The following is a 144,179-nucleotide window of genomic DNA, read 5'->3' as shown; positions in this document are numbered from 1 at the left end:
AATTTCATACACCACTCTATCGAGGCATTAGTGCAATGTTATATTATGTTTTAACCTTTACCATACTAACCAGTATAACCAATCGGCTTTAGAGCAAATGCACTGGAAGTACACCTGTGCACAATATATGTTATTTCATCACCAGTTTGTATTATAATAACCCATTTCTACCATTCCGTATGCTCCAGAACATTCTAATGGAAATGGTTACATAAAGGCAAAGACTGATTCAGACAGCAGGAAAGACAAAGAGACAGCCAGGTGAAGAAACAAAGAAAAGGTTAGCAAGATATAACAACTACTAATAAATAATGCAAAGATGAAAGGCATGATAAGTATAAAAGCACCAAATACAGATGAAAGTTACAGAAAGATTATACATTATCTAATATTTTGGGTAACACTTTGCACCCAATAGACACACACTGCCTGTGTAACCGCTCCCTATCTACGCAGAGTCAAGACTTAACAGAATAACTGACAAGTCATGCACATGATATTTGAATTTGTATACTTATTGTGACAGAGGAACGTCTTTAAGCTAGTGCAGCATGACCTTGCATGATGCAATTTTCTGAAACTGTAAACAAATAAAGTAAGGTTTCAAGTCAGCCACATGCAACTCATCCACATACATGGAACTGTTCTCTATGAATTAGCTGGGATTAACACATTCTGATAAACAAAGCTACAGTGGCTACATAACCATACCAGTGGTACATCATTGATGTGTTACTGGTGTGCTTGTTGTCATCAAAGTGACCTAAATTACATTTTCCAATTAGACGTTATTTTGGGAAACCTTACATGGGCAAAAAACATGTTTGACACAGTCCAATAAGGGGAATGGTTCAAATGAAGTACTGACCTTACATTCACAAACTTTCAGCAAATGGACTTCAAAGTTCTGAGGACAGTAATGATATTTAGCTCTCAATTTGTATTTGTGAGAGAAAGGACAGAAGTGTGGTGGAGCAAGAGGTGGAGTGGTTTGATGAGGAGATGTAGAGGCATGTAATGAGGCCAAGTGAAGCCCTCTTCCTGTGAGTGCAGCATCAGCTCTGATCATCATTTATCATAGCAACCCTGTGCAACGTGTAAGGTCTGTATCTGTATACAGCATCAGTAATCTCACTGCTGTGGGTAACCTACATGTCTAAGTGAAAACACTTTAATTGGTACAGCTCTCAGACTTGAATCATATTTCCATCCAATCTGCCATCCTCTGACTGATGAACACATTACATGGAGCATGGATATTAGTAACTTTTGCATTTTGTGGACAACTAAATATACAGTAAACCTGTACGTTCACACAGGTTTGAACTTAAAGGTATATTATAGGTCTCAAATATATACAAAACATGTCTCTAAAGTGTTTTGCTCAAAACATATTACATTACATGTCACTTGTTAGACGCTTTTATCCAAAGCGACTTACATACTCAATACTGTGGACAATCGCCACAGGAGCAATTTGGGGTGAAGTGTCTCAGGGACACAACGACATGCTGACTGCAATGGGACTCAAACTTGCACTATTCCACTGAGCCACAGCCACAGCCTCCCCACACCAAACAAATTACCCATTGTAGCATCCCATAATCCACTCTGTTTCTGCCCTGTTTCAAAAGTGCTGATTCTCTGTCGTTTACTTTAGATGAAAATAAGGAGCCCCTCCCCACGTCCCTCTGTGAGATATTTGGTTAAAAAGAACACAATGGTGCTCTAGGAGGAGATTCAGGTGACAAGGTGAGCGGGGGTTACCTTGGTTGGTTATTGGCTAATGGTTACACAAGACAAAAAATCGTTATGACATCATAAAGTGGCCAAAATATGACATCATAAAGTGGCCAAAATCTGATCAGCTGACAGGTTTTTATATAAATGGATCAGGACAAAAAGTGAGACGAATCTTTTTTGAAACTTTCAGAATCTCCTTACACAGAGGAGACACGTATGTATAACATACATGAAAAAGTAGATTTTGCATAATAGATTACCTTTAAGAACTGATTGTTCAAAGCATGTAAACAAAGCAAGTGTGAAACAGAGGGGTAGACTTACTGAGGAAAGATCTCCGTCAATCCCCGTGGCTGAGGTCGGTGTAGCTGCTGCAGCCGCTGCCTCCTGGTCCGCCACCTTCATGGCTGCTGCCTTCCTCAACTCTCGGTTAGCTTGCAGGGTGGAGAAGTAATTCACAGCTGCAAACTCAATCAGGGCGGAGAATACAAAGGCGAAACAAACGGCAATGAACCAATCCATGGCTGTGGCGTAAGAAACTTTAGGGAGGGAGTGTCGAGCGCTGATACTGAGCGTTGTCATGGTGAGGACAGTGGTGATACCTGGAGACAAAAAGGAGACGGGAGTTAGGAATCTCACATGTTATCTTAAGTCCCCGGGCGCCGTTCAAAATGGCAATACACTGCTCCTAACACTAGGATGGGTCAAATGCAGAGAAACAATTTCCCCACAGGGATTAATAAAGTATATCAAATCAAATCAAAATCAAAGTCAAAGTCAACTTTATTGTCAATCTTTCAGTCGAAATGCCAAATCACCAAATACAAATATATGTAAAAATATGTATAGAAATATGTATATCCTATATACACAATCAACAGACACATTACACATACATATGCACATATTAAGACATAAATAAAAGCACAACAATCAATATTATCTGACCTAGCACTGGGATAAATTGGTTTGTATTTAGTCATGTGTTTACTGCTTTGGTATACCATAGCAGTAAGGAACCTAAATAATTGGAATCATCAGACATCTTTGGAAATGCTTTTATTTACTTTGTCTGTAGAGAGCTAGATGATAAGATCAATACCACTCACATGTCAGTGAGAATAGCCAGAAGGCAGTAAGCCTTGTTTTGGATAAGAAATTATGGCACAGGGAAAAAGGCTTGCCTTTCTCTTTCCAACTTTCAAAAATATGCTTGCTTTACAAACTTCTGCAAAGTTCACAAATGAATAACTAAATGAAGTTTTTTAATCTGCACACACACTCTAAGAAGTCACCTCGCTTATCCACTGTTCGCCCACAAATAGTAACTTCAGCTTTATAGTTATTTTATGCAAATTAGTATGCTTGCTTTTTCTTGTGTAAATGCAACACTAAAGATAACAGCCTCCTGGCTCTAGCTTCAAACATAGCATACAAACATCAGAAAGACATTGATACCGTAAACTCTCAGTAAATATGTACCTTTTTAAATGGCCCAATCAAGCACGTGGGTACTTGTGTACAATTAAATCTAGTTTTTCGGGGCGGGAAGCTTTGCTGCTGGTCCCCCTTGTTTAAGCCAATATTAGTATTATTCCAATGAAGAAATCTACCTTCCCATGTTTTAAAATAAACCAAACTTCCAGACAACAGTCCAGAGGGCAATACAGCAACTGTCCCATAATTTGAACTTTAAGATTTCATAAAAAATATATTTGTCATATAGTGTATGCTAGCACTATTTAAGCAAGATGTAGTCCCATGTAAGTGAAACTGTTTAGGTGCTTTGAGCTGGCAGAGATTATCGAGTCCATCACCCTGTTTGTTTGTTTGTTTGTTTGTTTGTTTGTTTGTTTGTTTGTTTGTTTGTTTTTCTTTTGTTTTTATGCTGCCCTGTGCTTTACAGTAGCTATCATTTAGTCTTTAGTCTCCATCTCTAATTGTTTTTATTATTTATTTATTTGTCACTTGGTGATCCATATGACCAATGCCTGGAATTGTTTATTAATGAATAACAGTGTAGAGGCTTGATTATAAGAGACCACACACACACACACACACACACACACACACACACACACACACACACACACACACACACACACACACACACACACACACACACACACACACACACACACACACACACACACACACACACACACACACACACAGGAAACAATTGTGATGTCACACTACATACTGGAATTAAATGTAAAGATGAATATCCACCAGTCAGTATAGCTTTTGCATTATTTAAATTTTAAATCAATAGTCAATTCCATCAGGACTTCTCACCAAAACAGTTCTATTATTTGAGCGGAAAACAGAGCAGCAGAGTTTCTTTTGAAAGATTCATTTTGACTCTCTTTGCAAAATATACTATCTGGCATTTAACATCTGTGATCTGTTTAGCATTGCAAAGAGGACAGTTGCAACACTCGTGGCTTCGATGTTTATAAGACAATAATGCTGCAGAGATGATTCAAAACAACCTGATCTCACCAGAATGCGTGACTCCACCACGACTCCTTAACACCACAATGCGTGGTGGAGTCACGAACTTTGTTACATTTGCGCGTGTCGGCAGCAAGCAAACAACCCCAATGTAAAGTGAATGAGGCTCCTTTGTCGTGGTGCACACACGCATTTCTACAACGTCCCGCAGTGAGCTTTTATTCTATACAACGTTTTTAAATCTACTTTATAGCGTGTAGTAACTCACGGGAGGCTTCTTTTATTTTATTTGTATTCATAATTATTTTTATTTTTCGTCAGAATGTAAAAATTACATTAGTTACGAATTTGTGTTCTCAAAAAACAGTGCATTGTGTGTAATGCAACTGTGATTTTTATTAAATTAGTTTGTTTTTAAGGAAGGCCAGAGCTTCAGCTGTGTCAAATAGATTGTTCCCTTTAGTTAACGTTATTTAAAAGATAATTATCATGTCTTGTATTACGAGCGTCCATTCCCATTGGATAACGGAGAATTTTACACCCTATTCTCCTTACTGTCGATTGATTTTACAGTGATATCTGCACTACTCATCGACTAAAAAACACCAAATTGTCCTTGTTAATTACACAACATTGATTGGTTTGAATTGTGTACAATGCTTTTGTATTTTCCCCCTTCGATTCGGAGAAACAAATATTTTTTCGGAGTTTTTGGACGGCAGAAGACACTACACTACCCAGAATCCTCAGCTATCGTTTGGGACTACACCATGAACCCCGTGATCAGCCCTCAAGCTCTTTGATTGGTTGACCTCCAACTGCATTCCATATGAAAAAAAAACGTTTCGTAAAAGAGAAAATCATACTTTATTCAGCAGTGCTTGCTTTACTCTTTGATAGTCATCACATGAATGCATTGTAATAAATGGTTTGGCTGCATTAAATATTACACATCTGTCTTAGTTCTTTATTTATCTACAGAGATCGGGCATCAGAATACACCGGAAACTATTCTTTTACCGTTCTGTTTTAATTTCACAATAAAGTTAGTAGTAATATTTTGTTTTGATATTATTGTTTTTTATTAACTACTAGACGACTGGGTCATGTTAAGACCATCTTTTTTTGGTTGCTATGGGTTTTTTCCATCGCTTTTGTGTTACAAATATCAAAACAATAACAAAATAATATTCGTCGTAAACTAAACCGGAAACAGCAGTATATTTTATTTTGTTAACACTGTAAACTTGACAGCCTTTTAACCTATGCTTTTAACCCAAACCACCTACTGGTTAAAGCACGTTATTACACGTTTAGAGTAATTGCAATGCAGGAAGATTGTGTTGCTTTTTAATGACTGTTTAAAATGCCTTTTTCTTAATGTCTTTCATTTTTGTAACGCACTTTTGAATGTGTTATATTTTATGAAAACATTCAAATATTAAGAGTACATACAAAATAGTGGGAAAGTAGAAGGTCAATTATATAAATATAGAATAGAAAATATCAAGAAGATACTCAAATGATATCTAGAGTAAAACAGTTTAGTGCCTGATAGGAGGATGTGCTAACTAATAAGGCTTTATTTAAAGAAATGTGCAGAATACGACAGTGTAATGGTGGAAGTATACACACATTGATAGATGTCTTGTAATGCACTGTTGATGAACCTGTGACCCAAGTTTGTCATTCATTGCATAACTACGCTATTGTGTATATGATATGTCAATAAACCTTAGAAAATCTTGAAATCTTGAAAGGGATGTGCAAAATAGCAATTATATACAGTCTTTAATGAACTATTAGAGAATAACGAGTAATGAATATGCTTTAAACGGATCTGCAGATAAATATTTAGTCTTCTCAAGCACCAACTATCAAATATCTCGCCTGATTGTTGGCACTTGACAATCACCTTCACTGAATTTCATTCAGGTGTAACTAAAGTCTGATTTAAGGGTTGTTTATATTTCACATCATTAATCCAAATCTGTAAAGTAACTAAAATAAATGTAGTGGAGTAAAAATACCAGGTTAACCTTAAAGAAAGCCCTCAGGATTATAAAAGACCACCATCACCCCAGCCACAAACTGTTCTGTCTGCTGCAGTCTGGCAGGCGGTACCGCAGCATCCGGACTAAAACCACCAGACACAGAGACAGCTTCATCCCACAGGCCAGAAGACTATTAAACACCTGAATTTAGAAATAACATTCATCTGGCTGCTACTTAGAAATTATTTATCTAATATATCATATTCCAATCACTTGTATATAGACTCTTATTGCACTATTTCACTATTTTTTCTGTGCATCTGTTTTATTGCGTAGCACTGTTGGAGGAGCCTGTGACCTAAGGGGGGGAGGGGGGTAGGACACGTTCGATTCCTGTTTTGAATAGTGTGCCGGCGATGGGTTTCGTTCCATTTCAAAGTCCTTTTGGACGCTCTGTGTGTAAACGTCGCCCATCCAATCACAGAGGTTGAGGACTGATCACGGGGTTTGTCAAGCTAAGCACATGGTGTAGTTCCAAACGATAGCTGAGGATTCTGGGTAGTGTAGTGTCTTCGGCTATCCTAAAACGCCGAAAAAATATTTGTTTCTCCGAATCGAAGGGGGAAAATACAAAAGCATTGTACACAATTCAAACCAATCAATGTTGTGTAATTAACAAGGACAATTTGGTGTTTTTTAGTCGATGAGTAGTGCAGATATCACTGTAAAATCAATCGACAGTAAGGAGAATAGGCTACTTACTTCCGGGTGTAAAATTCTCCGTTATCCAATGGGAATGGACGCTCGTAATACAATACAGAGGACATGATCATTATCTTTTAAATAACGTTAACTGAAGGGAACAATCTATTTGACACAGCTGAAGCTCTGGCCTTCCTTAAAAACTAACTAATTTAATAAAAATCACAGTTGCATTACACACAATGCACTGTTTTTTGAGAACACAAATTCGTAACTAATGTAATTTTACATTCTGACGAAAAATAAAAATTATTATGAATACAAATAAAATAAAAGAAGCCTCCCGTGAGTTACTACAAGCTATATAGTAGATTTTAAAAACGTTGTATAGAATAAAAGCTCACTGCGGGACGTTGTAGAAATGCGTGTGTGCACCACGACAAAGGAGCCTCATTCACTTTACATTGGGGTTGTTTGCGTGGTGCCGACACGCAAATGTAACAAAGTTCGTGACTCCACCACGCATTGTGGTGTTAAGGAGTCGTGGTGGAGTCACGCATTCTGGTGAGATCAGGTTGATTCAAAATGACTTCCTACCGAGATCTTAGCATGTACGGTGGTGAATCATAGATGTTGATACATGTAATAATTACATTGCTACAGTAAATAATGTGCACAAATTGAGATGTTACAACATGTTGTACCGTGTTTAAATCAACTATTAATATTATTGACATTTTAAACATCCATGAACGCTACAAACAAATTGAAATTAAAAGCAGTTCATTAATCAATGTTTAAATAAATGTCGAAATAAATCGGCTTTTTTTTATTACGCAACACAACGTATGTGTATATCCTTCAGCTTTTTATAAAAATAGTAACATGAATGCATTACATGTTATATTATTACAAATAATAATGAACTCACAATTGATTTGCCCAAGTATAACTCTGACACATAGCGGCACCAATACAAGATGGTATATAACAGAAAGGTCAGGCCATGTGACATTTCAGGCCAGCAGGCTTTGCTAAAAAGTCCTCTCTTCAGACACTAATCTGTCAATAAGCATGCTGACCCATGCCCCGCACTATCACACCAATAAGGGCATCCAAATATTTGGAAGCACTTTAGAAAAAGCGATTCAAGAAGATGACCCGGACATAATTAGCTAATATCTGTTTATATTGCAAACTATGGATAAGATAATGGAAACACTTTTAAAGAAAACAAATAAATGCATAAATGGTAAATGTGGGAGAGTGAAAAGAACATGGTTGTCTGATGTCTTTCTTGGGATTGCACTACTAGACTTTCCAAGTCTGTCAAAAGTTTTTCCTAACTTCTAACCACAGCCCAGATTGAAGTACAGACAGCAAAGATCACTTTGAGCACAGCCTCAAAGTATAAAACAGAAAGAAAAACCCTGTATACTCCGAGGCCATTCATAAACACTCTTGATTACATAATAATTAATGCTGTCAAAATTATCGCGTTAACGGCGGTAATTAATTTTTTGAATTAATTGCGTTACAATATTTAACGCATTTAACGCATGTGCAGAATGGCCCGCCCCATACATCCCACCAGTGGCAGCGCCAGGGTATGGCTGGGGTGGGCTACACCCATACCAAGAAATGGCTTAGCCCCACCATGAAAAATGATGTTAAAGTAAGCAAAGTAAAGTCTGCCAACTCGCGCGGAGTAAATTGCACAGACAACAGTTAGTAAGATTGATTTCAGTAGCCACTTGTCTGGAAATACAAGACCAGAAACGGTTTTGAAAACGTTTGTCACGTAGTGATCGTTTTCTCAATAGAACATCTTTGATCATGTCTTCTGGCCAATCAGAATCAAGATAACGGCGTGGTGTTGTTGCAGGAAGTCCCAACGGAGAATACATTTGCTGTAGTACAGGGGTGCACATAACTGGAACGCAGGTTATGTGCGTAATCTGAAATGCGTACCGTCACTTGTGTCACAAAGCGCATTTGCGTACCGACGTATTGTGAAGCTTTTCCAGAAGGCGGTTAGATCACCGGACGACAGAGTCGGTCTCCGTGTGCACAGACAGGCTGCTGTTAACGTCGGTCTGCACAACGGAATTGTGCCAAAACTACGCCAACCGGCTGCGGAGGGAGACTCCCCCCTTCACTGGAGAACTGCGCTAAAACAGATGATCACAAAGTTCACACTCTGTGGTCACGAAGTACTCCACTAGCGCCCCCCTGTCGACTTTCCTGAAGTACTCCCCCGTTGATAGAAATCAACACGTAATGAATTAAGACCCCACGGTTTGATGATTGATAGGTGTGTGGGCTGTCTTTCATTTTGACACGCAGCTTTTTTTTAATAATAAACATACATACTGTATGTTAAATGGATATATCCGCCTTCTTTCATTTATCTTTCCATTCCCACAACAATATACATAACGAAATGGCATATTTTGGACAGTTCGAATGGTGATTAATCATGATTAATTAATGTTTAAGCTGTGATTAATCTGATTAAAAATTGTAATTGTTTGACAGCCCTAATAGTAATATATATAACATATCTGTGGCAGAGGCTATTTTGTTAGTGTTAGACAAAACACACTAACACAATAGATATAGAGTGTAATGTTGCCTATAAAAAACACTGGAAAGGGATTTCCTCTGACTTACACAGACTCCAACCTTATTAAATCAGATAAAGATGCTGACAATGAACATCTCTTTTAATGGCCCATTTACAAAGTACATATCTAATTCACTTTCATCAAGCTAAAGCAAGCAGGGAAAAGGGGCCATTGAACACTCCCTTCCGTGCTTTTACCAAATGTGCAGTGTAGTTGTGCACATTTCATTAGCAGCACAGGGAATTATGGGGGACTTACAGAACACTTTTGCAGTGAAAGCTAACAGCTCTGGAGTGCAACTTCCTCCTATAGCCAGCCAGCATTGACTGTCAATAGCTCAAGCACACGTTAAATGATTGCAAAGGGGAGGAGGGACATGGGAAGAAAGCCTGTCAGGGTAGGAGGGAGAGGATAGAGAAAGAAATAAAGAAAAAGTGTAGGAGGGAGAGGGATGACGTATAAAGACAGGATAGAAATGAAGTGCTTGGGGCATTTATGTGCTTTTATATGAAAAAAGCAAGGTACAAATTAGGCCACACTCAATTAAGTCTGTGAGACTTGTGCTCAAGGGACTTTGAGCTCTTAGAGAGGTTGTTGACAATCCGGCACAGAACATACTATGACTTAATGTACTGAGTGGAGCACATCCACATAGCATTTCATATCCTCTTCTTTACTTCCTCTCTTAAACCTCACATCGACAGCATTTATTTAACTTAATAATGGCTTTGTTTAACATATATTTGACTGTGACTCCAAGAGCTCTTCATTTATTAAACAGACTTTGAGTTTGAAGATATAGCGTGACCTTTTTCTTTTAGTACAGGATACCCAACATATATCATTTCTTCTATACAACCTATTCTACCCAGCATGCCGTGGGTCTGCCCAGGGCTCTTTTTTAAAAGCATAGCATCCAGAGAATGAGCATTTATTGTATCATTTTTTATAGTGAGTGAAATGGAAACAGCAAGACGATTGAGGTTAATGAGTTACCACAGATGTGCTTTCCGCATGGGGCCTCGACTTCCACACTAACACTAATGATTTGGATCTATTCTGAATAAGTGCGCAGGCTCGTTGGAGAGCTGGCTTTCTTCCATAGACAGGCATAAACTACACAACCGTGATCTACAGCGGCCAGAAGTGTTAGTCTGCACCTCGTTGGAAATGAGAGTAAGGGGAAATTTAATTCTAAAGAAGATGACATTCTTCTAGTGATTTTTCTCTTTGCTTTATCTCTGTCTTTGTGTCCCTCGCATTCCTCCCAGTCTTACTTTCCCTGTCTCTCTTCAGTGTCTCTTACCCTCTCTGCTCCTGAGGCTAGAGCTTGGTGGCAATTGTAGCGTAATGTAATGTGACCAAGCGGAACCTGTGAGTGCTCGGAAAAGGCTCGAGTAAAAATCCTCCCTCTCTCCTCCATTGCATGGCACATTTTAAAAAGGACATTTAATAGAGATGGAGCTAACGAAGAAAGGTTAAAACATACTGTGGTGACTGTGTATATGTTTGTTCTCTTTAGGAAAGTTTTATTTTAAGTACAAACTAATCAGAGCATAGTAAATATGGAAAAGTACACTTGCTTAAAGTTTGCAGAGCGATATTCCATCTGGGGTCAAGCAGTGGGTGGTGGGTCAATACATTCCCATTTAAGTTTTAGATACTTGAAGAAAATGAAGTTGACTTTTGAGAACTCAAAACTTAACACAAAGGCTTGCAACATTCAAAAATAAAACTCAATACCACAAGCTGAAGTATTTCAAACTGTTTCTACAAGTCATAGTGCATTTCTTGCCAGCAAAAATAAAAATGCTCTTGAATTTTCCAAATGATTCCTTGCCAGCAGGAAAGCAATATAGGCATTTTATATGTTTTGTCCCTTTTCCCCTTGAAATGTACATCAGGTTTTATTCAGAATATTAATTTTAAAGGAAACTTACCAAACACAGTCCGAGCTGGAACTGATTCCTTATTAATCCAGAAAGACACTTGGGCCAGGATGACAGTCATAATACAGGGAATGTAAGTCTGAATCAGGAAGAATCCCATTTTCCTTTGCAGGTGGAAGTGGACTGTCATGATGACATATTCACCTGAGAGAGAAAACAGCAACGATGTCTGTGATTTCGGTGGCATATCAGAAACTCGTAGACATAGACACCCATCTTTTTAGGTTACATTAGAAAACAATTATTTAAGTAATGTACAATGCAAAATATTAACCCAGTGACAAGTTAAAGAAAGTATGTATGTAAAAAATGACCTTACACCAATTTAAGAATCCTCCTCACCTGTGTTGGACTTTAGCCTCTCGCTTGACACTGTCTGGCCGATGAGGTCGTACTGGAGCAGACTGGAGGATTCCTCGGGCACTTCCACAGAGGACTGAGGGCCCTTCTTCCAAGTGTACACAATCTCGCTGATGGGGTAAGCATCTAGACAGGGCAATGAAGAACTTTGTTAAAAGATAGACATTAACCATTATATAAAGTTATTCTTATTAAATAGTTTAGGACACAAAGTGACAAAACCATTTTTTGTCTCCTAGTTTCTGGCTTTCAAAACTTTTGATTGTTTGTATTCTCAAAAATAATAAATAAAATAAGCATGTAAATGAATAAACCTGAACAAAATTACTTCCATATACAAAATGCCTGACCAAAATACTGAAACATTACTCCTTGAGCCAATGAAAGCAGCAACGAGTTGTGTTTTTGCTGATTGACTTGTTTTAGATCACCAAATGTAGCGGATAGGAAATCTTGAATACATGCTGTCAGACAGTGAGTAACTCAGTGACAGAGGGATCATTTGCGATACCAAATGTCATTCCATTGAGGTTTAAAAAAAACAACAACTCACAACTCCCAAACTTGAGCGGGCAGGCATGGCCATCCATCGGGAAGTTCATCAGACGCATGGGACACTCTGCATTTATAGTTAATCTGTCAGAATAGAGAAGAGTTGAAAGAAGTGTTTGATTTATATTTGATCCAGTGTTACTTGCCCAGTAATGATCACTGTTTTAAGATGGATCCAGTCATTATGCTGCAGTATTTGATTTGAAGTGGGTGTATGAATTCTGCCCTATTAAAAGGTCATAAAACCTTTAACTGTACATCTCCTGAAAGTAACTAATGACACAATGGATTTAATAAAGTCCTCGTAATTAATTATTCAGTGTTTTAAAGTAAATTTGACCCACTTAAATAATCAAATTCTCTCTAAAAATGTGTTTTTTGTGCCATCAGTAACTCAACAGAGATTTGAAGTCACGTTTGTTTGAATTGCTTTCCAGACCTGTTTTCATAATCAGATGGTACATATCTTGTTTTTTGGAATGGCGCTCTTAATTTCTTTTCATGTCTGTGCATATTCTTGGATGCTTGTTTGTTTGATTAGCTTTCAAGGTCTGTGCTCTATTCCGGTCTTGGCTTGGTTTGGAGCTCACTGTCCAGCACTGTTACCTCATGGTGTAGAGGATAGTTCCGTTCTGCATGATGCGAAACAGCTTGTTGGGGGTGGTCATGTTGTGAGAGATGGACCTCTTGCCATTCCGGAAAAAAGTGTCCGGCGTCCAGATCTTGCTGACCATCAGGTTGTTGAGCCGCATGATCTCAATGGGGCCCTCGAATTTCAGCCGTTCGTCTATCCATGACTGACGGAAGAACACGTCCATGGTGTATTCCTGGATGGAGGTTGGAGTGTGGGTTAAAGATTTATTTACTACCAATCATTCTGCTCCTGCCACTACTATCTCCACTACCCCCGTAGAGGATGGCAGATGGTTTTGTGAGCAATGGTTTTTGTTGGACCTGCTGGATGCAGTACTGGCAATGTAGTCAGTTGTTGTTGTTTTTTCATCTCTGGGCTATTCTACTATTGCTGCCAGCCAGTACTAATCAAATTGAAAACACAGATTTGCACTTATTTATACATTTTAAAATCAAGACATTAATCTTTCGTTGATTCTTTAAAGCAAGTTTAAATTTGATTTATATTCTTGGACATAGAGAAATGTTCTCTTAAGATAACACTTACAGATGTTTCTTTATCATGTATATTAAATTCCTTCGAAATATTTAGCAACACAACAGATAATAAGACATACAATGATTAACTTAATGGTGCCTTTATTGGATGTTCTATGGACTGCCACGTAAAAGATGACGTAAATATAGTTAACTCTTTTAAGAGTCAGCACAAAGGATAGGATGCTTTTAGTTCAAAAACGTTGGTCTTGCTGCCCTGAATAGCCTCTTATATGCATCTCTATAGAACTGCAACCAACATATCACATGGCAAATCAAGGGGGCTTTATATGCAGTGAAAGCCTAAAGCTTGAAAAGTGTAGAGCAAAACTGACATACAGTGCTTAGCCTATCCCATGGCAGAAGTAGCTAACCTATCCCGTCCCAACATCAGCCACATCTCTCTCTCCCGCTCTCAGACGGGGGGATTGTCAAACAGATTAAAATTGTAAGCTGCACTAATGACATCCTGCCCAAATGCTGTAATAATGAAGGCTAGGCTAGCTGAGCCATGATGAGATGCTATATGCTGAGAGTTACCGGGAAAAATGTACATATTCTTTTTTGTGTTCTTACATTGACATGGTCTTTGTTGTGAATGACAGCCATTGAATTGGCCTGTGCACCCTTTATCTGTTTGTTTCAGCCATAGTTAGTTTACATACCATCTCAACATCTGAAACCGGTCCAAAGCTGGTGACAAAAATGTCAGTTTTGACCTCTGTGACTGGACCTACAACAAAAGGATAAGTAGTTGCTTTGAAACAGTCAAAAACAATAACTTTCGATTAGACATTTTCATGTTTGTATACACACAGTATAAAGCAGTACAACATAAAGCTATATTAACTGTGTAGTTATGCATAAAGCAACATTGTATATGAAACTTAAAAATAACATGGAGATGGTTCTAAATGAAGTGCCAAACTCAGTTTCCAGTTGTTAGGTGACCATTTTTGTAGTTGTTTTAAAGTTATATAAATGAAAATGAATTGCAATTTGTAACCACTACAGTACAGCAGCTAAATACAAACGAGGCACCTAACTACTGCAGTATAACTTTATATTTTGAGAAAAATAACTTCGATTGAATATTGTTTGAGGAAATATCGTATGAAATACAATATCACACGGTCATTAGCATACCTCCAAATCCGGGTCGCAGCCTGTTGTCATAGCCATCCAGTAATCTATCCAATATGCGCGTGATGTTATCCAAATAAATATTGGTATCAACGGGCTTATTTCCCCAGACACTGCTCACACTGTAACTAAAGTACACATGCAGTTATGACAGATAATTACAACAAATAATAAAACAGTTGAAAATACAGAGTTTCTCAAATGCACATTTATCCACAGTCTTTGGTTCCCGTGCGTAAAAGTCCGAACATGCAGAGAAAAGAGTTGCAATACTCACCAAGACAGAAATAAGCAAGTTAAAAGGAAAGCCATGCCTCGCAAACAACACACAACTAGAAATCCCTGGTCAACTTTTAAAATCAGCATGTTCCATCATTTAAAATCATGATTAAACGCGGGTCAGGTCTTCTTTTAGTTGTGAACCGTGCGAGGATATCGCGCCAGTCCAGCACGACTCTCCCTCTAGTGCGGTTGCGCCCGCCTCAGAATCGCTCAGTTGGAAAAACCTGAAGAGTTTTTAAGAGAGTGAAGAGGAGGAACGAGGGGGGCATTTACATTAACGGAACAATGTATTTTACAAGACATACACTGTTCTTAAGTGAAACTTAGATATCCAGAAAATGTTTCTGGTTGGTGGAGATAATGACGGATACTGTGCCTGTGATTAAGGAGATTGTGGAGAAAATTGCGATGGAGAGAAAAAGAGAGGGAGGGAGAAGTAGAGGAAGAGAGCATGGAGAAATATATTGCAATCATATCAATGAAACGTTTACCCAGTGACCTTTTCAATGCAGTATCATTTTTAAATATAATTTTGTCACTGCCTTCTTAGCTTTTGAAACTACGTGTATGTGCATTTGTGTGTTTGCATTGTGTGTGTGTGTGTGTGTGTGTGTGTGTGTGTGTGTGTGTGTGTGTGTGTGTGTGTGTGTGAGAAGTTGTCACATTTTTACAGTTTAAAATTGCCCCAGTGTTACATTCAATGTATTGATTTTTAGATCTAGGGTTGGTGAAAAACTGTGTGTTGTGCTGTGTGGGAGGAATCTTTTGCCTGCACTACCTACATTAAATGCTAATTATAACCCTTGCACTGAACATAACTAATAAACCCTTTAAATAAAAATAATAAAAAATTCCTTAAATAGAAAAAAAGATCCAATGTTTTATTGTGTTCCAATGCCTTCCCTCTGTTGTGTCTCCATTCATCAATGAGCTAGAATAAATAATTTGAGCACTTCATTACTTTTTTATCATGAGTGGTATCATAGTCATGTTATCAATAATTCATGTGAGCAGAGAAACATATAGGATATTCTTCTGACAGCATTAACATGTGGAGTCTGATTACGTAACATAATCCTTCAACTCTGGGCTCTTTGTACTCAAAACACAAGTTATATAATAAACTCAAAATATGATATATATGATGCGCACAACAATGGATCACTCTCAGATCAAGCACATCCACATCCTTTTTAAAGATTAGACATTACTGATGGAATGATCCAATTTTTTAACGGAAAACCTCTGGTGAGTACGGGTAGATTTAGCTTTTATACTCATAGTAAAGCTAGGCTCAGTAGGATTTCAAGTTTACATTAGATTACTGGAATTAGCGTTTCCGTACATTGCATATAAGCAGAGAGTGTACATGTTATTCCAGAGAGGTTGCAGTGAAACAGCTTCATGTGGTGCAAGAGGTTGTTTGGTATGGTCGGTTGTTCAGGGAACAATATGTACCCTTGCTGGGTGTATTGGGGCTAACCCGAAAACATTTAGTTGTATTTTTCCTTGTATCCTCTGCAACCCATCATCTAGAGAGTTGTGGCAAAAGAAGAAAAAGCATTATTAGGAGTAGAAAAAGCAGAATAGCATGAATGGTAAACATAGAAGAAGCAAGGCGCAAGAGAACCGGTAGTCATATGTATTCATACTGGAGAAGTAACATTTGTAGTTGCAATTGAGAATGAATCTTGTATGATTTGTGACCAAGTTGCATTTCAGTTACTCTGTTGGCTTGCTGGTACAAAAAGTAATCTGACCCTAATGCCTTGATCAACTTGATCTTATCCGTGAGGTCAGCTCATCTGACCAACCACAGCACACTGCCCATGAAAGGCTTTCTGACCTGATTCATTCTGCTGCCACGAGATGAGGTTGTGGATGAGCCTGGACAAGAGTGAACTTATTCTTTGCCTCATTCGTGCAAATGTGCTTAGCATGCTATGCAGTGGCTTCTAACATCACTAGCTAGCAGAGACCCATGTGTATAGTGTACACACACACACACACACACACACACACACACACACACACACACACACACACACACACACACACACACACACACACACACACACACACACACACACACACACACACACACACACACACACACACTCACGTGACACGGACAAGAGTCATTGCTCTTTAATCCACCTCTATATAGCATCTTTACAAATCATATGTATACACCCAAGCGGTCATTTATAATCTCTGCTTTTCAGGCATGCCACATATAACAATTGCATTCTGTGTTCACAAATAATTAGCACATGCATTCAGTAGAGACTAAAAGGGTTCTGCAACCACGCAATATTATTTAGATTAGAGATGATTGCCATGGCCTCAATCAACTTTCGTATATAAGTGCACTCTTGTGTATTTGTGCGGTGATTATTTTCCTTACTATGCAGGCTTGATGGCTGGTTGATGGTCTGACTGGCCGGCTAAATGGCCGATTGATAGAAGGGTGTACTGAGACACTATATGCATCTCGTAAATGGCCGGAAGACTGACTGACTTCGAGACAGCTATTAAAATGTAATGCCTGTCTTCCGGACTGGATCACTGTCTTCCTGGACATGAAGTCTTGAGGCCAGTGTGCTCCGTCAGGCACCCAGCCAGAAACACAAGTGCTTCAGAGTAGAGACGCAGATGGTTGGACTGGATCAATTAGGAGCGGTATAAATGCAGTTCATTATATGAAACAGATAGTAATCCTCCTAACTGAAAGTCAGTATAGCTTATAATAAGCCCAGGTGAATCATTTGACAATCATCATTTGATAGCAAGCCTCTCTGACATCTCATTCTCTAATCCGTAGGGCCAAAAGTATACCTCTCAGTAATTGGTCATTAGTTTTTAAAGCGTGTGTCAAGTGAACAGTGTTCAATAGTACAAGGTGTTTTATGTAATAGAAAATATTTCCACAAAATATAATCACTGATTCATGCATTAAAATCAGGTGTGAATTAAGATGAAAAAGGCACAGTGATTATGATGGATTGCAATTAGGTATGCTTCATTCCTTGAGAACAATACACCTCATTTGCCAGGGTGGGTAGCAATTCAATTATGTCAGTTTAGGGAATACAATTACTTCGGCAAGATAAGGAGCCATACTTCCAAATCCAACGTGTTTTGAAGGAGAACAGAAAAGCCTTCAGTAGGAGTTTGTTAATTAGTTCATTATTCTACAAAATAGGATTTAATTAAACATGTCATGATATGTACTCTGTGTTTGATTCCCCATAACACACTGTGTGGTGCAGAGCTTGCATATTATTGAAAGTAACTTTTCAAAACTTGCTGACCTTTTTAAAGGAAGAAGAGCTCTCACATGGCATAACTTGAAAGGTTTTTTGGCTAAGCTGTTTGTTCAGTGCTCGTTATTCAAGTCCTTCAAATGTTGTACAAATGAATGACAAGGGAAGAACTCTTTTGTTAAAGATCTGAATATTTTCAATGCCTCATTGTACTTTCAGCAATACGGACAGTTCAAACATCCAACTTATCATTATTATAACACTGAAGTACTACACACAATGACAGCTAAAAGTCACTACTGAGGTACTAGTACTTTGTGGCGCACAGTACCTCTTACACGCTATGGCACTTAATTGCTTGCTATTCCCCAAAACAGTGCATTGTCTAAACTAATTTCTGGCCACACCACACACAGTGCTTCTATAAATAAGCAATGGCTCCCACGTGAGATGGACCCACTGTACTTCATGAGCCTCACCATGTGGTATCTATGGTAACCACTTACAGTAGAAGAAGCTCAGCATGGGTGGCGAAATATGTGTGTGTGGGGAGTATTTCTAGACTATTGAGAACTAAATGTGTTCACAAGAAAGGAAAGGTGAAGAATTTCTGGTCATTGCTTCTAAAATTGAATTGAATAAGGGTTAGGGTAAAGTTAGAATGTTGTCCATTCTGTCCATACTTTGAGGTAATAAAGGTTAAGGGTTAGGACTTAATTTGGGGTTACTTTTGGGGTCATGGTTAGGTAGTGGTTGAAAGTAAATGATAAATGATGATGTTTGAGATTCCCACTTAAATGTATAGGTTATGTTTTGTAGATGATAGGAGGGTTGGTAAGTGGTCGTATAATTTGCAGTTTGTGTTTGCTGCTTCTGCTTTAGTGAACACCTTCTTTGAAAACTTTTGGACTCACTTTGGCTATAGCCTGCATCCCTCCCCATAGCCACACATCCACATCAGCTTAAAAAAAACCTCAGACATGATGTGCTGCACCACCTCCAGTCGATTTGACGCTGGGATTTATTTTTTTCACTGCAGTTTCCATGGTGACCAAACTATATCATAGAAAGATAAAATAAATGTTGATTTTGAGAAAATAGTTGTCCTCACTGCCTCGAATGAACTTTCAACTGAGTGCAGCCAAAATACTCCCAATGAACAGCTGCCAACAGCCCGCAGTACAGAGAGAGGAAATGAATGCAGCAATAAAACACAGAAATGCAATTCATGAACTGAATTGCCTCAGGCTTTCTATTTGCTATTGAAATGTAAATGTTATGCATATGATAATTGATCTTTTCTAAAAATGGCAGACTTTCAGCACAACACATGGGGCACATCTTTCTGTAAATGCAATAGTTTATGCTGTATATATTTATACCTTCGGAACAAACTGTCCAACAACATAATTTCTTCGGATGGTATTACCTTGACCTGCTGCACCACTGTAACACATCTTGGTGTTATCTTTGATGAGGATTTGTCTTTTAAATCCCATATAAAGCAAATTTCAAGGACTGCCTACTTCCATCTATGGAATATTGCAAATCAGGCACATCCTAAATCACAAAAATGCAGAAACACTAGTCCATGCTTTATCACCTCCAGGCTGGATTATTGCAATTCCCTTTTAGCAGGCTGTCCAAACTCATCATTAAATACCCTTACATTAATACAAAATGCTGCAGCATGGGTTTTAACAGGAACAAAGACGATGGACCACATCACTCCTGTTTTAGCAGCATTGCACTGGCTACCAGGTAAGTCCAGGATTGATTTTTAAAATACTTTTACTCACATACAAAGCGCTCAATGGTCAGGGACCATCCTACCTACTGGATCTTTTAATCTCCTATTGCCCCTCTAGGGCATTAAGATCCCAGAGTGCAGGTCTGTTGGTGGTTCCCAGAGTCCACAAACAAGTTAGTAAGTAAACATTACATTTCCATTTAGTTAAGGATGAGAAGTTCTTTTAAACTATTAATATGTTTGTCTTAACACTGTTGCCTTTGTTCAAAAACATTAACTGCAATCACATCAATACAAACTGTGCAGCCAGTAACTTAGTTTGGTCTTCACTTTAACAAAGAACATGTGATGTATCTATGTGTTATAAAATAATGATTGATGACTGAATCCCTGCCATCACAATGGCACATCCCTTTATAATTTCTAAAATCAAGACAATTGTATAAATAGAAAACTATTTCCATATGACAATCTCTGCAAATGTTTACACACTAAACAATAAACCACCATGGCATGCAACAGAGAAGCCACACATCTTTTGAGATAAATGTCTTTTTCTATAATAATTTGTATTTTTATGACAAACATACAAATAATTTAGTTGAGGCTTCATTCTTTGCTGTGCATATCATATTCCTTCTTCCACAGATGTAAGAATAGAGATTTAGTATGCAGTCGCTATGGTTACCAGTGGTAGCTATGGACAAATAATCAATGTCAAGTTAAAGTCAGCCAGCCTGCAGAGATTGTTCTAGCAACTTTGCCAAAACTGTGTTTTCAAACTGATTTGATCCGATTAAGATTGACCTGGTCAAAGCAGCTTGTTTTCTGTCAAAGTTTCAATACACTGACTTAAATAAATGAAGGGATTGGAACTTTAAGTAGTTATTTCTGAAGAAAAGAAATCCATAACTAGTCCCTAAATCTAATTTTAAACCTACATATAATTGGGTTTTAACTAGGATTGGAGATAAATGTAAAAACATGGGTAACTTTTATACATGCAGCCTTTCAATATATGTTTGTACTGGTTGTATTCACTTCATAATGGGGCTGGTAAGACAGCAGGAAAGAAAATATTATTAATATTGAGTTTTTCTTAATGTCCAGTGAATAGTTTGAGAATATATCTCAGTTTGGTCCTATCTACATAAATGTTCTCCTTTATTTGAATAGCTGATATGCCATGTTGAATTTATAGCCCGACTTTCAGTGTCATGTGTTGGCCTTACTGTGTCACAGTAGCACTTGATCTTTGTAATCTGCAGGTGGCATGGTGAAACGGCGACACTAGAGGCCAACTGCTGTGTTGCCATCCTGTGTCATCATCTAAACCATCACTTCTGACGCCAAGACACCAAAAGAGGGGCTTTTGGCAGAGGTACTCAAATAATCCTATGCTTCCCTCCTTCCATCACACCCTCCATCTTTCCAACCGTTCCAACTGTGGCTAAAGCTGACACTCACCCTGGACAGCTGTCAGCAGTTCTGGCAGTGTTAACGTCTGTCAGGGGCAGAGTGAAATAGGAGTGAGAGAGAGAGATTAAGAGAGAGGCAAGGAATCAGCCAACTATCTTCTGTTTTGGTGGGTACTCGGTGGGGAAGGACACCGCAACCTTGAGAAGGTATCAGGTGTCGCCTCCTCTGGTAGAGGGAGGGTAATGAGGCATACATGTTGGCTGATGGACTTTGTTTGTTCTGCTTATCTTCAGGTCGAAACCACTACATGACATGTTGCCAGGGACAGGTGAAGATCTTGGCCAACAACAGCCCCCAGGGTGTGTTTGAAACCCCTGCAGTTCAGGACACATCAAGGGGTATTTTGAGTCTATGTCGATGGGCTCTTAAGGTGAATATGGATGGATCGATCATAAACATTGTAGGTAGTATTGTGGCCAACCGTTTTGTGGGGTTTGGTGACAAGGTCATAATTATTGCCAGTTAGAGTGAGATTCTCACAGCCTGGGTGCAGGAAAAAGTCTGAAGCCAATTATTTCAGTTTCAATTGTAAGAAAAAGGAATCTGAAACTTGCTGTCTTTCAAGTTCGATTTTTGTTGGCGTCTTTGTGCAAAGATGCAATAGTCATGTAATTAACGTGTCCACTTGCAAAACAGTTAATTCTGCCCGAGAATGAATGGCTTAATTTACACATGGGCTCATCATTGTACTAGGGAGCGGGTCAATTAAAGTCAGGTTGATATCCGGATGATTCAAAGATACAGCTCTTGCTGATCATATTAAAGATACTTGTAAGGTGGTGGTGCATGTGTGAAAGAGATCTTGGGTTATTACATCAGCTGCCAAAAGTTATGGCTCGAAATGCAACAAAAGAAATTGGTCCACCTAGGTGACAATCATAGAATAGATAGAATAGACAGTTACTGTTTTACTTTGCGGTGACCAACTCACTGCATATTGTTTCCAAATCAAGTCAGTCAACTTCTGTTTAGGAGAAAACCGTTGAGAAATCAGAAGAGTCACAACTCTCTTACATTAGCCCGACCCCCAGTTGAGAACAACTAGTTTTGCTTATCCGGCTAAACTCTCAGCTTGTTTATTGCCCAATATAACCCATTTTAGAAATGTCACAACATCCTTAGATTTCAGAATAGCAATAACTTCATTGATTATTATGTTTTTAACAATATGATTTACTAAACCAAACATGCATTAAACTATAGTTGTCGTTCGAGTACAATTTTGAGATACCCATACCCTCATATACTGTACTTGCTTTTTAGGCTACTTTATGCTTATATGCTATATCGTTGGAAAATATATTGCTTTGTAATCAACTGCATATATATATATACAAATCCCAACCAGACCAATCGTTAAAATTGCAAAAGAGAAACACAGTCTATATTACCTCCAATACTACATGACTGTAGGTATGTGGTTAATTGTATTTCCTGCCCTGGAAAAGATGCCTTAACAAAATAATATAAATAATGAAGACCAGTCATTTCCTAGCTGCTTTAATTACAATACACTTTTCTTGATTTTATTTTCTGAATATATTTTGTCTCTCAAAGACTTAAATCTTCCTCTTGTCAATAATGAAAGGGCTATCATTTAAATCTTCCATAAGCCTCTAATAGAGTCCTCCTGCTGTGTTAAGTAGCGCTAATCAGCAATGTCAATGCTGTAATTGCAACACCTAAAAGAGAAATACAGAGAGGTGTTTTAATTAAAGAGAAAGGCACAGTACAAACGCTCGTTATGGCTGGCAAATTGAGTTTGATTATACTATATATCTAAGTTAAGATTATTACTTACATCAAACATTAAATCTTCATGAGTTGTAAGCCAAATAGAATGGTAAATGCACGCACACATACCTGAATATGTATTGTATATTTACACTGTTGAAGGCCATATAAAAGGCAGAGCTATGAGAGTAAGTGCAGTGAAATGATGCTTCCTTATTTTGGCCATGTGCTTTGGCATATTGCCCCTCCATCTCTGTGGGGTTGGATGGATATCAGACAGACGATCCAAGGGAAGTGTTACCTGCTGAGAACAGACCAGGCGCAAACTCCACAGTAAGACCACGAGCTGTAGAGGTGTATTAAGCACTGCGCAGTAATCCATTCTCTTCTCTGACCTTCCTCCCTCTGGATATGGTCGAATTATGTAAATAAATAAAAGATGATAGCTTTGACTCTATTAGTTCGCAAATATTTGGTGAGGTTTATTACAGCTTTAGCACAATTTAATTGAGGAGAAATTCATTAATTAGTCATGTGCTGGGAAGAAATTGAATATTAGCCTCACAACTTAACATGGATAAACTTCACATCATAATAAATATGAATCTGATAAGTGTTTTCCCTTTTTAAAAAAAAATACATATATAATCAAATAACCTAAATATAATCAAAACACGTACATCCTTGAGCAACAACATCATAGAAAGTGCCTCAATGCTTGATTAGAATCCTTAGAAAAGCCTTATTTGTTCTAAAATGTTTGAAAATGATGTGCTATGTGTGTCTTTGTTCTTCTATTACTCACAATGTATGTACAACATTATTTCCAGTTTTACAATGTTTGGACTGCAGAAAGACTGGTCCATCAAAGGTAAACCCTGACAGTGTGTTTATGTGTATTTATGTGTGAAAATCAAAAGCTTATGACATCAACGGTTATGCCCAACTAATCACTCTGTGACATTTTAAGCCAATATTTGAGGGTTTCTGTCATGTTGGTTATTTATTGCAACAAAACAGTCAATGTTATGGCAGACAATGGACTGAGATGTGTTATCTGTGTACTCAGGCAAAGAGTACTCACTCTCCCTCACTAGCACACACACAGAAACACACACCAAACACACATAGGGCAGGAGAGACATCAAAAGTGTCTTCTCTTCACATGCTCATTTTGCTCATCTTGCCAAGACAAACCCATTTACCTACATAAAACTAACCCAAAAACCTTTTGTACCCAATGTTGTGGACATACTTTTTTATTCATCAGTACTCAACCACCTACAAATGCATGGTCTTTTATTAAGGCACTCAGAAAAGTCGGTCACTATACTCTCTCTTAGTGCAAAAATAAAAACAGACATGGATAGAGATAAAAGAGGTGACCTAGGGCTCTTTTTGGAATGTTTAAACAATGCAGTAAATCAGGCATTAAAAACCACATGGCAGATTAGAGTACTTCTTTGCCTGCCTCAGTACTGAACATCCACCCACTGACATTGAAGGGTTACAATAAACAAATTGTATTCACAATATTGTGATAGGCGAAGCGCTCTATGGTTCCACCATCTGTTCGCCCTCTGATGAATTTTAGTGAGCTCTCAAATGCATGCTAAAAGAGGTCACGTTTGTAATGCCTTAATGGATGTTCATAATGACCTTCAAATGCATCAAAACCAAACTTTGTGCATCACATATGTGACCTGCTGTCACTGTTTATTGTTAACAAGACATCTGCAAGAAAAATGATAGAACTTACCCATTTTGGTTTGTAATTAGCTAATTAATTTATAATAAATACTCAAGTCCTCAAATAACTCAGTCACACAAAACAAATCTACATAGGCGGGACATTCTGACGATGCAACACACATACTAATGGGATGCAATATATAATAAATACATTCACATAAACTGTATTATTGGATTCTTTGACATATGACCACCAAAAACATGAATCCTAAGCCCAAAATGCAGATGCCAAATCATCTTTTTCAAAAAATCTAATCTCGACCACTGTAGATATATTTCCAATTTGTGCAATGGGCCTGAAAATAGAATATTGATTATAACCCAATTCATTCTGAGTTTTGTTTAACATTTGAATTCTTCACATTTTACAGCTCCCCCTTCAGGTCAAATGTGTTGCAATATTCTATTTGATTTTGTATGTAAAACACAGACAATTATTTTTGTAAATAAGTAGAATCAAATGATTGACAGTCATTATTGTTTCCTGTGTTTTTACAGTTGAGTACATTTGTACATCTTCCTGATAGGATACCTTCTGTCCCCCTCCTCTCTCAGGAGCCGCTGTAGGACTCCTATACACAGGGCTCACTGCTCCAGCATCCGCCTCTGGATTCCCAGCATATCCATGACGATTCGTGTCCGAGTTTACATAGTGGTGCACGTCCTACTCACCAGTGCGTGGAGCCACACGCGTGCATGGCTGCGAGATGTGCTAAGTGCAGGCTTCAGTGCTTAGTTCATGCATCCCGCTTCCAACCCCGAGGCACTGCATTGGCACCGCGTCGCTCAGAGTATTAAGCCACGCTTCTTGTTTTCTTCAGAGGCCCGAGTGCTTGGAAATCGATGCGTGAGCAACTGTTGGTGGAGGGATTTATTTCTAGCACGGAAACCCCCTTTTGTATGGAGAGAAAAGCAATAGAGAGAGAGGCGAGCACATTCAGCACACTGGACAGAGTCAGAGAGAGGCGGAATTCACACATTGTAGCACCATGGACAGAGTCACTAACTCATAGTGAGTTGTTTTTTTGTTAGTTTTGTTTCTGTTTATGGAAGGAGAGAGCAAACTGTGAATATGTTCTGTTCCCTCCGCTCCCCTGTGGGACTCGCCTGACAGTAGCCTACTTAGAAAAACTACAAGAACAGCTTAACTCCCTTGTTCGGCATCATACCACACGTGCATGTTCACACCCACGCACGGAGGGTGTTGTCACTGACTATTAGTATTTTCCAAAGAACACATGATACATGCAGATGTAAAGCCTAATAATAGGCACTACGGCCGGTATCAGCCTCATGTCTGTGTCATGTTTGCATTCCACCTTATGGAAGGAAACATTTAGCTTGAAAACGCATTGATTTTTAAAACTAAAGTTAAGTTGAATTATTCTGGTGTCTGTCTGCGCAGCGCTCAAATAATTATGCATGTAGGCTGCACTTATATATGTCAAATCCAGATTTCAGAAGGGAACCCCCGGGCAGCTCTCGTGGAACATCGGGGTTAAGTGCCTTGCTCAGGGACAGCTAGATGACTTGGCAGACGGGCGTCTAAAGAGCGAACGGAGAGACACAACCCCACCCACATTTCCATTTCGCCCCCGTGAATTCGAACCACCAACTTTCCGTTGACTGTCACTGCTTCTTAGACCGCCACATCGTTTTGTAAAGAAACCAGGGAGACCCCCATGTGCCCCTGAGTAACTTGTATTCTTGGTTCTCCTTTAAATTTCCTCCGTGGCTGGGTACTACATCTGCCACTACCACCGGCAGCAGCAGCGCTGCTTCTTGATGTTGTGGTCGGGAATACGCATGCGCCCAGCATTGGAATTACTGCACTGGCAAGAATAAGTTGGACCTCGTCTGTCTTCACTAAAAGAAAAATAGACAAAACAAAACTATGGCAGTGTTCAGAATAAGAAGAATTAGGTTTTGCTACGTCTGGTTGTTCCCTATCCTATTGACCGTGATGTGCGCTCAACGGTAAGTGAGAGGGTCGGAGGATTCTCCACTCGTTTTTTTCTAAGTGTGCCTGTGTTTCAGACGGCATGGTATATACATGGACACTTTAAGGTCTAAGAATGTCTCGCTTATCAACCTGCTGTGCACCTTTTCTCTCTTTTCTTCCATAGTGCCGGTGCCAATGAACCTAGCAATATGTCTGTGGTTAAAGAAACAGTGGATAGACTGTTGAAAGGTTATGATATACGATTGAGGCCAGATTTTGGAGGTAAATGAACTCGTATTATCTCCAACTCTCTTCGAGTTTGCGCCTTGTCAGCCCGTATAATAGCAGTGTTTAACTAGCCACTGTAATTACGGATAACTCGATTATCTCCGCAATTTCCGAAAATAAAGAGACATTTCTTATCAACTCCTACCAGAGTCTATGATATTATATGATACGACAAATGGAAAATGTGACAACAAAAACCAGAGTAGCGACATAATAGAAAAAACACACGAGTGGCGTTGAAGGGTGGACGATAAAATAGGCTACACCAGCTCATGTATTTGAATGAAAATCACTACATTAAAAAGGTGGCTGTCAACACCCAGTGCACCCCTGTAGGAATTGTAAACACATTTGTCCAACCTTGTTTACATTCGTGTTTCAACCCAGGTGTTAACTGCGACGGAAGCATGTTTAAGGCTAGGTATTGAATGTCAACAACTTTTTGCTGAATTTCCCACACTTCCGCCGCAGCTCAGCACGTCTTATTTTACACGAAATGAACACTATAAACTATTATCCGGCTGACAACAGCTAAACTCACAATTGTCAATCTGTGTTTTCATCACGTAGATATTGTTTGATCGTGAGAGACACGTCAGTGTAGCATACAGGCTGGACCTGATGTACAATATCTCTGTTGTTTACCGTTGTTTTGATCTGTCCTAGGTCCTCCCGTTGGAGTGGGAATGAATATAGACATAGCCAGCATAGACATGGTGTCAGAAGTCAATATGGTAAGTAGTGCATTATATGATCACCTTCACTATGAACATGTGGGACTCTTCTGGACTAATGATCCCTGCTAAGCATAAACCTAGTAGGGGAATACCCAAACAAACCACTGGGGAAACCCCCTCTTAATGCAGTTCTGTGTAAATGTTTATGTTCGCCCCCATCACTAGCATCTAACATGTCGAATTGTTTTGGGTTGATTTGTTTTGGAGCATGGATTCAGCCCTTCTGGGGTTTTGAAATAAATTGACTGACATAGGTGATTGCTTTTTGTTGATTGTATATGCTGATTGCTGCTCAATTCGCTGAGCATGCACTAAACCATAACTGCATACAATCCATTATTTGGGGGAATACACATTCAATCCACCACCACTATTTTATAGGGACATTTATAGTATAACCCCATTCTCAACCATTGCAATTATTAACACTTACACATTGCTTGATACTATCTTTTCTTTGTATTACGTTATAATGGCTGGTTTATAATGCTAAACAAGAAATGGTGACAGTGTAGGAACTTGAGAGCTGGGGATATTAGAAGTGGAGATTAAGTTTTGCTTCATACAATTGCACCTCCTAGTGATGAGATGTTAGAACTGCACTTTAGTTAACAGAAACTCAAGGCTGCATTTTATCATCATGGAAGGTCACTTTTGACACAAATAATACAGTTGACAAGGTGAGCAAAAATTGATATTTATGAAATAATATGCATGAGATGTTGATAGTTATGTTGTCATTTTATTTTTGCTCTTCCTGTGGTTGACCTCTACTGTTTTAATTTACAACTTTTTTACATTTTGCACATGTATGTCCTGCTGTTGCAGTTGTTTTGGTGTAACTAGCTGTGAAATGAGTCATGTTGTGATCTCAGGGAATGGTTACACGCTGGAATATGTTTTGGCAGCAGCACCCAAAGGCTGTTGCTCATGTTATCTTTGTGCTCTTGTAAACTATGATGATGTGTAGAGATGAGATGAGAGAACAGATGATGCCATTTATATTTGCATGTATTTACCCAGAAGACCAGCACAACGTTAGGGCATATACATGCACACAGGAGCACACACGAGCACACATACACACAATGCAGGTCTGCAGAGTCCTCCACAGTGGCCTTGAATCTTTAATTAAGGCATGTTTACCCTGTGTAACCGATGCAAGAGCTTGAAAGCTGCCTAACGTTGTGTTTATGTGATGTGATGGAGTGCCTGCAAGCACAGTATGCATATTGTTAGTGTGGACACAGGATGCATTTCCAGGATGTAAATCGCAAAGCATTATGTAATATGCTATTTGTATCCACGTCCTCATCAGCTAATGCATACAAGACAGTTTCATACAATTGATATATACCTCTTTCTATAGATGTTGTTATGATTTATACAGGCAACAAAGACATTTAGTTTGTTAGGTTATTTATTGTTTCCGATAGCATTTGGCAAAGAAAAACATTTAAAAAGACACTGAGGAAAGAGGTCAAAAAAAATAAACTTGTCGTACAACTGAGCCAACATGACAGTCCAAAGTTGGTTGTGCCTTGTTTATTGTTTTGTCTACTGCTATCATCTTCTTAGGGCTACTACCTCCAGAGAAGAACTTAGTGAAGAGTATATCCTTTATTACTCCTACCCAGAAGTGCGTCAGGGCTTATATTCAAACACCCACACATATTGCCAAACAAAAAAATCCTACTCTCTATCCCAACACAAAGCCGAGTGCTGCAGAGCGTCTTTGATCATCCCATTTATTTTTCAGCTCTCGCCCACTAAACACCCTCTAATGTGAAAGGGGGGTCATTACCACCTGACCCATTGGAACCTCATCAATAGAAGAGGCCACATGTGTGCGTAATGGTTTCAGCATCTTTGATCTGCTCCCCTTCCTATAAATGTAACCAACCACTTTTCAGGATAGCAGCTGGTGTAGAAGCACTTTCTTTTCTTCCATTTCCTCTCCCCCATCTGGCTCTCTGTCTGCCACTTATTTTGGTGCCGGGATAAAACACCATGCGTACTTTCTTTAGAGAGCAGATGAGAAGCAGGGTTGAGGATAATGGAGAGATATATGTCACTGAAGGATGTATCCAACAGTGTCCTATTAGCCATTATGCCACAGCAGGACTCTTTGTGTATTAACCATATATTCTTCTTTGACCGACACTGCTCTCTGCTAAAGGCCTTGCATTAAAAGTGGAGACATGAATGTGTGATAACAAAGTGCAGTGCATATATTTGATTTTTCCAGAGGGGCCATTAAAATAAAGACCTACATAGCGGTTTGTCTTAGACCATCTGTTTTACTTTGTTACCAATGTCACAGAGCAGAAACTCATTTAGAAACAACACAGGCCTCGAGCTCGCTTTAGATGAGTCACCAAACTAAGTATGCAGGCCTTCAAGCGTGAGTGGCCTGGAGGACGTGAAGTCCTCTCCAGTATTTGTCATGTAAGCAGTTCTTATGTTGTCCAAATTCACAACCTAGACTTAAGCATGAAGGGCCTTGTTCCAAACCCCCGTCATAACATTTCCTAGATAAAGATGAGCCTCTGCAACAATGTAGCAACCAGTGACTTTTTATGTTCTAAGGCAACAACTGTGCACCAATATCTGGCATGAGTGAGTCATATACATTGTCTAAAAACTACATTACATTTCACTTAGGCCCGGAGCCAGAGATGTAATGAGGACGCTCTGGCTGGTGTTCATTACATCCCCCTGAAATGTCACTGGTTCCTGGGTGTCAGGGCCAAAGTCCCAAGCCTTCGAGGAAGAAAAGGGATCGGATATGACTGTGTAAGACCTCGGAGTCAAATGTTGTACCTCTATATGTATGTGACAGAGAGATAGAGAGCTCCCTGACATTAAAAAGTCACCATGTGGAGAGCCAGAAGCATTGCTGGTGTTGGAGAGAAGGTCATGTACCTCGTGCTACTGAGAGTTCATTCTGCATGACTCAGAGCTGGACATACGGAGATGGACACTCACACTGAATACCAATGTCATGTTAAACATTCAACCCAAGGCAAGTGGCATAGCGTGCCTTCATTTACCCATCAGGCAAAGGAAAATTGGAATATATGTACAGGAGGCATGTAGACGGATTGCATGATTCTTCTATTTCCCTTCTTTCCAGAAATTCTCTTTTGTGCACTTTCACCACTGCCATTTACTCTTCAATATTTGCCTTTGGTTGAGCTCCTGAGCACTTGAATCCTAAGCCAACTGTTTTGACAGAGGAAGAAATACTCCTATCCTCCTCCAAAAGGCAGAAATACCATTATTGATGCACATAAAGGTCGAGAGGGGCTTATTGATTGTTGGAGAAAACTGTGAAACTCAGAGCCCCTTGATTTCTCTACCCACTTATTTCCACACTTTAGCAGAACATTTGGTGTGTCTGCTATAAAAGCATAGAATCACACTGATAACTACGCCTATACTATATATCACTAACATGTTTACATTGTAATGGATGTTGGCTGGAAGGCTTCCTATTTGATTATACAAGGAAAGGAAAATTGGGAAGCACTTACAGTATGTAGGATTGCGTAATATCTCATCCCGACCTGAGAGCTTCGAAATGATATTAAGTCTGCATTGTGTTTAGATCTATTTCACAGGAGCCTTCAAAAGTCTATTGCTGAGGTGGGCAGGATTCTAAATCGATGAGCAGTAGACATTACCCAAACAAGTACAATTGGTATGATTTAAATAGATTTCCACAGCACCATTTAAAGCATTTATTGCCCAGTTAATAACGAAAACACTTAGGGAAACGTCCCCTTAATCAACTAAATGTAATGTAAATGGTACCAATTGTTAAATGGATGATGACATTATTCATTTTAAAGGCACATTATTGTCTCTTTCATGGCACACAAACTTTTGATCAGACAAGGTTTCATCAAAGGTATGCACTAAAGGTTGATCACTGCAGTCTTTGTCGGTACTGAAATTATCTCTAACTCCTGCTCCATGATGGTTGCATGGTAACTAATGAAAGTGTGGAGGCAACGTGTGAAGATTCACACACTGAGACGCATTCTAATTATGGGAGAAATAAATCAATCCAAGTCTTGTCCTGTGGCATAACGTTCTGAAAAAATATAACAAATATCTTCACGCAATATCTGAATCTGGCAACCATATAATGTTCGGTATTGACCTTAGTTACTACATGTAAACATGTTTGTTGAAGCATTAAATAGACAAGTACAGTGTACAGTAAGAGGCTATTGTTATCCACAGAGCTGTACACAGTTGGTTTTGGTATCGTGAAGCATATAGAAATATACAACTTTCAATGATACTATTCCAATTTTGAGTAATAACATTCCTCACAACTGCTACATTAAAATATTAAGTTACTGAAGTCCTTTGGAGAGACTGCTGCAGTGTCTCCTTTATAGGAACTGTCTATATAAAGCCTGCTACCATGCTGGACAGACATGAACATACTTGTACACTTAGAATGTCTCTAGTGAGGATGTACACTTACTCTCTGTCTCTCATGTACGCACGCATTCTCAGTCCTGATGCCTCGCTATTCTCAAGTCATGCTTCCTTATAAACTGGTATGTTAACGTAGCCTCAAGAAAAGTAGCTTCTCGAATTACATAATACCCAGAGCAAAGACAAAGTCAGCCACGGTCCAGCAAGGATTTGACTTGATGATCTAATGGAGAGAGCTGGAGCAAACATAATGTAAAAGGAAAGCCAGGCTCTAATGATAACAGTATTGATTAATGTTCACTGCTTAGGATAGATGGTTTATCTATGTCACTTAAAAGACAACCTAGACTTATCACCAAGCTCCTGTTCCTGTTGTGGCCCCTTGTGGGCAGCGGAACAACATGAAAACACAATGTATTATCACCTGCAAGGACAATATGGCAAATGTGTTGGCAAACTGTGCCCTAATACACATTCATCAGGCACAAAGCAACACTAGCATTCATCTGGAGTCTCTTTTTTGACACCCAATTGATTCAAATCCAATATGTACTCCTTTAGCCTTGTTTGGGAATTCATCAAGAGCTTTTGGCTGCTTCTGCTACTGCTGGAAACATGGGTAGAGAGAGGTGAAGAACCAAACAAAAAAATATCATCTGAAAAATGCTTGAATTCCATGTTAGCTAAGGGATAGTGAAGAGTTGGATGATAATTATTGGTGTTTTCATAATTATAAACAACCCTTTCTTCAATACATGTTGCTGTTTGACATATTGCCAAGATGATTATTACAGCTTTAATACTGTATTTACACAATCTATTCTGAATGCATTTAATTTAGCAAGTCCCTTCTGGCCTCTTTGTATTCTCTATAGATAATTTGAATGTAACCTTTTAGACAACGAAGACCCCCCAACTATATAGTTATTCCTGAACAACATACACAGTAGTATATTTGGAAGGCTATGGTGGGAACCTGTTTTGTTTCCTTCTGTTTCCTAAACTAATTGAAAGCTTCCACTGTATTTCATTCCCTTAACAACTCACTGCCTTATGCAAAGATGTTTACTGATGCAGGACCTTTAACTCCCATCTGCCTTGAAGGTCAGCAAAACTAATGTAATGTCTGATACACCACCTATTGACCGATGCCATTCGTTTTTTTAGAGAACATTGTGTCTGTCTCTGTTATTTACAAGGCAGTGTTGCTCTGCGCCTCTGAGGTGGCAAAAATGTTTTCAGCCCACGCACTGTTTCACTTTCTGTTTCATTTTTTACACCACTTTATTTAAGTAGCCTCTTTCCTTCCTAAAGAGATTTGCAAAAACCTGCTCAACCTATCAAGAGATTCTTAAAAAAAAAGAAGAACATGAGACATACACAGCGGCTGCATACATCACATCAGAATACCAAAAAGCTAGCTTGTAGGGGAAAGTCACGAGGGAAGGAGTGACTGAGGATTGACTGCATTGTGTGAGTGGAGTGCTGGAACAACCCATCCCCACACTTGCATTATTCATGCTGGTAGGTTTGGATAGATTTAGATTAGTCTCCCTATAGAGTTTTAGTAATCCATTTAGATTACATTGTGTGCCACTCGAATGCCGTTAAAGCATAGACATTAGTGGGTTGTTTGTATACTGGAATGAGGTTTTTTATGTCACTAGTGACAATACATAACATAGGTAGGTGTTTACTCATCAGCAGAACCAATTAACTCAATTTAAATGATGATGATGAAAGTGGTGCCTGTGATGATGTCGGTGATCATGATGATACCCACATGAAGGAAGGGAGATGTTTTACATGCTTTTATAAAGAGAACCAGCAAAATAAAGATAGATATAAAACGACAGCGCTAGAGTTGTTTATAGTCCACTGTCACAAGTCAGTGAGAGGAGATCTATCTCTGCCACTGCGAGTTCAGGTAACAACATTTATTTCTCTGTTTTGGCCAATTTGGCTATTTGTTATTTTACTGCTGGGACTTGGATGTCAGTTTAACATATAAACATGTGAGTACAAGAATTGGAACCGGTATACTCAAGTTGTTTTTACTCAATCAATGAATGGGCTAACAGTTGGAAACAAAGTCAATCAGATATGTCAAACAAATCCTACATATTGAAAGTGAAAGGCAGTCAATTAAAAGGCAGGCACATGTACACATTTAAACAGATACGACAACATAGAAATCCTGGCAGAGGCAAACTGTGAGTTATCCTCTATATGCTGGGGTTAAGTACAGATGATGTTCGACTGGGTGAGCAGGTGGCTTACAAAAGAGTTGTGCAGGACTTGGAAAACTCAGGAGCAACAGCTGTTGGGCGTCTGACGAATGGCACATCTGAAAGAGGTGAGAAGAAAACATGGCATAGTGAGGAGGAACAAGAGGCAGAGGAGGGAGGAGAGGTAGACGGAGCAACTGTCGGCGTGACAAGATTACCTCAGGTTTTTGCGCAGTCAAAATCTCATAAGCTGTGTACAAAGATGTCTGGGGAAAATGGTGACTGAAGTGCTAGGCAGCCAGTCTTATTGTTCTCACTGCAGATATCTCTTAAATGTCATCAGTAGTCTGCACAACAGGTTTCTGCAGTTTGCCAAAAATGCGGCTTTTCACCAGGTGAATTATTTTTAAATGTACTTTATGTTTCAGCAGTGAATAGCCTTTTAACACTCTCTTTGTTCTATGTTCATTTCCCTGGATCGGGTTCGCTTTTCCAACACATTATTTATCTATCCACGTTTAGTTATTTATTATCTTCCGACTTTTTTAGTGACACAAGCAGGGCAACATTTTGTATGCTGGTTATTTACAGGTTGATTGATGGTTTGCCAGAACATGTGATGCATATCTTCATGTTAATTTCACAAATGTAGTAAACATGGTAAACATGACCTACTAGTTGTTACTGTCACTGCACTTCCAACCCCACTTCACCTATTATAAACATATACAGCCGCTAGCATGGATACATTTTTCCAAATATTTCGATAATTTCCTGAAATGAGGAACACAACATAGAATGTAAAGATGGAAAACAGCAGTTAGACTATTACCCTCTCTTGGGGGGTATTGTATTGCAAACCTTTCTGTATAACCTTTAAAGCTAACTCCATTAAGCCATATTAAGGACCCTGCGGCATCGTGTTGTGGTATGTGTCAATTTGGATATCTTTTGAACATTACACACAAAATCTTACAAACTAACAAAGATGTACTACTTAAGTCATTATTACTTGTACAGACACCATTTATTGTACAATTAATCAACCAGCTCTAAATGTCAGGAGCAGGAAGGCGTGTAATCAATTCCCCCAGGTCAAACAAGCCTGCTAGTAAGGCATCTGATTCACTGTTGTCTGTGACAGTGAATGATGGGATGGCTGTTCAGCTACCAGGTATGCAGCTGTAGGTCTAACTGTTAAACAGTAGCCTCTTGTTTTCTTGGCGGTAGGCCAAGCGTGTGAAATGGACAGCATATTGCCATTGTTGCTGTTCGTTCATTGCAGGGTAATAAGTTTCACACCTGTCCTTTGTCAAGAGGATGTTACCATCTTTAACTTCTCATCCCTCATCCGTCTGTTCTCTCTCGCTCTCAACTATGCTGTACCTTTCCTGTTTGATACACTGTTTAATTACACAAGGCTGGTGCCCTGCTGCAGTGGGATAACACAGGGTTGCAAATCGAAGTGGGTAAATCGGCTGGCCCTACCGATCCAGGAGGCATCACATCTCCCTGTCACGAGCCCCACTGCTCTGTTAGTATTAGTTTTCTTGCCTCTTCCATCGTTTTCTTTTGACCAAAACTCTTATCTTTTCTGTACTCAACCAAATCGTGTTGTTGCCTAAACAAAGTTGTATCCTGGGAAGACAAGAGTTCATTTTGAAAATACTATATTCAATTAATGAGTGGAAATTGAAATGTGTTGCTGGAAATATGTAATATGTAAGAGAATGCATGGTAAATGAAGAATTTGAAGAATCAAACTATTTGTACAGATCTTGTATGAACCATCGTAGGAGGATATTACATCTGTAAGCTATTTTTCTTTTTATGTAAGAAATAATTACAACAATATTGTTAACTAACTAACAGTGCTGCCTTATTGCCTATTTTTAGGTTGTTAATCAAGGTAACATGTTCAGATTGACACACTCAGTATGATATCCCATGAAGTGTGAGGAGAGTGAGATCGCTACATTTTCGCTCATCCACCGGAAGTAACCCAATAGAGGTCGAAATCACGTGTGTTATATGTGTAGTCTCATAAGGACTATTAACAAGAATATTGGCTGTTTACTCCATTTGGTCTCGGCTAAGAGAGTTCTACTCGGTTGCCTTTGACTCTCTGTGATGATTTGAATTGATAAATGCTACCTTTTCAGACAGGCTAATAATAAGATCTGGTATGCTGCACTGAGAGTTGTTATCAAATCACAGTTGAATTCACATGCAGTCACGAACAGCATAAGCATTTGTCAATGACAACACTGTTTTGGTTGACAGGTGCAACCTAGAATGACTTGCCTACGAAATAAAATGTAATACTTAGGAATTTCCAGTTTTACCTTCTACATGTTGCGAGAAGTTTCAAACGTATCCACACTGGAGAGCAATTTGAAAAGCTGGAAATTGATAATCCCAGTGTAGATAAAAAGACAAAACAAAGAGAAAATGTTAAATGTTGTAACATCTTTGTGTTCGGATTGTCTAAGATGAGTGATTTCTAGAGTTATATTGAATGGGTTTCTTTCTTTCAATCTAAATAGGTTTACTCACGTGGTAGTCCTGTCATCTTTAGTCATCAAAGCTTTGTAATTGGTCCTGCTGTGTTTGGGCTCATGTCCGGCACTTTCACACAGATTTCACAGTGCGTTGAAACTGCCACTTGTCAATCGAACATAAGACTACATTCTGCTTTACCACAGCTTGCCAAAGAACAAGAAGTTGAACATGGCCAAACAGGACAGACAGCGGGTGTGGATTGGTTTTCACAGCAGCTGAACATGACACTGAAAGCTGATAATGGGATAGTGTGGAGAGGGATAATGCAGAAGCTGTTTGTGTTGCTGTTCGTGTTCTTAGGGATATGGTTGCACTTGTCTTCGTTCTGCCATCTTCTTTACATGTTATTATATGTTGGTGATAAAACGAGCTGAATTTTAAATGTCAATTTATTGTAGTGTTATCAGAAAATCTGACAGTAACAAATCATTGTCTATAGGGTGTTAGTTTACAGCTGCTGATTCATTGACTATAGAGAAAATGAAGCAAAGAGCAATAATGCATCTTTCTGTCCAGCTAATAGAGAGTCTTAAATCTACATATTTGCTAAAGGCAAAGGCCGATGAGATGAGAATGGTCTTTTGTTGTTTTTATAAATGAATTAATTAACCTTATCAGCTGTAAGCATGAATTCAGGAAAATAAAGATGAAAAGAAAGAAACCTGGATCGGAGGTTAGCCACGCAGGTACCTGTTTAAAATGCATACATTATTATTTATTTCGGAATATGCATCTCCCACTCATGGAGATTGAGTGGGAGAAAATATGTTCATCTTTTTCATACTTGTTTATGTAGTTAAATTCTCTGCACTGATGCTCTTATTTTCTCTTATCTTATTTTTCAAATGTGTTCTACATGTTGGATGCTTTGCAGTATAAGTGTTTTATTGCTTGGTAAGTAGTGGGAGTACCAGGAAGGAAGTAGGAGGAAGTAGTTCACTATTATACTTTATCACCCTCTCTTCTTAGCGGAATTGCAGATTTTACAAGTACTCTTTATATTCATATACGCAACAATGCAGGGCACTCTGTTGTGTAAAGGGATTCTGATTCTGATCCATAAATGTAAAAATGGAAAGGTCAGTTAAGGTGACATGAGGAGAGGAACGAATCTCTGGAAAACCAAATAACATTGTGAGGATTTGTGTTGACCACAATGCATCTACAGGGTGGTGTGAGATTCACTCTCAAGAGTACTACAGGATTTAAACCCTTTTGATGCTCACATTAGGTTAATATAAATTATGATTATTCATTGTTGCATGTTAAAAACCAAATTTCGATTACACACTTCAATGGTTTTTTTACATGCAAAGTCCATAAACTAGGACAAGGGCTGGTAGTGAAATGAACATGTTTTTAATGTTGTATGTACCTGTACATTCAGATAGAGAGTGGTGAACTCAATTTCATTACGGAATCAAAAGAACTGGAAATCGACATTTGAAATAATCAGTAAATGTCAAATGTCCGAGGTTTTTTCATTATTACTTTCATAAGAAAATGTCCAACTTCCAGAGTAGTTTTTTTCCATGGTATATTTTACCCATTTTTGCTTCTTAGTACCTTTAACTCAAGTCCTAAAAGCTCTATCAGATGTCTCAGTAGATTTCAATGAAGCCATTACATTTAATCTTTGTTAGCCATCTATTTCTACAGTTATTTAAATAAGAGTGGACTTGATATTTTTGGCCGATTTTTACTGATGTTAGTGGGGCCCATAGACTGTAAAGGTGGGGCCTTAAGATAGCTGCAATAACTTTATCACTCACGCATCTGCAGGCTCCGTCTTAGCTAAAGAGCATGACCATCAATGGACCTAAAAGAATGTCCACTATTAGCTTAATGGTCTATTATTAAATATATATACTCAGAGGTCAACCATTTAATGAGCACGCAAGTACACAGACACACTTTCTGAAGTTGACATCTTCTTAAAGCACCCCTGCGTCTCTTGTAGTTCAGTCCAACTGTGAGGAGATATTGCTTCCTCAAGGATGTCCTTGCTCAAGGAGAAACTGTATACAGGCCATCAAATCCAAACCAACACAACTCTGTTCTTGGACAACTAAAAAAAGACTCAGAGACAGGCATAAAGTGCATTTGTTCAGATTTAGGTTGATAACCAGTGTTCTCCACTAACTCAGGCTCTATAATCGCCATCGATCCACAGATCAGTAAATTGCATTATCTCATTGTTGACAATGTGTAGATGTGGTGTGTGCTTCTTGGTACTCTCTTTGAATAGCAATCAGTTTGTTCCTCAGTTCTCCAGAACTCCATAATGCATGAGATGTGGCACTACTCTAGGGGATCAGTGTATGCGTATGTGCGTTGTGTGTGTAGGGTACTGAAAGGACAGCTGATGTCTAAAGCTTTAGCAACGCCAACAAGGCAGAAATGTGTGTTAGTTTGTAATCAGACAGCTACACTTCATTACCTGCACAACGACTTTCACACACACAATGAACAATGTATGTGACTCCATGCCCCCCACATCCTCACACAATCTGTTCAAGCCGTTGGAGCAGTAAGTGGGACAAATGACGTGCACAGAGCCACGTTGTCTTCCATCTCTTTGGCCAGCTAACCTCCCGCTAGTTTGAATGACAGCTGAGAGTGAAACCTCCATCAACTTCCCCCCTATCTTCCAGGGAAATTCAAAATCCACCCTCATAATTTGCATCCTGCTCTGTCCTCTCTCTTCTCTTCCCCATCACCCCTCGCCACCAACCACCCCTCTCTCCGAATTGCCACTTCACTCTACTCCTCTCCGGGGACACAAAAGTGCCTGCAGATGCTCCAATCGACTCTACAGTAATAAATTGTATGTAGTGAGTTAAGCTGCACGACTGCCAACTGGCAAGGCTGCGAACCTCTGCTTTGGGAGAGAGCTTGGGAAAAAGAAAGGTTCCTCCAAATTGGATTCACCTTCAGCAGTGAGCTCACTTGAAAGCGATGTCCAGGCCAGAGTAAATGATGAAAGAGCATTGAAGGAAAACAAGGATTTATAGCCCACGGAGAAAGAAGGATAAGAGACACTTAGAGAAAGAGCGAAAGAGAGGGAGCAGTGTGACGGAAAGAGGGGTTAGATAATGTAAACAGGAGTTGGGTCATTGTTGCATTTTGTCAGAGTTTACACACAAAAAACATGAAGAGTCTCGGAGCTTTGGTCAGACTTATGTCGTTATATAAATGAAAACATATCCTTCATGGTACTTTAGTTATAGACATTTCCTTGTTCCATATTTTTCATTAGAGCCGTCAGTCTGCCTTTTCGGTTAAAACATTATTCATTCTGGGGTAAACAGACCACGTGAAACCCCTGCTGCAGTCCCTGTATGCTTTCCTGTTGAAAGTTTACTACATGCAGCGCACAAGCTGTTCCAGATACAGAGCTGAATACTAAGGACTCCATACACAGATCTCCGGAGAGTGGGGAATATATGTCATACAGCTCTGAGGGGATAGGCATGTTTATTATTAGACCTCTTTGGAAATGCTGTGCCCTATGCCAGGTTCCTCATACCCTGGCGCTGAGGGCATGCCGACTGTGTGAGACAGGAAATTGAAAGCCACTTGTTGTTGGAGGGCTTTTTGGAGGAACTGAAGTCGGCAGATGATAGAGTGTGGTATGGACATATGGCCGAGTGGTGGAGGGATCACATTTCCTCCCCACTAAAGGTATTACAAAGAGAGCAGGAGAGCAGATTAGGAGACATACACAGAGAGGATAGAGGAGGCAGGCTGCTTTAGGATTCAGTGCCACTCTTCAAGGTCAGTGCACTATAGAAATAATTTCAAGCAACATACCTCTTTAAAAAAATAAAATGTTTTCACATTCTCACATGATTTAACAAAACCTGCCAAAACAGTCAATTGCCAATCAATGATGTAATTGCTTGGTTCGTCCTTTTACCTGATTGCAAAGTAAGCCATTTTTGGAAATGATGTCTGCCAAGTTTTATGTCGGTGAGCTTTGAGGCGGATATATTCAAATCTGAATCCTTCATGGGGCTTTTCAAACCCCATAAAGCACCTCAGAGGCTGGTCTAACACCTGTCTTGTTCTCTAGACGGCTCCCTCTGTTTAGCGGTAATGATCTAAGCCATTCACACTCAATGTGTTCTCGCTCCACCTTTTTTTTCTCTACCGCATGAAAATAAATGCAACAGGAGCCCCCATTTGGGATTTAGATGGAGAGGGAATATATGAGAGAGAGGGAAGCTATAGGGAGATATAGATGGAAGGAGATTCATGTAAATAAATGAGGGGGAAATGGGAGAAGAAATAGAAGAAAATAACATGAAAGAGAGAAAAAAGGGAATGGATGGGGCAGATGAGAGAAGGGATGAAAGGGGGGAGAGGGGAAGTAGCAGAGAGAGGTCATTGCTGGTGCTGAAATCAGAGACTGGAAGTGAAGAGCTGTGAGAATAAAAGCAATTTGCATCACTGCTCCACTGAGCTTTCCAGTGCCTTTCATTTACCCCCCTCTGAACCCCCCCTCCCTTGCAGCACACTCACCACACCATCCCACAGCTCTCAAATGGAAAACTGGCTTCAAGGGTGGTGAGACGAAAGAGATATTTAACCAGTATTCACAATTTAGGCATCCATATTCCTTTCTCTGCTTTCTTCTCACTGTAGAGCTTGGCTTCCATTATCGTTCCTCCATCCTCATCATTCTTCTATCACACCGCATCACTCCAAACTTTTCTCAAGCTTTGTTATCCTGCTTTTATCATTCTTTCTCTCTTCGTCTTGTCATACATTTCATATTCCAAGCTTCTGTCGGTTTCCTCCGAAGTAGACAAATAGACACTAAAACATATTTAGTTGTTTGTTTAAATGCCCAATGTGACTTTGTTGTTGATTACAGGACCTCTAGTGGCCAAAATGAATCATTTCTTCTGATATCCACATTTTTTTTAATTCTGATTGCTGCTGATCTATTTGGAAAATAAACAACATCACAAAGTTAGATTTGTCTCTAGTTCTCTAATTATGTTGAAGGTTATAACTGAATGCCCTACATAGAGGCCAAGACATCTATAGATTGTTCATAATCAAGACCAATGTATGGTGCAGAAGAGTCAACCAAAAAAAACGGATGATTACTCACTAACACTTTTGGCATTCATGAGTCTCCATGACAGTCAAATCATATCAGACTCAAACTGTCATATCCATGAAATAGCAATATGACATTTTACACAATGATGCTGCCTGAAGGGCTGACTGACCAAGCATATACTGTACTGTAGCATTGTCTGAAAACTGTCTGAGAAAACTGCCCACACAGAGACTTTGGCTGTAAGATGTGCCCTTACAGTAACTTGTTACTTTTGGAAAACATCTTCTGGATGACATCTTCTGGATGGCATCTTCTGGATGGCATCTTCTGGATGGCACTATAGTGGGTGTAGGCAGGGCCTTGTCACAGATGATGTGTTTAATTAAGAAACACAGAGCTCCAAGGAGGGACATCATTCTTTTGTGCCACACTGATTATGTGATCACCCTTTGTCCCCTTAAGTTCCAGTTTACCCATTCACATAATGTATACTTGATACATCTAACTGTTGCTGGCCATTGCTGCATGGCAAGCGGAAATGTACAACTCACCAGCTCAGATTGTACCTGCTATTTGTTTAGGCTATATGCCCAACAGAGCAGTGCTAGACAGCCTAAAGGAGGGTTTATTCGTTTTTTTCTATTTCTGTTCCACAATCTGAAAATGTACGATTCTCCAACCAATTTAAATAACAATAACAGGCTCACATTCGACCCAAACTGCTTTCATATCAGGAGTGACCCTGGTCATTATGACTAATTGAGGCTTTTCAGCCGTTTGAGGTTTGGGGTAAGATGGCTCGAAGAGTAGTGGCTTCGAGTGAGAGAAAAGAAAGATCATGTTGTATTGTCCTTTCCTTGACAGCACAGCAAGTTCCGCTCCCATACATCTAACATCATTCTTCCTGCATCACTTTTTGTCTCCTTTTCTCCCTCTCTCTCTAATATAGTTTATGTACTGATGCTCATTATGACTGCTGTTATGACAGCCTCCCTTAGTCCGTTGTAGTTATTCTGGTGATGTACAACCTCCTCCTCCCACAGAGAGACAGAGAGAGAGAGAGAGAGTGGCACACTGGACCGTAGCTGTCTCTGACGATAGCTGGATGTTCACATTAAACTGGCCACAGTGGCACCTCCACAGTGGCTGCTCAACAAAGCAAACCACAACTCCCACAAGTAGATAGGCCTCCAATAACAGGCTCTCAAGGATGACAATGGAAATATCCACTCTTTGATAATCAGCCGCCCGTCATACAGCACCTTCTTATTCCTTCATGGCTGTCACTTTATTTTGTATATCTCACAGCTACCTAAGATTCTAAAAGTGAGCTCTGTGGTAAGGGAGAGTTGTGCGTGTGCCAGAATCGCTGATGGCTTTTTGCAAATGAGGCCTATTATGGGGCTGGCAAGTGATGTCACACAAGATCAGGGCCCATGTTATGATATCCCTGCCACTATATACTGCAAAGGACTTACTGCGATATTACATATTCCATCCACAGTGCCAGGTTCAAATCACAGCAGCTTTGTCTTATAGCATCCCTGTTCTAACCTATAGCTGTGATACTCATATTGTTAAAATGTCAAGTGCAAGTACAAATATAAGTGCTTCACACCATACAAATAAATAAAGGCTCTTATGGGTGTTTGAAAAATATATACATTTAATTAAAAGTTAATCAGGCCTATAAGTTGTCACGATTACTGTCATGCTCATCTGACAGAAATCATAAGATGCAGCAGTAGAGCAACACAATGGACAGCTGATGCAGCTGTGCCACGAGTCATATATATTTGATGGCTTTAAAATGACGACTCCGAGGAAAGGATGCCTCATCTAATTAAATGCCTCGACTCTTATCTCCTTGTGTCTCTTCCTTGCCTCCTCTATTCCCATTTCCTGTCAGCGTGACTAAAAGGAAAGGAGGCGAGGATGTACACACTGGGTAATAGGAAAGGCCTTGACGCCTCTCTAATGTTTCATACAGCACAGTAAATGCTCCTGTTTGATGGTGTGTATTGATGAGTGCAGCGATGGTAGTTTAGGAGGTCCACATGGAAACAAGCATCTCTTCAGCTTAATGTGCTGCCGTGCAACGCATGCCTGAGAGAGCGGAGTGTGGGCTGTTACATAACCATCGACCAGGGATGGAAGTGTTTGGAGGGCAGCACGTGAGCCAAGGATTCGCAAATGCAAAGCCTAGAACAGATATATACGATTCTAAAGCTACATATTTTATAAATGACAATAAATATCACTGACAAGATTGTTGCATTTCCATGTAAAGAAAATGCTTTATTTTTGTGTCAATAATCCAATCCTCATTAAGCCTCTATTTACCCCTCCAAATGTTGTTAAAAGCAATTGCTTTTAGTGTTTTTCTTATTTATTGTTTTTAGGCTATAGATGAACTGAAATGGGTTATTTTCATTCCAAGTGTAAAGCTGAACGCCAGAATTTCCCCTATATTATTCATGTTTCGTGAAAAAAAATTTAATTCTTAAACTTTATTCGTCAGCACCCAGAGCCAAATAAGGTAGCAACGACGACAACAACAACAACAACAACAACAACAACAACAACAACAACATGACAACATGACAACACCTATTTAAGTCAAACAAGGGTTGTGCTGAGAAAAGCTGCTCGTGTTTTCCTGACTCCATCCAGTCAATATCCAACCCTGCGGTTCCTAAGGTGCTGTGGGATGTCAGATCTGTAGCCGACGGGCATATTCAAAATTGCATGTTCAGCCTCTTTGCAGGAAGTGGATGTGCCAGTCATGAAAAAAAGTTCCCTGCGACAGCAAGTTTATTTAACTTAGTTGTTCATGGATGATTGGTAGGCTTCTAACCTCAGTAAGCAATATGAGCATCTGACTGCTGGCTTGGCTGTTTTATCGTGTCCTAGATTCAGCACAACAGAATTCTACTGCAAGTTTTCAAACATCCTCTGTTTGTTAAGACATGTATTAACCTTTTGCAAGTGTATTCAGTTTTGTTTATGTGGCATCATGAGTATCTGAATGATCTGCATCCTGGGTGTTTCTTACCATAATGTGTATATATTCTCTACGTCAAACATGCACTTCCTTTCCTTTTTTTATTTTCTTTAACATTTGCCTGGCTGTTTCATTCAATATTTGCTATTTAGTAGTATTCCTTTTTCTCTTTTTGCTGGCACAGTGTTACATCAGTTGCCACTTTCCCTCTACCAACTGTTCATTAAAAGGTGGAATGAAACCATAAGCAGGAATATGCATTGTCACCTGCATGCAACCGTAACACTTGAGGTATGAATGATATTGAAAACATTGCTTAAACCACAACAAGGGGTGCACAGAGTACCTCCAAATGAAAAAGAAATGCCGTTTGTGTAACACTTTTGCACACACAAGCATTCTCTTCCTCCTATCCATGCATATGATGAAGACAAACAAGCATATTATATCCAACACACTCTGATGACTGCCTCTTCTATGTAAAGCAGACACATACCATCCCTCAAAGGCTATGTGCTGTCTGTGCACGGTGATGTGATGTGAGAGGACGAACAGTAGAAAATGGTTGAATATGTTATGCAAGTACAACATCGTGAGCTCATTTCACAAGCAATACTTAATCCCGGGAAGACAGCTACTGTCAAAGCAAATGGAGCATATAGGATATATTTTGAGGTTGCTTGGAGGTTATTTTAATTTGTCTGGAACATGTGGTCTCTTTCTCTCTCTTCTCTGCTTATACACAGTACACACACAAACCTAACAAGCGAGCCACACATAATTGTATCATATATTAACAGACCCTAACACACACACACACACACACACACACACACACACACACACACACACACACACACACACACACACACACACACACACACACACACACACACACACACACACACACACACACACACACACACACACACACACACACACACACACACACACAAAATCCTATCCATCTGTCTCTTTTTGCCTCCCTGACACAGACACACTCTTTCACACTTTCTGTCTAAACCTCATGTTTCTATGAAATTAAGGAATTCCCCATTGCTTTGTACTAAGAGTGTTATTTGGCCGCCTGTACCCCTACTGTTCCATTTGCTTTTAAGTGAACTTCATCCAATATTGAAGCCAATCCCGGTCTAATCTGAGAGTTTGCAGTGGAAAAGTACTACAGAGCAGCTGTTCAAAATGCTTCCTTTTTTCAAATAACCATGTCTTCTCCCTTTGTATCCCTCCCCCCCACACCAATTCTGTCTCCTTCCCCTCTGGCTCCTCCCCCCCCCCCTTCCGCTTGCTGTCCTCCTTTGCTCCCTCTCTGTGCACTTTCAGGACTACACATTGACGATGTACTTCCAGCAGGCCTGGCGAGACAAACGGCTGTCCTACTCTGAGATCCCTCTCAACCTGACCTTAGATAACCGGGTGGCTGACCAGCTCTGGGTCCCCGACACCTATTTCCTCAACGACAAAAAATCGTTTGTCCACGGTGTCACGGTGAAAAATAGAATGATCCGTCTGCACCCGGATGGTACCGTTCTGTACGGTCTAAGGTGAGGGTTTAATTACTAAAATATCTTTGCAGAACAAGAAGTACACATATTATCTCCCACACACTCTTCACGGCACACATTTTAGTATTTTAGCATTTAGCTCAGTCCGTAATTAGCTCATTAGAGCCAGATGAAGCAAACTACTGTCGTGAGGTGCAATATTGCCTCTGGGAAAAATTCATGATGTTCGTGACCTACTTGTGTCCTTATTTACAGGACACACCACCAAAGGCTTCTGTAACACTATATTGCACTGTTTTATGCCCCATTTACATCACCAACAAAACTCTAGAAAAAGCACAATGTTCAAACTACAACATACGTATTTGATCTGTAAATTGCATTTCATGTGTTCAATACATTATTTTATATTTTGTTGGCTTCATGATTATGCCCTCATTATAAAGTTCCAATGGTTTAATTATCTAGACTCTCAGAAGGAGAACTAATCTTGATACAAGTTACAACCAATCAATTCACTTGCATAAAGAACCCACTCATTATTCTATAACAGGCAGACAAACAAACTGACTAACAACGACACAACAGCCTGCTCTATAAGGGCCACAGACTCAAAATAACAACTCAGATGTCTGCCAATGTTTCTTTCTCATGTTATAAACACATGTCTTGATTTGCAGCATGGTTTATTGAAATGATGACAAATAAATAATTAACATTTACCAGGGAACATTTCACTGGTACTATAATGTCAATTGGCAGGTTAGGCTGGTCAACTATAACATATTAGATAACTCAAATAAATGACGGCAAATGTCATTATCGTCGGTTTAGACGAGTCACTTTTTGATACCACTGATTATAATTCACTTTCTGGCCTTGGCTTGTAAGCAATACAGCTTCCAGCTCGAGTTTATCTTTCTCCGTGTCCCTGTCATTGCTCAATCATATGCACTGACATGCAGTTTCAGAGGCTGAGAAAAACAATATTTTTTGATATACCGTAAACCGTAAAAGTTTGATTGCAAAACACGGTCCTCATTTCTGACTTTGATTGAGCTTTGAATGAAATATTGTCAGATGAGTGACACATCCATTCATCTTAGTCATGTTTCCTACACGAGAACAATTGAGGAACTTAGTCTGATGGATGAGTGTCTCAGACAAAGATACCAAGTGTGTTGACAGATTGAGTTACAAAGACTGGAGTATTATTTATAATAAACATTGGGTTTTACTTCTAAATATTCTTTGGGGAAGCCATTTTAGATGTTTTGTTGAATATTGCCCTAAGTTTAGACTTTTGCATGTTTAATAATGTTATGACATGTCCACATTGTGTCAGGTTGCCAGAAACAAATCCCCTACTGCACAATATTAATTTATTGATCCATTCCACTGAGTATCAAACTCTCAAAGTTAACACGATGACAGTGCACTTCTCACCCCTCATACATATCGTATCATCAGTTAATTTTTGCTAATTGTCCTCTGATGCCCAAACTATAAAAAGTTATTGAAAATCATGGCAGCACTACTGCGGGAGAGTAAAACCAAATATTTAGAGAGACACTGAGCCAAAGAAGGAGAGAGAGGGGTGTTAAGGAGAGCATTAGAAAATAAATCTTGTCAGTATTGCTCTCTTTGGTCTACTTCATCAATGTTGTCTGTTCTCATTATTCACTCAATGCCCTGTTGCAGTATTCAGCATGTTGTAATTTGTTCAGGTTCCTAACATTACTTCTGTCTTACTTCCTTCATTTCAACCGAAGAAACATTTCTGCCAAGGTTGGTTGGAAGAAATTAGTTACAGTCCAAACTGTTTTCCACTCACAACGAAGTGGAAATAGTTGTAGAGTGTCACAGCAAGAGTTGAGGAGAAGGACAGGAGAAGGAAGAGCAATCAGATTCTTAAGACATGGAGAATCACAAAAGATAAAGAAAGAGACAAGTATAAAGGAGAGGAAAACACTATTGCACAAAATCGTACGGGTAGCTACTTGCCATTTACACTTGACATATTAGCTAAATCCAAAAAGAGAAAGAAAATAACATTTCAGTATGATGCTTAATACATTCCTGAATGTACCCACTTGAGGACTGTTTGCTTAACTTGAACATTGGATCCAATTGTACTGAAGCATTCATGAAGGCAAAGTGAATTGTAAACTATTTTTTAAGCATATATTTGTACGCTCTGATACATGTATTGCCTTCATTTCAACCATACATTGCCAGGTAAAACCAGATCTTCCTGGCAAACTAACAGTGACATAACCATTCTTCCTCGATTTGTTAATTTCTTTGTGGGTAAATCGAATTTAAATCCTGACACCCTGGACATCTTGTACTCTTATTACTGGCAGTCCCTTAGGAAATCAATTATGCTTAATATTAAAGCAACTTCTGCTTGCAGTGTTCCTCTCTTATGTAAGGCACTGTGTTCATCGCCTGGAACATCAAGAGCAGACAAAAGCATACAGAAGAAAGCTAGAGGGATTGTGAGTGCTCGATTATGCTGCGATACAGCTTACAAATCCTCCCGGTGTCGGGCTATTTGAGTTAAAATGTTATAGCCTACAGTATCAACTCAACCACTCGTTACAATGTGCACATAGAAAACCCCAAATCACTTGGAATATGGGGTTTTACATTTCCCATGCAAAGTCAGTGCAACTATTATTTTGTATGAAGTGGGATTAGATTGAAACTGGGAGAATAAATCCATTGCCCAGGACACTTGGTATCATGAAAGTAGGATGGCTAGATTTCTCCAAATCCTTAATTGGGTCATGGGATCTTGCACAAGTCATTGAGTGCACACAAATCCATGCAGCACACGCAGATACAGAGTAGTACTGTCCCCTGGAAGCTTAATACAAATCATGTGGTTATTTAATTTATTATGCCAATAAATTAGAATAGAATACATGAAACTGTAATGGTCTCTGAGATGAAAATTGGCTTATTGCGGAGTCCAATAGCAAAACAATACACCAAAGAAAGTCAAATATGAATGATAATAGGGGTTATGTAATTTATAATGCACATACTTTGACAAAATAAGCACACAAATATATATAACATATCTGTATTAATACAAGTATTCAGATGGCAACTCACCAGGACATCAGTGTTTTGTTCTGAACATTATTGGAAGGTTTGACGTTTTGGGAAATAAACTTAATTTCTTTCTAGAATCTTCCTAACATGTTGATGCCTGCCATGTCTCTGCATCTGAGCTATAGCCTTTCAAATATCAGGCAGAGGTAAAAAGCATAGCAAAGGAAAAAATACACCCAACAACAAGAACTCATAAGCTCACAATAAGTACCGTCTTGTTTGTTTGGTCCATACACAAAGGAATTGTAAAAACATAAATGTGTGGTTGTATGACTTATTTCTAGATAAATAAAAGCTCCTCATTATCTTCAAGAATAGCTGTGGGAAACATTCTGTGAAATCATTCAATTGAAACAAGCAGAGTTGGTAGACATAAACTACTTATAACTAGCCTCTCTAATGACAGTCTAATCATATTCCCAACTAGTTCAAACTCACTTCAAATCACTCAAATCAGTATTTTTAACATTTTTACTTTCATAAAGGGTATTTATAGATGTTTTCCATTGCCTGTAGGAATCATATAAGTTTCATTCAAAGACACAAAGGATGCTGCCAACCAAAGCTGCATTATTTGAGGTAATGACAGCACTCAGAGAGCACTTATCCTCCAGAGCCAGCTGGTTCCCACCTACAGCCTACTAAGAAAAAACATAGGGAGTAGCTTGGCCACAGAACCAAATCACTTGGATGCTGGAACAAGAATAACATATTCATAAAAAATCAATGCTACTTAATGTTGGAAGGCAACATATTATGTTTGGCATTTACTGTAAATGTCAACCCTAAATGAATTATTACATTACGATATTACTTGTCTAGGCTTATGCCAATGTATCTCCTGGATTGTCAGAACAGCTTTTTGCTCGTGCACTCTTAATGCGCACACACTAGTCAATTCACCAAAGAGTATTCATGCCTATCCTGCAGCAATCACCCTGATAAAGAACAAAGGCAAGGACCCCCTTTAGATGTCAGGCCTACCATGCCTCAGTAATACAAAGAGGCCCTTTGGATGCTTGTTATGATGAACTTGTGTCCTTATACTCCCTAAAGCAAGTTTTCTGTATTTCTTCTCAGGTTAAACAAAGTCTTTGAAATTGTGGATTTAGTTTTGAAGATCAATGTGAAGGTGTTATACGTTTTGTACAAAAAGAACATTAGTTTTCAGGCCAACAGATATTTGCAAATGAATGCATATTTAAGCCCACAAAAAGCGTTGGTGCTTTTCGCCTTTGGGCCACCATAATGAAACCCTGGGATGAATTGACAAATACAGTTAGTATGTGTGTGTGGATATTCATCAGCTGTTTGTACATTTTGGGTGTGTGGCTTTCTCTATTATCAGCATCTACTCACTGCATCCAATTACATTTCCAATAAAGAGTTCCAATGAGAAGATTCTGCTCCTCAACAATGCATTTTGCTTGTTGTGTTTACAGATAATGTGGCCACCATTTCCTCATTAGAGTCTGTATATTGCATTTCTGTAACAAATTAACCATTAGCCATTAACAACACTTTAAGCCAAAGGTCAGAAGACTTGATCGTAGTTACACAACTTTTCTTTTTCAATACAATACAATACAATACAACTTTATTTATAAAGCACTTTAAACCTCCAGACCAAAGTGCTGTACAGGCAAATAGATAAAACACAGCTCAGCTCACACACCATAAAACAAGTACAAGTAAAAACAAAAAACAATTTAAATGCAAAAAAGCAACACTCTAAAAGATGTTGAAACGCCAAATGTTAAAACGCTAAGGAGAAGAGGTGGGTTTTAAGAAGCGATTTAAAAGCAGGCAGTGTGGAGGCCTGTCTGATCTCCAGGGGCAGAGCGTTCCACAGTTTGGGAGCCGCTACAGAGAAGCAACGGTCCCCTCTGAGCTTTGACCTGGTTTTAGGCACCTTCAGGAGCAGTTGGTCCGCTGACCTGAGAGGGCGGTTCGGCGTGTAGTGCTGTAGCAGCTCAGCAAGGTATGGTGGGGTCATGCCATTTAGGGATTTAAAAGTAAATAAAAGAATTTTAAAATGGATCCTAAAATAAATTGTCAGCCAGTGGAGAGAAGCTAAAACAGGGGAAATGTGGTCAAACTTCCGTGTGCCAGTTAAGAGCCTTGCTGCAGCATTTTGCACCCGCTGCAGTCGTGCGAGCGAGGACCCACTGACCCCCATGTAGAGAGAGTTACAGTAGTCCAGCCGGGTGGTGACAAAGGCATAGATTACTGTCTCAAACTGCTGTCTGGGGAGAAAAGGTTTTACTTTGGCTAGCTGCCTCATGTGATAAAAGCTCGTTTTTACCACCGACTTAATCTGACTCTCAAGTTTGAGTTCACGGTCCATTTTAATACCAAGGTTCGTAACGGTGGGCTTGGTATACGGATTCAAGGGACCCAGGTCTACAGAAGTGGTGTCAGTGGTGCTACCAAAAACCATTACTTCTGTTTTTCCTTCATTTAGTTTAAGGAAATTGCACGCCATCCAGGCCTTTATGTCATCTAGGCACTTTAGCAGTGGGCTAATTAGGTAACCCTCCTTCTTTGTTAGAGGGACGTAAATCTGGCTATCGTCAGCATAGCAGTGGAATGCGATGCCGTGCTTTCTAAAAATGGACCCAAGAGGGAGCAAATAGAGGGAGAATAGCAGGGGGCCTAATACTGAGCCCTGTGGGACCACATACAGGAGTGGAGCAGAGGATGACTCGGAGTCACCAAGGCTGACAGAGAAGGTTCTGTCCTTCAAATATGACCTGAACCATTCATGGGCTTTTCCCTCAATGCCCACCCACTTCTCCAAGCGGGAGATCAGGATGTCATGGTCGACTGTATCGAAAGCAGCAGTCAAGTCAATAAGCAGGAGCACAACGCAGTCCCCAGAGTCAGTAGATACAAGGATGTCATTAAAGACTCTTAAAAGCGCTGTTTCAGTGCTGTGCATAGTTTTAAAACCGGATTGGAAAACCTCCAGTATGTTGTTCTCTTCCAGAAAAAACATAATTTGACTGTAGACAATCTTCTCCAGGATCTTTGACATAAAAGGCATTTTGGAAATGGGCCTAAAATTAGCCAGAACTGTGGGATCCAGGCTGGGTTTTTTAATACGAGGTTGCACTACTGCATGCTTCAGGTTTTCGGGGACCTTCCCTGAGAGCAGGCTGCTGTTTAAAACTGCCAGCACAGATGGTCCAACAGTGGGGAAAACCTCTTTAAAAAGTCGAGGCGCGACAGGGTCATTTGGAGAACCAGAGGGCTTTAACTTGGAGACAATCTCCTGTACAAAAGACAGAGCTACATGCTCAAACTGATTAAAGACAGCAGAACACGGTGCAGGAACTGAGGGGTCAATTGCAGGAGCAGAGATTTGAGCTCGAGTGGAGTTTACCTTATTAATGAAAAAGTGAAGAAAATCTTCACAGACCGCGGTAGAGGTCTCCATAGAGCTATTCTGGGGGGCATTAAGGACCAAATCAATAGTCTGGAACATACTAACTTTATAATATTGGACAAAACATAATTATAGCATCAACGTCTCATTATCAAAACTCTTCTGAAAGAATGTGATTTTTTAAAGTTGTAATTCAACAATCAGTAGGTCCAGTCTGGAAAAATGTCATCTAAGTAACATTGGTTATGTGATTCCATTGGAAAATATGACTGGTAAATAATAGCTATTGGTAGAAGTATAGGTTAAAACTCACAGTGCGTCAAACATGTACAGGTCAGGAAAAACAAAACAAATAACAGTTGCAATTAATGCTATAGACTGGGTTGGGGATTAATAGATAGCTTTAAACATAACTAAATATATAAGCTACTATTACTGAGTGAACATTAAGTAATTTAGTCTAAGGTTACTCTTTTAGTACAGTACTTGGATAAAACTGGGTACTTATTTAGTTTCAAGCATCTGCTCCGAGGATGTGACCAACAGTCAACACATTCACTTGGCCTGAATCCTAATGACTGTTGGAAACCCTCAAGGCTACTTGGCCATGATTTGACCTCACAAGTTTGATACATCCTGGAAGACAGTCTTTGAGCACAATCTGGTAAATATGGAGGGTCACTGCAGGTGATGCAACATATGGGGCTCAGTCGGTACGGCTGGCAGTGTCCTCAGGCAGGAACTCGACACCCAAGGACTACACTACAGACAGAGCGAGAAATGTGGCTGTGCATCATTTAGTGAATGGGATAAGTTGGAAAGTATGTGAGGGTAAATGCTTGAGAATGCTTGAGCTTCAATCAGGCACTTACACAAACAACACATCCACAGAGTGACAGCAACAATCACAGGAACGTAATTGCACACACAAACATACACAACTTTAACCTTTCCCACACTGTCTTTGTAAAGACATCCTGGGTCTTTTGCTCTCAGTTCTACACCGCTGACTCCATCTTGACACAGAGATCAGAAAGTTGCCAGAAAGTAACCGGCAATTTACTCCTTGGTTAAACACTTTGAAGCCACAGCCCCATCACCAGCAGAAAATCCATCAGAGAGAAAATAAATGCTGACAAAGACAGGGGACAAGAAAGAAAAGGGGAATCCATCTCAAACTACCTTCCCGTCTGACTTTGGTGGGTGGAAACCCCTGAGGTGTGTAATATGAAGCAGCATGTTAATACTAGAACTCTTTCCTTTGAACTTCTTTATTGCTTTTAAAAGGCTCTGTTATGATAGTTCCTTCGCTGTGCTGCCTGACACCCTCTATCCTCAAATGTTCTCTCATCTCCTCTTTTCCCCTTATTTCACTCCTGTGGTCTATTTTACCTTGCCTCCTTCATTTAATCTGATCCACAATTCCTCATACTTAACAACTAAGTAAGCTGTTTTTCAGTGGAAATAGCAAAACAGTAACTGATGGTGGTAGGAGAAGCAAACATTTGTTGAAGTTATTTCTACTAAATGTAAACATAAACACTTTGAACACAGTTAACTGTAAGTGGTTGCTTGCTAGAAAAACATTACAAGTGTTTCAATGACTAATACGCCTAAAAACATATTTTCCTATTTAGGAGCTTTAATGGTCGCCCACTGAATGTTCCCAACATTTAATTTACATGTATAGCTTTTCCTCTCCTTAAGCAACACTAGCCAAAGCAATGATGTGAAACAGTTAAAACAGCATTTATGTAACCACATTGCAAACCCAGGTTAATAATATAACTCAACTTAATCAAATCAATAAAGTAGGTGTTATATATTAGTCAATAAACTATAGACAAATCTAAATTCAGATGCAGATGTCAGGTTTTCTGTTTATATGTAGATATTGAGTTGTGTGGGAGAAAACTATTTTATTTGCTTTTTCATCTTGCATATTTTTCAAACTGCAATCAAAACCACATCATTTATTTATCTATAAGCTGGTTTTGGATCATCTCCTTTTCCAACCCCATCACAAAGCAAGCACAATGTTGATTTTGTCTAGTTCACCCCAAACAATTCACCCCCATGTCAGCTAAAGATTGATGCAATTAAACATCATGTCATGATCTTGTTTTCAAGTGAATTTGAACATTTGATATGTGCATATACACAAGTTGTATTTAAGACAACACGACAATATGCTCAACATCAACACGGGAGCACAAGATCCAACCATCTTTGGTTATTTGTTTAGCTCTCTTTGGAAAACTAAATCCTCCAGCTTAATTTGTGAAGAAAGCATATACAGACAGTCCTTGAAAGTCAGAAGATATCAAACATTTCTGTTGATGAAAACGTCTCTGTGTGGTTCCAATTGTTTGCCATACGGTGCCTGAGGTGAGCTCAGTTGGTCAGATTTACAGAGAGAATGGGATGCCTATAGAAAACTGACCACAGCAGCTTTGTCAAAATAAAGCTGCATCATCATGCAGAAAGTTTGCTAAAGACATTTTGTCTCATGAACAATGGCATGAAGCTTTGATTGCTTTGATTTCAAGATGCAAAAGATGGACTTTCCAGCTGCTGTTGTTCTGAATGAGAGAATAGTAGGAGGAAGAAAGAGAGCACGAGGGAATAGAGACACACTAGGGTGATTATCTCTGCTGTGTAACGCAGAGGATTGGACTTGAGATGAGCCTCTCTTCTGGAACAAATGTATCTATGGTGTCAGGTGTGCCTAGACGATTACCCACCATGCTGTGCTGCTCTGTGGCAACTCCCTCCGTGGGAGTCAAGTTCTCACACAAGACCAGAGCCAGGGAAAGAATGGCAGCCCATTACTCAGAGCCACCTGCTTATGTTTCCTTCACAAAGTCTGATGGATAACGTCACCTTATCTATTGACTCATGGTTGGCTGATGTTATTATCCCTTACTATCCATCCCTGTCTTTTTGTTTGGATAGAGATTGTGCCTCACTCCTATTACGCAGACATGCATTGACAAGACAACTATAGTTCCTTGGCCAATACTGTTATAAAAGTACTTCAAACCGGAGAGACGTGATGTAAGAATTACATATTTATTGTTTACACGTCATATGAATGAAATGATTGCCATGATAATACAACAGGAGAATGGAATGGTGTTTGGCGATTAGGCCCCGGTTTGCAGGATAATCATTCAGGAGGGAAAGAACCGCTCCGATGAAATCCCCGGGGTCTAGACACTGGTGGTGGTGATGAGTAGGTGAGACCGGTCTGAAGAAGGAAGGTTTAGCTTTGTCCTGAAGGAGACGGTAGGCGAGAGGGGTGGAGGCGGGTTGCGTGTGATCATCTGCAATGACAACTGACAGGGAGGAAGAGCAGGCATTTAAGAAATTTAGCATGTGCAGCTATTGGCTGCTGAGGGGTGACGCCCTCGTATTTAATGAGGGGGGAAGGGAGCCATAGAGTGACGTGTAAGTGACTCGTGTTAGGTCTTCCTTATTGAACTTGCGCTAAAGCTTTCATTTACCTTCCAAAAACATTTATTTTTTAACAGTAGATTCCAATTATAAACATTGGTCCCATTAATAATCCACATTTAAATGGCCATGTTTCATGTACAGTTTATTTTTTACAGTCCACGTTTTGTTAGAATCACTGTCAAGGATTTGGGGGAAAAGGTAGGACCCAAATGCAGACTACAAAAAGGTAAAGGTTATAAACAAAAGCGAGCTGAAAAACAAAAAACATGGCATGAATCAGAAACATTGATAGTACAAGGTAGCAAGAATACACAACACTGACCGTGACCAACATGGAGAGAGACAAACAATGAACCGACATGGAACACAGGGGAAGACTAGACTAAATACACAGAAGGGTAATCACAGGACAAGACACAGCTGGGCAGGGGAGGGAGAAACACAAGGGCAACAGGTGAACACAATGAGACAATCAGACACACCAGGGAAACTAACGACAGGGAGGAGGACCAGACAAAACACAAGGAGGAAGACAAAACACCAAATGAACAGACTTACAAAACCCATAACCAGACAGACAACACTAAAACCGTGACATAAACCTGGCAGTGTGACACATTTCTGGTTTAAAATGCGTTTCCAGCTAGAATTCAAGTAGAATTATGAAGAATGTAGTATTAACTTGTGTTCTCTTTGTCAACTCGCAGCTATGTTTGAAGCAGCTCAGTGTCAAATAATTCAAACATGTTGAAAGTATTCCTATCAATTTGTGACATTTTATGGAGTTGGCTCATTAGGCTGCTGCTCATGAAGATAGAAACTCACAGTCTGAGGTCAACTTGGTCTTTGTTCAACCAAAGAAGGAAGAAGAAAATACAAATAATAAATACTCAACAGAACAATTGTTAATAAATCACCACTGAGGTTCCTAGTATGCAATAAGAAGTAATCACTGACTGTACTGAAGTGGAGTTCACCATAGCTGAGATGATGACATGTTTTTGTGTCAAAATTGGATTCTGTCAGCACCTATTATCCTCTTCCCTCTCATGTGACAATTCAGGGGTTAAGAACTTAAAACATGAAAAGCACTTTGATTCTAAGTGGAGACAAACATAAAAGGTCCTCCCACGATCTCTTTTATCCTTGTTTATTTATACAAATTTTCGCACTTAACAAAAATGTTCACAAAGCAAAGCACTGTCAGTCAAATGAACAGAGGGAGGGATGGACAACTGCGTTAAAACTTTACACAGACACAAAGCCTTGGAAATCACATACTTTATTGACATTTTGTTTGTGTTCACATCCTGCCAGTCACATTGTTTGTAACTGTTGTGTTCAGCAATAACAATATTCAAGTATGAAAACAATCTTAATTCCATTTAGTAGTATAGTATTTTACTCAAGCTATTTTATAGTATTTGGGATGTCATCAGTATGTTATACTCTGCCTTCATCCGACATATTCCATGACATGTAATAATAGTAGTACAACCAACACGACTGTTATCTCTGGCCTACTGCTGCCACCACTGCCCCGCAGAGTTTGATCCCCCCTGTGACTTATATCTCAGGTGGAGCCTGACAGAGGACCCATAGGATTATCCAAACAATGCTAAAACTGGGACATAAGGATTAGTTTTGGCCCTGTAATCCCCAGCGGACTTCCAACAACTGCTGCCACCACCTCCCAAATCCTCTGAGGCTCCTGCATTTACCTGTGCAGGGTTACAAAGATTTTGAGTTTAGTTACCTCTGGTTAAGTGGAAGATGAATACATATCAGTATTCTGTGAATTATGTTGAACTGTTCTCAAATTTGACCCTAAACATGTATAACATCTGATTCATGACACTCTACCTAAACCTCTAGTTTGGTGTCCATCAAATGTAACCACAATGCTTTGAATTGAACATACTCTGTGTTGTGTTTCAGGATCACTACCACCGCTGCCTGTATGATGGACCTGAGAAGGTATCCTCTGGATGAGCAAAACTGCACACTCGAGATAGAGAGTTGTGAGTAATTCCTCCCTTTATTCTTTAATTATTTACTTCCTTCATTAATTATTTTGTTTCTTGTCAGTGCTCTAAATCCCCTAACTGACTTAAGTGTCTGTACCCTTTCAAACAGTACATGGCATGGCCTTGGCTATGTTCAGTCAGCTGTCAGGAGCTATGTGTGACTGGGCACGCTGTACAATTTGTGCTCTACTGTAGTACAAGGATTTACTCAGAATTTTAATATTTTCAACATAACCCTTCCCATGCAATTTTAATGTATTTCCCTTGATAAAAGAAGAGACATTATTTCCTCTCTAAATACACCCTCAGCCGAGTTTGCTCTTCCAGGAATAAAAAATATCGCTTATTGCATACAAGTTGATTCCCAGAAGAAAGGTGTTTTTTACCTATTACTTTTATCCGGCACAGTTTTGCAGGCAAGAGTTTAGGTAAAATACTTGAATAAGCCATCTTGTACGCAAGATAGCACTCATCAAATGAGCTAATGGTCATAACTCAATAAGAGCCTTTAACCTCACTGGAGCAGCAAACTCCGTTGTGTAATGTGAACTGTCGTTGGTGCTGAAGTGATGAAGTAGAGCTATTGCTAATGCTGCACAGATCTGAACTCTGCAGCCGATTTTAAAACGTCAACAATGTATGAGCAGTACATCAGAAGAGGTGTCCTAGGGGTGGTGTGGCATCTCTACACCACCTACCATTTAACCAAAGCATTCTAGGTTTTAAGGTTTAAATGCACCCCAGGATTGTTGCTGTATCTCTGTGGTCTATTTCAATGTTCCATGCTAAAGTTGCAACTAAAATGGAAGGATGCTCTGTCTGTATGCATGTATGTCACTCCTTCGATTTTCTTTGCAACCATTAATCCGATCGACTTCACACTCAGAAAGTGTATTGCTGATGACCCCCGGGCAGTGCATTGTCCAGTGTGAAGTGGTTTGGATGAGCAGTTCTCATAGCTGCAAGCAGCAATACAAGAGGTCAAGCAATCGGCTGAACAGGCACTTCTGGTTTCATCAATTAGATAACAGAAAAGTTCATGTTTGTACTTTCATTTAAGATGTTTCTAATGGTATTATGAGTAAATCCTAAAATGGCAATTTCACTTTTATCAAATAAATGGTTGTTTTATGTGCTTTGCTTTATGCTGCAATGATTCCAAACACCTCCTTTGTTTCTGGCACATTAGAAAGGGATGGAAATAGTGTTGAGGATGACGAGGTGTATTCATCTACTGTCACAGGGGAAATAAATCAGCTAAACGTGCTCAAGCAAAGTCACAACAACTCAATTGGATAAAGTAAATGTATCTGAATGTAGCTTCCATGTAGAGATGGTTAAAGGGTGTTACACTCAAATGTGCAAGTGAGCTGGAAGACCTACAGCTGGTGCTGGTGTACAGAAGGAAATAGAGCGTAAGAAGTAGGCTATATTACACTTTTTTTAACTCATTAACGCACTATACAGTTGAACAATGACATTTATAAGAGGTCGTATAGTTCAAGTAGTGTGTTTCTATAACCAGAACCTGATTTAAAAATGGTGCCATTGTTGCCATGTATGTAATATATGTAGATCAAGGTTGGATGTAGACTTGGTGAAAAAGTGGATAATGATTGAACACGCAGGCACAGACCTCTCCCCAAATCCATAAGGATCCGCTGTGGGGCAGAGTACAAACAGTTGGCCAATAAACAAATATTTGGAATATGATATTATACTTTTTATCATCCAAATAACTAACTTTTCTATATGTTAATAACACCGTTCTTAGCCAGTAGTCTAGAGAAAACATGTGTGCCTCACAATTAGAAACTCCCATGATGCCCATAAGGTCACAGACTGGGCAGATATTAAATAAGAAGTGTAAGCAGGCTACTTGTCATCTGTAGTTTAACTTCCCACGGGGGTTAACAAAAAACAAAAAAATAATTGGGAACCTGGTATGCCTCTAGTAAAATAGTGTATAGCTTGCAACTCCAAATGTACCTCATACTGTGCAGTGTCCATTTAAAGTACTTGTTTGAACACTGTTCAGAGAATGATTGAACGCAAGTCTAGGGGAGAGAGAGAAACACTGGCTTTTCACAGATGAGTGTTCTTCACAACACAGCTAGTCATAAGCAGACCGAGCACACATCCTTCCGTTCTAATTTGGTGACACGCTTAAAGTTTAAAACTATTTTGCTGGGGAATAGTAAACTGAAGTTGTGTTTGTGTGTGTTGCTGTGTGTATACAGTATATGTGCGCACATCGCAGGCTCTTGACAATGTGATGTGCCTGTCAGATGAACATTTAAGATACAGTACACACACTCACACACACTCTTTTGTTTCATCTGAGTCCAGGGATTTGAAGGGCAGCAGTGTGAAGGGGAATTCTGCTGGTTTGGACAGTCTTAGATCTAGTGATGACTTGTATCATTGAGTTGGATGATTTATTTTCATGCAGCTGTGCTCTGCTCCTCCCTGAACTCTAGATTTTGATTCTCTAACTTGAGCTTCTGCCCCTCTCTGCACCACAACCTTCCTTATTTTCTTTAACACATTTTCCATAATAATGTCAGTATACATAGCAGTTATTTGGCTAGTTTCTAGTGAGGTTGATTGCCCAATGTCTCCTAATATCCTTGGTATTGAGCCAGTGAGTTATTAAATAAGCAGTGACAGGTTGAACACAACATCCAAAAACGTAATTCTTTCAGGCTTTCATGCCTTTTTGCTGACCTTTTCTCATTATTTTAGGAAAGGTTCAACTCCCTACCCAGGTACAAACATTCCATCAGGCAACAACAAGCTGTTTGAGTACAGTGATTGTAGCTACCATGTCAATTTCAATTGTGTAAGAACATTCATTCATCAGTTATCGTCATGAAGTTACCTTGCCAAAACAGTTCAATAGAATATCAATCATTTTTAAATTAGTCTTGTTTTCCAACTTACTCCTGTCTCTTGTTGAATAAAGGATATTTCAAGAAGTATTTCACTATTGTGGAAATTGGTAAAACAACTATACTAATCTTGGAGAAAACAGCATTTAGTGTATTTGTCCCATTGTAAACATGGTTCCATGTGAACAACTCTTTGAAATTCCCCCTTGGAACTGTACCAATTCATTGTAATTTATTGTTTTTCTGCAACTTCAGGAATTATGCTCTGTACTATACATTCATCATTGGTTGCATGTTTGAAATGAGTCAGAGGTTCAAACAGAAAGATTGGAAGGAAACATAGAAAAACCTCAGGCTTATAGTTGTGGATATGGAGAGATGTCAATTATTCATTCTGGAAAGCCCTGAGATTTTCCCATCCTGCCTGTGTCGAATGGTTGGCTGGATACACAACATGTTCACTTATATTTTAGTTTGCCAGTATTGTAAAATGAAAAACTAGATGGAAAGAGGACTCAAATATTTTGGATCAAGTAAAATACATGTTTGGCTACTTTAGATAAGTTTTACTCAAGTACGAGAACAATTAACTGATCAAAGAAGTACATATAAATACAAAATACGCTGAGTAAACATTATTGCTCGAAAATAAAGTGCTGTTTTGTAGCTGCCCACTGCTCCTAATACAATGTGTGCTGTGTGTTTTAATCCTTCATTTCCATTAGACGTGAACTAGAGGTTGACTGATCAAGGTGTTAAGTTAAGCAATAATGACACAACTCTAATAATGCACGTTCCATTATAATGTTTCATTGTTTGTGGTTACTGATGTGTAATGCTTTAAAATGAATCTATGCAGCATCATTAGTGATTATGTTGCATACAAGCCCATTACTCCTTTATAGACTATTTAAGCCCCATGATTCGGGTCAATTTCCCTGTTCTCGGGGTGGTGCATAAATCCAATAATTAATACAATTTATGGTTGTGGTGCCCAATTCCGACCCTGCTTATTGTTAGCCTTTTTTTCCCCCTCGAAATATTAAAAATACCTACTCTGCTTTGGTTTGAGTCTGGATGACTCCTTGTCATTGTATTATCCCAATGTTGTTGCTACTCAGCACATACTGAGGACTTCTGGTTGTACCTGTACAATGGCTTTGAATGGTCAACACAGAATACCGTTATATTAAAAGGTTTGCTCCACCTCATCTGTCCTGTCCACTGTTGTTCACTTCAACAGTATACACATTCAAATAATCCAATGTTCCCGTGTTAAATCCTACTTGGTAACAAGGCACAGAAGACTATGCATATTTTTCTTTCTGTAAACATCACTAACACTATCTATTTTATCATGGTCACTATAGTTATAGGACTTCATTGTAAAACACTTTACAGTTGCAGTCTTATTTTGTATATAATAATAATAATAATAATAATAATAATAATAATAATAATAATAATAATAATAATAATAGCTTGGATTTATATAGCGCCTTTCAAGGGACCCAAGGTCGCTTTACAAGTAATAGGGCAAAAACAAACATAACAAAACAAAAGTCAGACAGACAAAACAACAGATCGATTTAGGGGCCGAAAGCCTTGGCAAACAGATGGGACTTGAGGGCCCTTTTGAAGGCGTCGAGTGTGGGGATGTTGCGAATCTCCGCAGGGAGAGCGTTCCAGAGGGTGGGGGCAGCCACACTGAAGGCTCTGTCCCCGAAGGTTTGCAGTTTGGTGCGGGGGGTGGTAAGCAGGCCAGAGTCTGAGGACCGCAGGTTCCGGGGTGGGGCATGTGGGTGAAGGATGTCCGATAGGTACTGGGGGGCAAGGGCATGGAGGGACTTGTAGGTCAGGAGGAGGACTTTGTAGGATATGCGGGACTTGACCGGCAACCAGTGTAGGTGGATGAGGGTGGGAGTGATGTGCTGCCACGGCTTTGTGTGCGTGAGTACCCTAGCAGCACAGTTTTGGACATACTGGAGCCTGTCCGGGGTTTTGTTGGGAACCCCGAACAGGACACCATTGCAGTAGTCCAAGCGGGTGGTGACAAACGCATGCACTAGGGTTTCGGCAACCGACTCCGAGAGTGACGGTCGGAGTCTGGCAATGTTCCTTAGGTGGTAAAAGGCCGATTTAGTCACATATTTGACGTGGGAATGGAAGGAAAGGGTGGAGTCGAGGATGACACCCATGTTGCGGGCTTCAGGAGATGGGGAGATGGAGCAGCCGTCGACCTCGAGGACGAAGTCACCAACCTTCTGGAGCAGGGCCTTGGGTGCCACAACCATGAGCTCTGTTTTATTGCTGTTCAGCTTAAGATAGTTGGAAGACATCCATGTTTTGATGTCATGCAGGCAGTTGATGAGAGACTGAGGGGGGGGCTGGGAGGATGGAGTGGTGCTGAGATACAGTTGGGTATCATCAGCGTAGCAGTGGAAATTGAGTCGAGTTTACCTTACCTCATTGATATGAGGTAAGGTAAACCTTGCTTTATTACCACACTACCTCAGCCTCACCTTAAACAGCACCGGATAAGCGTCAGGTTTATTACCTCACGAGCCAAGCCCTATCATTCTGCATTTGTTTTTTTACTACAAGCTCAGCATCTTTATAATGCATGCGTAATCCAGGACTTCAACTAGCGTAGGAGGCTACCCAAGGTTTTACCTCAGTGCAAGGTCATATTTATTAGTAAAACAGGTTAAACCCCCTGGTGTTCTGGGTCACTGTTACAGTAATGCAGTTTACCATGCACAGTACTGCTGTGGAGTAGTCCTACCTTTACAGGAAGCTGATTCTAGTTAAACATGTCACATTGACTTCACAAGTAGAGCAGCTGCACTCCTTCTCAATAAATCATAACAACAGTAAGGGGACTGAATACTACACAGAAACCTTTTTGACCTGATTAGCGCCTTCAGCTTATATATTTTGTGTCAAGAGCTTTGGAAAATAATTCGATGAGTGAATATAATAACATATGTGCAGTCCCTGATACAATCATATATCCACACATGCATACATGCACATACAGAGAAAGTAAAACATTTACTGTTATTTTACATAGTTGCTGTGGCCTCCAAGTGAAATCTCTCATTTCATCACAGCATCTCTACCAAGTAATACGTTTATTTTCTACACCAGCGATCCACATCATATGGACAAAGCCACTTTCACAGTCTATCTCTCTCTCTGTCTTGCTCTCTTTGCCCATCAGAGCACATCCAATGTTTAGAAACTGCACACATCCTCCGCGCTGTGAATAGTTTTCTACACTCGGGCTTGCATGGCTTATTTATCTTATCTTATCTTTAGATGTTCTGTCCCTGTCATGCTGTCAGCTGCAGCTCGCTGTGTACTGCAAAAGTTTCGAAGACATTTTTAATTGGACACCAGGAATAACATTAAAGTCGCTTTGAACTGCGTGGAATAAAAAATTCATCTGAGACATATTTAAGAGAGGAGTAGCCTTCTCAGCTCTCAGGGGAGAGCTAGAGGCAGGGTTCAGAGTTCAGGGTTTGATTTGACGGTCCCATTTGTGTGTAAGTATGTTTTGATGTGTCCATGCAAGCACGTGCGTCTTTTTTTGTTTACATGTGTCTGCCTGTATCCTAGGACTAAACAATGTACATTTATTTTGCATTGAGTATTTCTTCCTAAAGACTCTGAAAAGAGCCAGGTTTCCTAAACCATACATTGTAAACACTACAGGTCTGGTTAGTTAGGTATAACTTTGTAGGGTCTGTTATTAATGACTATTTGATGAGTTTTTAACATTGACACACACTTCCCCATACTCCTTGTGTGTGTGACTAGTCTAAAGGTTTGTTGCATGGTGAAGCATCCGCAATACTCAATATTATTTATGGTGAGTAAATTAGCTTTCACATCTGCTATGACATCTATTGATTCTGGCTGTTCTACAGCTAGGGTCTTTAAACACTGTAAATCGTAAAAAAGCTATTCTCATAATAGATGTGAAGACAATCAGATAAAAGGATGTGTGTGATTGTTTAAAGTGCTGCTGTGCGAACCTTTAAAATGTATGTTTCAATTACATTTGTGTTGATTATAAACTCTAATGAATGTAAGTTTATAAATTGGATACATGATGTTTCATAGCACCATTTAGAAGTATAAAAACAACCTTTGTTACGTCTGATTATGTTTAGCCAAGAGCATCAAAGCCAGTGTTTTATCTCCCTCCAAAATCCGTCTTTGCCCATTAAAACAAATCAAGAGACATTATTTCATATAAAGGCCTGGAGTCAGATTCGGTCAGGGAGATATGCCAGTTTCCCAGTTTAAATAGCTTTAGTATTGTATTGCTATCTCCTCTGATGCTATCGTGGACAATTTCATTTATTATAAATATGTAAAATACACATTGTCACACCCATTTTATTTGAATTTATACTGAATGGGTGAGTTTGCTTATTATGCATTTGAAGAATCAATCAGCTAATTTCCTCTTTCCTTATTCCATTGTTTTTCGAAGACAAAGTTAATACATAATAGTAGACTAACTCTCTCGGGTGTAATGCATTGCAGATCTTCTTTTCTCTCTATTATCACTCACTCTAATGTATCACAGTTAATTTCATGCAATGGGAATCAGGACAAGATATCTGTGCCAAATACTGTGACATAATAACTTTAGTATGAGAGCGAGGTGACGCAAAATTGCCAAGTCAGCTTCAATCTCGTAGAAGCAATGGAGTTAAGTGGATTGGGTAAATGGACAATCAAACACATGAGGGCCTGATCAAATCATTGACTCTGATTTGTGTACAGTTTAGACAAAGGCATTCACTTCACCAAAAGTGTTTATACAAAGGATTGTAAACTTGTAATAGCCCCATTAAAATGTTACAATGTATTATACGACATGATACAAAAGTGTTAGATGGAACTAAGAGTGTACTGACAAATTTGCTTTGCTATGCTTTGTTTAAATTGCATCTCTTGAGGTGCCAGAGAATAGGCCATGACATTTATATTTTACATTTTCTTAGATATATCATAGGAAGAGTTGACATTTTGTCGTGAACTGGTACAAAGCATTAGGGTTCTATGTTTTTTACCTATGGCACTGAGGTTATGTTTGGTTTGGGTTGTTTGTCAATCTTTCAACAGGATTATGGAAAATAACTACTGGCCCAATGCTCATGAAACTCACTGGAAGGGGGTAGCATGGGTCTAGTAAGAACATTACATTTTGAGCAGATCTGAATCAACGCCAGATACAAACCTTTATTTGTACTTATGGAAACGTTATTGGTCTCACAGCAGGGGCTGATCTATGGAGGGTAAAGGGGGGAAGCTGCCCCCCCCCCACTGTAGAGCCTTTCCCCCCCAGCTGCCCCCCTAACTTTTGTGTCCCTAAACTGTACTTATAGAAACAAACCTACACTATGTCCACAAGCTTCTCAAGCAACGAAACAAGCAGTTCATTAATTAAAAGTGAATCCTTTTAAATATAATTGTTGGCCCGTTACAAATGTAGCTACGGCCCTGCATTAAACTGCAGAGCGGCGTTCACAGACCGTGGCTCACGTAGCTTCCACACGGCGGCATGCGTTGAAGCTTGCCGGCAGCCGTGTCTGAAGCTCGACTAACAGCCAATCACATGAATCTCCCACCCTGGACACACAAGCACGCGGTTTGATTGGCTCGAGCTTGTACTGGCATATGATTCGATTGACCCTGAAGGTGGATCAGCTTCCCCTGGGAGCATTTCCCCTTCCACTAGTTTTGTTTTTACTAAGAACGAGAGCTTGAAACAAAATATTAATAAGACGCTGCTGTTTGAATTGATAGCGTTTAACAGGCGGTCGCTGTTTGGGACGTTACGTTACACAATACTACAGCGCTAGCTGTAGTACTACAGCGCTAGCTGGGAGATCGATCACTTTATTTGCTAAACTATGCGGTACTATTAAATCCACGTAAATTACACATCACAGCAATGAGGTCAGATCAATTAAACCAGGATACATCTTTTACCATCAAACTGGATCTAAACACTGCTTGTGTGCATTTGATAAATACTTTCTGATTTAATATTTTTTATATGCTACTTATTAGCTACATGGCCCTAACGTGTAAAGTTATACAAGCATTTGTACCAGTGCTTTTCACAAGTAGACTCTTGCAGGCCAGAGTAGCTGGAGTGATTCAACAACAACAAAAAGACACATCTGAGAAGATATCAGGACGAACATAAAGAGGAAAAGAGAGTAAACTGAAGAGACCAGGAGGGTCAGAGCAGGAGAAAGCCAGGAGGAGATGAAGACATTAGTCAAGAAGAAGAAATGTATGTTAGGAATAAAGAGGAAGTGTCAGAAAGAGGGACAGAGGCAGGGATCATGAGGAAGATGAAACTCCAGCTGGACCACATGGTATGTTTTTATTCTCCTTGCATACATATTCCATTACAGCAGCACTATCTATTCTAGCGGCTCTTCGTATTGACACATATTTATTGAAATTATTTGCTGGGAGAGATGGGTGATGTGCTTTGTGTACTTAATAATAACTAAGTACTTTTACTGTACTTAGAGTAAACAGAATTATAGGGTATCATGAGTATTTTCTGCTGTTTTATACTATATTTTAGTTTATTTGTCTGAACACCTTGTTTCTCTTGTGCATTAAGAACTTGTGTTAGGCCCTATCACAAGTTAGGGCATGATTTAACAATAAATAGGTTATATATACATTATACAGTATAAAATACCACGTACTGTCCGCTCTCCAATGCCATTCTGGCATGACCTCTTGGCCCCCCCTTTGCCACCCCATGTAAATGTTCTAGAACCGCCACTGGTCTCACAGTACCCTTCTAGTTGGAAATGTGATTGTACTTTCCCTTACATTTTAAATATATATCTTGTGGTTGTCCCTGGTGGTGACACAGGTGGTAAGATTAGTGGGTCACCAATAAAAATGGTCTTTCATCCTCTGGGGACGATCCCCTGCGACTGAACACATTGACTAAAATTATAATTTAAAATCTCCAGTAGAGCAGGTTGTTCAGTCACGGTTTTATCACTTAAGGTATGTATCTAAAATTAAGTTATTTCTGCCTGCCCCTGACCTGACCTGCCTTTATTTCATCCCATCTCCACTAATATAATTTCCTGATACTCTGCACTTAGTAGAGGAGCACTTAATCGTGTGAAAGTTGTTTCAAAATGCAGCTGCCAGGCTTTCTACTGGAACGAGAAGAGAACACATTGATCTAATTTTTCCATCGTGCTACTTATTCACAGTAGAATATATTTTGAGAATTCTATTCATTTTTTTTTGTTTGAGGTGATGATGATGTCATATAACTTCCCATATGACTATATTATACACAAATGCTTTGGAAATACATTATTTTTGAGACTGAAAAGGGGGAATATCTGAGTGCTGTGCGCACAGTCTCCACTTACGTCAAGAGGACGTAGAGATGTCAGAGTGTGAGGGTGTTGAGAGCAGCCACTGAGGAGTCTGTGTTAATAATTCACAGCAACTAAATAGGTCACACAAGTATTAATTAAGCAGAGCAGGATAGGGGGGAGGGAGAAGAAGAAGGAAGGTAGAGTGAGTGATAAATGGACACAAAATAGTAGTTATGACACCGAAATAACAAAAAGGGACAAGGAACAGGAGTGTAATCAAATGGAAAAGAGTGGTAGGAAAAAGAGGAGATAAAAATGTAACAAGTTATGGAAAATGGGTGGGGGGAAAAAGGATACAAGACCAACAAAAGTATTGGAGAAGAGAAAGGATGTGTCATGTAACCAACATGTGATGATTTACAATGCTGGGAGACGTGAAGATGTCAGGCTGTATTTACACCATAACAGTGCACAGCTGATAGAAAGGGACACCTGGTGGTTAAAGCACGTTATTGGATTTTATTATTTGTATTATCAGATCCCTATAAAGTATATTCATTACTCGTTATTCTCTACTAATAGTTCATTAAAGATTGTATATATTGACTATTTTGCACATCCCTTTCAAGATTTCAAGATTTTCTAAGGTTTATTGACATATCAAATTATACACAACTACGGTGTAGTTATGCAATGAATGAAAAACTTGGGTCACAGGTTCCTCAACAGCGCATTACAAGACATCTATCAATATGTGTGTATACCTCCACCATTAAACTGTCATATTCTGCACATGTCTTATACTATCTACATACATCTTATAGGAGTATAATACATATGTATAATATCAGTTAAAATAAGTGCTTAAACATAGCAATGTTAACTATGTTTAAGCACTTATTTTAACTGATTATAAATAGAAAATCTTGAAATCTTGAAAGGGATGTGCAACATAGTCATTATATACAGTCTTTAATTAACTATTAGTAGAGAATAACCCATCCATCCATCTTCTCCCGCTTATCCGTGGTCGGGTCGCGGGGGTAGCAGTTCCAGCAGAGAGCCCCAAACTTTCTTTTCCCTGGCGACATCAACCAGCTCTGACTGGGGGATCCCAAGGCGCTCCCAGGCCAGCGAAGAGATATAATCCCTCCACCTGGTCCTAGGTCTACCCCTTGGTCTCTTCCCAGCTGGACGTGCCTGGAACACCTCCCTAGGGAGGCGCCCAGGTGGCATCCTAACTAGGTGCCCGAACCACCTCAACTGGCTTCTTTCGACGCGAAGGAGGAGCGGCTCAACTCCGAGTCCCTCCCTGATGACCGAACTTCTCACCTTATCTCTAAGGGAGGCACCAGCCACCCGGCGGAGGAAACCCATCTCGGCCGCTTGTATCCGCGATCTCGTTCTTTCGGTCATGACCCATCCTTCATGACCATAGGTGAGGGTAGGAACGAAAATGGCCCGGTAGACAGAGAGCTTTGCCTTCCGTATTGACGTACGTATTGTGTGAAAAGAATTGTAAGATGTTGTTTAATTGCTTATATATTTAAGATCCACGTCACGTTTTCAGTTTTGGCAGCAGTTGTTCCTGTTTGTCTAGAAGTCTTCTCATCAGGGCTCTATAAATAGAGAACTACGGCAGATATGTAATATTGAATGCGGCCGAACCGTGTATTACAATGCCATTATGTGATGACTTTCAAAGAGAAAAGCAAGCACACTCGGTAGGGGTGTAACGGTTTACAGAAGTCACGGTTCGGTTCGTACCTCGGTTTGGGGGTCACGGTTCGGTACGGGTTCGGTACAACAAGATAAAGCAAAAAAAAGTCCCAAATGCATAATTCCAGGTTTGTTGTTATTTATCTTTGAACAGTAGTGCAAGTTTCAGTTTAAAAATAAGGAACTCTGACATTTTGAATAATTAACTGTATTAAACAGTTAAAAACAAACCACAAACATCACCACAAACACTCAGATGGCCATATTATCTATAATTGCTGATGTCAAACAAAAAGGTTTCATCAAGCTGTAAAACTAAAAAGAATGTCTTGAAAATATTACATCATAAATAATAAGCCAAAAGCTTCCGTTATTTATTTTGGTCTCACTGCTTTCATGCCTATTGGCTTCTTAAAAACAGCGGGGATAAGCTGTTGAACTGCTGTTGTCTTTTGCCGGGCTCCGGTGATTGGCAAATCTGGGTGATGCCTTCTGATATGATTTAGCATGTTTGGCGTGTGTTTCCATTAGCATACTGCACCGCTGTCTAACAACGCCGACACACCGTCCTCGTCCGATCCACCACTCGCACACTTCATCGTTATTGTAGTCCACAGGGAACCCGAAATGTTCCCACACAGCTGATTTAAAAGAAGCAGGTGGGTTCTAGCTCCTGTGTGTTATCTGAAATCGCCATACTAACTTTTCTTCTTCTTGTATTTTGTTCGTTTTGTTGTGTTTTGTTCTTGTTCTTTATTTGTTGTTTAAGGGCGGCTGGCAAACAGCTTTTAGGCGCAATACCGCCCCCTGGATTATATATAGTGTAGTGGATACTGCCCTGAAGGACAGACTTTTTTCCCACTCGTAAAAAAAAGGCGTATTCGCCGTGTGACTGCATGTGCCGAACCGTGACGGTACGGGACGAATACGGATACCGTTACACCCCTAACACTCGGAATAAAGCATTATTTTATTTAGAATTTTTTTTTCCGGATTTCACATCGCATAAACCCCATTTCCCAGCGTACATTGCGGCTAAACCATCCAATCAGAGAGCAGAGGATCTTGCCTACGTCTGTTTCCGGTATTGCTTATGACGAGCGTATTTTGTTATACACACATTCCTTCACATTTACATTTTAATTTACATTAAAGTATTTCGTGAGGCCTTCTAACATGTTTTTAAATATAACTACGGTTCTAGTTGAAGAGTTTGTAAATTAACATGAACCGAAGCTGTTGCCTGGCAACGCAATCGCACAATGTCACGTCCGTTAATTCCACAAACACACACATGGATTAACATAGATTTAATACATTAATGTAGCCTTTGTTTCTGCTAAAAGAGGTGTCGACCAGCTGGGGCAACAAGAAAATTGGCGTAAACGAGTGTGACTATTAAAAAATCATTATTATATTAATATTGACAATAACAACCGACCGTCGGGGTAGCATTTGCTTGGCATTTCCGGGTATTGCTCTACTGGTTGGGCCATGTTAACAATACCGTGTAACCGTCACGTTTTAAGGGATGCAATCGTGACATCTTCACGTCTCCCAGCATGGTAAATCGTCACATGTTCACGTCTTGCCGTGATACCGGGTTGCATGTAACAGTTTATATGCACTAATCAGTGAAACAGCATAGGAGTTCCCTCTAAATTGGTCTGGCAAACATGCTTTGATTCGTCGTCCATCCCGTCAGCGTCATCACTGCCATCACCGCCATCCTACACACACACACACACACACACACACACACACACACACACACACACACACACACACACACACACACACACACACACACACACACACACACACACACACACACACACACACACACACACACACACACACACACACACACACACACACACACACACAGACGCACGCACACCAACACACTGCACATGGTCATGTCAACCATTTTAATTAACTTTCTAGCTGCTCAAATGCAAGTGCAAAAAAGGAGAGTCAACTTCATCGCACGCAATCAAATTATATAATAATCACCCAGGCAAATTCTACTAACATTCATGTAAATCCACACAGTAGACAACATGCAGTTGTAACAACTGTTGCAACCATCAGAAATGATTATTATGTTGTGTGTTGAATGGCAGAAAACATTCCAGATTTGTTTAGTTCATCTCCTGCTGTTACCTTAATGCAAAACTACACATCAACTCTGGGATCAACAGGTTTCTTCAATGTATTCTTTCGTGTTTTTTTTATCAGTTTTATGATGTAGGGCTATAATATCCAGTTGTTTGTCCTGAAGCAGCAAAGTGTATTGTCCGTTTTGGCCTCTTGCCACTCAGTTGAGCCAGTTCACACTTCAATACACTCATCGTGATGAGCTGTCAGAACTATTACCATTTACAAAATGTAGCAATCGTACTGTGTTGCACTATAAAAATTAACTCTGGGTCAATTCTCAACCTTAGTGTTTCCCTAAAGAATGCAAACATATAACAGTAATGCCATCTGAGTTTTAAAACAAGTTTAACTGCTGTGTAGCTTTTTTTTTAAACCACATGTTTTGATGGTATGATGACTTTTGCTGTGGTGTAGGGAGGCTTAAAAATCACTTCATTACATTTGATATAGGCTTTCACACAACCACGCAGGTTTACATGGTGACAATAGCTTTCTTACATATTATTTTAAATGGCTGTTTTAATTGAGTTTTACTTACTTTACGTTTTTTTTTGCTTTAATGGCCAGCCAGCCTTTTAGCGCACAAACCCCAGCTGTCTCCTGTCTCTTCTCATCTCCTACCTCTCCTCTCTCTGAGACCAATACTCTTATGCCCTGAAGTCAGTAGATATTTCAAATGTACCAGAGCAGACAGTAGGCAGTGGATTATGCAAGAGAGCGTTTCATGGTCTAATGAAACATTTCTACTTTTCTTCTTGCTTCTTTTCCAACACCACTTGTCTTTAACTATACATATGAACTACAGAGTTCTATGTTACTCAATCATTTATTGCCACTGCCCACTAGCTGCCTTTGCTGTCCTTGTCTCCACTGATTGGGCCAAAATGAGAGCAAACGAGCTTCCAGCTTTGGTTCAGATTAATATTAATGGACTTGCTTCCTGTCTCTTTACAGATTTGACTTGGTTTTACAGATGAAAATGGATGCCTGGTTATTTAATCAGTCTTGCTCTTGGTATTTAATAATTTAATTGCTCATGGAACAAGACATAATAAAGTTGACTCATATATATATTTAGTCACATATACACTATAAGGGTTTCCTTCAGCTACTATATGGAATGTTTTATGTTTAACTTCCTTTCATTATTTATAGTTTTAACAGGCTTTTACATAATTTAGTTATCGTTAGGAATACAGTACCAGGGCATGAGCATGTGCTTTGCTTGTGGGAACTTCAGATAATGATGTTGAGCTGCATTCGAACAGGGAAAGGAACTGTTGTGGAGATACTCGAGACTTCTAGACTGGTTGTACTAAGCCAGTTGTGTGTAACTCTAAAGTACTTATTGAAACAGGGTTAAATAAACCAATGTATACAAATACAACTGTTCAATGTTATGCCATGCTCAATTATCACAAGTGACGGGTCAAGAGCACACAAGTGGATCATTTAATAATAATAATAATAATTACAATGTAAAAAAGTGTGCTCTGGTACTTGTTAAAGTGTGAAAGCACAAATATATCCTATCTGGAGTGCTACATCTGTATGAATCACCCACTTTATCTGAAAACAGTGACAAAGAGGTGCTACTTGACGGTGTCATGGCAATTGACTTCCATTCATTCTCACCTGTAGAAGCAAATGTTGCCACTGCATTTTGCTCTCTATATACAATATGCTAGTAAATGTGGGATATATAGATCCAGAAGCATCTAAGTCAGTAAGAAGTTGTAATTGCTAATTTACTGTAATTGCATTTACATACAAATTCAAGTAGGATATGAGAAACATCCTTAATTTATGGATTATCTCCATCTCTATCTTTTTTAAATCAGTGAAGCAAAGACCAATTATTCTTTGCTTCAGCCAAGTGTACTTTGGTGACAAATGCAAACGTTATCATGCAGAATGATTCATTAACTGGACTGCACATGATCCAGATTGGACATGATTATAAACATACATATTTGATCATACCATTAACAATCCTCAGTAATTCCTGTGCTCTGTGCCCTGTTTTAGATGGCTACACTACAGATGACATTGAGTTCTACTGGCGGGGAGGAAACGGGGCTGTGACGGGGGTGGACAGGATCGAACTGCCCCAGTTTGACATTGTGGATCATAATCTAATCTCCAAGAATGTCGTCTTCTCCACAGGTAATGGTGACAAAAAGGTTGAAATGCATGAATCAAAGTTGATTAAGCAATAATCCAAATGTGGTATAACGTAATGCAATCCTAAATTCTTATTCTCAAAATCTATATTATCTACAAGCATGTATGAAAAATTTGTTTAGATACACACACGCTTACGTTTTTATTTACTCCTATTATAAAACACCCTTTGGTTGTATTCAGTTTCTGTTATTTTTATTTCATTTAATTATCACTATGCTGCTGCAAAACATATTGCAATTCATAAATATTGAATTTCTCACTTATTGAATAGCATAACAAAATAGCATACACTTATTTCCCGAAATGCAGACTGTTATGTAAATGAACACATATACAAACCTCTGAATGAAGTGCAGTCGTGGGAGAGGGAAGACACTATGGCTTATTTAACAGCAATAAACAAAAAGAATGCTGTCTGATACAATATTAATCTCTTCTGCATTTTCATATTCGTGAATTTTGTCATGCAAGTAAGCAATTGTAAGCGGGACAGGCGTTCTGCTGAATACAGTTTCAAGGTACTGTACAGAATGGGAGCAGAACACTAAAGCAATAAGATCGTAGAGCGTCAACCAATGAGAGGGCTTGTTTTGTCCACGGGGTCACACATTCCACGCAACCCTATTAATAACATAATGCTTTCTGATGAATGCACAATGTTCTTATGCGTGTCTGATTTGTTGTTATCAACCTAAGTGTTTCCATGCAGTGTGCATGGAAACACTTATTGCCTCATTCCGAGATATGGTGGATGGTGGATTCCCTTTTTAACGTGCTGTCTATTGCAGTATGAAGTATATGACCTGTGGGGAACCCAGAGTTGCTGACATCAGCACAAGTCCATGGGCATTTACCCAATACAAGTGTCATGTCCAAGGATAGACAATGACATTGTTTCCCTTTTGAATAATAGATATTCCCTGCTGTACCTCTGTCATGTCATTTCCTACCCAAGCTATTCCCTCACTCCATAAAGAAATTATTCAAGGATTCTCTCGGTGGCTCATGCAAACATTAACTAAAAGAAACAGCAAATCCAAGTGGTGACATTTAAAGAAGAGCTGAGGATGATGGGTTGTTGCTGCTTTCATTAAAAAGCACAATCTTCCTCCCCCAACCATGACTCTCCAATGGAGTTGATATTGCTCTGTTTTCCAGCCCTGTAGTGCCGTTACTTTGTGGTTGTAATGCAACTTAAAACCAAATACAGCCAATTCCCTCAGGAAGAAAGGATGTGTTCTGATAACAGTTTTCCTGTACCAAAACCCCAGCTGAAGGTTTATTTCAAATAGAGCAGGATAAGCAAAAATAAGAGGATCCTCGATAGAAAAACCATCAAACTTATAACAATATTTTGTATAACCAGGAATTGGAGAGCAGGTAAATCAGGAGAGTGCTCTAGTTCAGAGGTTCAGAGACAACAAATAAAGCCTTTTACTGGGTTGTTTCTGCAATGGACACTCAGGTCAGAGAGACTTACTGATAGAGGAGAACCATCTAAATTGAAAATGCCTTCACAACAAGGTTAGAAATAAAACTGTTATTTTGCTCTTGTATCAACCCAAAGTGCTAAACATTTACTGGTTTCTGCTTTTCAGTAAATATCTTCGATTTCATTGTTTTGACCAGGGAAATTGTAGATTGAAAAACCCATCCCCCAACAAAATAAATGATTACAATATTTACTTTTGAATATTTACACTTCTGCTTGATTTTTTCCACTTCCTATCCCCTCTCTGCAGGTTCTTACCCTCGTCTGTCCCTGAGTTTTAAGCTGAAGAGAAACATTGGGTACTTCATCCTGCAGACATACATGCCTTCCATACTTATCACCATCCTCTCTTGGGTCTCCTTCTGGATCAACTATGACGCCTCTGCTGCCAGAGTGGCTCTAGGTGAGGCCTGCAATACAAATATAGACATATTGTCAGGTGTTGGGGTGGAAGATTGCCCTGGTCTGTTATTGATGGGTCAGTGACAGTTACACATTACTTTTATGTGATATTTTTCTCTTCTTTACATCATCACATTCATACAATTCACCTGAAGTGCAATGCGGGACAAGAAAGGCACATTTCACACTATCTCCGGCTAGAAACCAGTGTCAAACCTAAACATTGAAAATTCAGACAAGGGTTTATAGTCTTTATAAAATACTGCCTTTTTCCGACAAAAATCTAAAACTCCTTACAGATGAACTGATCAGTGCGGTGAAAGCCTTGAATTGTACGTATTGTATAAATGATGCATCTTGTATTTTATATTTTTCATTTTTTTTTAATACATGATCTTTAAACCTTCAGTAAAGAATAGCACTGCACCGATCCACAAACACACTTTGTTTCACTCCTTTTACAGTAACTGTGTGTTCAGGGTCAAATAACCATTCCCAGTACCACAAATGTAACTGTTCCTCTCACACGTATTATGATGGATGACCAGTTTGAGTTGTTTCCACTCTTATTTCAGAGCCCCTGTGCTCTTCAGGAAGTCACCATTTCCCCCCGTCATCCTCAATTATGTAAACCCTGTGTAGCCTGCGAGGTTTGTATTGAGCTTCTAGCTTACTCTGTGTGTATCGGAAGCTCCCTGACTTCTTTTCACCCAACCCCATCCACCCAGCTTCATCCATCTACCCATCCCTAGCTTTAGTCGACAAGGCAATTTCGCTGATTGACGACTGAGCTGCATTTAGTGATCCAGGGGAAGGCATGCATGGGATTAAATGAAAAAAAAGGTAATGCTCCATAATGGAGGCGGGTCAACAGAGTTGCGAAATATAAGGTCGGCCCCCAATCTACACTAGATTCAGGCACCACTTTACCCTGACCTGGTTTCAAGCATTAAAGAGGACCTGTAATGGCTGAAACACATGGCCACTGTGTTGCAGGAATCCTTTGTTGTTATTGTTAAGCTTCTGCATCAACAGCTTGGGAAAAGTGCCTGAATCCTATTTTGAGCAGTGGTCAGCTTTGTGACAGCTGTAAAATAATGTAGTAATTGTTTACTGAGACTCTCAATCGAAATTGCCTTAAATAATCATGCTTTGTGTGCTTTAACAGTAGAATATACAGGTGCGTGTTAGGGGATTTGTGAGCGCCATAGGAGCAGAGAATGCAATTATTTAATCATGCAAGGTAAATCACATTGAGGCTTAAGAATCATGGCTTTCATGCCAGTTATAATTCCTGCATATAGATAATACCTTAGACACACTATGGTAGGCACACTACATCGAAGAGGCTGTGCTTTACTAAGACAGCAGGAATATGAAATGTTATCACTGTTTCCATATCACTCATAATAAGCAGAAACGTATCCCATTGATATTCACTGTCAATTTGAGAGAAACTATCTGCACAGCTTGCTGGGCGAGGTTTTGAAAACTGACTACAACTTTTCTCAGTTGGAATTCTCTGCTAATGAACAAGACCGAGGTTGACATTTTAATTTGAAATCGCTGCAGCACTTTAGGTGTGCCTCTTTTAGCTTGTCTCCCGATGCATGGTTTGAAGTCATGGTGGTAAGCCTTTCGGGTTTATTGACCCTGGCAGGCTTAATCGAGCACAGACATGGTATCATGTGGATCAAAAAGATGTTGTGTGGTGGGAAGGATTAAGTCTGTCACACACTCAGAAGAGAACAGTATGTAAGAGTTTCAGGTGATTGCTATAAATAAGAAAAATAGTATATGTGTTACAGCATTATTTCAACTGTTTTTAACGCAATACATGTTGTTTTCGACATTGAGTTATTCATACAGTATCTATAACGATGATTAGATGTGATGCAATGCATTTGTCTTTCTCTTTTAGGAATTACCACTGTGCTCACCATGACCACCATTAACACCCATTTGAGAGAAACCCTCCCCAAAATCCCCTATGTCAAGGCTATCGACATGTACCTCATGGGCTGCTTCGTCTTCGTCTTCATGGCTCTGCTGGAGTATGCGCTGGTAAACTACATCTTCTTTGGACGGGGCCCTCAACGTCAGAAAAGAGCAGCTGAGAAACTAAGTGTAGCCAACAACGAAAAGATGAGGATGGATCCAAACAAGGTACATTAGCTTGCCTCTTTAGTTTGTTGACCTATGTTTTCATAAAACTCAAATGCTGCATACATATAGGAAAGCACAAACTCTAGATGAGCTTCCACAAGTCTTACATTCTATTTCTCAAGTGAACCCTTTTCTTTTTCTTTGCTCTAGATTTACAAAATTACAAATTGTCTTTACTTTGCAATGAAATTGTATCTTAATTATTAATGGAGCTGTCTGGGGAGCTCAAAATAATTACTAGAACATAAAAGAAGTGTCAACACTTCAAATGGATGGTTGACCTAATGTTTCCTGCCTTCACTTTACCAAGGGAAGCCATCGTAATAAACTTGTACTAGCAATGATTAAAATCCAAATGAGACATGTTGCCAGCTGAAACGATGGGAAAGGAGGTCTCAGGGCCACTTGGCTCTTTGTTTTGATGGAAGTTAGTTGCATTCACTTACTCAGAGTTTTCTCCCAGATGACATGAACCAAATGCCGACGAGCAGAGATACAATGGCCGCCATAACCAAGATAACATGGCTGCGAATAGACCTGCTTGGATGAATGTCCTGTAATATCAAGTGAAGAGTAAAACAATTATGTTTCCTTGCAGTGGTTGGTGGGGAATGTAGTTGGCAGAGATGATACTCTGTATGCAAGAATGAAACAAAGGGATCTTGATGGTCATGACTCGATGTGGGAACCAATCTTTGTGGATGACGCAGCAATGGGACTTGGCGATCAAAGGAATAAGGTACTGCAAAAGCCTTAAATGGTGTTGAAATGCTACTATTCAATAACATTAAGACTTTTTGACCAATTGCCTGCGAACAACAAGATGTTGATAATGAGTTACCAAACATTTGGCTGTGTACACAACAAGCCGATTTAGTATTTAATTTGTGTTGTTATGGGCAATCGCACAAGAAAACACCACTCCAAATAAAAGGCCCATCTGGGGTGGTGTGGTCGCATATTTGTAGGATAGATGTTTAAATTAAATGTTGGTACTTCATTGTTTAACATTGTGAATATGTGTTTTATCAGATAATAAATATTGTTACATGATATCAATAAACTAGACAAACTTCATTATTTTTTCCAGATGGACCCACATGAAAACATTCTTTTGGGCACCCTGGACATCAAAAATGACATGGGCGTTACCGAGCTGGCACTGGGTCTCAATGACCCAAGAAATACTATGCTGACATACGACAGCTCAACTCTACAGTACCGCAAAACAGGGCTGGCCAGGCACAACTATGGCAGAAACACGCTGGAGTGCCACATGACTCAAAAGAAGAGCCGACTACGGAGGCGCGCTTCTCAGCTAAAAATCAACATCCCAGACTTGACTGATGTAAACTCTATTGACAAGTGGTCGAGGGTGATCTTCCCAACTGTCTTCACCTTCTTCAACGTTGTTTACTGGCTTTATTATGTCAATTAAAGGGGAAAAAGGACATCAGTGAAGGCAAGAACAAACAGCAAAATACTTAGGTCATTTGTTGTTTGTTTCTGGTTTGTTTCATTTGTATGTGATCTTGTAATACTGGACTGAAATACTATATTCAGGACTGGATCCATCATAACTTGGAATACTGCGTTTGCTGGCTAACACGTGAAAACCTTATAGAAGAGAGATTACAAACATATAAGGTGCCTGATTATTTGTTTAAAATTTACACGTTTGGGAAATTTGTATGTTCACACTTTTTTTAAATGTTTGTTTGCATATTGTTTACGTTTTTATTACTTTGAATTTACAGAATACATTATTCATTGCCAAAATATCATATCATTCAGATTCAAAAATGACAAGATGACATATCTAAAGGATTTGTTTACTTTCACTGAAACTACTCAAAAAGTGCTGGAGCAAATTAACGTCAGTAGGGTTTTCTAAGGTTATTTGTGTCAATTTACTCAAACAAATGTTCCTATTAATATTACAAGGGCCTGATGTTCACAATTTACAATATCATGTAATGTAAAATATATTTTGGATCAAACATTTTCTACTTTCTACTAATAAACTGGCAGCCCTGTATAATTTATTTCTAAGTATTTTCTCAGTTCATAGACCATTTAAATAGGGTAACAATAATAAATATCAACTAAGAACATTCCAAAACGTCCAGGTTTGAACTCAATTGCACTCAAAAGCCTGTTGAAAGTCAAAAATGTTATGATGTAAATAAGCATAAAGCTAATACAGCCAATGTGGATTGTCATTAGTTTGTCTGTCCACTCTGTCCATTGGAAGAGAGTAAAGAACAGAAAGAGAGAAACAAATGTAGTAAAGGAATCTAATGTTTGTGTTTAGCCAAATTGGATTTACATATATATTATTATAATCAAAATGTTGACCTTCACCTCAAAGTCCATTCACACAGTATGGATGTCTTTGGGGATGATTTGTCTGAAGAAAGTAGTTTAGTCTATAACTGTGTATGTAAACATCACCTGTATACCTTTTAGTATATCTATAATATGACCAAAAATTGTCTGACTTCAGCTTTCTATTCCCATTTTCTTGGAAACATATTTACCAACTGAGAAGAAAATGTCCTCAAATGCCGAAAAGGCACTTTCTCGGTTCAAGAAGAACACGGATGGTAAAGCTTAAAACTGACGCCATTGATCCTGCCAGAAGGCAAAAAAGCACAAATATCAGCTTTTAAGACAATATTTAAATATCATGTTTTTATGCTAGGTTTTTCGTTTAGTTGCCAATGAGTTTATATATGTATCTGCCTCCAAAGCAAACATATTATAATCACAATTTAAAACCAATAAGTCATTTTTTCCAGATTGAAAATGGGTTGATGATCGTAGAGGTCATAGCCTTTAGCCCACATACAACAGGTAATTACAGATTATTTACCAATGATGCTGTGCTTTTGACGTTGTGGACACAATGAAGATTTTATAAAGGATTTTGCACACAAGTTCTTAAAAGCCATAGAGGCTGTACCTAGTTCTTCACATACCTGGTGCTTATGTGGGCTATCTTAAAAGGAACTTTATTATTATGACTACAATCACACTTGTTTCAGTTCCAACAAAGTTTAAATGTAGGAAAACACGACTAGGGCTGCGATAAAGAGTGTACCATCCCTCTTCCCATTGATTTTCCACACTGCCCGTATGAATAATTCTGCTGTTATAGCCTCTTTTATTGCATATAAGTAGAGTCAATAGATTTAAGGAAAATAGGAAACTTCAAACATATTTCAAAGTTAAATTGAAATGATAGGAACAAGAGCTTTTGCATTGTTTGTCTCAAGTGCTTCTTTCGAGTTCACCTAAAACAACAAAGTTCTCACTCAAAGGATGAATATTTACTTAAATGCCATTCATTTTGATTGTGATGGTTTGAGTAAACACTTTGAACATTTATATTGTAATTGTTTACTTAAAATGTAGCCATATACAGTTATGTCTCACTGCATGATCTGTAAAGTAGTAACTCTTTGATATTCTGTTTTTATCTCACTTTCTCCTTTTCTCACTGAACTGTTTCATTTAATTTGTGCTTTTTGTGTTCAATTGACCTCGCAAATGAGCATACATGATTCTGTAATTGCAATTTATAAAAAGTATGTCTAATGGATATTTCAAATATTGATGATGGTATAAATGATATTTACATTTTTCTAATAAGCATTTACAGCTGAAACTGTTTTAAGAATAACACAATAATGCATTTTTACAAGCACTGCCCAACAACTCCAATGGAAACTTTGATTAAACAGTGTGCATAGTTTTAACCTACATTAACCTCACTGGTGTTTACATGTCATCCAAATGAACCATTTTCACATTGTGTTGATCTAGGAATTGAAATATGCGCATTGTGTGTAAATGATAAAGTCTCGTTTTGGGAGTTGTTTAATTGTTCTGGTGATTATGTCAAACTAAATTCTTCTGACCTTTTTTTGTTTTTATTTTGTAATTAAGTAAAATGTGCGAAGAGATCCTTATAGATTATCGAATAGTCACCTTATTATTGGCATTGTGCATTTTTCTATATTTGAGGATGAATTGAACTCAAATGAGCATATTTAGATAAGTATGTATATATCAGATAGTATATTATTAATCCTCAATTGGATAATGTTATTCCTGTAAATAAATACCTATGAGCTTTCAACATAAAGGAGAATTCAGACATTTGAAATATAATTTATACTGTAACGTTAAGAGAATGAAAAAGGCTGATGTGAAACAATGTAAATAGTCTATTTTGCAGTGTCACATGATCACTTTTTTCTTTGCTTTTTTTTCTCTATTTGTTAAAGCACATACCTTTGGGTTTGCCAAAATGTAACATATATTCATGAATGTAGTTGATATTCTTTTGCAGCATGTATTTGCTGTAATGTGTCAGCAAAAGTTTTACAATTTATTGTACCAATGATCAGCTAAATAACGCATAATGTACACCACCGTTTCAAACAAACAAACTAACACACACACAAACAAACACACTAAGGGTCGAGTGATAAGGAGGCTAGAAATGCCTTTGGATTAGCCCGAAAGTAAACCATCTCAGGACAGCACAATTCACACTACAAACAACACTACAAAAACAAACTACAACTTCCTGCATTGTACTTAAGAAAAAGTACCTTAGTGAGCTTGTTTCAGATGTAATGTGTTTGCTTCCTCTGTTTGACAACATTCCTATATTACCAGATGCAATACACTTTTACACTTCTGACAGTATCCAACATATTTCACCATTGGCAGAATCTAAGGACCTTAGAAATAAGTCATTAATGTATTAAATTAACCTTAGCCATAAACATGTCTCAACCCGAAATGAATATATTTCTTATTTTCAGAAAAACTACTGTATGTGGTATGACATGGTGTGTTTGAGTGTGAGAGTGTAGTGGATGTGTGTTTGCCAGACAGGCATGTGTTCCCACCGGCTACTGCCAAGAAAAGTCTGCTTCATAAGTTCTACACTTTGAATATGTGTTTGTTCTTCACAGCGCTTTTTTTGTTTCATATATTTTTATACTTCTATACTCCTGTGTAAAAAAACAACTGCAAACACTGTTGTTTCACAAAACCTTGTAAATCCAATTTTGGCAATTTTCACATTTATATGATGATTATATTGTCCTCTAGGAGTTCTGAAAACCTAATGACATATATGCTTACAAAATCCTGTCATGATCCCATGTATAAAGTAAAACAAAATACATTATGGTTTAAAAATTGCTTTTTTTTCTCTTCATTCCTGGAAAGTTAAGGTTTTTGGGAATGCAAGGTTTTCATCAGACAGCAGAGTCTTCTCTTGGGACAGACTGACATCCTAAAAGCCTAAATGACACATCTTGGTGACAGTGTATGTTTGCACACACTCACAGAAGAAGCCTTAGCCTCATGCTACCCTGGACTAAACTCCAAGGAGCATCAATCCTTTTTACCCTCTCAACACCCTCCACCTTGAACAATCCCTGTATGTGCCACTCACGAGAACATTCCCAGAAACCCAGAGCTGTACCCTTCTCAAAGATAAGCCCTGTGAAAGTCAGTGTCTGTCTTTACTATGAAAAACCTAATGAATACATTGTCAATAAATATTGTGTACAGTTCTAATTCAGTGTGTTTATTGTAACCCTGAGTCGGGGGAAGAGAAACAATTGAGCGAGATAAATTACATTCTTTGTTGAGACAAAATAAGAAAAAAATATATATATTATATAAGTGGTTTATGGGGCAGGTAGGAACATTTTGCAAAATTAACATTTGTTGCTCACAAAAAAACCTAATGAGATCAGAACCAGGTTAACATACAGTATATGTTATCATGCTAGAACAACTCCAAATACCATCATTCCTTTTGGTAATTTCAAAGTCTGTCCTGACGTTTATTTGAGCTGGAACCATTTAAAAGCAACCTGGCTTCATTCCAAGAGTGTCAAAAAGTGATGTTCACAGATATATGAGACGCTCAGAGCAAGTGCTTTGTGAATTTGGTGTCTTTATGTAACTTATTTGACCTTAGGACTTTCACCCAGTGGATGGCTGTTTGTGTCCCATGTGAAACTAAAGTTAATTCATTTATTTCAACACAAAACATGATCTTTTTCTAAACCTAATTCAGTGTCTTTTTGTTAGTTTTAGTGTTGATGGAACGTTACCTAGTGGTTTTGTTTGAATTGAACGAAATTGTTACTGTGGACATGTTTTGAATCGGGCTACACAGTGCGTTGAAAATCAAGGAAAGGGATATTGTGTGTCAATGTAGGACGAAATGTGTTATTTTCCCCCTCAAATGTTCAATATTCTGGGAGAAAAAGTTAACAAAATCGAGCCAGACTATTTTAATTGACCAAATGTGTTTGTGCAGATGCTGATTTGTGGATTTAATGTTGGCCGAAGTTTTCTTGATTCTCAATTAACCAAAGCACATTATATTCAAGGTCACTTCTCCACTTGCTGTCAATAAGCAGCTACATTTTCCAAGCCACTGCTCAGGCATTTGCATTTTAATTTCAAGGCTTCACATAATACAGATCAATACACATGAAATTGTTTAGGTAAATAATGCCTGTCTGTTGCTACAAGATGTTGGTACTCCTAGAGTAGTGTTATATCAGCACATTTCAACCAATAGCCCTCTCTCCTTGGCTGTTGTTTCTCCTTCCAGTCCATAAATGGGATGTATTAACATTACATAAAATACTTTAATTTGTTATATCCATTAACACACAGATTTTAAAGATGTGTTTTATTTGTAAGATATCACAATTAGTGCAATACACAAGGAAGCAATACAAAAGTGGTAACTTGTGTAAAGTAGTTTTATCCCTGCACATATTTTCTTTGCTGCAGTATTTATTTTATCTTTGGTCAAAATGGCATCTTACCAAATACTCAGCCCTGTGTAAACAATAAATCATAATCAAAATAACTTGTTGCCTTTGTATGATACAACAAGTGTGACTACGGACTACAACCAAAGGCCGAACAGCTTGTGCACTTTTGCAGAAAAGGGCTGTCAAAGGAGAAGTGTAGCTTCGAGCAGAACATGGTTTTGGCTGTGAACAAGGAGGCTTGTCAGAGTCTCCGGGAGGTTTTAAATTAGCAAAGATTCCTGGCAGTCTGGTTTGTTAAATCTGTAGAATATAATAAAACTGCTGCTGCCTTTTCAAAGTCTCAAGATATAACAGATGCCTCTTTTCAATTCACGTCTATTCCACTCCGTGCACCCAGAGTTCATTTGGTGGTTTATTTCCCCATGAGAACATTTACATACCAAACTTAAGGAGTTTCATGTTAACACTTTAATCATCTAAGGGATATTGGAGCCAAATGTGAAATTGGTCCAACAACAAGTGCAGCCTCGTCTATTTTTCTCTTTTGCTTTAGACGCATACAGTTTAATCAAGCTACTATAGAAACAGGAGCTTTTATTACATCGATTTAAAAGTATATCCAAGGATGTAAGAGGTCCTTTTATATTTATTAAGAAGTTTCATAGATTAAAACATAGTTGATTCAACAATATTTTCGGTTTAAGATCTTAGTCTATCTGAATATAAAACAGACAAAAACTATACCAATACATGAAACATGATGTTGTCATAATATATACATTGAGTTAAATATCGCCAAATGACAAATGGATTGGCCCTCTGAGGCTGCGGCCCCACGAGGACGAATTCGGTCGTTTGCGTTACTGTTTAGTGTCATATAGACCGTTCGGCCACACGAGGACGACCGAATATGGCACTAAACGACTGAGGAAACGACAACGGGTCCCAAGGTGGATAGAAATGCATACGCCACTCTCTGGGGGGTCAAACAGCTCCGTGTGTGCGCCCTATACGGACATTTTCAGATCACTGATAGTGATTGCGCAATAGCCCCGCCTCTCCCCACCTCTTCTGCTCACCTCCGCTTACCCCGCGCCAGTGCTGAAGTGTTTCGCCACCAACAACAACAACAATGGCGGATCGCAGAGTTGCTATCGTGCTCCGGACGCTATTGACCATGCTACAGTTGTTTGTGCAACATCTACAGCAATAATGATGAGGCAATAGCCCCGCCTCTCCCCACCTCTGCTGCTCACCCCCACGTCAAAGTAAACTGCACCCTGAATTCAGATTATTTATCTTTCTCTCGCGAGTGAAGTCTAATCTGACAGGACGGAGACACGCAGCTCTGCTCACCTGCAGCTCCTCCCTCTGCAGCAAAACACACACTTCAAGTCAGATCATCACCCTTAGCTATTTTAATTACCTCTCAAACTCCCTAAACTAGTTATAACTATGTTTATTTTTACAGTCGGCCGGGTCACTGATTACTGGATGAGCTGCTGCATGAGACAGACACTGGCGCTGTCCGAAGAGAGGGAGGAAAAAGAGAGGCTCCGTGTATTTTATCATTATATTATATAGAGTCGTTATTCATTTGTTTTAAAGCTCAATAAATAACAAAGAAGACCTTTGACCGGCACTTTTATAATTTTGTCCGGAAGATTTCAACTTTAATACACGCTGACTGGCGAAAAACTCTGCCCGGTTCCCTCGGCCCCCACCGCGGAGAATAAACAGAAGGGCAACCATGACAACCATGCTTCTTCACTGCTTTTGTGGAGGAAGTTACAGCGCCACCTACAGGCTCCTGCATATGTACTGCAGCTTCTCCAGCGGTTGGAGCTAAACGGAGCGGTCTCGTGTGGGCAGACACTATCCGGATAATTATTGCATGTGGACGGAAGCCGTTTGCGATTGCGTTTGCGTTAATCCTATGCGTTTAGCCGTTTTCGTCCTCGTGGGGCTGCAGCCTAAATGTCTTGCTCATGCTAAGGCCTCCTCCCTCCTAGTCATGTAGACAAGATTATAGATTCCTTTTATGACAAATGGGAACGTTGCATCACCATGAACTAACTCAAAATGTATGATCTACAACTAGGTTTTTCTTACTGTGGTTCAAAATGTGCTTCTGACATGAAGATGTTAATGAGAGAATGTGGTTTCTGGAAGACAGCTGTCACCAAGAACTGTGCTTATAAGAGACAGCGCTACACGACAGCACACTTTAAAATATCTGACAGAATTCTGCTTCTAAAGAATTGGGGATGAATGAGATGCCATAAAAAGAAAAACTGCAGTGCCTTTGGGCAAAGCAATGAAACGGTCCAAAGCTCCAGTGGAAGCTGTTTGTTGGCAGAAATTATGCAATCTCCAGCTCATAATGTGCTCGTTCAAAATTCAAATGTACCACAGTATAAGCCAGTTTAATCAGAAGAATCTGCATCCCATGGCAACAGTGATCCTTTCAGTGCATTGCCGTTTGTATACTAGCACAGCGTGATGCTGAATTTGAAACCGAGTCACAGCGGTGTAAATAGAGTTCTGGTGGCTCTGGATAGGAAATGAGTCATGACACAGAACTGTAGGCAGTCCTGGCATTACAAAGAAGACATTAAAGCAGCAAAAATGTTCCATTCAACTTGCACCCACAACACCCATTTTGGTCATCACCCACTGCCTGTATGTGTGTGTCTGTTGCATAACCCACATCGTAATTTTTTTATAATCCGGTGTTTCAGATTAAAGTAACAAAGAAAAGCAGTGCTTGTTCAGCCAAGATATTTAACCAGCTTTGTTGTGGAAGGTGAGTCACCTGGGACACTTGTAATAAAAAGCATGACATTGTGAAAAATTCAACAAGTCCTCCAACTCATACGACCAAATGGGTCGATTGTTTAAGCCCTTATTACGACCAAATATGTCGTTTGTTCAAGCGCTTAATACGACCAGAGATGGGGTCGTTACTAAAAAAAAGTAATATATTACATATTACATATTACTTTAAAAAAAAGTAATATATTACACTACTTCGTTACTATCTACATAAAGTAATTCGTTACTTTACTCGTTACTTTACTCGCAGGGCCGGCCCGCCCCTCCCTACAGGCAGATCACGCAGACTGCTAAAGTTTCAAATGTTCTCTTTAGTTCAGTTTCCATTGTCGCATAAGACTGATCCAGATAGCTCCTGAATGTTTTCCTATCTGACCATGGCTGTCCTCTGTCTCCTGCTATCTGACCGTGGCTGTCCTCTGTCTCCTGCTATCTGACCGTGGCTGTCCTCTGTCTCCTGCTATCTGTATATTTTGCGCAGTCTATCTCTGCTCACGCTGTTGGGTCAGCGTGTTCTCCTGCGTGTTGGCCATGTGTTGCACTGGAGCCAGACTGGAGCACACCGCAAAGACTTCAGCCGAGCACGTACGAACTGCGCATGCGTGAGTGGCAATAACTCTCCTTACCAGCAGGCAGCGGTAGTGTGTATTCGTCATTCAAAACAAGCAACAACCGGAAAACAGAGAAGAAGAACTACGTGTGTGTGATATAAATAAACAACAGCTATGTGCGTTAGCTTCACCTAGCATGTGTTCTTTGCAGGTGTTTGTTGAGGTTTGATTATGACTGATTTTAGAAAGTAACGAAGTAACGCGTGTCGGGGCAATGTTAGTAACTGTAGTGTGATTACTGGATTATAAAAGTAGCGCGTTACACTACTCCGTTACCGACAAAGTAATATTATTACAGTAACGCGTTACACCCAACTCTGAATACGACCTATAATTACGTTTTAAAATTGTCGGCCTCTGGTGCTCCCGTTCAATGCAAACGTTACAGAGGGTTGTTTATTCACAAATAACCCTCTCTGTAAAATCCTAAATTGTAGGATAGTTTGGCCATTAAAACGCTTTATGATTAGATTTCTAGCGAGAAGTATATATTTTACTTTTAGAATCCACGTCCAGTCGATATGTAGGATCTATAGTTTGATAGATATTACGAAGATGATTTGAGGTTTCGTCAGGAGAATGTGTATATGCGGCAAGCTTCCATGTAAAGTTACGGGTTGAAAACAGTATTTCCGGTCTCGCCGTTTTCATAATAAAACCAATGATCAAATGATTTAACAGTGATTTCTGCACTACTCATCCACTAAAAAACATCAGTTTATCCTAGTTAATTATACGACATTAATTGGTTTAAATTGTGTACAATGCTTTTGTGTTTTCCCCATAGGTTTTTCTCTTTCGATTCTGAGAGACACATTTCTGTTTTCAGAGGTTTTTATAGGCTAAAATCACGCCGCAATGCACGTCGGGATATGGTGTTTATGTGATATGAAATCGGAAAACATTAAAAAAAATAATAATAATACTTTATTCCGAGTGTTCTTGCTTTTCTCTTTGAAAGTCATCACATAACGGCATTGCAATACACGGTTCGGCTGCATTAAATATTACATATCTGCCCTAGATATGTATTTATAGAGCCCTGATCAGAAGACCTTTTGACAAACTGGAAGAGATGCCGCCAAAACTGAATACGTGACGTGGACCATCAATATATCAACAATTAAACAACATCTTCCATTTATTTTCACACAATACGTCTCCTTGCAGTATCAACACTAATTCGGCTGACTTTTATATTTGATCCAATTAGTATATAGTCTGTATTTACACCATAACGGTGCACAGCTGATAGAAAGGGACTTTTTTGTAGTTTTTAAAGATATTACTGATTTTCTGAACTACCTTTCCAACTCCTCATGCAGTTGACTGTTACAGGTCTATACAAGTTCATGGTGCACTGCATAAGCTTCACATCGAGAGACTGAAACTGTATTTTCCTTTAACGTTCTGTTTTAATTTCACAATCAAGTTTATAGTCATATTATGTACGATATTATTATGTTGTATTAACTAGACCACTGGTCTAAACCGCACCTCCTAGTGGTTAAAGCACGTTATTGAATGTTGTTGTTGAAGAATAAGTTATATTTGATGAAAACATTTAAATATTAAGAGTAGCCTACATACAAAATAGGGGTCAATGATAGAAATATAGAATGGAAAATATCAAGAAGATACTGTAGTGATCTCTACAATAAAACAGTTTAGTGCAGGACGTCCAAAGATATTAACAAGAGGATGTGCAAAACAGACAAACTGATAAGGCTGCATTTTACTCAGGTGTAACTAAAGTCTGATTTAAGGGTTGTTTATATTTCACATCATTAATCAGAATCTGCAAAGTAACAAAGATAAATGTAGTAGAGTAAAAATACCAGGTTAACCTCTGAATTGTAGTGGAGTAGAACAAAGTAGTATATGCTGCTGTAACAAAAACATTTCCCAACTTGGGATCAATAAAGTATCTTATCTTAAGATGATCGATGGCTACTGCCATATTTGCTAAATGTGCATCTGAACCTTGACAAGTGCATGTTTCAGGCTTATCAATTAACAACAGGAAGGGTCACAGACATAAGACAAGCTGTTAAATAAAGCTCTTCTGACCTTAGCTGTCATGTGGGTATATTAATGCTGCCCATTATGGACACAAGCAATTTTCACCCATGTATTAATTATATGTTTTAAATGTGATAACACTAATGTGTTCCGTATCCCCTAAACCTCCAGGGATGTATACAGTTTAATACTGGCAACTTCTAATTGTGGGAAATACGAAAACGTCTTTTAAAACTACATTTCCCAGTAGAGACGTGCCATAGAACATGTTGCGAAACACACAATAGCCAGCAAGTGTAATTCTGGGGGGGAGGGCCGGGCTGGACCCGTCCAAGTCCAGTTTTGGATAGTCTGGCGTGGTTCCATTCCATTTCAAAGAGCTGTTTGACAGCGTAACCTTGTCGCACTGCCACTCCAATATCCAATCACAGAGCTTGAGGGCTAATCACGGGGTTTGTAAAGCAAGGCGGATGTTGTAGTCCCAAACGATAGCTGGGGATTATGGGTAGTGTAGTGTCTTCGGAAACTCTGTAGTGTCTAAACTCCGAAAAAACCAATTTGTTTCTCCGAATCGAAGGTTAAAAACACAAAAGCATTTTACACAATTTAAACCAATCAATATTGTGTAATTAACAAGGATAAACTGATGTTTTTTAGTGGATGAGTAATGGAGATATCACTGTGTAATCATTTGAGAGTGTGGGGAATACTTCCGGTTTTATTATGAAAACTTCGAGACCGGAAATACTGTTTTCACCCACGCTAACTTTACATGGAAGTTGCCCCATATACAGTACACGTTCTCCTGGCGAGACCTCAAATCATCTTCGTATATCTAGCAAACTGTAGATCCTACACATCCACTGGACGTAGATTATAAAAGTACAATATACACTTCTTGCTAGAAATCTAATAAAAAAGCATTTTAATGGCCAAACTATTCCACAATTTAGGATTTTCCAGAGAGGGTTATTTGTGAATAAACGACCCTCAGGAGCGTTTGCAATCGACAGGAGCATGTTGTTTCTTACACGACCACTAGAGGGGCTACACTTTAAAACATGACTCTGGGTCGTATTTAGCTGCTGAACAATCGACCTATATGGTCGTTTTTTGTAGGAGGACAGGCTGGAAAAATTGCATCTGAAGCAATTAATAGAGCTGAGACACCGGAAGTGTGCAAATAAAAAGCCTGCTTTCTATGTAAAAAAAAACCTGTGAAATTGATGTTTGGCATGGAAAGATTTGCTCTGGAAAACTGACACATACAGTGGGGCTAAAAAGTATTTAGTCAGCCACCAATTGTGCAAGTTCTCCCACTTAAAAAGAGGCCTGTAATTGTCATCCTAGGTATACCTCAACTATGAGAGACAAAATGAGAAAAAAAATCCAGAAAATCACAAAGTCTGATTTTTAAAGAATTTATTTGCAAATTATGGTGGAAAATAAGTATTTGGTCAATAACAAAAGTTCATCTCAATACTTTGTTATATACCCTTTGTTGGCAATGACAGAGGTCAAACGTTTTCTGTAAGTCTTCACAAGGTTTTGCAGATCTCCTCTAGCAGTGATGTTTTGGGGCTGTCGCTGGGCAACACGGACTTTCAACTCCCTCCAAAGATTTTCTATGGGGTTGAGATCTGGAGACTGGCTAGGCCACTCCAGGACCTTGAAATGCTTCTTACGAAGCCACTCCTTTGTTTGTTTGTTTGGGATCATTGTCATGCTGAAAGACCCAGCCACGTTTCATCTTCAATGCCCTTGCTGATGGAAGGAGGTTGTCACTCAAAATCTCACGATACATGGCCCCATTCATTATTTCCTTTACACGGGTCAGTCGTCCTGGTCCCTTTGCAGAAAAACAGCCCCAAAGCATGATGTTTCCACCCCCATGTTTCACAGTAGGTATGGTGTTCTTTGGATGCAACTCAGCATTCTTTCTCCTCCAAACACGTCTAGTTGAGTTTTTACCAAAAAGTTCTATTTTGGTTTCATCTGACCATATGACATTCTCCCAATCCTCTTCTGGATCATCTAAATGCTCTCTAGCAAACTTCAGACGGGCCTGGACATGTACTGGCTTAAGCAGGGGGACACGTCTGGCACTGCAGGATTTGAGTCCCTGGTGGCGTAGTGTGTTACTGATGGTAGCCTTTGTTACTTTGGTCCCAGCTCTCTGCAGGTCATTGACTAGGTCCCCCCATGTGGTTCTGGGATTTTTGCTCACCGTTCTTGTGATCATTTTGACCCCACAGGGTGAGATCTTGCGTGGAGCCCCAGATCGAGGGAGATTATCAGTGGTCTTGTATGTCTTCCATTTTCTAATAATTGCTCCCACAGTTGATTTCTTCACACCAAGCTGCTTACCTATTGCAGATTCAGTCTTCCCAGCCTGGTGCAGGTCTACAATTGTGTTTCTGGTGTCTTTTGACAGCTCTTTGGTCTTGGCCATAGTGGAGTTTGGAGTGTGACTGTTTGAGGTTGTGGACAGGTGTCTTATATACTGATAACAAGTTCAAACAGGTGCCATTAATACAGTTAACAAGTGGAGGACAGAGGAGGCTCTTAAAGAAGAAGTTACAGGTCTGTGAGAGCCATAAATCTTGTTTGTTTTTAGGTGACCAAATACTTATTTTACCGAGGAATTTACCAATGAATTCATTAAAAATCCTACAATGTGATTTCCTGTATTATTTCCCCCCATTCTGTCTCTCATTGTTGAAGTGTACCTAGGATGAAAATTACAGGCCTCTCTCATCTTTTTAAGTGGAAGAACTTGCACAATTGGTGGCTAACTAAATACTTTTTTGCCCCACTATAAGTTTTGTACTTTCAAATGCAGTGGATTTAGCCAAATGTAGCCTCCATGGACTCAAACACACAGCAAAATTCATTAGAGAACCAGTGCCTTTAATTGCAGAAACAGAGTCAAATACACTTCAAATAGTTTCTAGTTTCCCACAAATAATATAAGTATGAAGACCCTTTTGTCTGAGGAAATGTCCTGAGTTGGTCATGGTTGGTCAGGTGGACATGTTTTATGAGGATCATAAACCCTACATGTCTCTTAAAAGATAGTCAGTGCCTTAAAATGTGATTGGTCTCTTAATGCTGCCATTGATGTTGGACTAGTCTTTGCAGATAGTCTGTTTTTGATCTTATTTGATCTCTATTGCTTTTAAAATCTGCTGACACTTTGAGGGAATGTATGTGGTAAAAACCTTGCAAGCTTCAATGGTGGAGTGTGTTCATCTCTCCCCTGCTTGTACTTGTCCCCTCCCACAATGCACTAATCAGGTGTGCTGATCCCAACAGGTGCGAGAGAGTGTGGTCGGGGAGGCGTGGCCTGGGGGCGTGGCCAAGGGAAATGTTTTGGGAGAGAATTTCAGGTTGCGGTTGAAGGCTGCGTCTCAGGTCGACTATTTTCATTTCCTCGGTCGTCGGTCGTCGGTATCACCGGAAGTTGATTTGTCTGCGCCATCTTGAGTAGGCTACCGTCCCATGGCGCTTATTTCTGCCGGAGGACCGAGGATCGAGGAGCGATAATGGAGGAGCGATAATCGAGGAACCACCAGACCATCCTCCGATGAAATCCTCAGATACTCGCCCCGCCCCCTTACTGTGTATCGCTCACTGATTGGACGATGCAGCGCATGCACTGATCTGATGCTTCTTGAGATGAGAGCAGTTTCACAGCGGAGTGAAGAAAATACATGACACTCACGGGACTCACTCCTCAGTTTATAGCCTACTGTGTTTTGTTTCAATTAATGTATCATTTAGTTACACATATGTGATATATCTGAACAACAAAGTGGTAAAAAATATTTGTATTCATTTATTGGAAACATTTTCATGATCGCTTTTTTCGTTTAGGCTATACATTTTAAGAATGGCGTTTATCTTTTTTGAGGATGAGTTCTTATTTTATTTTATTTATTTGGGTCTACAACAGATGATACAAATGTATATGTCAGTAAATGTGTACTAACAGAGGCGGGGACAGAGCTGCTGTCAGACATCAGCTGTGCGGTGTCATCACAAACGGACGTCGCTTCACGTGACGCTCCGGAGGAAAGGACGTCCCATTGCTCTTAAAACTCATTTCCCTGCTTCTCGTGGTTTCCTTGCGTCTCTCCATGCTTCCCTTGTGGGAGGGACTAAACGCAGGGAAACGACGCAAGTGAGGGGCGCAATGATTCCATTTAATCGACTTGAGATGCAGCGGAATAGTCTAAAAAAAGAATTTTGCTAAGAAACCTTCCTAACGGAGTGAAATCACACGGAAGTACCTCAGTGGCAGCCATGATAAGTGCCATTCAAATTCTCTAAATGATTTTAAAACATATGTAGTAAGTTGCCTAAGTGCTTTGTTTGGAACATTCATCAGTATTATAATCAAAAAGAGAAATATGAACGTACGTTTTTACTGAAATTATCAAATAAAGTCAACATTTCACAGTCTTTACTGAGCTGTGTGGGGTTTGTTCAACTTTTAAAAGATGTTTTAATAATGGTGATGTACACAGTGATAGATGTTAAGGACTATCGTTTATAATAAATACATTTGTATTGATTTTAAGATCTTTTCATACAATAATACATATTGGGATTGTATTAATGTGGACGAGGGAGAGGGTGACGAGCATAAGTTTCACTTTCCTTTTTTATTTCAATTCCAACTTTGGTCATGAAGAATATGTTTCTCTGTTGTTCATAAAGCATAACACAACAGCATCAGAGCACGGTGCAGAGTCTCTAGATGAGTTTACAGTAGGCCCTTCTTCTTATTAAACATCCATGGTGTAGTCCGCTGTATAGAAAACTGTAGTTTCCATAGTTTCCCCACAGCACATTCATGACGTCCGCTGGCGCATCATAAACAAGTCAGATATTGAAAGTGCAGACGGAGTCCCTAAAGTACCGCAGTCTCTTCTCTTAAATCCTTTTAAATTCTCCTATCCAGTATTAACCCCTTAACCCCGTGATGTTTCACACAGAGGTCAAGGGATAGACGTTAGGAGCTGATTTTTGGACTATTCGACCGCAACCTCAGTTTAGTTATGTTGTTTAACCCTTATGTTGTGTTTCGGTCTCCCGTGACCCGTTTCAAGTTAAAATCATATAATAATTACGCTCTAGTTTTTTATCGGAACAAGGCTTCATGATATCCTCCACAACAGCTATAAACACCACAAAACCAATTTTGACAATTTTTACCAAGTCTGAAGTTCTCTAAAAAAAAAAGTGTATAATTTGGTGTTCGGGTCTGGGAAGACCCAGCAGCATTGTTTTGGGTGACTCGAGGTCAAATTTGGCCAAATCAAGATTCATCTTTGACTATAGACAGTTTACCAGAAAGGAGGAATAAGAAGTGAAGTAAAGTAATGATCAAACTTAATTCCTGTTAACTTTGGTGTGCAAATGATTGCACTAAAGCTATTGAGCCGAGATGAACTGTTTATTCTGTCAGCAGGGCAGAACGAGGGTGATGGATTAAAGCTTTACTTTTCTAATTTGTTCATTTATTTTCTCATCCTATGAGACTTGAAGACACATCTTTAATTTCTCTGTCTTTGCCTCTCTTCCTCTGTATGTGTGTCCTTGGTTAATTAGGAGGAATACATGTTAATGGGACGCTGCTAGCACACTAATTAAGATTCTGATTAGAGCGAAGATACTGTCAGCCAGTCGCAGTGTGTGTGTGATTGTGGGTGCTTATTTGTGTGTGTGTGTGTGTGTGTGTGTGTGTGTGTGTGTGTGTGTGTGTGTGTGTGTGTGTGTGTGTGTGTGTGTGTGTGTGTCTTCCTGCTGGCTTGCTTGTCGAGGAAATAACCCGAGCTCTAACGTACACTGGAGGTACTCTTTATGTTTGTACTCTGGTTAGAAAATGAAACAGATTCTTAGCTAGAATGCTTACTTACTTATTCAGCCAGAGTTGGATTTTTTGATTATTTGTCTTTTTGTCAGTATTTGCACGTGTGTTTTTCTGTATGTGTTTTTGACACTTGACAGTGTGTTGCATGGTGTGACTTTGACCTTGATGCTACCATTTGTAGACTTTGCTATGTTTCTTACTGCTGAAAGCAAATCCAAGGTTTGATCCTCATGTGGTTCATCGCCCATAGCAACAGTGTATTGACAAAAGCCAAAAAAAGAGTCATATTAACAATTCCTTTTGTCTGTTTCTGTTCCACTCCCTCTTAGTCTTTCTTCATGTGAGTCACACTATTTGTCTGTTTCTTCTCCTCTATGTATTTCAATTCAACAATTCAACATCCTCTTCCAGCTTTCATGTTTTATCACATTTGGTCTATTTTCTAATGGATTTTCTTCATGTTGCAGCAATTTGCATTGCATAGATGAAGCGAGAATCCAGCCTATATATGTTGCAAGAAAGAGTGACGATCCTCTGGTGCAGGGAGCTTCTCTGCATAGAAATAGTCACTATGAGCCTTCACAAATGACTCACTCGTGAAGTATGCACACCATGATTCAGGTACGCACTGAAGACTGAACTGCAAAGATTATATTAGTTTATGACACGGAGAGATGCATTTTCTGGAAGTCACTATGAATGCACATACTGAGCTTTACATTACCAATGAAGAAGAGATGGGGCTGTGTAGGATGTAGCCGTGTCAGATTATACTACATGATGTGTTGTGTTTAAAATGAGATCTCTGTTGTCAAGTTTGAAATGCTTTCAATGGTTATGTTTCCAAGTTGTCGTCTTGTCTGACATTTCATTATTATATGAAAAGGTTGCGGGCATACTACATTACAATGTTAGACAATTACAACCTCAGTCTGTAGATTAATACAAAAGTATAAGGGATTTATGTCACAAAAAGCAGTTTTTAGGGCATTCACTCCTGAATTAAACAAGGTTTAACCAGCAGTGAAAAATCCTTAAATATTTGATGAATTAGTTTGTTTGTGTCCTTCAATATCCTCATGTTATTACTCAAATTCATTGTTATGCAGTGGGAAGTTAAGTTGCATAGAATTGATGGTTTACATACTTACTTTAGAAAACAATTACCACCCTCAAAGTAAAACACTTTATAGTAAATAGTAGCTGAATTATTTCAGTTGTTCCATTGAAAAGTGATGAAATGCAGTTTATTTTTCTTTTAAATGATTAACTTTTTTACAGCAGCAAAGCTTCATATGTATATTCAAATGTTCACATTCATACATTTGACGCTTCAGAATGAAGTGGCAAGAGGGCACTTGCTCTGTAAAGTATGCTATAAAAGGTAAGATAAAAGCAATCTTTCAAAAAGAGACTGATCCTTGCATTACATTCACACAATACAGACATGCAGCACCATCGGTTGGATTAGAAGAAATACATTATCAGAGGCTGAGGTGGGGGGATGCCATTAGTCATGAGCCATCAGAGCATAAATGTTTCCTACCCTTTAAAAAGTACACCAAAACGCTTTGACAGCTCGGTGGATGAAAGACAACAATTTAGTGACGACCTGCCATAACTGCTGATGTCCCTGTGTAGGAGGTGCAGAATTACAATGAGTGAAGATAAAACACCTCACATTTGTTTTGCCTGGGAGGAGAACAAACATCTGCTACATGCGTCACTCTGGTCCCAGAATAAGCAGAGCCAAGTGTAAGAAACAGTGGTGGCCAAAAGACAAGTAACAGTGGTAATTGGAAAGAAGAAGAATAAAAAAGGATGTGGGGGGGCGGGGGAGGGGTTCACTTTTTTGATGAACTTTAATACTGAGAGGCTTGACTGTTGTATTTGTTTTATATGTTTGTGCTTTATGTAAACACATACATGTGGCAAATTTAGATAATAAATTGAAACGGGTGGAGAACATGATAAGCAAACTGTAGTTACACTTTCCCCTTAATATTAAACTTTAAATTGAAGGCGGTCTGTACATGCCATCTTGTCCTTGCTATCAAAATGTGTGGGCACTGCTTGATGATTACTGATACAATCCCTATTACACCTCACAGCAAGTGGCCAACATTCTTTACACAAACACAGCCACCTCACACACTGAGTTAATCCTTCAAGGAAACATTTTCTATTGGAAGCTAGAAACCTCCCACCATTATACACCCACTTTCCGAATTCCGAAAGAGGGTTAAAGCCATGCTGTGTGTCACCAGGTGGCTGTTGCAGCCATTTGAAATGTTCCAGTCATAGCCATGCGACTCATCTCTTACGCCTTATGCCTCTCACTTCAGAATAGCAGAAGAATCCTCAATAGGTGATGAAAAACACTCTTTGCATGGTTTCTGTTATACCAATACGAATTTCAACAAGGGTAGGATAGTCTGTTATGCTACTGACTCCAGTAAAAGCAAAGCAACAGGCCACTTTCTACATGATAGATGTACCCATTTGGTATATTCTCTTATGAGTGGATACCAGTCATCCAAGCAAAACGCCTATTTATCAACGTAGTGCCAAAAGGACCAGAGGGCAAAACACATACACGTACACTTACAGATACACATACACATACAGATACACACACACTTACACATACAGATACACATACACACGCACAGTCATATGCACCTGTGTTTACACATGTTTTTTTTCTAGTTCAGCATTTTCACTGTTTCCATGAAGCGTGTAACCCCCTTTGCTGTCTTGATCATGCATTGTAATCACATGCCCTTTGATGTTAAACATTCACGGTCCAAGCGCACATGTAACAGCATGCTTAGTTTATATATGTGCTGCCAAACGATTGTTGTTTGGAGTTTATTTAAATAGGTCACTACTAATGAAGCAAAGAGACAGAGAGGTGCGTATAGAGGAAAAGGGTTCAATGTTCCCTCATGAATTCATCCGTATATCATGTGATTGTACTGCACATCTCAACCATTAATTACCGACTGCACATCAGTCAGGGTCCCTGCATCTAGATTTTAACCATTGTTCATCATTGGAAAAATGCAAATATATACATTTGTGACGTCAGAAAACTACCTCAAAATATTGATTTATCATATTTGTGTCTATATGACCTATTATTCTTGACGCTAAGCCTACATTTTCAGGGTCAAATAACCCAGTAAAAATGGTTGTGTATTTAAGTTCAACTGTCTTGAATTTTGAAGAGTAGGGCTATGCACATTGTATCTTCCTGCCTCAGTTGCTTCATAAATATACTGTGGAAATTATTATTTTGTAACTCATCATTTCAAGAGCAAAGAGGAAAAAAAACATTTTATCACCCCCCCCCCCCCCCTTTCTCTTAATGAATGTTATTTTCTGTGGTGTAAATAATGGATTCATATTATTTTAAGTGTTGCCCCACACTCCACACAGTAACTAAAATATGGTGGAAAATGTTTCATTAAGGGTGCCTTGTGATCCAACATACTTACTGCCTGCTTTGTTCATAATTACAACACATCTTTGTAAATGCTTTGTAGCTTCCATAAACAGCTTATGGTTTATGATTACACCCAAAATCTCTAACTACCTGTATGATTCACAATATTGAGTTGAACATCAAAACATAAACATTAACCACGTATGTCAAGGCATTCCAGATTGTTTCTCACATTATATCACCATCTGCTAAATTCACCCGCACATACACGTACCTTCAGGATAAGTGCAACAATTTTTTCTTTGCAGTATGCCAATGAACACAACACAACAAACATTGAATGCCTAAATGAGGCATACATATGTCGATGTGTTTTTAACAAAAATGACATATATTCATATTACATTTTTGTCATAGAAACAGAAGGAATTTATACTGTAAGGGCCCTCATTTCTTATAATTATATTTGACATTTATATAATGTAATGTTTACTTGCAGACTTCGATTTAACATTCAAAAGGAGAATATTTGTAGTCAAGTCACACTATGTGCACATCAGAAAATGCTATATAGGCCAGTGTGTGAGACGTCCATCAAAACTGGCTTCACGGTTTACAGGTTACTGCCATTTGTTTTAAAAATGATGTTTTTAAAACAGTGGGATCGCAACAAAATGAGTTAACTTGTCTTTCACCAAAATAGATGAGAAAGAATGAGATTTGGTCAGTTGACAGTTTTCATAATAAAATATCAAGCATGTTGGCAGCAATGATGGAGAGGTGGCAGAATGTATTCAGAAGAAAAATGATATCAAGTTGACTTTTACAGCACATGTTTATTCAGCTTCACTGGGGACAAATGATGGATTGGGGTTAGCACAACAAATATGTTGAAAACAAACAGAGTTTTATGACAATCATCACTGTATCTTCACTGTGGTTATTCATGTCTGGACATCTATGGGGCAGTTGGGAACAGACATTTTAGTGAACACAAATACTCCAATGATGGTTCACCACACAAATAACTGCACACAATGACACACTCACAGATGGAAAATCAGTAAATGCTCTTGGCCAAAAATGGAAAAAGACCCAAAAACAGCACAGATGGAAAATTGCGTCTAACCTTCCAAAACCCCCCTTGTGCTCTCATTTCTCAAATAGACGTCAGTGATGTTATCATCATGTACAGTTTACAGTATAAAGGTCCATCTATTACCAGGAGGATGAGGTCATCATTGTACATGACCTCCACTTCCTGTGAGTAGCATGTGAGGAGGAAGAGAGGCGCTGTGAAACCCACACTGGGGGCTGTGTTTACCAGGTGGATCCCACAGGGTGCCCTAGCTGTGCACAAATGTTGTATAATTATGTGTTAATCTGGCGTGTCGATAGGAAAGACAAGTAGAGAAAGAATTGAGCCTAACCTGTCTCTCAAAGCTGAGAAAACTGCACATTAGCCACATTTGCACTAAATGATACTGCTGGCTGGGGATGTCCAAAATAGCTCCACTTCCTCCTAACAGTGTGCTGGGCAGCTTTATTTACACACCATTAAACTGAATAAAAAGGGTGATTTGTTTTTTAAAAGCCAGAAAAACACAGTGTTGTGGCTCTTCGGACTGTTAAATGATTTCTGATGAATACCAAATAATTTGTTAAACTGCACTTATAAATCTCTAGAACATGTTGTACGTGTAGTCTTTCTATGACATTTTGAAAGAAAAATATGTTTTGTGGCATTGTGGGTTTAGTTTTGGGAACAAATTGGCTTGAATAGGATCATCGACAAATATAGACATCACACACACACACATTGTTGTTTGGCCCTAATCTTCTAAAGCTTTTGATACCATGTATTGAACACACCAACAAGTCTATAATTATAAAATCCTTTTACTGTGAAAAATATATTTCAATAAGTTCAGCATTCTGCGCCTGATTGATTCCTTGTTGGAGGGATCTAGTGGAACAAAACAGTTGCGTGGGAGAGCAGATCCAGTCTCTCTTTGCATTAGCAGGGATTTTAGAATCTGAAAGCACAGCAAACACAATGACACATGGTTGTTTTCAGTAAAATAATTCCAGTAAAATGCATACACATAGGCCTACAGATAAATATGATTATTTTCAGTAAGGTTTCTGGAAAGGCAATAATCATTTTTTCTTGCGTAGATTTCCCATAAGAAACCACATTGAAAATACAAACGGAGACTTTGTGGCACAGCATGTCACAATATTTAAACTCAATAAATGTTCAGTGAGAAACAAGAGATGCATATAAACACAAATTGCTGGAGACAAGAGTCCTTAATGCAACCCTTTTACATGTCGTCTTACATAAGGGTATTTTTCTTTAAAAACCCTTTACTTCTTATCCCAACAATAAAACAATATTTGAAACTCAAGGACGTCTCTTTTGCATTTCTGTGCAACATTTCAAACTTACTTTTGAGTATTATTCCTGTACAAAATGGATTTAGAGTGCTTGAGGAAAAAGGCCACAATTCAGCTGCCAATGACAGTTGTATGTTCCTTTTTAGACACTACATTTTCTTTAAAGCATTCATACATGCAATGATGTGAAAATGCAATATTTTGCTTTCATTTCATTTACCTCATGTGCATTTCTTGCATAACTCATGGCAGCCTTTCAGAACATGATTGATACAGTATACAATTCAAATTGAAGTATTTGATTTGAGGATTCATCATGTACATGCTAACAGTTCATATGGCAGTTTCTGTCAGTTTTGCAGCATGCGTGTTGATACTTTTCCTAATATGATGATACTGTTTTTATTATAACTTTCAAATCACATTCACATCACCGAATGCAGGCCCTATCACTTTGACAATATGTTGTTGATTTGGACAAGAAATCAACACTAGACCAAGCACAATGAAACCGATGTTGTTTCTATTTTGAGATTTCTTTTTTTAATTTGATGCTTATATTCCTTCTGGCTGTATTTTGGGTTCCACAATGTTATTAGAGGGATTGTGTTTTCCTTCTCGTACACTGAGGTTTTGATTATTCCAACAAACATGACAGATAACAGATGTAACATTCCATCGCTTCATCAAATCGACACTATTTCCAACACTTCTGTCTCCAAAATGAATAAGCAATGCAGTGGGATAACAAATAGGGTGATCAAACATATTCTAATGCTCATCAGATGCAGAGATGTACGCACTTTGTAAGCAGCCTAAAATGGAAAGCGAAAAACAAAACACCAATCACTGTATTAGATAGTTTGAAAGAATACTAATGCTTTTACTGGAAAAAAAATTAAAAGGCTCAGAAACAATCAATTAATATTGGACAACTTCTCTTCTTATGTTTGAGTGCTCCAGTATAAGGAGTCATAATTATCACAACTAAACATCCTTATTTGCGCAAAATTATTAAAAAACAAATCATGACCTGTCATGCTCGTGTTGTAAATAATTCAGATTATTTTAATTCTGTTGCTTGCTGACATTTCCTTTGAAGAATCTTTAACAGTGGGTTGTTGATATTAAATCCAATTTTGGACAGTTATGTTATACCTACAGTATGGGACTATCTTGGCTAAAGTGAACAAATTAGGCATTGCTATGCATTAGTAAACAATATATAACAGTTTTTTTTATTTCTTCTTGCTATACTTCAATGTTATTGACACCGGGGATTAAAAAAATATATCAACAGCCTTGTCCTTATCCATTCATGAATGGATCTGCATAGTTTACTTAACATATTCATATGTATTTCTGTAAACATCCTTTTAGCTGTGAGAATCCTGCTCAGTATACAAATAATCAAAGTAATTGGGATTTTAAAATGTTTAACTGTCATGAACAAATATAATTTTAGGGGCAAATGTAACAGTCAAGACAGATAAAATCTGAAGCCTGTAATCTGAATATTTTTTACACAACGACCTTGCTAATACAACGGAGAGAGTGAGGGTGAGAATAGATAAAATATAATCAATAACAGATGTGTTTGTGGTGAAGATTAGCAAATCCAAGTGTTTGGCCCTCCCTGTTGTCAGCCCTGAGAGTGACTTGCACCAGCGCAACCAAATGATTTGTAAATCTATGTTGGGAGTGCTTGAACCGTGGAGTACAGACACAGCTGCCATGTTAGTTTTATTTCACAATGTCTACGGAGTGAACCTTTCCCCTACACTCGGAAAATGTGAAAAATATCCGCAGCCACCATGCTGATTGTCCTGCTGAGTGTGACGAGGGGAGTACCGTCTATAGACTATTTATGCAGGGTCACAGGGCAAAATATGTGAATGTTAATAAGCTTCGCATCCCCCATAGCATCTTGCCTCGTGTTTATGTGCTTTCTGATTAAACCATGTGGCTGTGCAGAATGAATCATTCACTCGGACAGTTAGCCAGCCCCTCTTGGCTCCTCCTGATGGCCATTTGGTTCCTGGATGCCTGGCCATTTAGTTGGCCAATGCTGCAATGGCGCCACAGCACAGACGGTTCATGCTGAGTGCCTCCTCTGAGCTCATCAGCGGCAGCAGGCTCACGTCAGCCATCACATCTATACACCCTCTCAGCACGTCTTCCTCCAGCAAGCTGCCAGTGCATTATTCTGGGTTTTGAATATTGGTTATTGCCTATTTATATGGCGTTTCCGGGCCAAGCCAGAATATTCTGCAGTGAGTCATTTGCTCTGGAGCACATCATCATATGGCAGGAATGGTAGTGTAAGTCTTATAACACTTTCTGTTGTATTGAGCAACATGTCAAAATGAAAATAGTGACAAATATTTCTTTTAATTTTCTCTTTGTACAGAGAGCTTAAAATGAACACATACTGTATACATAGTATTTCAATAAAATTGGCCTAAAAACTGCAAAAGCTGATGGTGTCATTTATGGATTTAACTAATTATCTTAAAGCATTATGTCCCCATAAAAAGCTAGTGCCACACAACCAAATGGTGCTTGTGGTTTACAAGCTAACAAGCAATGTAGTGATGATTAACCTGCCTGTAGATGTTCTAGTTTTACTTTAACAACGGGACAGTATCAGCCTCCTATCAGTGTCTGACAGATGGTCATGGTGGCTGGTGTTCTAGACACTGGACCTTTTTATATGGATCTGTGTGTTGGAAAATGGCGCAGCACCAGGGTTGATCTGATAAAGCTCTGTGGCTTTGTAGCGCATTAGATTATAGGGGAAATAATTAGGACTGCAAAGGAGAGAGACAAGGAGTGCATGATATGGCTTAGTGAAACACAGATTTCCACAATATGATAGGATTTCAGTGGCTACAGATTTGAGATCATTATTTTTGCGCAAAAAAATGAACTAATCTTGACTGATTATCTATTTTAGGCTCTGTGCTATAAATATTAGCTGTTCAATTTACTCTCATAGCATTTTTGGGGGGCTTTTCAACTATAGTTTCATAGACATATTTTGTATAATGCATACACTACAAATCATGTATATTGCATGCTGGCTCAGTCACACTGTCATAACTTGTTGGAACATTGTTGATGTTTTCAGTAAGCTTTTACTGATACAACAAGTATTATATTCTGCTTTGAAAATGGCTTTTATTGTAAATTCTTTGTACTTTAGATTCGGAAGCAAGGCGCAGAAACTAAAGTTTACTTTTATGTTTTCCAATTCCAGAAAGAAGGGAAACAAATGGGTTGTCTAGTGAAGATAAACGGTGAGGAGGCAGGCACACAGGCGAAAACAGGCAGAGATCCTAAACAGGCAGGCAGGCAGAACAAGGGCTGGATTTATGGTGACAGACCGCTTATATATTACGAGCCAAAACGTGTATTGCCCCACAAGGCAGTTGGGGCAGGAAAGAGGGCAAGGTAGTTTAGCTAGTGGACTTACAGAAGCAGTCCACAATGCTGTAATTTATACAGGGGTTTTCAAAGACTTCATTATCATTATCCTCTGGTCCTGCTGTTCCATATCTGCCACAGTGCAGACAGTGCAGCTTTTGATCAAGTTTATTGGACATTTTCGCACTTAACCAATATTTAGGTTTAAAACGTATAGGACCACAGTCACAAGTTTCCCATTGCACAGGAACATTAGGAACTTTGTGAGCCAACTTTAGGAACAGAGTTTGAATCAGCTCCACCATCTATTGCTCTTTCTTTTTCTTTCATAGCTCGGGTTCTGGTTCCATACAAATGGCAGCCATCAATGTCTCCTCTTTCAGCAGCAATTTCTGTAAAACTAAAGTGCTATTTTCTACAGGCGCTATTAGATAACTAGCTGTTTTAATTACCCCAAGGTGTCAGAGCTGGTACCTTTTGAAAATCAACACCCATGTAGTAAGCTCTCTTGATTCAGCAACAATAAAGGTTTTTAAGGTAGAGCCAAAAAAAAGACTTAAATTGTCTACTTTAAAGAAACCTTAAAGGGCTCTTGAGTTTATTAAGAACCACTTATTTTCAACTATTTCCTTGCTACCCTCACAGGTTGTACATAAAGAGATACATATATAGACATATGTTTATTTTAATATATATATATATTTAATATGTAACAGTGTCCTCCTGATTTCATCCAGCTTTTTCTCAATCAAGGCTCAGAACTGGAATATCCATCAGAAGAACACTGTTATCAGCCTTATTTTCATTTATTTACAGCATAACCTTTTTTTATTGAAGCAAACTCGGATCTTTGGAACAGATGCGGATGGATATCCAATACTCAATATAAAAAATGTAAACATTGCAAAGCTTTCATGTGCCCAAAAACATGAGGAATATAAGGAAACAGTCTCTCCCCTTGACTCATCTTCAAATGTTACTGTCTGGCTTGAATTGTAAAACTATGCTGGCAATATTGTGTTTGTTCTTTGGTGTGTCATGGGAGTCTGAAATAAGAGGTCGGGAGAAAAGCTTTCAACAAGACGTCTTACACGGAGTAAATCCCTCATGTGGATTGTCAGAAAATTGAATCAGAGCCCACATTCATGGGATAGCATTATTGAAATATTTCTAAAGCATTCTGCATTTCTAGCAGCATTTAAAATGCAAAGGGGCCATAGTTGCAGTTCTCTGAGGGCTGAAGTGGGGGATCTGGGTTTTAATGGGATCCGTCAGATTCTTATGGGAGCATTTCGAGAGCGACCTTATTCACACTGACAGCAGAACACTTCCTGTGAGAATGGAACAGTGGATATGTACAGCATCTAATGTATACACAAAATAATGAAAAAGTATTATTAATTATATTATTTATATATTTTATTTTCTTTACTATTCTGGTAGTAGTCACGTAAGATGCTAAGCAAAAGCGTGCACAGTTTCAAAGAGACAAAGATACCACATCAGTTATCATTTTATTTTTTGTGTGTTTTTCCTGCAGACATTTTCTTGATAATGATTTATAAACAACTTCATTTAATGAATTAAAAAGCGGCCCTTTTTGTGAGTCTTTCTTACCAGCCCTGATGTCAAGAAAATGTTTTCAGAACATATCAGCTTAGTCTAATTTTAAATTCACACAATGCGTTATGTAAGAAATGGTGACCTTCAGCTTGCTAGACTGTGCACTCTCATTGAGTTCCTAATTTCTCCCACAATAGATAACTAGTCATTTGCCGACTGCTATACAGATTAGAGACCGACTCCTTTGGGTTGCATTAAAAACAAGATTGGTGGTACGGGAAATAAAACATTGACCCACCTTTCTTGCACAATTTGCTCTGCTTGAAACAAATTAAAACGTTTTTGCTGGTGTTCCCCTAATACACCTCAAAAGAAACTGAGATTATGAATATTCTTACCTTAATTACTGCCACAGCGCTGTTTCTCTGACTTAATCTGTAGTTGGAACATTACATTATTTCTTCCCAAATACAACTTTGCCTTATCACAGATGCTCTGTCAGAGATGGAATCAAATGTAATTTACAATATTTGTAATAAAAATATGTATATTTCTACACCAAAAACAAGTATTCACAGGGTACGATCAGAGACTTCATCATACACAGTGCTTGGCAACCTTTTCCCACTTCAAACAAGGTGAAAACACCACAAGCTACCCATGAGTCAAAGTATAGAAACACCAGAAAAAGTTCCTGTTCATATTTGTACCCACTTATACCATAGTAATGCAAAATATCACAATAATGAATACATTTCCAATAAAGGAAGCCACACAAATATGGATCAGCAAACCTTGCCTTAATCCTCAGGGGACAAATTAGCCAACATATAAAAGCTAATTTAGAAGCTAATTATTTCATGTAACTCATACACAACGGCAGGGGACGATTCAAGACAATGCAACCTTCAAGGAAAAAAAAGAAACATGTCCTGGAGACACTTAATTAAGGCACATGTGAAGGAAATCCATCAATCTCTTAAAAAAGCATTTTACTAATTTACTTAATAATTAGTCAGGTCTCATCTTGTGCAGTAATTGGCTTGTTATAGCCAATGGGGACATGCTTGCTACATTATTTAGACAGATTTGTAACCTTAGTAAAGACAGCTGCAGTGAATTGGATTGTTTTATTTATTTCAATATCATAGATCATGCTATAGCACCTTGACTAATTTAAACATCATAGAATTGAAGTTGTCTCGATAACTATCAGAATGAAGTAGTGAGCAGAATGAAATCAGGCGGTCCCTTACTGATGCATTTATTTATGAACATCAATTAAATACCAGAGTCAGTCTAATCAGCTAAGCTGGAACACAGCCAAGGATGCAGTACTCTATTCCCCACCACCCGACAATGCAATGACATCTCATCAACATGCACATGCACTTTTCTGCACGAACATGTTGAATATCTGCACTCGAGAAAAACAACCTAATCATTTAACACAAAGTGAAATCACTAAATCCTTATACACCTTATACTTCTGCTAACCTGCTTACCAAAAGTAAAACAACTCACATTTTACTCTCCCCAACCAAACAATCACTGATTCAAACCATTCTAAAAATGCTGTGTTACCATGGACTTGGTTATAACGACGCTAATTGCATTGAAGCTTCAAAGTCACGATACATTTTTTCAATATGTTTGGGGTATACAGATAACATTATGTCCTTTTTTAGACATGGTGTAAGCTGTAAACCTTGAAATAAAAATGATTGTAAAAAAGGGTTCAGTTAGCCAATATAACTAAATTGAAGTCTGACAACTCTGGCATTAATAGAGAGGCTTTAAAATGAGATCAATTTCAAGGTAATTTTCACAGTATGGCATTGAATGGAGCATGCCAAATTCATCTTGTTAACTTGTTCTCATGTGAACACTTGTCAAATCCTGAACATTCTGCTACACCTCCTCCCTGCTTTATGGACCGCAAGTCCCTTGAGCAATTTGCAGATATGAATACTGACAGTGCTCTGGGCAGCTGGGTGGTGTAGCAAGTTGAAACCCCGCCTATAAGTTAGAGCCTGGGGCTTCCTCATCCCCAAGTCAGTAAATATATACCCTGTTGAATGATAAGTCCTTGAGCAAGACACAACACATCTATCAGCTGCAAGAGTGCCTCTCTGTCTGCCCTGCATTCTGTTTTCCTTGTTTAAGCGAATAACATCAAGGTCTTTCATATTTCTTAGGAAACGGAGCACTGCTACTTTTTTTTCTTCCAATGAAGAGCAATTTAACACTTGACCCACCACATGTATATCATTAACATCGAACAACAATTTCACAGGTAGTCCCTTGTTATTGTCATGTAAGGTCGAATTTAAAAAGAGGTCATCATTTGTGAAAAATCTCTTTTTAAGTCTCTTCCCTTACTATAGTTGTAATTTCTGCTGCAGTTTGTGTATGAATGACCGGATGTGGACCAGTTCAATGTGTTATAGACTTCAAGGCAAGGCAAGGCAAGTTTATGTATATAGCACTTTTCAACACAAGGCAATTCAAAGTGCTTTACAAAAAATGAAAGACATTAAGAAAATGGCATTTCAAATCAGTCATTAAAAAGAAAAGCTAATAAAATAAACATTAAAAGAAAAAATACATGGATAAAAGTTACAGTGCAGTCCAAGATATGAATAGTTCAATTAAAAGCAGCGACAAAAAGAAAAGTCTTCAGCCTGGATTTAAAAGTAGTAAGAGTTGCAGCGGACCTGCAGGTTTCTGGGAGTTTGTTCCAGATATTTGGAGCATAATAACTGAACGCTGCTTTACCATGTTTAGTTCTCATTCATAACACTCCGTTCGATGTCTCACTATGGGATGCGCCTCATCGCGGAACAAACAGAAGCATCAATCTCATTACGCCAATCCTGATTGGCTGGTGATCTTGACGTCAACGTCAGGGGAAATCACCCCCTATAAGTAGCCTGCGCCACGACGAATGCGTCATTCAAACACCTCTTCTCGCTTCAGAGCACATCTCTAATGGTAGCCGGGCTAGCTTAACAGTCCACAGACTGAACCAAAAGCTAATTTCGGTCGACAGGCGTTAGCCGGCTACTCTATTCTGCCTCGCAGAAGAGTATAGTACTAACACATCAGTTAGTATTATAATCAACCTCGCCATTCTTCCTCAGGAATTAAGGTAAGGTTTTGATTGTTCAAGCTAGCAACACACCTGCTGCTAGCTTGTTTTTTCCCTCACTGCCGACACCACGGTAGCGAGGACGGATTTTTAACTTTTTTCTTCCACGAAGGAGAAAAAGGATTAAAAGGATATTACCACACCAGGTAATATTCTTTGAGAAAAAAGACCCACACCGTCCTTTTTCTACGGATTAAAGACAGGTTGGGAACAATTTTTTCTCTCGACGTACCTGTTACGAGCGGGTCCTCTTCACGCCACGCAGCGTATAAGATGGACGCCTCTCTCCCTCACACCAGAGGAGTCAGGAACTCGGAGGCTCGGCTCTGCGGCTGCGGGTTGAAAGTGTCAGGCACAGACTCACACCAGATCTGTTCGTCCTGCCTCGGGCTGGAACACGCCCAGGAGGCCATTGACAACCCCGGCTCGTGCGGGCATTGTGCCCGCTTCACTATGAAGAGCCTCCGCCGAAGGTTAGCACAACAAGCTAGCCTGTCGGGACAGGACCCCCTCATGTCCACTGGTTTGCCGGCTGGCAATCAAGACACCGGGGCGTCCGCCGCAGAGATGGAGCCCCTCACTGGGTCGGTCTGGGGCTCATCGACAGCGGCAGCCGCAGAACCGGAATCCCGCGCCATATCAGGCCGAGACCCGGTGGCGGCAAGAGACGCGGGAACTTAGCAAAAAAATCTATAACATCCTATAGAATCCTATAGAATCTTGTAGAAATCTATAGCATGTTATAGAACATAGTCATATTTGTAAGCCATGCTAAAGAATTATATAGAATACTATAGAAATCTCTAGATCATTCTGTAGAATACTATAAATGTGTACTTTTCTATAAACTTCTATAATTAAAACAGAACAGAACCGACTCATGACATATCTGTAGAAATCTATAGAAATCTATAGAAATGTGTAGAAATCTATAGCATTCAAAGAAAACATGCATGACATTTCCTCTCTGATGCAACCTATACTAAATTCTATAGAATTATATAGAATTATATAAAACTCGTCTTTAAATTGGAATAGAGAAAATCATAGTAATCTACATCATTTTGTGGAACTGAGCTGCTTTGCAAAAGCTGTATGGGTCCCTTTGAAATCTTTACAACTGTATACTGGATTATGTGCCCAATTAAATTATGTAACCTATACATAACCATATACAACCATACAACATATTGGAATGGAACTCTAAACTGAATGAATGTCACTGTCCTTGTATTCTGATGTAAATGCTCCAGAATTTCTGTGACTGCATCTGTATGTATACATTGATCACTTATGTTATGTAACTAATTATCTGTTACAACTGGAGATTAAAGCTAAGTGACATAACAATATCTATTGTTAGTGTGAGTCTGTTATAAACAACTCATTGGAGTCTGCAGTACTCTACTCTGTTTTGCAGTCTATTATACACTGTAAAAAAAGATTGTAATTTTACAGGAAATAACTGTAAATGTTTAGAGTAATTATCATGTTTTTTTAAATAACTTGCAAAATCCTGTAAAATGGCAGATATTAAAGGTGGGGTAGGTACGTTTCAGAAACCGGCTCGAGATACACTTGTTGTTATATTCCATGGAATGCTCTTAACATCCCGATAGCAAGGAATATCTGAAGTGCTTTGACAAAAAATCCATAAAAAAATCTGTAGAAGCCGTAATACTGTAAAAAGTACAATCCGTTTAGCCTGGCCTACCTGCCTGTCAGCCTTCCATCGGGGCACAAACTTATCTCGTGCCCTCATTGGTCATGTGCGCATTCGTGTGTGTTGGAGGAGGGGCTCTATAAGGAAGTGGCAGATTTTCTCCGGTTGTGTATTTTCAAATTCTAGCGATCTCGAGCCGGTTTCTCAAACTTACCTACCCCACCTTTAACTATAAATTAACAACCCAAAACATTATTTTCAGTATTTTGACAATAACCACAAATAACGTTTATTTCCTTTTTTTTTTACAGTAAATGTACTATATAATATTTACAGTATTTTTGCACTTTCAGAAAATAAATGCAGATGTACGTAAAATAAAAAGTATTATCTGTAATTAAATATGTAACTCGTAATATAAAAGTGTATTACTATTATAAGACTTTAAGATTTTCTTTGTAATTTTAAGGTAATCATAAAACTGTAAAAAAAAAAGCGTCAAATAAAAAAAACGTAAAATGTAATTAAAACCTTTTTACATAAATCATTTTCTCAATATTCGATTGAATCCACCACAAACACAAAATATCCAATGTTGAAACAAAAGTAAATAAATATGTTCTCATTAAATTGCTAAATTACTATATTGTAAACATCTACAGTTGACAATATCATTAAAACAAATTAAAATGATAGAAAGTGGAGACATTTCTGCAGGGAGGACCAAGGTTTAAAACACACACTGTTATTTACTCAACAAGTCACAGTTATTCTTGTTTTATTTATGTTGCTGTTTTTTTTACCCTATTGGTCAATATACAGTAATAAGCCTTAGTTTTACAGTATAATGTATGGTTTTCGGATTCTGGCCGACAGCCAGAGCTACGGCACTTGAAATAGAATTCAGCCAAAACACGGCAGACAAGTCAGGCATGTTTGGAATGAGTCCACAACACTCCTGATTGGTTAATATAAACGTAATCGAAGAAACCTGCCAATGAGAACTGTCCGTGCCTGTCGTTCACATTTGAAACATCCACGTCAGTTTGAGTGGGTCTCTTCCTGCGAGCTACAGCTGTCTGTCTGTATGTCTGCTGCAGGAGTTTATGGATTAATATCGGGATCGTTTTACACGTTAAATATGAGCATCGGGACGTCAACAAAGAACAGAAGACTTGAGATCTGGTGAGTCCTGCAACTGTAATGGAGTTAAATATGTATTTAGATAATCCTTAGTTTGTGAATGTTTTATTTTTTATTTAAGGTTACGTTTCTTCTTCTAGTTAGCTGAGTATCTTCCCGTTAAGTTGGTATTCATCATTATTAGGTTGTTAAATGTTAAGAAGCCCTGAGATGCTGTTTCTTGCAAGATGTTGCGCCCGAAACCTGGCTTAACAGGTGGCTGCTAACGTTAGCTTACAGCTTATTGCAGTGCTGCTGCGCCACCCTCTCGTCTCCAACACGGGAGAATTATACATAAACATGCAGCGGGGTGTCACAATGTTGTCGCCAAGTTTAATGTAAAGTTTCACAGCTTTCTTATAGCGAAATCTAGTTTGTTAATGTTCAGTAACAGCTAGCATAGCATACATAGCTAACCGCTAACGTTTGGCTAACTTGCTAGTTAGCTCTGATCTATATATTACAAGCTAACATGACTAGCTAATGTCACACTGTGTGAACTAAAATACTTTTTGTATTACTACATCATACATGCTTGGTCCAAATCACTGCTAAAATGTATTATTTTTGAAAATGTATATTAAAGAAACACAAATAACATAGCAAACATAATACGGGTAATGTTTGACCCATGTTGTGCCTTAGAAGTGTAGTGATACAAACATGATTTTTATTCAAAAAGTAAGAAAGGGAAAAATACAAATTGGTGTTGATCCAAAACATGTTAATTGAGGAATACCTGGAATCCTGAATGGTTAAAGTAATTTATTGCAAAGATATTTACAATTCAAACTAATTCGGGTCACTTTTGACACATGTTGGTTGTATGTTGTGTAACAAAGGGTTAACATGACGGCTGTGATGTTCACTCTTTTGACAGAGCACCAGTGGACAGTGAGGACTATGGAAGAGAAGATGTGATGGCTTTGTGTGGAAAGCTGCTGAAGCCAGCCTGTGTCCCTCTCATCAGTCTCTCCAGGCAGCACCCAGCTATTCTTCCATCTTGCAGATGAAAAGACTTTGATATGTGAGTAATAACTAACTTGTGTCTAACATAGTATTGAATGTGGTTTAGGAAAGTATTTAAAAATACCCCACATTGTACATGTACAGGAAAATTGTTTTGTCTTTGAGGTACAGCCGCAGCAGAGTTGAATTTCCTCACTGGATTACAAAATGCTCGAATCTTATTGTACAGGGACATTATGCAGATGTAATCACCTGAAGATGAAAATATAGATTCATCGATATGTACCAGATATGTACCATTTTAAGGAAATAGACTGTTGTATTGACCGAAGCTCCGCAGCTGTAGCTAGGCGCTGCTAATGAAGACTCAAGTGCTCAATTTGTTGGTTTTTCTTTATTATTAAGAATTGAGCAAGCATATCTTGCTCTTCGAAATCCCAGTTGTACTTCGCTAACACGTAGTGCCTGGGAGGGTGTGTTTGATTGTTCCCACCCTTACCTCACTTATGGACTAGGTCATGTTAGACAAGAAATCCAGTGGTTAGTTTTAGGGTCACCTCCATTGTTTTATTTTTTATGTATTCACTTTAAGAGAAAGGGATTTCAGAAACAATTCTCACAAGTTTGGCTCGAGGTAAAATTAACAAAAGCTAACTGTTGTTAGAATATGTTCCCCCCTTCTAAACTTATGAAATAATTAATGCCCTGATAATAACATCCATCATTATGGTTTACTAATAGTTATCACTTCACTTCCTCCTCCAGCACCTGGACACAGCAGGAACCTATGCCAGGATCCTGTTTGTGGACTTCAGCTCTGCCTTCAACACAACCCTCTGGCTGGAGGCTGAGCACCATCAGGACCAAAACCTCTCTCCATCAGGACCAGAACCTCTCTCCATCAGGACCAGAACCTCTCTCCATCAGGACCAGAACCTCTCTCCATCATGACCAGAACCTCTCTCCATCAGGACCAGAACCTCTCGGCACCTCAACAAGGCCCGCCCCCCCCCCACTGACACTTTACCTCAGCCACAACGCAGACTCTGCATGGAGATCACAGGATGGTAAATAATGCAATGTTTAAATATTGCTTACTGCCCATATTTTATATTCTATAATTTATTGCATTCTATTTCTTAATATAGTTCGCTATCTGTGTAGTTTTTACATTTTTTTATTTGTATGTACGACACCTCCTCATACGTGTGAACCTACCTGGCAATAAACCCGTTTCTAATTCTGATCTTTTTGTCCTCTAGGTTGCACTGCCACGTCTACAGCAGCGCAGAATGGACAGAGGAAACATGATTGGGCCTCAAGTTTTTTGCAGCCATTAAACATTATCCTACAAACTTGGGATAGGAGGGTGAGTGAACAAGTTATCCATTGGTTGGAACCTACATCCCCATTGTTAGACGTACTAAATCCTGCACACTGCTCCTTCAAATTGACATTGTGAACAAATGTCGCCATTTTGCCATTTCTGTTATTTTCAGTTGAGAATGTGTCAAAGTAATCTTAAAAGATTCAACTTACTTTTTGTTTCTAATGTTTATAAGTATGATGTTTAAATATGAAATGCTGTATTCATTAGTTGTACTATAATTCTACAAATATTTTTATATTTTAAGTAGTGCTGTCAAAATTATCGCGTTAACGGCGGTAATTAATTTTTTGAATTAATTGCGCTAAAATATTTAACGCATTTAACGCATGTGCAGAATGGCCCGCCCCATACGTGCCACCAGTGGCAGCGCCAGGGTATGGCTGGGGTAGGCTACACCCATACCAAGAAATGGCTTAGCCCCACCATGAAAAATGATGTTAAAGTAAGCAAAATAAAGTCTGCCAACTCGCGCGGAGTAAATTGCACAGACCGCAGTTAGTAAGACTGATTTCAGTAGCCACGGTTTTGAAAACGTTTGTCACGTAGTGATCGTCTTCTCAATAGAACATCTTTGATAACGGCGTGGTGTTGTTGCAGGAAGTCCCGACGGAGAATACTCTTGCTGTAGTACAGGGCAGAGCCATATAATAGTAATAATATGGCTCTGGTACAGGGATGCACATAACTGGTACGCAGATTATGTGCGTAATCTGAAATGCGTACCGTCACTTGTGTCACAAAGCGCATTTGCGTACCGACGTACTTGTGAAGCTTTTCCAGAAGGCGGTTAGATCACCGGACGACAGAGTCGGTCTCCGTGTGCACAGACAGGGCTGCTGTTAACGTCGGTCTGTACAACGGAATTGTGCCAAAACTACGCCAACCGGCTGCGGAGGGAGACTCCCCCCTTCACTGGAGAACTGCGCTAAAACAGCTGATCACAACGTTCACACTCTGTGGTCACGAAGTACTCCACTAGCCGCCGCCCCCCCCCCCTATGTCGACTTTCCTGAAGTACTCCCCCGTTGATAGAAATCAACACGTAATTAATTAAGACCCCACGGTTTGATGATTGATAGGTGTGTGGGTTGTCTTTCATTTTGACATGCAGAAAAATGTTATAATAAACATAGATACTGTATGTTAAATTGATATATCCGCCTTCTTTCATTTATCTTTCCATTCCCACAACAATATACATAAATAAATGGCATATTTTGGACATAGTTCGAATGGTGATTAATCATGATTAATTAATTTTTAAGCTGTGATTAATCTGATTAAAATTTTTAATCGTTTGACAGCCCTAATTTTAAGTTTTCAGAGTAATTGTTTCCTACAGAACATTTTGTGATGTCATTTTGTTGAACCTGTTTGATTGGAAAATGTTAGAAAGCTGTAAAATAACAGTATTCTCCCTGTAGAACTTTAGTTTCTGTATTTATTTTAGTGTTTGATCATACAAATCTAATAAAAAAAATGTAAAAAACAGTTTTTCTCATCAGAACTTTATTTAAGGTATTTTAATGTAACATTTTAAGACAATGGATTTTGAAAAGAGAGGAAAGTTTCCTCTAAAATCTTTAAGGACAATTTCTGTATACTAATTGCTTTTGCACTTTATTTCAGTTAAAGTATTTTTACTTTAATTTTATGGTTTTTGTTTGGCAGCCTGCTGCCAGTCATTTGACCGTTTTTTTTACGGGTTTTTTGCCCGTAGAAGTTTTAGTGCTGTACTTTTATTAAAGGTTATTGACTGTAAAAAGAGCAGATACATCTGTAAAATTCTGTAAAACCTTTAAGGACAATTCCCGTAAATTAATGTTATAAGTTCTGCAGAACAATTTTATAGAAAACAATAGCAATTTTCTATAGGATTCTATAAATTATTTGGTGGAATCTATAGTAAAATTCATAGGTGAATTATATAGAATATTTGCCAATATCCTGCAGTATATTCTACAGAAATTCTATAGAAACATCAATAGATTTTTCTATAGATTATTTTGCAGAATCTATAGTAAAATCCATAGGTAAATTCTATAGAATATCTGCAAACATTCTATAGTATTCTTCAAATAATTTCTATAGAAATGTCCACAGATTCTATAGAATATAGGTCACAAATTATATAGTATTCTACAGAATGGTATTCTACAGAACAGTTCTATAGAAAGCATCCATGGGGTTTTCTATAGGAGTCTATAGACTATTTTCTACATAAAAACCATCTACACAGTATATATTTTCTATACTATAGTATTCTATAGATTATTTCCCATAGAATCTATAGTAAAACACGTAGGCAATTTCTATAGTATGTCCGCAAAAATCCTGTAGTATTCTACAGACATTTTCTATAGAATTCGTCCATAGGGGGGCCCCACGCTTTACCAAGCTGGGGCTCCCGGCTGGACCTCACCATGGTTTCACCCGCGGAAGAAGTCCTAGAGTTAGACTACATGGAGGACGAAGAGGATACCTCTGAGTTCCTCCTGTCTGACTCGGATGAGCAGGAAGACGAAATCTTCATGTCATCGGCTCAGGCTGCAAAGCCGGGAGCGATGGCTGCTCTCCCGGGCGATAGCACACCAGCTTCGCCCTGTCTAAGCATGGACCTGCAGGCCGTGTGTAAGCGCGCTGCGTCCAGGCTAGACATCCGTGGCCCGAAATGGCCAAGGAGACCTCCAGGTCCCGTTACGAGGGGAAACATTTTCCCCAAACAACAAGGACGAAGAGGCAGCTCCTTCCGGTCTTCCCGGAGATGTTGGGTGAGGTGTCGGTCTCGTGGAGAGACCGGCCCTTTAGCAACAAGGCCCCAATCCAGGGTGCCTCCTCCCTTGACTGTGACGGTATGGAGAGGCTCGGCCTGCTCCGCATACCGCCTATGGAACCGCTGGTAGCAGCCCACCTCCTACCGAGGATGGGCCCGTCACCAAGCAGGAACCCCACGCTGCCAGCAAAAACGGACCGATTCCAGTCGACCATGACTGAACGGGCCTACAGAGCCGCAGCATTGTCCGCCAGGGCTCTGAACATTTCCTCGATGCTAACCGCGTACCAAGCAGAGCTCTATGAGGATCTGTCGAGCAATCCTGGACCGGCCACTCTGGACGAGATAGCCGCGGTCACAGACATTTGTCTCCGTGTCCAACGCTGCGCCGTCCAGGCCACGGGCAAGGTAATGGGGATCATGGTGGTGCAGGAAAGATCTAGATGGCTCAACCTCACCAACCTCCCAGACCGGGAAAAGGAAGATGTGCTTGACATGCCCATCGTTCCCGAGGGGATTTTCGGCTCCGCTCTCGCTTCCATACAGAGGAAGTGCAAGTCGAAAAAGAAGGAAGACGAGGCCCTCCACCTCTGTCTCCCTCGAAGGGTCCAGCCGCTGCCTTCGCAACAGCGGCCCTTCGCCCAAGCTGCACCGAACCCTGCTAGGTTTAAAGTACCAGGACAGCAGAGGTCGCAGCCCACCCCGAGTCCCCAGCCCAGGCAGGAGACGAGGGCGAGTTGGCCTAGAAAATCTCCGGTTCCGGCTGCAGCCCAGGTGCAGCCAACCCAGAATTTCGGCCAGCAGTCGAGGAAGAAGAAGCGAGCGGCCTGACAGCCCCTCCTTCTCCCCTCTGTGACAGAGCTGGAAGTTCTTTCCCCGGCTCTAAACGTGTCCCTGCTGCCTCGAGAGATGCCTCAACGTCATCCTCAAGTCCGCATAAAACACATGTCATATATTTGTTGTTTAAATAAACCATTTTCCGCTGACGCATCCAGGCTTCGGCCAAGGGCGCAGCTCAAAAAAATGAAAAGAATAACAATAAACAGTCCGTTAACTATAAATCCCCTTCTGAGAGCAGCTACGGCCTCTCTCAAAAGGCGGATAATAAACGGGTCTGTGAAGGCACCACCGCCACGCGCATGCGCAGTGCCGGTTGGGGCTTTAAGGGCACTACCGTCACGCGCATGCACAGTGCCGGCTCGAGCTGTAAAGGACAGCCCGCCAATTCTTCCCCTTTTGAGAGGAGCTATGGCATCTCTCAAGAGGCGGATTATTGACGGGTCCGTGAAGCCACCCCCACGCGCATGCGCAGTGCCGGTTGGGGCTTTAAGGGCACCACCGCCACGCACATGCGCAGTGCCGGCTGGGGTCGTGAAGGCTCCACCGTCACGCGCATGCGCAGTGCCGGCTAGAGCTGTAAGGGCACCACCGGCACGCGCAGTGCCGACTGGAGCTGTGAAGGCACCACCCCACCCCTGGCTCTGATACCCCCAACTCTGGCCAGAGTGAAGGAGCAACGCCACACACTTACTCTGATGTTTCCGCCCTAGCCCGCAATGTACGGGCTGGCGGAGATATATCAGCTGTTGTGCGGGCAGCCGTGGCAGCCCCCACCACGCAGGGACAGATTGTCTCAGGCGGGGGGGACGATCCTTTACCCACGCCCAGAGCGTGGGGCACTATGGGCCTGACCCGTGAGTGGTACAATCTGAATACAGTGGGACTCCCTCAGAAGGTGATAAACACTATTCAGAGTGCGAGAGCTTCCTCCACCAGGTCTCTTTACGACTGTAAGTGGAGGGTGTTTGAGGAGTGGTGCCTTCAAGAAGGACACATCTCTTTTCAATGTCCTGTCGGGGTGATTTTATCATTTCTACAGGACTTGATCAAAAAACACAGAGCTTTCTCCACGATCAAGGTGTACCTGGCTGCTATTGCTGCATGCCATGTGGGCTTTGAGGGTAAGACGGCTAGCCAACATCCTTTGGTTTGCCGTTTTATGAAGGGAACTCGCATGCTCCTCCCTGTCTCCAGGTCGCTGGTGCCCTTATGGGACCTGGCAGTGGTTTTAAATGGGCTCAAAATGACCCCATTTGAACCCCTGGAAGGAGCTGACATGAAACATCTGTCACTCAAGACAGTGCTGTTACTGGCCCTGGCATCCGCCAAGCGGGTCAGCGATATCCATGCACTGTCTGTACATCCCTCATGCACTCAGTTCGCCCCAGCGCAAACAAGAGTGTGGTTGAAACCCAACCCTGCCTTTACACCAAAGGTGGTTGGTTCGTGTACCCCAATTGACATTGAGGCATTTCCTCCGCAGCTGGTTTCCTCCGGGGAGCAGCAGCAGGATCTGTTGTGTCCAGTCCGGGCTTTACACACATATATGGACAGATCAAAAGAGCTTCGTCTTAATGACCAACTCTTCGTGTCCTGGGCTAATCCTCACAAGGGTAAGCCTGTTACTAAGCAACGGCTCTCCCACTGGATCGTGGAGGCGATTGCTTTGGCCTATACGAGTCAGAATCTGCAAGCACCTTCGGGTCTGCGGGCTCACTCGACTCGGGCCTGGCTACATCCTGGGCTTTGTTCAAGGGTGTTTCCATCCAAGACATCTGTGCAGCGGCAAGCTGGTCTTCGCCGCTCACTTTTGTCCGCTTTTACAAGCTAGACGTCTCCGCTCCAAGCGTGGCCCGAGCAGTGCTGGGCACCTTGTTGAGTCGGGACTCCACCTGTTCAATTCTGGTTGATCGGTGATCTTCGAGATAAGCTCGTCTACAATATCCCATAGTGAGACATCGAACGGAGTGTTATGAATGAGAACTATAGGTTACTTACGTAACCCCAGTACTCAGAGTAACATGAGATGTCTCACCAGACGGCCCTCCTTGCTATGGTGAAGCGAGAAGAGGTGCTTATTTTGAATGACGCATGCGTCGTGGCGCAGGCTACTTATAGGGGGTGATTTCCCCTGACGTTGACATCAAGATCACCAGCCAATCAGGATTGGCGTAATGAGATTGATGCTTCTGTTTGCTCCGCGATGAGGCGCATCCCATAGTGAGACATCTCACTTCATGTCACTCTGAGAACTGGGGTTACGTAAGTAACCTATAGTTCTGACTCTGGGGACAGAAAGCTGACCAGTCCCTGAAGACCTGAGAGATCTGGATGGTTCATAATTTAGCAGGAGGTCAGAAATGTATTTTGGGCCTAAACCATTCAGTGCTTTATAAACCAGCAGCAGTATTTTTGAAATATATTCTTTGACACACAGGAAGCCAGTGTAAAGACTTCAGAACAGGAGTGATATGATCCACTTTCTTAGTGTTAGTGAGGACTCGAGCAGCGGCGTTCTGAATCAGCTGCAGCTTTCTAATAGATTTTTTAGTGAGACCTGTGAAGACCCGTCAATAATCCACCATTGCACTTACTCAGTGTTTGAATTGGAGCATAGTCTCCTGGTGAAATTGTTACGTACATTTGTGTGTCATCCGCATAGCTATGGTAACTTATTTTGTTGTACTTCATTATCTGAGCCAGTGGTAGCATGTAGACGTTAAAGAGAAGAGGCCCCAAGATGGAGCCTTGACGTACCCCACATGTCATATTTATCAACTCAGATGTGTATTTACCTAAGTTATTTCTGTCCTTTAAGTAGGATTCAAACCAATTTAGAACTGTTTCTGAAAGTCCCACCCAGTTTTCCAGTCGGTCTATTAATATGCTGTGGTCAACAGTGTCAAACGCAGCACTGAGATCTAATAATACTAACACTGAAGTTCTTCAGGCTTCCATAATGTTTTCCTGTGCTTAATCTCATGTGATCAGACATTATTGAAACTGTTTTAAACCAGATATAGAATGGAAGCCAAGTGCATTACATTAGGCATTTTGCTAATAACATCTGTAATACTTTATATAAGACCTGTGATTCAGTCACATATTAACAATTTGACCTGCATTTGTAATTTAAGTATACCGGTAAAAAAGGCAACAGCTGGCCATGAAATCCAATTTTCCAACAAATTGCTGTTACCTGATAGTAGTTCAAAAGAAAAGGATTGTCCTGATGCCAGATTAAACTGCAGACGCTTGGCACAGCTTCCTATCTAGTCTGAATAATGCTGATTAAAAATAAATAAAATAAGTGAATGTTTAATTATTTCAAGGGCAGCTTGCCTTTCCGCTCCCAGCATTCTTTCACAAAACTGGTAGATGTGTAAATTATTCTGAGGTGTTCTTTTGTTTGTTTATGCGGGAAAGGTCCCCAGGCATTCTGTCAAATTGACAAGTATTCCTTGATGTGTGTGCCTCTCCTCTCTGCTTTCACACTGACGAGCAGCCTTTCGGCGTCCTCCTGCCATTCAAGCTAATTTACCCGTCCATATGCCTCTAGTGTTCGGTCTGAATAAGAGATTGCCTTACAAGTTTAGGAGCAGCAACCATGGCTGATAAATTGTTCTTTCAAAGGAGAGATTGGGGGTGCATTAGGAGTTGACCAACCAGAGAGAAGTGAATGAAATAGTTCTAAGAAACCGAATAAAACATAGGTAATTTGCTTTGATGAGGTTTTTTTGTGTTACAATTAAGACAGTAGACATACATCGATAATCACTGCACTGTGTCCAGTGACACATCAGCAGCATCCAATCATTCCCCCAGTTGGACTTCACTTGGATGGAATCGATGGCTCGGCTCATTATTTGTTACAACTATAGCATGTTTGCTTTATGCTCCATTGATTGTATACCTCTGCTTGCTTTATAGAAAAATCTTTGATGGAGCAAAAGTGATGTTGCATTGAGTCATGTATCCTCACATGCAATAACACACAGAAACCAACATGCATGCATTACAGGGGAAAAAAAGGAGAGTTTCGGTTGAATAGTTTTTATTTCACACCTGACATGTGTTGGACAAGGAGGATTTCAGCAGAGGAACTGCTTCACTTTTTTGAATTCCACTTTTAACTTCTCTCCTTTGGCTGCAAATGTCATGAGGGATGGTGAGGCTAGGGAGAGGGGGTGAGGAGAAGAAGCAGATAAGAGAGATGACACAATGACAATGCAAGGGCCGATTTAGTGATTTGGGGTCGCAAGGATACCCAAAGAGTTTGGAGTTAGAAGAAATGGGGTCAGGAAGAGGGAAGTGATGAGAATGCAAAATGATGGCCTATTTGTTTGTTGTATGCAGGGTGTGTTTGGAGCACCAGGTGGAGGTAGAGAGGAGACTTGTGCACCCGTTATATGTCGGAACTTGTTGAATCTCAAACATATTTCTATGTCGCAAAGACTTCGCAAAGGAAAATCCACACGCACTTGGGACAGTATCTCCACGTCAAAAAAGTCAAAGCCACTGTGTGACTGAATGAATGTTACCAAGTAGAAGAATAGAAAATCGCTCAACATCAAGACAACTCAACGAAGGCAGCAATTTCTTAGAAATGAATCATTAGTCCGGGCTCCAAAGCAATCTTATCGGAGTTGTGTTTTTCCTAGACTCTTTCACAAAAACAGAACCACAGGGAAAGTGATTTTAATGATTTGACAGTCATAATTATAGGTCATGCTTGTGTTACGGGTCCCCGATATGAGGACCACAGTAACAGTGATGATACCTGTAATGAGCAGGTGAGACAGGAGCAATGAGGACACGGGTTATTTGGTTTCCTTCGAGATTGCTTCTGCTGGTAGTTTTATTACACAAACTTATTTAAACATCTTAATTCTCTTATGCATTTCAGTGTATTTACTTAATCATTCACTTTTTTTTGACAGCTCCATCAACACACATCCACTGTCAATAACCCCTTCTGTGACAAACACACATTCAAGCTGAACTTTACATTCACTAATCTTTTTGTACCTTTCATACATCTTGTTTTACAGTATTAAACCTGTATTAAATATCCCTTGAAACTGTACAGTAATTTCTAGGGATGCACGATAATTATCGGCCCGATATTAGGAATTATGACGTCATCCCGATAAACCGATACCAGTATTAATAGCCCCGATAATATACAATTTTGGGGTAAAAAAAGGAAAAAAATACTGCAGTGTGGGTGGATTGGGATGAGGGGCGCTTGTTTTTCACTCGGCTCCTCCCGTTTTGCCAGTACTGTGATATTAGTGGTTTAGGAAGAGGGGAGTTCTTCACAAATCCAGCGCTCCCTAATACTTCGAACCTGATCAGTCACCTGAAACATCACCATCGCTACGATGGTGTGTTAAAAGCGTACGAAGACAATAATACAATACAGTGTGTGTGTGTGTGTGTGTGTGCGCGCGCTGGAGCTATGTGCAACTCAAGGCATATGCTCGAACGGGAGCTGCCTGGAAGCTGCAATCATTTTCATGTATCCGTGCCGAGTGTGCTGACTTTTCGTACAATGTCCCACTGTCTGGCTTCCTGCATAAAGTCAAGTGCTCGGTGCAGTTGTGGCGAAATGTCGCTCCTCTGTTTTCATTTAAACAGCTCCTTATATCCGTTAGCGCAGCTAGCTAGCACAGATGCTAACAACAACAATGCACGTAAGGTCTCTCAATCGCTCGCTCGGGCCACACATACACACACCCTCCCGGTCCTCCCGATGGCCAGTCGGTGCCTGCCGCTGAGCGTGGAAGTGTGGTCTGCCACAAGCGGGCGGCAGGAGCGGGACTGTCAGCATCAGCTTGTAGATGGTATTTTAAACTCGATGCGCTCTGAAACTACGGGGCGGCCAAGGAAAAAAAATACACATGGCGTAAATCTTTTTTATTATCGGTTATCGGTATCGGTCTTGAGAAGCAGGAAGTTATCGGTATCGGTTTCAAAAAACCAATATCGTGCATCCCTAGTAATTACCCTTCTGCCATTCATTGCAGGTCACAAAAATGCATTTAAACTAAAGAATCATAATGCTAGAAACACTACAGCATACTTGTGTAACAAACATCCAGTATAACACTACCTAAACTATACCTTTCATAAGGTGCATATTTATTCATAACTTCACATGTATGGAAATATTTAGTGGCCGGGAGCCTTCAGACACACTATCTCACTCGCACCATCTCCGTGTCAGACCACGTTATCCCCAAGATGGCGCAGCATGGGGAAAGCTAAGCTAATACGCACACACATGCATACATTCTTTTAACATGTAAACAGCGCTACAAACACTCCACACTTTTAGTGGGCCGTCACACTATATACGCGAACATTATGGGGGGGTTCATATGATTTGTGCACCTTTTACCAACCTGTAATGAGCAGGTGAGACAGGAGCAATAAGGACATGGGCTGAAGTCGAATAGTCCATTTAGCTTAGGAACCTTCCTAAAGGAGTGAAATGATCCGGAAGTCCCTCAGTGGCAGCCATGATAAGTGCCGTTCAAATTCTCTAGAATGATGAGAATGAAAGGAAAGGAGGTTTCAAACTTCCTTTATCACCTCCTTTAGCTTAGGAACCACTGGACCTCCCTAACCGGCAGGAGAGGAGAAAATGCTGCCCCACAATGCATTGCAGCCGCAGCATTTGCAGTCACTCAACAGTCGGCCGTTCACGGAAACAACCGATTATGACCGAGAAATGATATCATGAAAGTTACGGTGCTTATTAAGCATTTTAAAACATAGGTGGTAAGTTGCCAAGGTGCTTTGTTTTGAACGTTCATCAGTATTATAATCAAAAAGAGAAATATGAACGTTAGTTTTTCACTGAAATTATCAAATAAAGTCAACATTTCAGTCTTTACTGAGCTGTGTGGAGTTTGTTCAACTTTTAAAAGATGTTTGAATGGTGATATACACAGTGATAGATGTTAAGGACTAACGTTTATAATAAATACATCTGTATTTATTTAAGATCTTTAGTTCATGCAATCATACGTATTGGGATCATTTGTATTAATGTGGACCGGAGGGAGAGGGGGACGAGCAGAAGTTTCATTTTCCTTTTGTATTTCAATTCCAACTTTGGTCATGAAGAATATGTTTCTCTGTTGTCCACGTTCATAAAGCAAAGCAGCAGCATCAGAGCACGGTGCAGAGTCTCTAGATGAGTTCACAGTAGTCCCTCGTCCTTATTAAACATCCATGTTGTAGTCCGCTGTATAGAAAACTGTGGTTTCCATGGTTTCCCCACAGCAGCAGACGCACACAATGACGTCCGCTGGCGCATCATAAACACGTCGGATAGTGAAAGTGCATTCGGATTTTCTAAAGTACCGCAGTCTCTTCTCCTAAATCCTTTTGAATTCTCCTATCCACTATCCCTTAACCCCGTGACGTTTCACTCAGAGGTCAAGGAATAGACGATAGGGTTAGAATTTAGGAGCTGATTTTTAAACTATCCGACTGCAGCCATGGGTTATTTGGTTTCCTTCCAGATTGCTTCTGAGGAAACACCGGAAGTCCGTCCCTCTAATTAGTCCCCGGACCACAAACGTTCCGCCACACTACCAAATTCACTGCTCAACCCCGCCAACGAAATGAAAATAGACAGATGTACAAAACAAAGGCATATTCCAACTCCAAACAATAATAATTATTATATCAATGTGGTCACACATCCCAGAGGTGCCACACTTGTCTCCAGTAATAACAGGTTATCTCAAATGTTTGGTTGCATTATTGGCTCTTATTGTGTTGTTGATTATGTTGATTATGAAGGATTATAGAGTTATTGACAATAAAGATGCTAATCAATAGTAACTCTCATTGTTGGATTTTTTGACTTTATTTTTAAATGGCTAATATATTCGTAACACTTGATCCTAACACATCAAATAGAAAGCTGCTGAATGTAAGCCCTGAGCTCAGGTTGAAGCCAATGTGTGACATGGTTAATGACATTGGCTTCATTGTATATTCTTATTTTGTGTTTGTTATTTCCCAAGAATGCATACTAAATATATTCAAAGTGTTTCCCCATATCTTCTCATGTATCTCCTGGAGGTCTTCCCTTTCTCCCTTTGTCATCATTCTCATGCTCTCCACTCTAACAACAATAGAGTAAAGTGCAATGAAAATATTTAATATTCATGGTCTTTCCTGCGAGGCACAAACAAAATACTTGTTGTCATCTTTCACACTGTGTTTACTTTTCCATTATCAATCGCCTTTTGCCAGAAAGGAAAGCCAGAGCATTAGCTTAGAGATGATTTTTTTTTTACAGTGTCTGTACGCTTTGCTCTCATGAGCATTTGGATCAAATAGCACTTAAGGGCAGTTTGCGAACTACACGTTTCAGGTTGGATTATTTTGTGTGCAAAACTAATGTAAGGCCTAGCACATGCATATCTGCCTTGGCATTTATTTACTTTTGGGGCCCAAGGCCATGTATTAGCCTAGGGGTGTTGAGAATAAATCAGCAAGTGTGTGTATGTAAATAAAAAACAACTGACAAGGCTTTCATAAAAAAACAAGAAATACATCATGCTAAGTGGTTATTGTTTTGGAGTTATGTGTAGCTAAATCAGGTTCTTCTCAGATTATGGACTGCAGCACACTGACTTAATTGCAGCCTTGGGCAGCATGGCACAGGGGATGGAGGTGTTGATTGATGTTTAGACGGTTCCAGGTCCCCGGTGTAATCCCTTGCTCCTTAGAAAGAGTGTTGAAGTGCCCTTTAGCAAGACCAATTAACCCCTAACCTGATAAGCAGCATGCCCTCTGCTATGAGTGTATGTGTAAATCTTGGTATGTGCTTTAAAGCACTTTTTACTAGGTAAGGCATCATATAAATACAGTCCAATTATTGAATAGTACAAGCAGAACAAGTTAAAACTGTATTGTAGATCTGATCAAGACACCTTTGTGTCAAATGGTCAGTATTTTACCTTATTAAGTTTCATATTATGTCTCACACAGTATATTTAGCTTCATTTTCATGTTCATTTAGGATTATGTTGCATTTCCAGACACCTTCAATCTGTGTTACTTGCCAATAGGGATCTTCTCACAATGAATAACAGCAGCTATAACAAGCATTCTGTTGTGTCACTTTCGGGCCATTTCTAAACAAAGATTATCTATATAAAACATAAAGAATAACAAGCTATTCATGCCCCCTTTAAACATTATGTGATGCTTGGGATCACATCCAGCACCGCTATATAGATACTTTTTTGCATTCAAATGCACTCTGCCATGTGTCCAGGTGTGTCTAAAGCCAAACGTAGCATACCAAAATATGCAAAGATGTACCTTCTATATTCAAGAGAATAATCAGACAATGCTTTGGTCAAATAACAATTTGGTCATATTAGCAGTTTCGGAACCTGCTTAAAGGCTATAGGCCATGTTAAAAGACAAAAGATGCAATATGAACATGACTGTACAAACAGGATTGCTGATAAAAATGCAAGGCATGTGAGCATGGAGATGAATGGAGAATACTGCTGCCAACTTTATAAATGGTTGCAAGCTATGCTAGAAGATATCTCACAGGAAACTGTCCTGACCCTGTCTCTTACAATAATCCATCTATAAATATGTTTTGTTCTGTATAATTCTCTGTATTTGTACATGTCTATTCATTTTAATTAACACGTTTTGATTGATTGATTCATTAATGGTAATGACAACCAAAATCTAATTTGGAATTTGTATGTTACCTAAATGTTTTTTTATAGAGCATACTTCTCATTTCTCGATTGCTAACACACTAACATTATGCATTAAGCACAATTATTTTAACTGACACTCAAAGAGCAAAACATCGGCTCAAATCTCCAAAACACGTTTTCAGCTTTTCACATAATTTGCAAATCAACATGGCACTTTTTGCAAACCACTGCACACGTTTCTCCACGTACTGTAAGACACAGGAATCTGACATGAAGTCACGTGTTAGCAGGTTTAAAACACTGATATTCAAAATGCCTCACACATGGACCAATGATCAAGAAACAAGTTCCACCTGACCAAACACCTGGTAGCATAATTGTTGGCTCATCACTCAGGATGTTAGCACTATAAAAATACCACAGGTGAGTACTTTCTTACAGCAACAATGGAAGCCAACATGGAAGCAAGAGGAAGAGGAAGAGCTGGGCTGAGAGTGAGAGGAGGAAGAATGAGAGGTAGAGCTGGAGGGAGAGGACGTGGACAAAGAAGAATACTCTCGAATGAAATGAAATGTTGTCAACCATGGTTTGACGATGAGAGAGGCTGGACACAGGGTTCAGCCTAATCTAAGCTGATTTACTGTCGCCTCTGTAATCCGGACACTTAGACTTGAAAACAGGTTAGTTACCAGTTTATACCTCTGCATAATTCATGATATATCAGTGCTTATATCTGTTGTGTGAAACGTATTTACTTCATTACTGTAATTGAATTGTTGGCATGTTGCATACTATAACTGTACAAACATCCTGCACAATGTACTGTGGTACACTTACTTTTATGCAACACAGACACTGACGGACCACTATGTCTGTGTTGTTTATCTGAAGGACTGAGAAACAAAGAGGTGGAAGGCCAAGGATGTTCAATGAGGCAGGAAGCAGCAGTTACAAACTGGGTTTTGGCAAACAATGCCATCACACTTAGAGAGATCCGAAGCATAGTAGCTTTGTGCTGAGATGCATGTTGCACAATGTTATCTTTGAATAAAATGTGATTTTTTTCAACAACTCATTTGTATTTCTTCATTTACTGTATTTCTGTAAACTCAAGCAATCTTTATCTGCAGAACCCTCTATGTACAGAGCATAGCCCATAAAAGATGAACATGCTTTAGATGATGCTCAGCAGTGTGTAGCTGGGTGGTCAAACAATGAATGAAGTGTGTTATATTTGGTGCAAATGTTTGCATTTGGTAAGTGTTTATGTAGTTTTGAGTGCAGTTCTTCATTTAGCAGGAGAAATGAGGTGTTTTGCACTTTGGGTGTGTGGTTTTGTGAATTGTGTTTAGTGTTCTGAGAAACTGAGCAATTTAAAAAAAATGTGTGTTAGCAATCGAGAAAAACTGTAATGTTTGCATGTGGTGCAACCATAGGACACAACTGGGCTTAGTGGTCTCCAAGAGCATGTTGGCCATCTCATCAATGGGGAGGGGGATTGGGGAAAGTTTGCGTCCATGCTGCTAGTTTAAAATGGAGCAGGATCCTAGTTCAGCAAGTGTAAGTGCTGTAAAGTATAACAATACGTCTGATGAAGAGCATGAACTGGATGAATCGTACACTCTAAAAACAAATGCTTTGGCTCAACAAAGAAAATCAACGCAACAGTTTGCATCATTGTTTATTGAGTTATGACAACTTCTAAAGAAATTGTGTTAAACCAACACACTTATTTGAGTTAGGGGAGAAGGCTTTTCCTCTACAATCAGAGGTGTTTTTAATTACCACTTACTTAATAATTGGTAGCATAAACACACCTTTTGAAGTTGATTACTCCAAAAATGAAGTTGTTCCAACTTGTTTTACCACATTATTTAAAAGGATTTCAAGTTGTATATACTTAATTACCATAATTTTGAACACAAGTTTTTAAGTTGACAACCATTTATAAATGAAGTTGCTCCAAATATATTTTATTCATTCGTTTTTTTTTTAGCTTTTTCATGTTTTTGCCTTTTAAGAAATTAATTGATTCCACAACAAAAAATGTTGTAATTCACTTTTTTATTTTTAACTGCAGTTGTTTATTTCAACACATGATATTTCAATCAGGAGAGAATTCATTTTGTTTAAAGAACATTTATTGACACATGTCATATGATAAATGTTAAGTCTTTGGCGATTAGACCCCGATCCTGAAATCGTATATCTAAAGGGGGAAATGCAGCCGTGAGTATATAGGGAACCCCCCCGGGGTCTAGACACATGGTGATGATGCTGAAGATCTGGATTTGATGAGGAGATGGGATGAAGAGGAGGTGTGATGAGGTCTTTGGGTTAGCTCTCCTGGCTCTGGATATGATGAGAGGAGGTGGATGGGGAGGAGGCGGGCGGCAGCATGGAAACCTGAAATCACAGCTGACTGCAGGAGAGAGGAGAACCATTTTAAAGTTTGGCTGCAGCACGTTGATTGGCTGCTGGAGAATGAGGTGAAATGTAATGGGTTAAAGAGAACGCCCATGATTAGCTGGTTATATGCAGCTGCGGAGTGAATGTATACACACCCAGTCTTCCTGAAAGAACTTGCGCTCGGAGCTTCATTTAAATCTTGAGGAAAAAAAAACCATGGGAAATGAAAGGGGACACAGCAAATACATTCTGCCATCACATCAAAGTTAGAGGCCTTTGCATATTTAAAACCAGTGCCAAATCTGTAAACTTTTTGTAAACAGTAACAAACTCTCAATGGCCACCAATCTGCAGATCACACACATACATTTTACAAAATATGTAACAAAGATGTTTACACTGCCGACAGTCATTATTTTAAACAGTATGAATACATTTAACGCAGAATGCTTGCTCATTCGTTTGTTTCCCTCGACCACGATGGTTGCCATCGTATGGTCAGATCCTAGGTTGGACCGGTCACTGATGATGGCGATATTCATCACAAGTTCTCCATAAAGGCATGCCTCAAACTCTTTTGTGTCATTTTGAAGCTTGAATGATAGTTTGGCGCATAAGAGATAATGAATTAGGTAATTGCATACTTTTTAAACTGTCACGCAAATTCAGAGCCATTATTACCAGCTGCTAAAGCAACGCTGGTATTGTTTTCACCTATTGAGTCTGCATGTGTGTGTCATCATGGCAATGTGGCCCTGAAGACACACAGAGGTGCTTTTGAGTACTTTGCCTAGTGTTTAAATGCGAAAGATGTTGTCATTGCAATATAATCACAAACGTGCAAGTTTCCTTCTCATATTTTTTGCAGGTTCCATACAATATTTGAACTGGTTAAGTGAAGAGCAGAAGCCACTTGTCAAATTGTACACAATAAAAAAAAAAAATGACAATAGTAACCAAAGTATTTGTACAATACAAATACCATACCTAACAGGTCTTCCCACAGGTTTTTCTAGATATAAAACACTGCATGAAACTAGCAAGAAACACAGAAAATAAACTATCTGCCTCTACTACTTTGTACCATCTCACAGAACTATCCACAGTTCAAAGGCTGTTAATTTTGGTCAAACAACAATTTGCCTATACAGTGCAACTACAAGGCTATCTACTGTATTTGAATGACAAAAGATGACACTCACCTTAAAAATGTCCTTTAGCCGCGGGAAGTCATTTTGCTCAGGGGGTGCTGCCAAAAGTGGGGAGGAGGCCGCTTAAAAAAGAAAGAAAAAAGGCGGTGCCGGGCCGGGCCCGGCTGTCAGCGATACGAGCCGCATAAATTGTTTGTTAAAGGCGAAAAACATGCAGGCAAAAACATCGTTTTTCATGCACTGGTCAATTTTGAGATGTTGTGCTATTTTTATTCCATAACATGTTTTCTTTCAGGCTTTTGGAAGGAAAACGTACAAAATACACATTTAAGTGTTTATTTTACTATAGTTTGTCTATTTGCGTCTGTAGATTTCTCCTAAATTCAGCAAAAGTTAGCATTCTAACGTAACATAAAGTACCGCGACCGCTGTGTGCACCATGTCATCAGAGATATCGCTGGAAAGCTCCGTCTCTCCTGCACAATCTCATCAGATCCAAATATGGTCATATCCTTTGTATCAGCAACCAATCGTGAAAGTACAAAAGGGTCTTAAACCAATAAACAAAATCTCATTGGCTGGTGTCAATTTCTGACAACGTGATTCGTTCAGAAGCGTCACGTGGTGTGACACTTCCTGGTTAGCTTTCCGCTAGAAATTGAAATCTCAAAATGGCAAAAGAACAGGCAAAAAAAACGTTCACAGAGAAGACAACAACAATTGTCACTTGCACGAAGCAAGATTATACAAAAAACAAATGACCCCGAACATGAAATACCTTCACGGAGTGTGTCGAGGCGCAAGCTGTCATCCAAAGAACAGAAGGGTTTAGCTAGCGCCTCACTGCAATATTTAAAGGTTGTTTTCTCAAAATGAGTTTTTTCTCCTACTCTGAGTTCGAAATGTCAACTTCAGTAGCACGTAGATACACCAAACCTTCCAGTTATATTATTATCAATATTATGAAGGCTTTTACAGAAGGGTTTGTTCATATGTCATTCATAGCCTGAATTATATAAGATTGTATACCTAGAAACATGGCGAAAATTGATATTTTAGGGCTGTTGACAGTATTTTCTGATGTATGGAGTGATAAAGAGAGATATCCAAAATCCCTTCAGTAAAAGCCTTAGATGCTAATATGACTACAAAATGAAACGAGAATTTTGAACCTGGCGTTATCCAAAGTTCAGATTTCGATTCCTGAAATGTGTTAAAATATGCGCACATTTAATGAGATAATGGCTCATTTGCATATTCAGAAAACTTGTAATACAAGAAACAATTGCCTTATTGTAGGTAATTAACTGGAGAAATTTCTAGCTGATATCTTTAAGTTTAAAAAAATTACCCTATTCACCTGGGGTGTCTCGCCTTAACTGTTAGGCTTAATAAACCATTATAGACCTACATCACTTAGCAACAGCTGCCCATGCCCACATGCTAACTATGGGTCTTACAAACCTACATAACATTACAAATAGTCCGAAAATATTATTTACAATATTAATAAAACTATGAATTCAATTTTAACTGATTGACAAGGCAACACACTACACAGCGGCAGCAGCATTAAAGGAAAAATATCGTTTTACCTCCAAATGTAGCCTGGGGTGGCACTAATGAAGACCCTCCAAAATGTTACTGTGGACATGCATCAAAGTCAGATGTGTCAGTCTCTTCTGTGTCATATTACTCTAGTTGTAGAGGTGGTGGGCTGAGGAGTAGCTGGTGGTCCACTCTTTTTATTGGGTTGTTTGTTGGAGAAAAAAAATCCCAAATCCTTTTTTGCGCAATTCAAGAAAGTTGTCACTCTGCAGTGTGTGTGTCGCGTCAATTACGTCACTCTCCCACGACCTACGACATAGATGACTTGGATTTTATTTATTTGGAAAATAAATTCAAGCCACCTGACTGATACAATTATATACTATGACTATTACTGTATACAGCTAATTTTATTTTAAGTAAAATCATAACTATTTTATGTAGTTTAATCATTTTTATTTAGGTGGTCACTCAGTTTTTCAAATGTACACCACCCGCCAACAGGGGGTGCTGAAGCACCCCCAGCACCCCTACTTCCCGCAGCTATGCCTTTGTATAGTATTTCTGAATACACAGTCTTAACTGTTGAAACTTGTCCAGGTATGTTAAGTGGGAGTGGACTTGAAATCCTTAACTCAAGGTGTAGAACAATTAAGTTATCAAGCCAATTGTATTATTTACTATAATTTGAATTTTGTTTTAAGTCAATTAACGCAGAAATCCGAGTTTAAATTACACACAATATTAAGTTGATGTAATTACCAACATTATAACGTCAACACAACTTATAAATTAATGTTTGCAACTTAAAATGTTTATCTAAATCAATTAATTCAAATTTGTATCTTGCAACCATGCATTTAATTAAGTGGAGGTGAAAGGTCCCCTGAATGACTTTTTAGAGTGATCGATTAATGGTCTTGAGATCCCTGTATGAACTTTCCCTTACCTCCTGTGAAAGCAGTTATGTAAAGTTATTACAACATAACATTTCCTTACTATGTTGGATTAGTTGTTTTTTTGGAAAATCGAAGTGTTTAAAGGTGTTTGCGGTTGACCAAGGTAATGCTGGTGAAAACAGCAGCAATGCCTTCAGTATGCAGTGCACACTATTGATTTACTCAGATTTAAATGGGTTTTGGTAGGAGTTCTAATCACTATTAATCGGCTTCTAATCACTAATGGTTTCTGGGGAGTCCTGGTAGCTCAATTGGTCTTGCAGTCTGCCTATGTACTAAGGCTGATTCATTGTCGCGGTGGCCAGGGTTTAAAACCAACCTGTTCCCCTTTACTTCTCTCCTTTCATTCCTTTTTCTGTATATCTTTAGCTGCACTATACAATAAAAGGGAAAAAGTTAACTTCCGATATTTCTCAACAAATATTCACAAAGTACTTGTATTTAATCATTCAAATGAATCTGGGAAATTTCTAAATGCTGAGAAAGAGAACATTATATTAATCTCACAATGGTGGAACTGTCCACCTTAAAATAAAAATATATTTCTTTCTTAATAGTCTGATGTAAAAGCCTGGTCAATTTAAAGTTCAGGCTACACAGAGTAAAATGTCACCTCTCACACACGCATAGACAAAAACAGCTCATATAACTTAACCTGATCAAACACTATCAGACTTTTTATTCAATAAAGTGGTACGACAGCAATTTTATCTCAGTCTGCTGTTTCCTTCCTGATGCTCATGGAAGGTTTTTCAATTCCTGACAGCCGTAATGAGATTAGAAGGAACCCGGAACCAAGGGAGACATGTATCGCGTTTAAATTAGATAGAATGAAACTCTGCTAAACTATTCATCAGCTGCAATTGTTAAGTGCAGGCATGTAGGCATGTGGACACACACACAGACACACACACAGACACAGACACACACACACACACACACACACACACACACACACACACACACACACACACACACACACACACACACACACACACACACACACACACACACACACACATAATCTAAGTGCCCTGTTCCTCCCAACCTCCCAAGACTCAGCACGACAGCCTCCCAAATTACGGAAGTCGTGTCTAAGTGTTGTATGAGTTTACTTTCAGAGATAAGTAATGACCTAAGGACGTTTATCTGACTGGCTAGATGGAAGACAGAAGCTTTAATATATACACATGTGCTAGCTTCTGTCTTTTCTTCTCTACAGTATTAGTCATTATAATATGTATTCATTTCAGCTAATTTCACCAAATGTCTGATTCCTTTCTTTTTTCCCCAGCTACCTATTGTTGCTGAGATTGAGGTGACCATTATTTGATTTATTTAATTTGTCAATGTATCAATAACCATTACTACGTTATGTGTTACAATTATACAATTTCTATATTTAACTGACAAATAACGCACAGTAGTAGCAAACATTGACAATCTCTGCTTTTGGGTAACTGTGAGCAAGAGGCTAATGACGGAAAGGGTCAATGAGACAAAGGAAAGGACAGATGGAGTGACTGAGTGAGGAATGGCTGATGGCAGTGGAATGGCTGAGAGTGGGAAAACAGTGGCAGCGATTTGTGAGAGGGATGGAATGATTGCTTGGGAACCGTGTGTGTGTGTATGTGTGTGTGTGTGGACGTGGATGTGTTTGGATGTGTCAACGGTATGGGTGGGTTGTCCTATCAATGTATAATTGTCTTTGTGTTAAATTGTAATTACGCTGGTCTGCTAGTGCCCTCATTAGGATGACCTCCAGCTGCTAATGGAATAGGAATGGGAAAATTGTTGCCCAGCAAGAACTAAAAAGGGGGTGAGAGACAGAGAAAGAATAGGGGGATGTACATGGTGAGAAAAGGGTGGATGGAGTGAGATGGAAAGCCAAGAGAAAGGAGGAAAAATACTAACTGTTAATACTGAGGAGCTGAGATCAATCAGTGATTGAAAAAAGGCAATTTTGCCAGTCCCTCTCTCTGTTACACATTTGTACACTTGTCAGGATCCTCTTGAAATGACACACTATGTACATTAGTTTCTAGTCTCCTTGACTAATAATACTTACTATATTGCTAACCTCTTGAATTAGTTTGCAAACTAAGACTGTACATTGAAAAAAACATGGAAACATGAGACACTTATTTTGGTGCAAACAACTTTTTGAAATTGCTCTTCAAAGTTAAAAACAACAATGCCCTGCTGTTACAGATGCTCACTTGTGCACAAAAGCAATAGCTGGAAATAGTCCACAGAAACTAAATGTCACTTGAGTGCCCACGGTGTTTAGGGAATTGAATTTGCTTTTTGTTTCATAGTAGTGTTTTGACTTTTTTTGATGATTAACATCTGTACAAGCGACTCTTAGGTTTAGGGCGAGGGCCACAGACAAGACAAGGTCTTATAAATTCTTGTTGTTTTACACTGTACAATCAATTGTTGTAAATACCCATTTGGAGACTTATGGATCTCGCTTTACAAGAACATTCTCACTTACATGGTGTAAAACTGAAATAGGCCCTTACAAAGATTCAAGTATTGGTAAAACAACACACTTAAACAACCTATCTAAGTCAAGTATACACATATTGCTCCCCCCAAACCAAATGCACTCAGATAAAAGCTATTCCAAGGACACAAGCAATACATTTTGCACACACACACAGACATACATATATGCATATAACGTACAGTACCTGAAGTCTCTACATTCCCTTTAATGAAACACATGTGCATTTTAGTCACAGCCTGTCAATAAGGTCACCCGTTCCTGAATGGAATAATAAAAATAAAATAAAAAGCTTCCAATCAGAAATGATGTTTTGCTCCTATCAGCCTTGATGCATTGGCATAGAAAGTACTGATCACCTGAGAAAACCAGGACAAAATTCAATCTCGGTAACTGCTGCATAGGCAAGAGCGTGCGCGCGCACACACACACACACACACACACACACACACACACACAAAATCTGATGGCGCATTTCCACTGCAGCGGGGTAGCCCCGTTTAAGCGTCCCTAAGCGTCCTCGCTCAGGCCTCGGGCTGCCTCGCTGGCCGTCCGAGGCCGTGGCGCATTTCCATTACAGTTTAGGACCTGGGGTAGCAACGCAGTCAGCGCCATATAGATAGAAGAGTTACGACACCGGAAGTCCAAAAACGGTTATCGTCACGTGGTTCATGTAGAAGAGGATCGTTCCCCGGAAGTTCATGGCGGGCAATGTGAATGCATTGATAACAGGAGATAGAACTACGATTTTTGTTAATTATTAGTGAATAAAGGTTTTGATTTGCAATATTTATACAACAAATCGATATGTGTATGTATTTACATCAATATGTTTTAAAAAATAAAATCGAATTTGCTAATATTAAGTGATAATATTAGGATTAGTGTGAACAACTAGTTTACATGTTACTAACAGTGCCTTGTTAAAGAGCCTGTTGCTGTTTATTTATAGCTTTGAATTCTTTCAAACCAATATTATCTTCTTAAACTTGTATGGTAGTCAGGAGCATCACTTTCTAATGTTTATTGATACATTTAGAGGGAGGGGATCTAAAGTAATGCTTTAAAATTCAGATTGGATTCATTTCTACCATTTTCTTAAATTCATGGTAGTTTCAGTAATCCCCTGGTAATTGAGGACACAAGTTATCTAAATGACTAATGTCATCTTTATGGCTTTCAGAAAGGACAGGAGACCGACAGGTGACTATCAAAGGACTAGCAGCAGCAGCAGCAGCAGGACTAGCAGCATATGATGATAATGATGATGTTAAATGTGTTGTTTTAGGAACATCCATTACAAATACATGGAATTCAATAAACATTGAATAGCATATCATGCAGTTTGTCGGTGCCTTTTCCTCCGTGTTGTCCTGGTTTGCTGTGCTGCCTCCTAGTAGCCACCATGGTTTGATGTGCTGCCTGGGGATGCTCAAATTGCTCAGAGAAAGGAGTATGAATGTACGGCTTCCCCACTGACACAGAGCGGAGGAAAAAATGGCTGGCTCAAGTCAGCAGGAGCAATTTCACGACCAACAGCAACAAAATATGTGATGTAATTATATACAAACACTGCATTTGCACTTTTTCACAAAACGAAAACCACACCATTGGGAAAGCTTAATGTTTTGTTTAATACAAAAAAACAGGGAAAGGCTTGAAAAACACTGAGAGTTGAGACTCAGGGTGAGGGTCTCAGTGCAGGTATTCAGGCTCCATTGAATCCCCCTCTGGTTCTTGTGCTGAAAGAGGGAGTAACAGACAGGAGAAAGGGTTATACACACACAGCACACCTATTGGATGGGAAATGCCTTGGGGAGATAAGGTGTTTACTTATATAAAACAGTAGTATTAAACGTACTTTGTGTTTTCACTCTCACTTAAGTGCCTCTCCCTTTGCCATCAATCCAGAATCAGCTGAGCTGCAACATTATACAGACAGGTAATAATCAACAGAATCACAAGGACACAATATGGCTCTGCTAAAAACACTCACTCTTACACGCACCAAAGTTATATTTATCTAATATTTAACTCCCTCCACCCCCACATACAATCCCGTTTAGAAGCCCCTCTTCTCTAATTCAACATGTTGGACGAAATGACATTAAGAGAACGGAATTTACAATTAAAAGGCTGTTCAACGTGTGTTGCTAACTTGCTTCGGTATGCTAGCTTAATCTGTTATCTGTAAACGTTCCTTAAATCTACTAATTTAGGGATAATCCACTGACATCCTTTAATACACATGTTCATTTGAATCAGATGTACTGATAATATCCGCAATATAAATCTTTAAACTTCTTCTTACCTTTAAAAGTCCGTCACGAACGGTGTATTATGCTGCAACTCCACAGCTCTGCCAGCCTTGGCGCTAACTTCCGGGGAACGATTGAGAGGCTCCACGATCCGCCATTGCTGTAAAAAAGTGGTCCATTGGAGTGAACGGAGATGTCGTAACTCTTCTATTAAATAGCTCTGAACGCAGTGTAGGCGGCACGATCGGCTTTTTGGGCGGAGCGACGCTGGGTAAAACTGCAGTGGCGTCATTTTCAATGCGACACAACTCACAAAACACACACAACAATGGAGGATGTGGAAGCGATCGTTTTCTTGTTTATTGTGAAATCCATGGTGCTGACATGCGGTGCTCTGCATAACGTCTGCGAGAGTCATGGAGAGGACTATGATGATGGGTGGAATGCACCAGCAGCAGAGCCTGGGGTAGCAGTGTCTCAAGGTGTCTTTGATGCGCTACCTGAATACCTACATATGCATTGTATTGAACATAAATAAATCCTTTTTTTTTCATATACATGTGTTTGTCAAATGTTTTAAACAAATGTTATCTGAATTGAATATTTAGTAAATATTTGAATTTCAAGCACCAGTAAGTACTGCCCCATAATAAGAACATTTGAGGAAATATCAGATCATGAAAAGAAAATCTTTCTAATAAATTAAGCGAATATCAAAGCTAACTATAAACATAAATACTAAAGTGTAAAACACAGAAAAACTATATTCATAAATGCAAGTGTAAAATAGTGTGGACAATTGTAAACATGGATGGAGACTAAAGTATCCACAACATAAAATAATATATTAAATATAACCTCAATCTTTCTTCTAGACATGTTAAAAGCTTGCTTGAATGGGTTATAGGTTTATTTTGTTCTCTCATCTTTGAAATATATAAGGAATGTGTTGTTTGAGTCTAGTAGAACGAGGGTATTACAATTGAGCAATTTCTACATGTATTATGTATTTATCATGTATTCTTAATACCATTACAAAATAAACATGTAATAATGTTTTAGAGGAGAACCTCAAGCTAGCAAACTCAATTTCTTGCTTTAAATCTCTTAAAAGTAAGGGGCTTTTTCCTAACTGATGGTGTTTGTTATTGCTTTATAAATTCATGTATGTTTATGATTTTTTTATGTTGGGTGCCATTCATTATCAACAAGAGATAAGATAAGTCAAAGAAGTACTTTATTGATGGCAGTATAAAAATACAAATGTTGTATCAAAAAGGCATGCCATTAAACAATACAAATAAAAAATGTAAAACTGTATTGCAGCCAGCATAAATATACATGGAATTGTAAATATAAAATGAACATTTTAAAGAAAATAAATAAACAAGGAAGTACAAATGTTGCATTTAAAAATTAACTAGATAAACAATATATAATATGTACAATAACTATTAAGGTTTTTTGAAGTATCAGGGAGGAGACGGGCCACGTCGGCTGCCCAGTCATGGTGCCGTTCCTGCTGGGCCCGATCCTCTCCTCCTCGTTTCCTCTTGCCTGGGTGACAATAAGATAATAATTAGCAATAAGGAAAAAACACAGGACAGGTACAGGTCACACAAGGATATAAGAATAACATGTATAAACAGAACAACAGTAAGGTGAACTAAAGAAAGTTCTGGCCCTAGATGTTTACAATGATTGTGAAAGTGAATTACATTATGTCCAGCCTGTTGATAATGAATATAAATATATGTATATGATAGGATGTCACACACAACTGTACTAGCTGCTTACTAGCTAAGACTTTACTTGAAACAGAGCATTTCCACACAGTGGTATAGCTTATTTTAATTACTGACGATGGATGATCCAAGGTTTAAAAAAACAAAACACAATTCCAGTCGCTTTGCCATTTCTATTTCTTACCTAGAACCACGCGCTGCGGTGTCGTGATGGCACTCGGTGTTGGTGGTTGAGTTGGTGTCGATTCTTCGGCTGGGGTCCGTTCTGGATTCAATGACGATGTGGACGGAACACTGCCATCAACCGTTGTTCAGGAATGTTCCTCCTCACGAGTCCAAATGTAATCATCTAGAACAGCAAAATGACTTGTTAATTCCACAAACTACTGCAGCACAATACTAAATAGCAACAACAACTATAGAAAAGAAAAACTGAACGTAAACAATGGCACATATGGTGTTAGCAAACAATAGCTCTAGCTAAGGCTATCTGCCTTAGCTAGCTATGTAGCTCTTCGGGGCTCCATAAAAGCACGGGTTGTCGAACATTAATGTAAGGATAAAATAGACTTCTTTGTTAGAAGTGAGCGTACCTTGCAGGGACTCCAGTAAAGCCGTTGCCGTTTTCCCTACATCGCAGGAAAGTCCTCGAAAATCCGCGTTCGGACATCTGTGCAGAGACATCCTGGAACACTTTCACATTTTGCGTTGTTCCGTCGAGCTCCCGCTGGATTTTATCATCCCCAATGAGATGTAGGAACGCCTGGTTCCTCCGGTTTGTATCCCGTTAATAGTTCTGGTCGTAAAGAACCGGGTGATTTGCTACCGTAATTTCTCGTTTGGAATATGAATAAATGAACTGCGGTCTGGTTCTCCCTGCTTACACGCGGTTTGGTTGGCTAGCGCTTCTACTGTCAGATTTGCATAAACGTGTTTGATTGGCTGGCGCTTCCAGCTCAGCTTCAAAAGTTGAACATTGCTCAACTTTTGAATCCTGGAGATCCTGGACATCCTGGAAATCTTCGCTTCGCTCCCCCACAATGCAGTTCGGCGAAAAGCGAGGCAAAGTGACGTCAACCCCATTCAAAGTCAATGGGCAGAGAAGCGTTGGAAGATTCTTCTGAAGCTGCTGTGTGAACGTACCGTAACCCTTACCCTAACCAATTGTTTTTTGTCAGTAGGAGGGCATTGTTCTTGATAAAGAGTTACATTTCCTAAATAAGAATACATCACGTGAAGAGACAATTATTTGGCCAGGAAAACACCCACTTTTGATGTCTCTCTCCCTCCTCTCACCGTGCTTCTGTCCCTGCCTTTCCATCCATGGAATACTTTAGATCAGTGATTCCCAAACTTTTTCAGTCGGGACCCCCTTGGGCAGGGCCGTATCCAGGATTTCCTAAATACCGAGGTCCAAACATGCTAGGGGGGTTCGGGGTATACTCCCCCGAGTTTTTTGGGATTTTCATGATCTAGTTAGGTGCTTTTTAAGTCCTGTGGGGGGTCACAAATTGGATAATATATTGATTTCAAACCATGTCAGTGGGCTGCAGCATCAATTCTTTTTTAAAGTGTAATGCATAACAATCAGTTGAGTGTTACTATTAATGATCTGGACATGCAGAAGAGGCTAAAATGATCACACAACATTGTCAACATTCATTTTCCATGTCTCTCTCCTTTCCATAACCTGCAGCCTCTCTTCCATCTTCTTTAGTCTCT

The 144,179-nt window shown here is 39.4% G+C and overlaps 2 protein-coding genes and 2 long non-coding RNA genes across 5 annotated transcripts in view; 1 reads left to right on the top strand and 3 right to left on the bottom strand.

The window, feature by feature from the left end:
* Window positions 1-15,379, bottom strand: part of gabra6b (gamma-aminobutyric acid type A receptor subunit alpha6b) — a 35,911-nt gene extending 20,532 nt beyond the window's left edge. The window contains exons 1-8 of one of the 2 annotated variants that reach the window (XM_034099736.2): window positions 14,975-15,379; window positions 14,701-14,825; window positions 14,220-14,287; window positions 12,991-13,211; window positions 12,386-12,468; window positions 11,815-11,958; window positions 11,464-11,616; window positions 2,068-2,345 (exon numbers count right to left, since the gene is read on the bottom strand). In XM_034099736.2, coding sequence (XP_033955627.1) covers window positions 2,068-2,345; window positions 11,464-11,616; window positions 11,815-11,958; window positions 12,386-12,468; window positions 12,991-13,211; window positions 14,220-14,287; window positions 14,701-14,825; window positions 14,975-15,063 — 1,161 coding nt within the window. In that variant the 5' untranslated portion in view covers window positions 15,064-15,379. The remainder of the gene's footprint in view (window positions 1-2,067; window positions 2,346-11,463; window positions 11,617-11,814; window positions 11,959-12,385; window positions 12,469-12,990; window positions 13,212-14,219; window positions 14,288-14,700; window positions 14,826-14,974) is intronic. The other variant, XM_034099737.2, reaches the window with a different exon arrangement.
* Window positions 15,380-26,465: 11,086 nt separating this feature from the next.
* Window positions 26,466-82,949, top strand: LOC117458943 (gamma-aminobutyric acid receptor subunit beta-2). Its single transcript, XM_034099693.2, has 10 exons — window positions 26,466-26,937; window positions 27,087-27,184; window positions 27,857-27,924; window positions 46,592-46,812; window positions 58,682-58,764; window positions 74,966-75,103; window positions 76,867-77,019; window positions 78,940-79,184; window positions 79,783-79,923; window positions 80,275-82,949. Exons 1-10 carry the CDS (start codon window positions 26,855-26,857, stop codon window positions 80,620-80,622), a joined length of 1,578 nt encoding a protein of 525 aa, XP_033955584.1. The 5' UTR covers window positions 26,466-26,854; the 3' UTR covers window positions 80,623-82,949.
* Window positions 82,950-140,136: 57,187 nt separating this feature from the next.
* LOC139435119 (uncharacterized) lies at window positions 140,137-140,914 on the bottom strand. The gene is made up of 3 exons (XR_011644393.1): window positions 140,766-140,914; window positions 140,316-140,376; window positions 140,137-140,196 (listed from the first exon to the last, which is right to left on the bottom strand). It is a non-coding gene; the product is annotated as an uncharacterized lncRNA (long non-coding RNA).
* A 1,201-nt stretch (window positions 140,915-142,115) lies between these two features.
* LOC139435146 (uncharacterized) lies at window positions 142,116-143,386 on the bottom strand. Its single transcript, XR_011644407.1, has 3 exons — window positions 143,051-143,386; window positions 142,642-142,806; window positions 142,116-142,269 (listed from the first exon to the last, which is right to left on the bottom strand). It is a non-coding gene; the product is annotated as an uncharacterized lncRNA (long non-coding RNA).
* Window positions 143,387-144,179: the final 793 nt, after the last annotated feature.

Source organism: Pseudochaenichthys georgianus, chromosome 14 (genome assembly GCF_902827115.2).
Source record: "Pseudochaenichthys georgianus chromosome 14, fPseGeo1.2, whole genome shotgun sequence".
In the NCBI taxonomy this organism is placed as follows: Eukaryota; Metazoa; Chordata; class Actinopteri; order Perciformes; family Channichthyidae; genus Pseudochaenichthys; species Pseudochaenichthys georgianus.
The sequence above is the reverse complement of the archived record's forward strand: the minus strand, read 5'-3'. Positions and strand labels throughout refer to the sequence as shown.

Coding starts and splice junctions, on each gene's coding strand:
- LOC117458943 (XM_034099693.2), top strand. CDS start 26,855: ATGGCAGTGTTCAGAATAAGAAGAATTAGGTTTTGCTACGTCTGGTTG. Junction 27,185..27,856: donor ATTGAGGCCAGATTTTGGAG/GTAAATGAACTC, acceptor GATCTGTCCTAG/GTCCTCCCGTTGGAGTGGGA. Junction 77,020..78,939: donor TGCTGCCAGAGTGGCTCTAG/GTGAGGCCTGCA, acceptor TTTCTCTTTTAG/GAATTACCACTGTGCTCACC.